General features: G+C 43.0%; 1 protein-coding gene and 1 long non-coding RNA gene across 3 annotated transcripts; one reads left to right on the top strand and one right to left on the bottom strand.

The window, feature by feature from the left end:
• Nucleotides 1–6,852: 6,852 nt before the first annotated feature.
• LOC115074786 (aminopeptidase Ey-like) lies at nt 6,853–81,890 on the bottom strand. 2 transcript variants are annotated; one of them, XM_029574611.1, is made up of 21 exons: nt 81,574–81,890; nt 59,903–60,665; nt 54,760–54,902; nt 52,757–52,893; nt 52,548–52,674; nt 49,880–50,034; nt 45,538–45,651; nt 43,126–43,269; nt 41,534–41,599; nt 36,666–36,731; nt 35,370–35,539; nt 33,234–33,313; nt 31,087–31,214; nt 27,774–27,829; nt 23,219–23,366; nt 20,073–20,164; nt 18,074–18,184; nt 15,472–15,639; nt 12,237–12,377; nt 11,418–11,499; nt 6,853–8,168 (listed from the first exon to the last, which is right to left on the bottom strand). In XM_029574611.1, the coding sequence occupies exons 2-21, from the start codon at nt 60,517–60,519 to the stop codon at nt 8,007–8,009; spliced, it is 2,907 nt and encodes a 968-aa protein (XP_029430471.1). In that variant the 5' UTR covers nt 60,520–60,665; nt 81,574–81,890; the 3' UTR covers nt 6,853–8,006. The 2 variants fall into 2 exon arrangements, with proteins under 2 accessions (XP_029430471.1, XP_029430470.1); XM_029574610.1 differs by lacking the exon at nt 81,574–81,890 and adding an exon at nt 67,056–67,136 and having other exon boundaries at nt 8,007–8,168.
• LOC115074787 lies at nt 81,607–103,392 on the top strand. Its single transcript, XR_003852343.1, has 3 exons — nt 81,607–81,741; nt 97,930–98,041; nt 98,896–103,392. It is a non-coding gene; the product is annotated as an uncharacterized LOC115074787 (long non-coding RNA).
• The last annotated feature ends 10,926 nt before the right edge of the window (nt 103,393–114,318 follow it).

Genomic DNA, 114,318 nt, shown 5'->3' with positions numbered 1-114,318 from the left:
CTCCCTGGCTAGCCTGGTTTTCCAGACATCCACAATCAATATGCATGAGATAGATCTGCATCCAGTGGAGGTGCTGCATGAAAATCTCTCTCATGCATATTCATTGTGGATAGCCTGAAAACCTGACTGGCTAGGGTGTACGCCAGGACCAGCTTCAGAAGAATTGCCCGACGTAACCCAAAACGCTCTCTTTTCCTTCTCTCCTCTTCCTCGTCTTTCTCGCGTTATATCTTTTTAGTCTTTGTTTCTGAATTAACGTTTAGAGGACAACTTTCAACAGAATGTATAACTCAGCAGATCCACGCATGCAAAGTTATGTGTCTCCACCCTGAAAGTGTGCACGCTTGTGTCTACATGCACACAAGCTTGTAATGGAGTAGTGTATATATATATTTGCAAACATTTTATAAAATTACATGCATATATTTTATATGTTAAATAACTGTAACATGCATGTAATAATCCTCATTTTATGCACAGAAGTGGGTAGCTTATAAAGCTGGCTGACGTATGTGCTTATCTCGCTTGTGAAAATACTTGTGCACATACTTCCAAGCACCAGTTCACCCACACTCTGCACGACTTGCTCCAGATACCCCCTCACCCAAACCCTGCATACAAAATAGAAGTCAGATTTAATATCCCTGACTTGATTAGCAGGTGTAAAAGTGTGCATGCCTGCTTGATATGGTGTATGCACACATACTCTGTTTATAAAAACGGAAATGTGCACTTCCAAATGACAGCGTGGAACGCCTTCTTTCTCCATGCATACTTTTCTGCACAGCAATGACACTGTTTCCATGTTCCCAACCTTCGGAATATTTACTTACCTCAGACAGAGGCTACTTATGTGATATATGCCAATTTTTACATGCACAAGGCCCCCAAATTACTGTGAGGCACCTGGCTCCACTCATTAATTCTGAATTTGAATACAATTTTGCATGTGCCACATGACTGGCTCCATCCCAGAATGTTCCCGCCCTATCAGCAAGCAAGCCAGATAGCTAGTGGCTGAATATGGACCCCAATAAGCGAGAAAGTTTAGAAAATGTGTTAGGAGTCTTATTTTGCAATTTATAAGACCATACGAGCATAAGAAATGCTGTGCTGAGTCAGACCAAGGTCCACTGAACTCGGCATCCTGTACCTGACAGCGACCAATCTGCGTCGCAAGCACCCAGCAGATCCCAGGACTAGCAAAGGCTTTCTTTAGTCTATTTGGCTAATAAGGGACCTGACCCCATCCCAGGTAAGGAGGGATGGCTACAATAGTGGAGGTGCTCTGCCTCTGGGGAGAGGTATAGAGGCTGAGCTCCATTTAATACAGGAACAGTCCTCCCACCAGCTTCTCCTTGCAGTGGTTTAACCCACCCAGCCCGCCCATCTCTGGACGATCTTTGTGGTCGCAATGAGACGTGGCGAGTTGTCAAACTGTTGCAGCATAGGGCAAGCAGGGTCAACCATGCCTGAAGGGTGCATGGCAAGTGCTATTTTAAAGCTGCTCAGCAGAGAACACACAGCATGCGCAATGTGAAAACTGGTCAGGCAGTGAATACTAAGCGGGTAACTCCCGCCACTGGGTAGCATAGGTGGGTGAGAGTGGAGATGAGTTTGCCTGTCAAGTCTTCAGCTTTGAAGGCCGGGATTGGTCCGATCACTGCCCAGGCACTTCTGCTGCATCCTGAACAACTGAGTCCTGCTCTTGCTACGGACCAGGACGTCGGAGGGGCAAGGCTACAATGGCCCCGCCTACACAGTGCCAGAATACTGCATTAACATGATGCATCGAACCTTTATGAACTGCAGTTCAGACAAGGGTGTGGTCACCCTATGGGGATTGCTTAGAGTTTAATTAGCGGTTGAATTTTGTATTGAAATTTGACCTATGCTGCGGCCATCTTCATAAAACAAAGATCTTCGTTTGAGAGAAATGTTGTTCCAAGAGCTTCATTCATGGCCAAATTAACTGAAAATTGTTAGGGGGAGGGAGGGTGGGGTTAGAGATCTATGGGATTGAAGGAGGCAGCGAATACGCACCTGATAAGGTTGTGTTGTATGGATTTTTCCTTCAACTTGTCCAAATCTCTTTTAAGCCTGCCATGCTAATCGCCTTTATCACGTCCTCTGGCAACAGATTCCTCAGCTTTGTGAACTGAGTGAAAAAGTACTTTCTATGATTATTTTTAAATCTGCTGCTTGTTAGTTTCAAAGAGCATCCATCATTTTAGTATTATTCGAAAGGATCAGTAATCATCTTTTATTCACCTGTTCTACTCCATTCATGAATTTATAAACTTTTATTATGTCCCCTCTAAGCCATCTCTTTTCCCAGCTGTACATAAGAACATAAGATTTGCCATACTGAGTACTGAGTCAGACCAAAGGTCCATCAAGACCAGTATCCTATTTCCAACAGTGGCTCAGCCAGGTCACTGGATCCCCAGGGGTAGACAGACTCCAAGCTGCTTATCCCAAGAATAAGAAGTGGATTTCTGCAACTCTACCTTAATAATGGTTAATGGACTTCTCCTCCAGGAACTTGTCCAAACCTTTTTTAAACGCAGCCACACTAATAGCTTTCACCACATCCTCTGGCAACAAATTCCAGAGCTTAATTATGCGTTGAGTAAAAAAATATTCTCTCTTATTAGTTTTAAATGTATCACCTAGTAACTTCATTGTGTGTCCCCTGGTCTTTTTACTTTTCAAAAGAGTAAACTACGGATTAACGTTTACTTGTCCTATTCCACTCATTATTTTATAGACTTCTATCATAAGAACAGTTGCTATGTGTTTTGTTTTTTTTGTTGATCAAAAAACATAAGGAAAATGTTCCCCTGAAGCAGAATTACAAATTCAGAACATGGACCCGTATCAGGGTATAGTGAGCAGAAACACTTTGGGACAATGATAACAAAACTAGAACATAAGAACATAAAAAGTACTATACCGGATCAGACTAAGGGTCTATCAAGCCTGGTATCCTGTTTCCAACAGTGGCCTAAGCCTTGTAGCCTCTCATCGTGGGGGAAACAGGATGCCGGGCTTGATGGACCCTTGGTCTGACCTAGTATGGCAATTTCTTATTGTTCTTATGTTCCCTTTATCAATTTTGTCGCGCTACTCTGCATCTTTTCTAGTTCCGCTATGTCTTTTTTTAAGATGGGGTGGCCAGAACTGCACACAGTACTCATAGTGTGGACGCATACAAGAGGCACTATGATATCTTCTGTTTTATTCTCCTTTCCATTTCGGATCATTCCTAACATTGTTTGCTTTTTTTGAGTGCCATTGCACACTGAACTGAGGATTTCAATGTATTGTCCACAAGGACTCTAAGGACCTTTTCCTGGGTGGTAGCTTCCAATGCAAAACCCAGCCCTGGGTACCTGGAGCCGGGATTATTTTTGCCTTTTCCCACACATTAAATTTCATCTGCCACTCAGAAGCCAGTCTTCTGCTTTCACAAGGTCTTTCTGCAGTTCCTCACTATCTGCTGCATTTGCAACTTTGATCATCTCATTTCTCATTCCATTTCCAGACCACTTATTAACTTTCCTAAAACAGCTACATCTCCTCCCCTAGGTCTACCTAAACTTTATCTCTTTGAAGGTTTTGAAAATTCCTGAAAACGTGGTCCTCCTATTTCTAGAGTGCATGACCTTCCTTCGATGGAAACAGAGGAGGTTACTCCTATTTCTAGAGTGCATGACCTTCCTTCGATGGAAACAGAGGAGGTTACTCCTATTTCTAGAGTGCATGACCTTCCTTCGATGGATCAGAGGAGGTTACTCCTATTTCTAGAGTGCATGACCTTCCTTCGATGGAAACAGAGGAGGTTACTGGGAGGCATAGTCCCTTTCATTTTCTTGATCTGACAAGAGCTCTGGAGAAGCACATAGAAGAAACGTATACATTGTCTACTCTTAGTGTTAATGTTTTTCTTGAACCTGATAAGCATTGGGTTCTGAAGCTGTTTTTTTGATATAAAATTGTTTTGTTTTTAAATTGTAAAGTTTGTGGGGGGGGGTCGATATTCAGTGGCTATCTGGCTGCACAAGTTCGCCAGATAAACTTGTCCGGTTAACTTGGCCAAGATCAGAGGTGGACTGACAGTGATCTGGGCCCTCTCATTGGCCCCTAACCATCCATCTGTGGGCCACTGGGCACTGCCCTATTGCCTGAATAGTCAGTCCATCCTGGGCCGAGGTATTCAGATTAGATTCGATTTCTACATCTAATGATAAAATAACCTCATCTGATGTAATGATTTTCTTTTATATCTCCACTAAAATTGCTAAAATGATTCAACGCCATTGATCACTGGTTACTTTACATCAAAGTTTTAAGAACACACACAAGTCAGGATGCCTTGCACCAGAGAAGGTAGTTTACATGAAATGCGCTGACCGTTCGTGTTATCAGAAGAAGAGGGGGATTTACAATTGACTCTGAAAAGTCAATTGTAAATTGACTTTGCACTTTGCAGTTAAAGAGGTTTGTGAACCCCACACAGGAGCACGCTCTATGACCTTTTGCCGTCTGCTCTTCTGTGTATGTCGTGCATATCCAGGGCACAATCTGAGGGGGTCGGGCCTGGAACGCAGTTCCACCATTTCTTTCCAGACTTAAGAGGCAGAGCAGCAGGGGATGTTCTGCTCCAGCCCCTCCCCTCGAAGCAGCCTGCAGGGAAGAAGAAGGGGGGAAGGGGTGAGTTTGATGGGCAAAAGACAGCCAGGGCGTTGTGCACTGGTGGGGGGGGGCTGGGAACAGGGGATATCTGGGATAAGGAAGAAAAAGAGAGCGCAGAGTATGTTCATATCTACGTATGTATGTGAGTGAGAGAGCGCGTCCTTACCCGGCCTTGGCCTCGCTCACTTCCTCTTCTCCACTCCCACACCACAGTGCCGCTTCCTTTTAGTCTACAAATTAAGCCCTGCGGATATCATACACTGTCCATGCCCACTGAGTTTTGGAGGTAAGACAAAGAGGACCATAAAGATTCATCTGAGAGAACACTGCAGTTCTTTAAAGTTACAAAATATGGAAATGTGCCCATTGTGGCCCATTGTGTGATTCAACAATACACATTTGAGTCCTTTCGGTGCTTTCTTCTGGATCATGCACCTATAGATTCTAGAGCAGGGGTGGGCAGTTCCGGTCCTCGAGGGCCACAAACCAGTCTGGTTTTCAGGATATCCCTAATGAATATGCATGAGAGAGATTTGCATGCACTCTGCCTCAGTTGTATGCAAATCTAGGTCATGCATATTCATTAGGATATCCTAAAACCTCGACAGGTTTGTGGCCCTCGAGGACTGGAATTGCCCACCCCTGTTTCTAGAGGGTCACACTCTTAGGGTGCTTACAACAGATGTAGATTTACCAGCTACAATCTGATGGACCATGAAGACTGAACAATAGGATTGAAAGGGGATTGTTTTTGTGAACTAAGGTCTCTGATTCATTCAGTGTATGACATGTGACTTCTCTTTTTGTGAATAAAGTGAGATTCGATATCACAATTTAACAGCCTTCCCCTTTTAGTGTGATTTGATATCTTTTCTAGCAATGCTTTGATTGACTGTGTATTTAAAGCCATTTTAATATCACCAGTGCCTGCTTTGTCCGTTTGAAGAATTATTTTGTGCAGGCCGATTTTAATGCACTTTCATTCACAGACCCATTAGGACTTATCAGTGTAGCTGCATATTCTTGCAGCTGCCCTTGTCTTCCAGAAAACTAGCATCTTTCTCCTGTTTGTCTCCTACCGCGACCAGGAGGCCATCTTCCCTTAAAGAAGTCGGCTTCTTTTTCTTTTTACAAAAGCTTGCTCCAGTTTCTGTTCTCCCCCCTTCCTTCTTGCTCACAGGCCTCACCATGTAACCTTGGAGAATCCTAAACTGAAATTATAAAAGGAGAACCGTTGCTTAAGCAAGCTCCCAGCACCTGTCCTCACTCGCCACCCTCCTCCTCCTCCCTCTGAATTAGAAGCAGGCACGTTCACCGCATCCTGACACGGATCCTGAAATTCTGCTTCAGGGGGACATTTTCCTTATGTGCTTTGTGATCAACTACAAATTTAAAAAAAAAAAACCCCACATAGCAACCGTTACTAAAAATTTCCAGTGTGGCATGAAAACAGTCTATCAACACGTACAATTTGTTGAAACAACTCACACCTCATTGTTCATTGTTATTTGCCACCTTTAAATAACATAGGAAGAACCGAATGGGAGATTAAAAAAAACAAAAAACAAACTCGTTTAATTGAACACCAAAGCTGTTTAACCACCAAGAAAATCCTGGCTCGTGGGCGGGCCTTCCCCGTCCCCTCCCAGCACGGATGTGCGGGCGCCGCAAGTAACCGAGCACCCGATGCATCCGTGCTGGCGGCCTTCCCCGCCGTGCCCGCAGCGTACGTTGGGTAAGCCTCCGAGGCAGTCCTGTGTGCGCGCAGGAGACAAGCCCCTCAGGTAACTCCCAGCGTGGACCCAGGCTGGAGCCCCTGGGAAGAACCCAGGAGAGCAGAAGGACAGAACCCAGGTCAGAACCCATGAGAGCAGAAGGACAGAACCTAGGTCAGAACCCAGGAGAGCAGAAGGACAGAACCCAGGTCAGAACCCATGAGAGCAGAAGGACAGAACCTAGGTCAGAACCCAGGAGAGCAGAAGGACAGAACCCAGGCCAGAACCCAGGCGAGCAGAAGGACAAACAGCACCTGGAGAAGGCACCACTGTGGTCTCGAAGGCTCATGCACAATATCATCTCTGAATCATTCTTATGTTGCTCTAATAAAAGATATCGCAGCCTACGAAAAAAAATCCAAAGCATTTTAGCAAACTTTTTTTTATTTAAAAAGTACTTTTTTTCACAATCTGTGGAAGGAAAAGGGACACTTTGTTTTGGAGAATGGATATTAGAAGCTGGATAAGAGTAGGCATGAAAGGATTGTAGGCAGGAGGAGGAGGAGGTGAGGCACACTCCAGGTCTCCTCTTCGCATCAGTGGTTTCTGGTTATTTTAGCCAGTTTGAATGGGAACCCAAATATTGACACAGTAAGTTGGAAGACGATGTTAAAGGAGGTGGCCATGGACAGTGTGTGTATTTTCAAACCTGTTTCATGCCACTTTTGATGCCAACACCCACATTTTGTGTTTAAATGAAGCAAGTGGGATTGTTTTGACGACACACGGAAATGAATTTTCCTACCAGCTTAAGGTTATTTAGCACATTTAGATTATTGCCTCCCTCCCTAGCTCCCCCTTCCACAACTCCTCCCTCAAGTGTGGGCAAAAGAATTCATACTGTGAACAACTTGCTTACCTTTCCCTGCATTACAAAAAAAGGAGAAGGGATAGGTCAGGGAGGCAAAGTGCCCACACACACATCACATTTTCAAATCTCTGTGCTTACTTTCGCAGCTTGCACCTGTTTCTTGCTCTGTGCACGTCAGCCTTCATTTTCAAAGGAGTATCCCTTTCAAAATGAATTTGCAGGGCCCATGGAACTGTAAGCCCTGCAGGCAGTCTCGAGACTGCACTCTTAGTTTCTTAGCTCTGTGTCTGACTGTGGGTAAAGTGCATGGAAGGGGCCGCGTGTTTGTAACCAGACTGTTAAACTGGAAAAAAACCTCCATGAGACAGAGCCAAGTATCTCCCCTGAGCTCATCAGAATATCTGGTTTGCCGCACGAGAAAAAAAAAAAATACCACAGGACAAATATATCCCAGTTTGTGAAATGCCCATTTAAGGGATTTGTCAGAATCTAGTCATTAAAAAGAGCAGGTGAATACGGGAAGAAAGAAATGCTCAGTCCCAAGGGATCTGAAGATGTGTGTGAAAGGAGGAAAGCTTTTCTTCTTTTGCTCTAATCCTGGAGATTAGGGAAACGTCAGATTCACATGGTCAGTACAGGGAGCTTCCCCACACCCCTTGTTCTAGCGGCTGCTTGGATTCCCAAATAAAACCACAGGGTTATCAAAATATTTTAAAATGTTTTCAGAGAGAAGCCTTGATTTCTGCATTGAACCAGGCGTGTACAGCTTCCTTGTTCTCCTGCACCCAGTTGATGTTAGCTTTATTTCTCTCCAGGGCCTGATCCAGAGCCCGGGTAGCAGAACCAAAGCCGATATCTTGATTGTCCAACTTAAACTGCTGCAGCTATACAAAAGGAAAGAGAAAAAAAATTTTTTTAGAAAAATCTAACTTTGCTCTTTTCATCCATGCTTTTTCGGATATTTCATCTTGGGTCCTTTCAGAGCAGAGCCAACTGGAAGGAAGAAGGTGCCCTGGACATGTTCAGCTCTGAGTCCAGTCCTATCAGCTTCCCTTCAGAACATGGGCTCTGTCAGCCTCCACTCCCCAGTGTCCTGTGCCTAGGACAGCATAATCGGGAGGACTCTTACTGCCCTGCAATCCAGCCTTGGACCTCCCTCCTGCTGCCACCGCCACTGCCGTCTGCTCCCCCCTAACCTTTAGGTCCAGCAGCAATCCTCAATCTGCCATTGACTCGTGCATGGGAGGTTCACTCTCTTTTCTGGTGCGCGAGTAAAATAAAAAAATGTGCGCCGAAGTTACGCCTATGTTTTTTTACTCACACCTTGTTACATCAGGGTCTCTGATTGCTACCGTAAAGTTTTCCCTAAAAGCATCTCTTTTTCTTTTTGGCATGGTAGATCCTGCCTTCTTCTTCCTGCTCAGTCGGAACAACCCCCTGTTCCTAGTCTGGGCATTGTAACAACAGTCCTGAGGTCAGGAGCCATGCACTAGGGCTGCTACCAGAACCGGCCTCCTGATGTCATCCCTGTGGATGACTACGATTCCTTCCCCCTACTTCCCCCACTTCCCCCCACCCCACTATTGCCACCCACTGTCATTGTCCAGAGGCTGTGAACTCTACCGTTGCAACATCCCTGACCTCAGCCAACCCAGGGAGTGGAAAACCTGATCTGGAAATCGACCCAGGGACCCTCCACACGGCTGTGTGCACCACTACCACTGGATCACTGGGCTGACTGAAAAGGATCTTATTAATGCCAATCGGGGTCCTAGGGGCAGGAAATTTCTTGTATGTCAACAGGACTCTCATTATACGAGATCCAGAAGAGTGGTACTGTAGCAGTACTAGTAAAGGCTGTGGCTGCTCATTTGCACAAGTTAAGGGTTACCCCTAAAAAGCTCCCTGCCTAGGATAAGAAATATCAGCATGACACACGCTCTGCTCCAAAACGTGAGAACATAGGAAACGCCATGCTGGGTCAGAACAAGATCCCCTGAGCCCAGCATTCAATCTTTGATAGTGGCCAGTTTGGATTACAAGTATCCAGTAGATCCCAGTGGCGTAGCCATAGGTGGGCCTGGGTGGGCCATGGCCAACCCACTTTAGGCTCAAACCCACCCAACCAGGGCTGTCTGACCCAGAAGAGGGCCGGAGCCCAAATCACCAATGCCATCTTGGGATCCCATCCCCGTGATGGCGAAGAGAAGGGCCAGAGCAGCAAGGCCATCGTGGGATACCATCCCCGCGGCAGCGGAAGTAGGAGTTTGGCTATGCCTAATTAAAAGGCCCCATGTGTGTTTGTGGGTGAAAATGGGAGCCTGGGGGTATGTGGGAGAGCGAGAGTGGGAGCCTGGACATGTGTATGTGAGTGAGAATGAAAACTTGGGGGTGCATCTGTGTATGTATAAGAATGGGAACCTGGGTGTGCACCTGTGGTGTGTGAGAATGGGAGCGGGGGGGGGGGGGTGTTGAGCGAGTGAGAGTTTGTGTGTGTGTGTGTGTGTGTGTATGGTAGAGCATGTTAGAGTGAGCACACGCACATGTGTGTGTGTTTAGAGACAATGTAAGAGTGAGAGCTTGTGTTTATGGTAGAGAATGTGAGATTGAGAGCTTGTGTGTGTGTGGGTAGAGAATGAGAGAGTGAGAGCTTGGGGGGACAGCATATGGGAGTGTGAGCTAATGTGTATGAGGGAGTCTGTGAGAGAAAGCATGAGTGTGAGTGTGTGTGTGTGTGTGTGTGTGTGTGTGTGTGTGTGTGTGTGAGTGAGTGAGTAGGAGAAGAATCAGAATGAGAAGAGAGACCCTAAAAAGGAATTAGGAAATGACCAGCAAGGGAAAAATGGTAAAAAAAAGACACTGGGGCCAACTGATTAGAAAAATACAAGGATAAGACAACAAAGTTTAAAAACATTATTTTGAAATGTGCATTTCTTATAATTTTGTATTTTGCTCTTTCTTCAGTATTCCACTGTTCAGAGTCTAGTTTCTCAGGCTTTCTATTTTGGTTTTGTCTGCATGTCTCTTATTTCTATATTAGGTAAGGGTCAGCCTCCTTTTTGCCTGTATGTGACTGAAATGCAGTATTTCTGCTATTGTGTAGTTTCTCTGTAGTACTCCAGCTTCTTCTGTTATTCCAGTAGGTGATGTATTAATGTTCTAGGGCCTGGTGTAGTATTTGCATTGTTGCTTTTTCATAAGGTTGCTGTAATTTGAATCCTGAGAGTCATTGCTGTGACTCTATGGTATGGCAAGGTTCTAGATATCTCTTTCTTTGCAGTTTATGTTACTTCACAAAATGTTTAGCAGTGGAGGGATATTTTTTGCTGAGGTGACACCAGAATTTGAATATTTTTTTCATGTTGGTTGTAATGTGAATTGTCCTAGATCTGTTCTGTACCCGTTCTGATGATTAATGCTATTTTATTGTAGTTATGATGATTTCTGGCTTTCTGCGAGGAGGATTCGTGAAAGAATACATTAATTTTTGTTTTATTACATGATTGATTGGATCTGATTATGTTTTCTTTGCTTTTTTACATGATATACTTGTGCACTTATAAACTGCAATAAATATAAAATAAATTAATACAGATTAATAAGGAATTCAGTTTTTCATGCTGGTAAGTACTTGAAATAATTGAGATACAATACTTTAAAGTTTCATGCATGACGCACAACGGCTGTTGCAAACTACCTAGAGAGCCATTGTGGGGTGCAGTATATGGCATTATTTATCAATAAGAATACAATTAGTAGGTCTCAGACCTGCATGCCTACCGCCCACCCGTGTTAACCTTGTGCCCATCCAAAAAAAAGTTCTGGCTATGCCACTGGTAGATCCCAAAAAGTAGACCTGTTTCCTGTTAGTCAGCCCCAGGGATAGCAATAGCTTTCTTCAGTCTGCCTGAGTAATAATGTATGAGGGCCTTTTCCTCCAGGAACTTGCCCCAAACCTTTTTTTAAACCCCTCTGTGCTAGTCGCCTTGATCGTGGCCTCTGGCAACAGATTCCACAGCTCGATTGCAAACGATGCCTCCTCAACCCCCCCCCCCCCCCCCCCGGCCCTCCCCAGTGCTAAGCAAGCTCGATATTCCAATTTTTGTGCAAGATATTTTCAGGAAAACTCTTACCTGCTTCAAGGCAAACTCTGTGGAAAATCTCTGTGTCACTCCTAGGATGAGGGTGGAGAATGAAAAGAAGCTTTCGCCGTAGCTGAACAGGATGGGACAGAATGAAGACAAGATCAGAGTCGATCTCTAACAGCAGACGGCTAATGCCAAAAACCCCTGGTCACAGGCAATCATGGGCACACTAGTATGGCTGAGCTTTGGCAGTGCCAACTCAGTTCCCTCTGAGATTTGTTTACATCCTAGATGGGTCAAGGCTGAGCAGATATTTGGTGTTTGCTAGCAGATTTCTAAGCCATTCTTTGGTTCGGAATTCATTCTTTTCCACCCTTCCTGTTATTGAGAGGAAGTCTCCTACAGTGTTTATTCTCTATGCAAAATTAATGCCGACACAGAGCTGGCATCCTTAGCTCTGCATTTTATGGGGGTAATGTCTAAGATTCCCCGACTTCAGCTAAGCAGAGGAAGGGGATGTTCTATACTTGTGCTCTAACTAGAGCGTCTTACTTAATACATCTCAGTTCTTGGGAACATGACGGAGGCTCACGGTAGCCATCCTTCCAGAACTAACATCCAGGATTTCACTGATTGCCATGCTCTCTCCATCTCTATCTCTCAAAAAACTGCTGCTCAGAAACACGCACACAGATTTCCAAGGGTCCTTCTAAACATATATTCACTGACAGCACTAGAGATAAGTCAGGCTAGTAGAGCTGCGTATCTCAAGACAAACTGGCAAGAACTGAGAGGACTTGTATGGATATTTGCCAGATTCTTTGTCTGAATACCTACTTCCTAGGGTTGCAAAAAATGGGTACTTACGCTGCATAAAGTTTATTCCAGTTAGCTTGGACAAAGTCCCAGGCAAGGCTCTGTCCTACAACATTGCTTGCAATGGCAGTGATGGTGGAAATTGCATCTTGCTTCCGGATTTTTGTGGAATCTAAAGCATATTGGAGATATCTGACAAAGGAAATTGCAATGAATGTAATGTATTAGAACATTAAATTAGCATTAAATAATTTACCTTTTCAGCTCAATTTCAATAATCACAAGATTCCGGTGAGTCGACAAGCATGCAGTCTGGAGGTAATCCTAGACTCAGGCCTATCTTTCGAACCTCATTTGAAGGTATTAATTAAGGCATCATTTTTCAAGCTTCAGTTAATTAAAAAATTGCACCTGTTATTAGACCCACGTGATTTTCACACAGTTCTCCAATGCCTTGTTCTTTGCAGGCTGGACTAATGTAACACTTTGTGTGTGGGTCTTCCTTACTCAACTATATGCCCATGCCAGTTGATCCAGAATGCTGCAGCTCAGTCTGGTTCCAAAATGCGTGATCACATCATTCCAGTCTTAGTTGATTTGCCTTGGCTCCCCATTAAATGGTGGATACTCTATAAAGCTCGCAGTGATTATTTTTAATTTGCTATATTATGATCATGATTTCTGGGTGAATTTGATATTGAAGGTGTATAGACCTCCTAAGATCCTTGAGATCTGCCCAGAAGAATTTACTAAAAGTCCCATAGATTAAGCTTGCACATCTATACATCAAAAGAGATCAAGCCTTCTTTGCATGAGGACCTATTTTGTAGAATTCCCTATCAGATTTCATATGGATAGAGCTATCTACAAAAGTTTTTAAGAAGGCTTTAAAAGCTTATTTTTTCTGGAAGGCCTTTGGCAATGAGCAAGGACACTTGTACTGATCCTGTTTTCTTTTTACATTAATTATTATTTATGTTTTATTATGTATGTATTATTGTTAGCTGCTATGACATTTTTTATATGTATGTGGGTTATAAATTTTAATAAACTGTAAACTGCAAACAGAAACGAGCTAGCTTGAATTGGGAATAAACAAGCTGGTGTGGTAAGCTATTATGATAGACAAAGAAGTGCGCAGGTGCCAGCCCACCTCACCATCCCAAGGTTCGGCACGGCTGGCGCAGACCCGTTGGGGTCCCGAGCCCTTCCAGCGGCTCCTGAGCCCACCCAGCGACATCGGACAGCCCGGCACAGATGGTCCCCAGAGTGGCGACCTGCGCGGCCTTCCCCCGACCTACAGGACCGCCCCAAAGTCTACAAAGGCGCAGGCGCCAACCCCAGGTGCTGCGCGCTGGGTGTCGCGCGCCTAAGGAGCGCACTAAGGGCTCCTTAGTGCGCCCCTTTGTGCTGCCTTGACTGCCTAAGTCAATAGCTTCCTGGACTCAGCAACATTCCCATCACCTCCCCCACCCCCCCTTTTCCCAGCCAGCACCACTCCAAAACCCCTAACTACCCAGTAACACATCCAACTCCACCTACTCCACAATCCCCATCCCCCCTCCAAATAATACCCAAGCCAACATCCACCTTGGAACCACCCAGGAAAATACCCATTCTGCCTCGCAACAGATTCAAAAAAACACCAACAATGCCCACCACGAACAGACCACAAAGACTCCTCACAATACCCATCCTCCCTCACTCTCACATCACTACCCTCACAATTTTATCACTAATCCTAGTCAATGCTCAATCCATTGCAAAAAAACTACCAATCCTCTACGACATTCTCATCGACAACCACCCTGACATCTGTTGTGTAACTGAATCCTGGCTGAAAGAATCCAACACAGCCCTTATAAATCAACTGCCCAAGGCACTATATGACATCTACTCTTTGCCCAAAAAAAAAAAAAAGAAAGGTGGTGGTCTCCTATTTATAGCCCAAAAAAAATACAAATTCAGATTCTATAATATCAACTTACCACCTCTCTTTGAAATCGTTCTCTTCAAATCTAAAAACATACAAGTCATACTACTATATGCCCCACTCGGACTCCTAAAGCATGACCTATCATCCCTGATTGAAGCCATAACAAACAACATGAACACGAACACTCCATCCATAATTCTAGAAGACTTCAACCTCAATAGTAAAAACCCCAACCCAAAGATCAGGCCACACTAGGGTTGAGCTCAAACAACCACCCTCTGCCACAGATCTCCCATGGTCGGACCACAAACTCATAGAAACATAGAAATGACGGCAGAAGAAGACCAAACAGCCCATCCAGTCTGCCCAGCAAGCTATGCACTCTTTTTTTTTTTTTTTTCCTCTTACTTGTTACGCTTGGCTCTTAGTACCTTTTAGTTCTATTTCCTTTCCACCCCACCATTAATGTAGAGAGCAGTGTTGGAACTGCATCTAATTGAATATGTAGCTTAGTTAGGGGTAGTAACCGCCTCAATAAGCAAGCTACACCCATGCTTTTGTTTACTCGACTATGTAATTCAGTCCTTGTTGGTTGTTGTCTATATATAGATCCTCTTTTCTACATTGCCCCTGCCGTTGAAGCAGAGAGCTATGCTGGATATGTGTGAAGTATCAGACTTTCTCCCCTGCCGTAGAAGCAGAGAGCTATGCTGGATATGTGTGAAGTATCAGACTTTCTCCCCTGCCGTTGAAGCAGAGAGCTATGCTGGATATGCATTGAAAGTAAAGTACCAGGCTTATTTGGTTTGGGGGTAGTAACCGCCGTAACAAGCAAGCTACACCCCGCTTTTTTGTGAATGCAAATCCTTTTTTTTTTTCCACATTTCCTCTTACCGTTGAAGCTTAGAGCAATGTTGGAGTCGCATTAACCGTATGTATGTATATTGAATAAGGGTATTATCTCCAGGTAGTAGCCTTCATTCCCGCGAGCCACCCCCTCTTCATTCACGTCCTATAGACTTTATGGATCCACAGTGTTTATCCCACGCCCCTTTGAAGTCCTTCACAGTTCTGGTCTTCACCACCTCCTGTGGAAGGGCGTTCCAGGCATCCACCACCCTCTCTGTGAAGAAATATTTCCTGACATTGGTTCTGAATCTTCCTCCCTGGAGCTTCAGCTTGTGACCCCTGGTTCTGCTGATTTTTTTCTGATGGAAAAGGTTTGTCGTTGTCTTTGGATCGTTAAAACCTTTCAAGTATCTGAAAGTTTGAATCATATCACCCCTGCTCCTCCTTTCCTCCAGGGTGTACATATTTAGATTCTTCAATCTCTCCTTGTTCCCCCCTCACCTGTTTAAGATCCAGGGCTCGCTGTTGCAGGCCAAAGCCATTCGGAGCTTATCCGCCTCTGCTGCCACGGTGGCCTTCCGGAACATTTCCCAGGCAAAGTCCCACTCCTCTTCCCCGCCCGTTGCGATGGCGCTGCAGTAAATGGAGGACCTCAGATTGGGGTGAATGCTAAGGGAAGGAAGGAGAATATTTGTTAGTAAGGCGGTTCGATGCCGCGTGACCTCACAGATGAAATTCCCCCCGTACGATCACTAAGGAGCAGAAACAGGGGGGGGGGGGGTGCAATTTTCAAAGAGCCAGTCGCAGATTCTGCAGGTGCTCTTAACGCGCACATTTTATGCAAATTTTCAAAGTACCTGCGCTGTGTCTCTTGGAAACTTAGCAGAAAGCAGGTGCATTTAAAGCAGCCACGTACTTTGCGCTCTCCCTTCTGTACGGGGCGGCTCGGGAAGGAAATAGCGCGCGCACTCGAACAAATGTTACGTAGATGCCCTATTTCACTCCCTCCACCTGCTTGCACCTCTGGGGATGCCCCCTCGCAGCCCGGCTAAATCCACTGAAGATCGCACTTCCTTCTAAGCTGGCCAGAGGAGGACAAGTTTCAGACGAGTCATTTTACTGGGGCTTTGAAATTTGTCCCTCAACGGGGGCAATCGCGTGCTATTTTTGATAATTAGTACGTAGAAAACTGCTTATTTGCATAGGGCCCGATTCACCGAGCTGTCTTCCCATCGATACAAAATGGGGAAAAAAGCTTTAGTGAATCTGGACCTTGGTTTTCTAAACATAGGGCAAACAACACTTCGTTTTCAAACAGAGAGAGCGCAGACTTTTTTTAAAGGAGTCTGTGCAGAAACAGGACTCGGCAAACCGGCTGCAGACGGGACCTTTTCACTGGGCCGGCTCGCTGCATCCGGGCCGCGCATTCCGGAGCTCGGCTCCCCTTCATCAGGTCAGCGAGGGAGCGGCGCGGCCACTCTGGCTGCAATCAGCGCCTCATGCCTAGCCGGCAGTGTGCCGTTCACACCCAGTGCAACCTCGCTGCTTCCTCACCGACCTGAGGAAGGGAGGCGTGAGTGCATTCGTTTAAGCCCAATAACAAGGTCTCACCCACAGCTTGTTTGCAGGCCCTTATTTCTACGTGTTCAATTGGACTAACATGGCAGCCGCAATGCGTTGCTAAAGTGGAGCTAACATTAAGAAGTTCTTTGTTTTTTTTATTATTTTTTTTTTCTCTCATTATCGCATGGTTTCTCTCCCGACAGTTCTGCTGAAATGTGGCTGGTGCAGACTGTCGTCATGACGCGGGCTCCCACAATCTGTGGCCGGTCTGCATCTTTCGTTCTTTCGCGTGACACGGTCGTCGTGCAAAGAGGCCCAGCACTCGCATCATGGGAGTTTCGTGGTAACTGGATGGGCAGAACGCTTCCAGCATAACCTTACGAAAGCCGCTGCCAGACAGCAGAAGGCCCCCTGCCTGCCTGGAGCCCATGCAACGCCGAGTCCTTGTCCTAGGAGACGTAAAATCTCGTGCCAGAAAGAAAACACCTGCTAAATCTTGCACAATGTATCCTGGGCACAAGCTAACAAGAGATTCTTTTTTTTTTATTTTGCTCTTCCCGAATGTGCGTGGGATGCACAGAGGCTCCTGCTGATTCTGCATCACTCGCACGTTTCAGAATAGCAAGGAACATGGGGGGGGGGGGGTTTGTCCCTTTTGCCTGGCGGTTTCCTCTAGCTTTTTTGCGCTGCCAGCCTCCACGAGCCTTCATTTGCTACTGCCTGGCGCTATGTCTCCTATTTGTATATCTCTCTCTCCTAACTCAGCCCCGCTGTTGCAGAGACAACCCTTGGCCAGGGGGCCACAAGCCATGACTCCCTCAAGAACAAGGCTAATGTGGACCCAAAGTTTGGCCACTGGGTGTCACTGTTGAGCAACGGCTGAGACTCCCCCCCCCCCCCCCCCCAGGGGCTGTGAACGTTGCCTCTGCAGCATTCCCCAGCCCTGGCTGACTCAGAAGCCCGGCCTGGAAATCATACCCAGGTCCTCCCCATGGCAGTGCACAGCTCATGAGAGCTTCTGTTTAAGAGAATGATGAGTATTAAGCCTGCAGAATTAAACTAACGATCGGCCAAACACAGGCCCTGATGAAGCACCAAAACACGATTTGTGTTGGGTTGGCGTTTTTGACTGCAACAATTTTACAAAGCAGATAATATATACAGAGAAGTGCTGATTTTTCTAGAAACTCTTTTTTATATGCAAAAAAATTATTTTTGAAAAATGTTTTGCGACCTATGATTAAAAGTGTTTGAGCAGTATAACATCTGAGTGGTTGACACAATGCTTGTGTAACCGCTAATTAGTAAGATCCCATACAGTCTTCAGATTTATGATGGTCTCCAAGAGGTTATCAATAATAACACTGTGTGCTTCATACCAAGTAGAGTTACCCATGGGCTTTTTTTTTTTTTTTTTTTTTAAATAGTGATATACTTTGCCATGGAGGATTAGATTTATTGCCAGAAAGACAGCAAGCCACTCCTGAGGAATACATTTTTCATAGTGAAATGGATATTGACAAATTAAAAATGCACTTACGGGTTATCATTGGAATTATTCATCCACTTCTTGAATAAGTCAGAAGCCAGTGTCTGACACTCTTCTAGATCATTGGAACACGCCAAGCTGATGGCATTCACCTCATTATACCTAATCGGGAAAAGGAAAACTGTTACAGAATTGGATAGCAATTGATGGGACAGAACAGCTTTCTAGGTTTAAGCACTAATTCATAAAAAACAGAGCAGGGTAGGGTAGCTTGTCCATCCACATCTCCTGCTCATTTTATAGCCCCTTCCTCTTCCTCACAGATCTTCTGTGCTTCTTCCAGGCTTCCATGAGCTCTAACACCGTCCCTGCTTCACCCGTCTCCACTGGGAGGCCTTTCCCATGCGTCCACCACCCTCTCCATAAAGAAATACTGCAGAGTCTACCCCCATTCACTCCCATCCCATAACCCAGAGCCTCCTTTCCATTGAAAGAGACCCCCCCCCCGTCCTGTGCATGGGAACCTTGGAGATATTGAAATGTCTCTATCAGGCTCCCCTTCCCTCCTCTCCTTCACAGTACATACATTTAGATCTTTAAGTCTGTCCCCCCATATGCTGACCATTTTAGTAGCCTCCCTCCGGACCAGCTCCATCCCGCTGATATCCGTTTCACAGTGTGGTTTCCAGGACAGTACACAGTACTCCAAATGAGGTCTCACCAGGGACTATCATGGGCACAGTATCACCCCCCTCCTGCTATGCTCCCAAGCATCCTTCTGGGTTTCGCCATTGCTTTTTCTACCTGTTTGGCCTCCTTAAGATCATCAGACGCGATCACTTCCAGATCCAGGGATGTGCTTTTGCTTGATACGAAATATTACATTTTAACTACATTTCTCATTTTATTCAAGTTTGTAAAACAAAACTAAAGACGAATGAAATTTTGTTTTCCTTTTGTTTGCTTTCAAGACGTCGCCATCTCTGGACTTGCCCGCCCCCTCCTCCTCCTCCCGCTGAGAATAAAATATCGCCGGTGCTGCAAAACGTTTTAAATTCAATTGCCCCTGGGCCTTCCCCTCTCCCTCCTCCACTTTCCCAGACCCCAGGGTTGGGGGATTAAGAGACTTGTGGCAGACAGAGCGCTGGGATTGAGAGAGAGAGAGCGATACTGGTGGGGATGAGGGGGAGGTCCCCGTGGATTTTGATTCCTTGGTGCGTGAAGGGTTGGGGTCAGCCCTGTAGTAGGCTACGTTCTGACTGTGTGGGACATGAATCTTTGCAGGTCATTGCCTAATGGCAAAATCAGCCCCATGTATGAGGGCAAATAATAGCAAATCCTAGCCGACATATTACCATGTCTTTTTTAACATGCCTATCAACCACCGCCCATAGACGCTACACTTTTTGTGCACGTGACCTACAAATTCTGAGAGCTGAATCAGCTGAAGAATAACATTAGAAAATGCTTCTTCACAGAAAGGGCCGTGCGTACGTGGAGCCCCCTTCCTGTTGAGGTGGCAGAGGCAAAAAATAAAAAAAGTATAAGAAATCAAGAAGGCGTGGGACAGGCACAAATGGAAGGACATCAGATGGCAAGGGTCTATGGCACTGTATCAAGAAGCAAACGGAGCAGATGAGATGCAGGCCTGGATTTGCCAACAGGCAAGCTAGACCTGTGACTAGGGCGGCCAGAATCTGAAGATTTATTGCCTTCCAACTGCTCTGAATCTTACTCAGCAGAGAACAGCCCCTTCCCGTCCCATTCCCAGCCCTTCTCAGGCAACGTGCAAAAAAGAGGAGGAGGGGGAGGCGATGATGCTCGAGTAGAGAGCAGAGCAAAGAAGAGCTGCTCTGCTCTGCTCCCTGATCCAACCCCTCCCCCTCCTTTCCAGTGGGGGCTCAAAAACCTAAATCCATCCTCTTCTGCTGTCATGCTCTACGTTTGTATGAACTGTGTGTGACAGGTCTGGTCCATCCTGCGCAACCGGCGAGATTTTTACAAGACACCTGAGAACTGAAACAAGAGGCATTTTATCCTGGAAACTTACTGCTCCATCATTCCACTGGGGCGAGTTGTCCAATCATTTGTCAGTTCTTTAAAAGACTGGAACAAGGGGATGACTTGTTTTCTCAAATATTTCTGTTTAAAAGGAAATAAAATAAAATGGCTTTCAGTGTGATTTCGTAGGAAATAAACCCAAATCATTTTATTACAGTGAACTATTAAGATGAATTGAACAATATCAAATTAATGAGCTAAATTTCACAAGGGAGGGGTAAAAAGTTACAGAAAAAAGAATGAAGAAAAGATAGAGATAGGGATCATCCTGGTGTATCCTCTCTCTTTCTGACAGACAACAGACAAATAGGATTTTCCAGTGCATCATAAATCTTAGAATATAACTTATCTACATTTAATTATATCAAAGACTCTTAGAATTAAATGCACTGAACTATTTTCCCATAGACACAAATGAGAAAACCCTTCCTTGGGGTCATGGTGCAGTAACTTGGCTGGTCGTGGCTCGGGAAACAGCTGGTGGGGTAAAGGTGGTAGACTCTGGCTGTTTCCATACATACGGGCCGATACAGTAAACCACGCGGGAGAGCCGGCGAGCGCCCGCTCTCCCTGCGCACGCACAGGCCACTCTCCTGTGCGCGCGATTCAGTAACTTAATTTATTTAAATTAGGGCCCGCGGTAAAAAGAGGTGCTAGGGACACTAGTGCGCCCCTAGCACCTCTTTTTTTGACGGAAGCAGCGGCTGTCAGCGAGTTTGACAGCCGACGCTCAATTTTGCCGGCATCGGTTCTCAAACCCGCTGACAGCCACGGGTTTGGAAACCGGACACTGGCAAAATTGAGCGTCCGGTTTTCAACCCACGAGCCGCGGGCCCATTTTAAATTTTTATTTTTTTTTTATTTTTAACTTTTGGGACCTCCGATTTAATATCGCCATGATATTAAGTCGGAGGGTGCACAGAAAAGCAGTTTTTACTGCTTTTCTGTGCACTTCCCCGGCACCGGCAGAAATTAACGCCTACCTTTGGGCAGGCGTTAATTTCTGAAAGTAAAATGTGCAGCTTGGCTGCACATTTTACTTACTGTATCGCGCGGGAATACCTAATAGGGCCATTAACATGCATTTGCATGTTGCGGGCGCTATTAGTTTCGGGGGGGGGGGGGGGGGTTGGACGTGCATTTTCAACGCGCTATTACCCCTTACTGAATAAGGGGTAAAGCCAACGCGTCGAAAACGCGCCTCCACCTGAGCGCACTGTACTGTATCGGCCTGATAGAATTTTATTTACAAAAACAGAAAAAATAAACAGCTTCCAAAGGCTGCTTACCTCAGCAGACCTTCCTTGCAGTTCCAAAAGCATCAAATATAAGTCATCTAGCAGTACTCTGGCTTCCTGCCTATGCCCTGGGGCCTCCCTAACTCTTCTGGGACCTGACTCCTTATAGTATGGTGAGGGGTGCCTCCTTTCACCCAGAATCCCTTGTGGGGCTGATCCTTAAGGAAGACTGGGCTAGTTAGCTGTGGCCGGTCCCTTAAGGTGGTTTGAGGCAGTTAGTGTAGCTGGATTCAAAAAAGGTTTGGATAAGTTCTTGGAGGAGAATTCCATTAATGGCTATTAATCCATTTTACTTAGGGAATAGCCACTGCTATTAATTGCATCAGTGGCATGGGATCTTCTTAGTGTTTGGGTAATTGCCAGGTTCTTGTGGCCTGGTTTTTGGCCTCTGTTGGAAACAGGATGCTGGGCTTGATGGACCCTTGGTCTGACCCAGCATGGCAATTTCTTATGTTCTTATGTTCCTGCACACTCCCTCACACATGGGTATTTTGTAATCATTTTGATTTTTTTTTTTTTTTTAATCATTTGAAAATGAGGAAATCCAAACTATGAAATTCCATTGAAAAGGGATATCTTTTTATTTATTTATTTATTTAAAAAATATTTCTATACCGGACTTCATAAATGGGATTCATATCAGGCCGGTTTACATGGAACAAGGGGAAAACCAGAGTAACCAAACAAGAAGGCCGAAACAAGCAAAGTTACAATATAACAAGGGGATTGAACTTGGGAGCTATAGTAGCTAGGAAGAGGAGAGATAGGAATTAACTACATATAAATCATATAAGATAGGTTATAAGATTAATAAACATTCAGTTCCTTTTTGCCATCATTTAACTACTTTTCAACCAATTTGGAGCAAATAGATGCATAGCTAGTACAGGGAGAGAGTGAGTTTAAGTCAACAATAAGGCCAATATTCAATAGGCCGTTTAGTGGACAAGATATCTGGTTAAGTTTAGCTGGATAACTTGTCGCGTATATTCAGCGGGATAAACATCCCGCTGAATATATTTGCTTAAAAGTTACTCGGCTACTTGTAGTCGGATAACTTAAAAACATAAACGGCTATGTTTGAATATAGCCATTTAGGTTTTTAACTTATACCGCCTTATGTGGCCGGATAACTTGCTGTTTTCCCGGATCTCTTCAAAAGATATCAGGGTAAGCAGCGCTTTTGCCTGAAACCTGAAAAGGAAACAAAATATCCATAGAACCCCCAAGAATTAAAGGAGCCTATGTCACCCCCTCCCCCTACGTAATATCAAAGATGCCTTATCGGGTTTTGTAATCCTCCTCCACACATCTTTAAATTTAATGAAGCCGTTGTGCCCCCTCCCCCACCCCAGACAAACCCCCCCCCCCCCCTTCTTCAGAAGAACCGGTGAGGCCATGCCCTCCCCCCTTTACCAATCTAATTAACCTCTCCCTGCCACATCCCAACATCCTGGCCCTTACCCCCCACTTCCCGAGCTGAAAAATCCCCTCCCGGCGAGGTCCAGCGCAGCTTCTCTCAAAGCGTACACCACACGGTGCCCTAGTGTGAACCTGGTGTATAACTTAGCCGGATAAGTGCCTGACTATGCCAACTACGTCATCCAGACGGATAACGTGACACAGCCAAATATAAGCTCAAGAACATGCGCATATTCAAATCAGTATCCGCTGAAGGAGAAGCCATGCTTGGAAGAGCACGCTTAAATCCGTAATTACTTCCCAGGAAGTGCAAATACCTTTACTCTGTAATAGCATAGCCTTATTAGTTCCTGGGCATGTTATAATATAAAATATAAAATATAAATATCAAATCATACAAGATATGACACCCTACCTTCATTGGTCCATAAACTTCACAACGGTCAAACATCAGTCGGAAGTAGTTCAGGCTTCCTATAGTGGTCTGCCAGGGCATGTACTCCGTGTCGTTAATGAGAAATTTGGTAGTCTCCAATGCCATTGTTGTATTTATATATTTAGCCCTGAAACAAATTAGATACATTACTACAAATGAAAACATGCAGACTTTTCTTTTTCTCAGTTTTTGCTCCATGTAATGACCCTTCTAGCCAGATGCCTGAGCTGCTGTGACTCGTATTTCCCTGCTAGAGCTGATCGACCACTGGAGAAGAACTCTGTCAAGCTGAACCCCTAATCAGTGCTGAGCTGCATGCCGGGGCTCCTCCTGTACTGGCGGCTTTTTTTTCCTCCAACAGGGGGCGACATTCACTAGATGCACAGCAGTAGCTCATTGGCTGGTTTATTAAGAACATAAGAAGTGCCTTGCTAGGTCAGACCAAGATCCATCAAGCCCAGCATTCTGCCTCTGACATTGGCCAGTCTAGTTCACAAGTACCCGTCAGATCCCCAGGGATAAGCGCTGGCTTTCCCAAGTCTCCCTGCCTAATAACTGTTTATGGACTTTTCCTTCAGGAACTTGTCCCATCCTCTTTTGAACCCCACTAGGTTAGGTGCCTTGACCACGTCCTCTGGCAACTGATCCCATAGCCTGATGTGCGCAGAGTGAGAAAATACTTCCTATGATTTGTTTTAAATCTGCCGGTTGCTGATTTCATGGATTGTTCCTTAGTCCTAGTGTTATTGAAAAGGGTAAATAACCTTCCCCCTGTTCCACCCTACTCATGGTTTTATAAATCTCAGTCATATCCTCTCTCATTTATCTCTTCTCCAAACTAAAGACCCTAATCTACTTAGCCTTTCCCCCAAGGGAGATTTTGCATCTCTTCTATCATTTTTGGCACCCTTCTCTGTAGCTTTTCTATGTCCCGTATATCTTTTTTGAGATGAGGTAACCAGAAATGCACACAATACTCAAGGTGCGATTGTACCATTGATTAAATCAAAGGCATTATGATATTCTCAGTTTTGTCCTCTATTCCTTTCCAAATAATTCCTAACATTCCGTTTGCCTTTTTGACCTTCACCGCACACTGAGCCGAAGATGTCAAGGTATTGTCCACAAGGACTCCAGGGTCCTTTTCCTAGGGGGTGACTCCTAACATGGAACCCAGCATCATGTACTTGTAGTTGAGATTATTTTTCTCTACGTGCTTTACTTTGCACTTTTACACGTTAAATTGCATCTGCCATTTAGACGCCCAGTTTCCTAGTCTCACATGGTCCATATGCAGTTCCTTGCAATCTGCTGCTGTTTTAACAACTCGAAACAATTTTGTATCTTCTGAAAACGTGGTCACCCCAACCCTTGCTATTCCTTTCTCTCCAGATCATTTATGAATATGCCTAATAGCACAGGTCCTGTCAGACCCCTGGCTCACTCTACTAACAAGCTTTCTCCATTCGGAAAACTGACCATTCAGTCCCAGCCTCTGTGTCCTGTCTTTTATCCATGGGATAGGGTCTCCTATCCCATGGTTTCCCAGTTTCCCGAGGAGTCTTCTCATGTCTATCAATCTGATTTATTACGTCCTCCAGTTTTAAGGTGATTTTGTTTAGTCGCTCAGAGTCACCACCATCAAAAAAAACAAAACGTTTCTGCTGAGGGTACGACCCCGACATCCTCCTCAGTGAAGACAGGCAAACAAATAGATTTGTTTTCTTATTTCCTTGTCCTCCCTGAGCACCCCCTTTTACTCCTAGGACATCTGGTAACCCAACTGAGCCCCTCACGGGCTTTTCGTTTAAATGTACTTGAAAAAGGTTTTATTACTTGTTTTTACCTCTCTGGTAAGCTTCTTTTCAAATTTCTTCTTGATCATCTGTAATTACTTTTTTTTTTTACATCTAATTTGCCAGTGCTTATGCTTTTCCCTATTTTCCTCACTTGGTTATGCTTTCCAGATTTAGAACGATGCCCTTTGCACTTCACTTTTAAACCACGCTGGCAGTAGTTTGGCTTTCCTTCTATTTCTTTTAATACAAAGAATACATTTTGTCTGGGCCTCAAGGATGGAAATTTTAAACAACGTCCACACCTCCTGCAAGTTTTTAACCTTGTGAATTGCTTCATTTAGTTCTTTTTTTCCTAACAAACTTCCTCATTTTACCATAGTCTTCCTTTTTATGGTTAAATGCTACTGCAATAGTTTTCCTTAGTATTTGCTCCAGTGATTATATCAAATTTAATTACATTATGATCCACCACCTTTACAACTTGTACCAGATACTGTGTTCCACTGAGAGCTATAGCTAATGCATTTCCCTTTCTGGCTGGTTCCATGACCAGCTGCTCCATGAAGCAGTCATTCATGGCATCTAGATATCAGATTTACCGAATCAATAATTGACGTCTCCCATTATTATCATGTTACCCACTATACTAAGCAGTCTAATCTCCATTAGAGATTAGCATTTTACAGAATTTCCTCATCCTGGTCCGGTGAGTGATAAGATATCCCCACTACTATACTCTTTCCTTTGACCTTTGTAATTTCTATCCATAAGAATTCCAGAGTGCAGTTTTTTTCCTTCAAAACTTTTATCCTGCTTGATTCTATGCTATCCTTAACATATAGTGCCTCTCCTCCACTCACTTTAAGTGCCCTGTCATGTCGATATAATTTGTACTCTGGTATCACAGTGTCCCATTGGTTATCTTTCTTTCACCAGGTCTCTGAGATGACTATTATGTCTATATTTCCCTTTAGTGCCATACCTTCTAATTCCCCAGTCTTATATTTTAGACTTCTGGCATTTGCATACAGAAAAGTGAAAATAGGTTTATTTGTATTTCTATTTTAATATGTACCCAGAACCTGCTTATTATCAAATGATACAGTTAGTTTGGACTCGTTTTTATATGTGTTCTCTGTATTTAAAAAATATCTGTGTTTTTTCAGCTTTTACAACCACCTCTCTATCAGGTCATACTAAATTACTTGGCTTGCCAATATCGTTTGAAGATACCTCCCAGTATTGCAATTCTTATGTTCTTTTGATTGTTAAATTAGCCTTCCAGTGATAACAATTATCTATGTTAGATAAGTTACTAAAGTCCATCAGCTCAGACAGAGCTAAATGGTAGAGCTTATTAGCCTTCTCCTCTATTGATTCAAGCACACACATGGCAGAATATTAAACTTGATAAGAAAATCTGAATAAAAACAGTGAATCAACAGGTACAATTTTTGACAATTAAAACATTAAACTTACCAGGCATGGAACAAATTCATCTTGTCTTTTGTATAATAGAATATATAAAAATGTAATTTTCACCAGCAAAGGGAATACATAATGTGAAATCTTTTATTTTCAGACAGGGGCATCTAACATGGCTAAGAAACTACTTCTCTCAATATATCATTGAACCTGTGGACTTAATATGTATAACCCAAGAGGAGAATAAAGACAGAGGTGATATGATGGAGTCATTCAAATACCTCAGGCAGAAGTACAAGAGGTCATGGTATGGGTGGCATGTTCTAGAATAAAAGGTCTTCCAGGGTGGAAGATCATCAGAAAATATTTCTACACTGAAAGGGTGGTGGATGCATGGAACATCTTAGGTAAGAACAGTATCGGAATTCAAGAAAATGTAGGATAAGCACATAGGACCCCTATTGGTGAGGAGGAGATGGGGAGACTGGAGGCCTGACTGAGGTGGGTGGCATTGCACTAGAGGTGAGGTACGGAGGGCTGGATGGGTCCAATGGGTCTTGTCTGCTGTCATACTCTATGACATTGGGAGGATTGGGAAGTTGCAGCATTGCAAACAATCCACCCTTCATTCTCTTAAGAGCAGAGGCACAATGAAAAGTGATAAAGACAAAAGAAAGGGACTTCAAAGGAAGCAACTGTAGCCAGGTTGGTACTAGAGGACCACAACATCCCAGAAACCAACCGGGTTTGTACTGGTAGGCTGATGGTGGATACATGTTGTATGGAGGGATGTATGAAGCTGGATGTTCGAGAACCCTCTAGTTTTGATGCCTGGTTTATTACAAATCTTGGATGTAAGACATGGGGGGAAGCTGGGTGTTGAATTAAGCAGAGGATCCTGTATACTAATCTACCCAGGAGGGTAGAGAACCAAGGAGGATGAAAAGCAAAACTGGCTTGGATAAGAAGCCATATCCTATAAAGTGGTCAGGCTTCTGGGATATATATTTAGACTGGAATGGCCATATGGTCTTTTTCTGCCATCACATTTCTGTGTTTCAATGTGGACAGGAATAACTGAGCAGGCTGGATGGGGCAACTGGAATTTTCTGCTGTCACCTAATATGTTACAAAGTTACTGAGATTAAAGGAAGTGATCACTCCTTGGGGAAAATGTAGTATCTAATGAAATGGCCAGTGAATTGTTCACATTTCTTTTAACTATGTTTCTCCATTTTAGAGTTTTCCTAATGTAACTGAATACAGTGGTTAAACGTCGGCACTAATCATTTTACAATAGAGGCACCTACCTTGCTAAACTAAAGGCATCGCTAATAAGCTGAGCTCGGTTCATAACTGGAATGGCCTAAAAAGAACAAAAAAAAAAAAGCAAAATATAAAACCTGAAGTAATGAAAGTTTTGGAAGATATGATAGAGAAAAACTGCATTTGCTTCAGCTGTCGGCTATGAGTACATCTCTCTCAGGTGAAAGGGAGATCCACACATCCACACATGTCAAATCATGCGTGTTAGCTGGTGATTAAGTGCATAAGTTACACCATTTTTATAAGCAGACTAATATGCACAAATCCACTTTAAAACATTTTTTTTGTAACTATTTATAACATCATCCCCAAAGTAGGGACCCCAACTGACCAGTTTTGGACAGTCCAGTTTTCCTCCTTTTTGTACAGTGTCCAGTTACAATAGTAACCGGACATTGTAATGTCCAGTCGAGCAGTGGAAATGAAGGGACTCAATTGAAGGCTTTCACCACATTTCTCCTAGTGACTCTCCCTGATGATATTTCGCACACACACACATGCAATACAAAGCAGACTCCTCTTAGCTTCTACGTGACCTACGCAGTGCCTGTCTGCAATTTCCTTCTTGTTAGCACTGCTAGTGACAGCCACTGATGGCCTGAATATGTGACGGTTAATGGCCAGCGCATCCCAACAGGTGAACCAGGTGGTCACCTGGGCGCCAGCCATTAGGGGGCGGCAAAGAGCAGCCATGTCAGGCTGCAAGCAGAGCCCATCCCACTCATGGCCGAGAGGAGTAGAGACTCGGTGGGCCGCGAGCAACTCCCATCCCGCTCGCGGCCGAGAGAAGCAGAGTCTCGGCGGCCGCGAGTGGCGCCTCTGTTTATGCGTGTATGTGCGAGAGCGGGAGGGAGCCTGTGTAAGGGTGCGTGTGTGAATGAGACAAGGAACCTAAGTGAGTGTAAGAGAGGGGGGGCCTGTCTGAGTGAATGAGGTCAGGGATGGGGTGTGGATCGGGGGGGGGGAGGAGAGGGATGGGGACAGGCGCAAGGCGGAAGGTTCGCCTAGGGCACCTAATACCCTTGGGGTTGGTGCACTCAGCTGCTGTCACTATCGGTGCTGACTGGAAGGGAACTGCAGACAGACACCATGCAGGGCTGACTGGGGTCTGTGACGAAGGGATCCTTATGAAAGGCGTCTGCTGTGTGTGGTGCACGTGTGCAGGCGAGGGAGCCGGGAAGGAAGGTGGTAGGTCTGCGGATAATGCTGGTGCAGAAAAGTATCCAGATGAGGCTGCAGAACCTGGAGTTCTAGGGGGGAGTGACGGGGAGAGGTGAGGAGTGGGTAAAATATGGGGATGGCAGTGGCTCGGTTGCTGGAAAGCAGAGCTTTGCTTGCTGCGATGCGGAGTTTCTGGGTGGTTTCAGTTTTCCCTGCTTTTAGAGCTTCTGCCCCATGTGTCACCTCCATTGCTGTCCTCACGTAAACTGGATGCCTGCAGGGGCGACGACCTACAGTCTCCGCCTCCTGTTTCAGCACTGTGTGCATCATGTTCCTCTGGCATGCGTCATTTTTATTTTGCACGAGTCTCGACACATGCACAGCGCTGGGTACAAAGATGGTCAGCTTTTTGACTTGAAATTACTTCCCAGGACTGATGATGTGTTTGCCACAGAGTAATATTAAGGATGCCAGCGGTGTCTAATAACTGGTTCCTTTCAGGGGCATACTGGGGTTTACTGGTGCAGGTTCATTGCATTTAAACATCCCAGTGTATTGGAGGCCTGTGCTGGATGTATGTACTTACGGACAGGTCAGAGGGACACAATCAAGGTCGGGGAGTTTATTGGTGCTGGCATAGGACTCTGTCTGGACCTTGATTGTGGATACTTTCATGGAGGAGATACCTTTGCCTGTTTGATTACTTGGCTTTGTTTTTCTGGCCTTTATTTATAAAATGTATATCGATGATACGGTCTGTGTGTCCTGTAAATAAGGAGCTTAAAAACAAAACATTCAAATGTTAGTCTGCAACCGGGCAATAAGAGGATGGAAATATTGCTGCAGACAGCAGCGACGAGTGCGCTCTCTGCTTTCTGTGCACGTTCCCACCAGCCTCCCTGCTGAGGTTATGACTAGAGGCAGACAGGGGTGCTCAGACACTGAGAAGCAGCTGAGAGCAGAAAGGAATCGCTTATCTAGGCAGCAGGTGTGAAGTGAGCAATGATCCTCTTTTCAAAGTGTGACGTTGGGCATTACACAGGTAAGTGGGCTTTTGAAAATTGCTACAATAGTATGCAACTCCTTCGAAAATGATCTGCCAAAGCTTTTCTCCCACTCTGTTTCTACAGGAAAAGGCCTTGGTAAATCAGGTTCAAAATGTCTTGCAAACTAAAGAAAGACTTGACTTGACAGTTTCTTCCTGCTTCTTTGGAGCAGGGCTGGGATCTGGTGCCCTCAGCCTTCCTACGCCCGATTTTAACCTCCTCCCTTGCTTACTTCCCCCGGGTCACTGTAGGGATGGGTCCTTGGCTCATTGCAGATCTCTATAATCTGCCCAGCAGGTGTCGCCATTGTGCAATGGCTATGACTCCCTCCTCCCAAGAGTCGTGAAAGTGGCCTCTGCAGCAATCCCGCTGTGCCCAGCTGACCGGACAAGGACTATTCCGTGGACCTGATTTCCATGAGTGATACTGACTTTCTTCCTTCAAATAATCAGTCACTGCCCAATGACTTCCCTCCATTTCCGAAGTGGAAAAAACAACGTTTGACTTACATTAGAAAGATTATGAAAATTCATGGAGTAGATGGCATATATATACCTACTGATGATGTTTCCAGGGAAGGTCAACATTTGTCCATCCAAAGTAACCACCAGGAAAGTTCAGGAAAGTGCACTGTGTCTTATAGAACATCCCAATTTTAAGTGCGTAAATTAATTTGAAAGTTACCCCAAACAGGCACATTTTCAAAGGATTTACATGTGGAAATGTAACATACTATTGTAGCTATTTTCAAAAGCAATTTACCCGCGTTAAGTGCACTTATCAATAAGTTTTACTTGCATTAATTCAATGGCTTATATGATAGCAATTTTCAAAAGCCCACTTACAAAGTTAAAGTGCATTTATATGCGTAAAACCCAGTTTTAAGCATGTAAATACTTTTGAAAATCAGGCCCTTAGTGAATAAGGCCCTTCATGTTTATAAAAGTTGCCCTTGAGACATAAACTTAAAAAGGGGAGGCAACTGATCACTTACAATTTTGAGTTCTCGGTGGCAAGGCCAGGGTTGAGGAAACCCTGGTGCAATTAATTCAGGGGCACAGGCAAGTCATTTGAAAATCTAGAAACTTACTGTGTGATTAGTTTGCAATTGTTGAAGAAGCTTTTTCCAGTTCCCTGGGTCATAATTAACCCTATAATATCCTTTCACATCGCGGTTAGCCAGGACCCAGTCGGTTGTTCTGAAGTCATCATTGATGTCTGTTGTACGGGGAGAGAAAGGAAGAATTGCTGGGTTATGAACTAAATCCACTCCTATAAAGCAAAAGGAAGGTGACCTTGAGAGAAAAGCCATCAGGCCTCCAGGAGAAACGTCAGCAGTTAGTGAGAGAATCGGCGATTAAGGGATGTGCAAGAAGTGAAATTTTCATTTTGCAAATGTATTCTGGATATTTCCTTAAATTTACCTATTCCTGAAAATATTTTGCCAGACGACGTCAGTAAGGATGTACCTTTGATTTTACAATTTTTATGATTTCAGAGCGGTCTGGGAGGGAACGGAGGATTTTACAATTTTTATGATTTCAGAGCGGTCTGGGAGGGAACGGAGAAAAGCAGCGCGGTTCGGCGCGTGCAAAATGCACAAGTGTGCGCCCCCTTGCGCGCGCCGATCCCAGATTTTTAAAATCGGGCGTACATGAGCGTGCACCACGTTGCACGCGCACATGTACGCCGCGCGCGCTGCTTTTAAAATCTGCCCCTTTGTGGTGTGCACATCTCGAGACGTCAATCATGGAACTTCTGCACAAAATGGGGACGTTTTCCAGTTCCACAGCTTTTAGGGATGTGTTTTTGGTTTGAAAGACTAATGAAAGAAAAAAAAACTAATGAAACTTTCTTCATTTTTCTTTTGTTTAATTTTTCAATGCAATCATCACACCCAGCCCCCCTCCCCCCGCCTGCTAAAAACCAACAGTGCTGGCACTGGAAAAGCTAAAAAAAATAAAGCCCCCCCTGCCCTCACCAGGCCTGACTGCAACCTTCCCAGACGCATCTCATCCTGTCTGTGGATCTTAAGAAATCCAAACTGGGCAAGAGTAATCTCTAGGTGCTCCTGCCCTTCTGGGTCACCCAGGACAATAAAACATATAAACATAACAATATGCTAAATAAAATGAACAACTAAAATGCCACCCATAGCAAGGGCTATATTCCATAAAACACAATTATGGATTAAAACAACTCCACCTAGCATAATGAAACAAATCTGATAGAATCACGAACCAAAACGTAAGAGTTAAAAAGCCAGGTTCATAAACTCTTTCTAAAATGTATGTAGGTAGTTTCCAAGCCAGGCTCTCCTGGGAGACTGTTCCAGAAACTTGGAACCAAGGGTCTATTTTGCAGTTTTTAATAACTCGCATTTACAAAGTTGTCAAGCTTCGTTTCTGGATCGGAACATCCATATTGCTCATGCCATGAGAGATTACTTTACCCCTCAGGGCTTTAAATGCTATGACCAACAGCTTACATTTTATCCTAACTTTTATTGGAAACCGGTGAAGATCATAGAGAACGGAGGTGGCTGTCTCCCTATGTGACCTTCCCAATTTCAGATGCATAATTGAATTTTGCACAAGTTACTGGAAGTCTCATGTACAGAGTTGCAATAACCGAAATGAACCATACTCCAGGGGTGGCAGTACTTTGTAGAAACTGTAGATAGTAATGCTGCAATAACCCAGAAATGGAGATATTGTGAAAATCCATGAATAATGCTGTCAAAATAGCATCTGGCCAGTAGTACTGAGATATCCAGTAATGGCAGTGCTGATATCATCTATAAATTGCAATCTGACATATGGTCTTCGGAAAATTTTGAAATATATCTATTCCAAGAACGTTTTAGAGTTCTGAGAGATGTTTTATCATTGTATTTCATTGAAACAGTTATTATGTTAATCTGCATGTTATCTGCGTTGTTTATCATTGTTTGGGCTATTTGTTTGTATTGCATATTTTTATTGTGGTATCTGTTATTTGTTGCATATTTTATATTTTCTAATTTTTGTAATCTGTCTAGAATAGATGATCTGGAAATTAGGTGGAATACAAATTGAAATAAATAGTGGCTCCAAAAAACCCAATGGATCATGAGGTAATGATACCTATCTAACAGACAGAGTTATTGTGATACTGGACAAAGGATAGTAAGTGAGAAATCGCTGAGCACTGTAACAATGAGAATATATTGTTTCAATAAAAAAAAATAGTGGCTACCTTCGCTGCTCTGAAGCCAGTAATAACCAGGTTGTTCTACTCCTTTTTTCATCCAAGAAATTGGCACAATCCATGAGTAACTGTGAAAGTGAGAAAATTACATCATTACTATGGTATAAAAACAATACTGCTTGGTGCTCAACCATAAACTCGCTACGAGCTTAGAGCTTTACATCTCCAGGAACAGTGTCAGCTGTTCTGGTCTCATATTACTATCCCTTGCTGGTCCATTATCAGAGACACCATTAAATGGTAGGGATGTGTATTCATTTAAAATGAATTTGAAAAATGCACAAATAAGGCCCAATTTGTTTCTTTTGAGGGGCCTCTAAAGGAATTGAGGGGCCCTTAAATTAAATGAATCTCATGCATTAAATTTGGTTAAAATCTCCCATCGGGCCAACGCCTAGGCCCGAGGCAGAGGCCCAAAGCAGGGGCCATGGCCTACACCAGAGTGTGACACCAGGGTTTTAGTCTAGGCCTGGGCCCAACACCAGGGCCTCAGCCGAGTCCCGAGCAATTCTGACAGGGTTGGGAAAATTACTGACCCCCCCCCCCCATATACCTGACCCATCAGGGATCCGATTCTGCAGCCAGACTAGGTCCCTACGCCTGGGCTCCTTGGCCTAAACCAAGGCCCAGGCCGGACATTGGAACCTGCTCTGGAGGCCATATCATGATGACTGAGCCCCTACCCAAGCATAGGCCCAATGCCAAGGCCTGCTCCGGAAACTGGGTCCCTACACCTGAGCTTGGCCTAGGCTACAGCTCGAGCCCAAGCCTGATGCAGGGGCCCAGTCCAGAGGAAGCATCCCTAACACCTGGACCTCAGCCTAGGCCAAAACCCAGAGGCTTGGTCCCGATGTCTGGGCCTCATCCCAGGCCCAAGCCCAATGCAGGTTCCAATGCTTGGGCCTTTGCATAGAGTCAGTTCCAGGCCTGGAAGCCGGAGCACTGGCCGTGTAGGTCCTATTCTTTTCTTCTTTCTTCTTCAAATGACGGCATCTGATGGGGACACACTAGAGTAAATTAACTTTTGTTGTACGGCAGTTAATTGAGCTGCTACACATCAAAATGGCACCCTCTGCTGAGGAGGATGCTCTAGAGATAATTTACTCTAGTGCATGCCATTATTTGAGGAAGAAAGACGAAAGGTCAGGATCCAGCCTCTAGGTAGGGCCCCAGGATTGGGCTTGGGCCTGATCTCTGGCTTAGGACAAGGCCCAGATGCTAGGATAGGCCCCAGCATCAGGACTGGGACAAGGCACAGTGTCAGGCCTGGGCCTGAGCCAAAGCAGAGGCTTTGGAACGCAGCCTCTGAACTGGGCCCTGGTGTCGGGCCTGGTGTTGGGCCTTTGCCCTGGCTCTGGTCTTGGCCAAGGCCCAGGTGTCGGGACCCAGCCTCTGGGCATCAAGCCTGAGCCCGGGATTTGGCCTAGGCCAAGGCCCAGGAGTTGGTACTCAGCAGAGACTGAGGCCCAGGCGTCCGGCCTAGGCGGAGGCATCAGGTCCAGGCCTCCAAGCATTGGCCTTGCTTAGAGCCTAGATGGAGGTCTCAGTGACCTAACCACATCCTAGGCCTACACAAGGCCAAGGTTTTGGCCTGGGCCTAGACCTCACCAGCAGATCCCCACCAGACCAGGTAGGTGGGGGGCTGGAGGATCCTCTCCTTGGTATTTTTCTAGGTGGGAGGGATGCGTGGTAGGGACGGCAGTTCTTGGGAGGTCCCAATTCCTTTTCTTTTCCTTTTTGGTTTTGTTGGGTTTTTTTAATGTTTGATTCATTTTTTTTAAATGAAAGAAACAAATTAAACATTAAATGAAATGAAATTCATAGGGGAGAAAAAAACCCCCCAAAAATAACAAAAAACAGAACACATTTTTCACCCCTGCACACCCTATTATTCTCTTATGTGTTATTACAGGTGGAGGCTATAAAAAAAAGAAAAGAAAAGAAAATGGGAAGAAAAGAATGAAGGAAATAAATACAGGAAGACGGGGGAATTCCTTGGAAAATCCTGTGTATTATTTATGTACAAATTCTTGCTTGTTGCTGTATTGGGACAGGGAATTTTTACTGCAATTAACAGAGAGAGAAAAAAAAAGAGAAAAAAAAATAGCTCTTTCCAATACACACTTGAAATCCGATGGGCGCTCAGGCTTTGAGTCCGAATCGAGAAGGAAATGTTCCTGGGTGACTCTGCCGCTGGCTGTATCCACTGTTACCACAGGGAAGCCCATTTGCAGGATCCACGTGTCCATGATTTCCTTTATCGATCTGGGCAGATTGCTTGACGCATCCGCTGCCTGTGAGGGAGGAAGGCATTAGCTGGAGAGTTTAGGTACAACATTATCGTTTCCTGTTGGGTGCCTTTAAGTTCCAACAATATTGGGATGCTCATGGGTACGTCAGATGGCTCACATAGACAGAGATTATTGAATCCCGGCTTCCCATTGGATGACATGGTTTCTCTTGAGAGTCTGAATGAGTCCACTGAAATGTATGGAAATTAAAGTCGGCAAACAGATTGCAGGTGATGCATTTTTCTTGGATTAAATGAATTCATGTAGGGATAGCTTCCAAGATTTAGGCTCTGTTCAACAGGAAAGTGTATAACAAGCTATGGAGAACACTGTCTGAATTAACAATTAAATAGCTGATTGGATAACGTCCAATGTGTACATAGATTTAATGATAGCATGGAAAAAGATGGACAGCTGTGAAGGTTTATAGGTTTGCTTTAATCTATGAGTAATTGTGAAAATCATGGGAAGGACCAGTGCAGGGAAGAAATGACAGAAATTTCTTTGAAAAAAACATTATATTTGGTAATGTGTTAGGACATAGATTTTCATAACTACAAACTCCTGTGCTTCTTCCCACAAACTCATTGCTAGTCTGCTAAAAAGATATCACCGGTAAATTTTCTCAGGATTCTGCTAACATACAGGGGACCTAGAGAGAGTCCTTGAAAGGCACAAGCGAGATCAGAAAAAGAAAGCCAAGAAGATCAAAATATGGGATGCATGCCTAAATGTTTTTAGCCCAGTTTGAACATGCAATACCAGTATTTGATCCTTAGCACATTACAGCAGTTTTATTGGCAATTACAATTGCCGATATCCTCTAGCTGGCACTGCCAACAGCTGCTGATGTCCCAGCCTGAATTCACACATGTTGTAAGAAGCCTACGCCACTGAGACATGATGAGCCAACAGGCACATAACTGTAATGATTACAACCTAATACCATGGGCCTCCCAACAAACTGCAGTGTTTTCTTCTTCTCAGGGTATTACTTTTTAGCGCCATAAACTGGGTGGCTGAATTGCTCACATATCCCGTAGTTCTTCTAACAATTAGGTCTTGCGATCAAACAACCAAAACAGACCCGTATCTTCTGGAATGAAAGCAACAACCCAACATATTGTACCTTTTGGAAGTGAGTCCATAGGTTACTGTAATTGGCGTTATCATACTTGAATTCATTGAGATAAGTCTGCAAAAGAGTTAAAAGAAATAAAAACCTGGTTATTATTTTTGCAATATTCAAGTGTGTTTTCAGAAGACAAGAAGAAGAGGCCTACTAAGGTCATGTACTACAACATCTTTACTGTCGATCCTTTACCCTGACCTAGAAAGACTCCTGACTACAGTAAGGACAACAAGGAGGAATCCAGAGAACTTGAATTTCTCTAGACAGTTGCAAAGGCCATAATCTTCAGCATAAAAATGGAGAAATAAAGGAGAGTTTGGAAAAAGAGAGACTTGCCCGCATGGACGGAGAGCATGGATATCTTACTAAATGAATGGAGAAAAATCCACCGCAGTAGTAAAAACGGATTGACCTCAACTGAAGACATCTCACCATCAAGGGGCATAGTAACGTGGTAAATGGGAATAGATAAACACCAATTAGTCCATCCAGTCTGCTTAGTTGTCTTCCTCTCTGGGTTTCTACCACTTAGTTAAATGCTAGGGATGTCATTTGTTTTAAAATTAAATGAAAAACACAACAACAAAACATGTATTCATTTCATTACAAAACGAAAAAAAAAAATCCTGCTGAAATGCATGAATTTTTCCTCCTAGATATTTGCTACCCCATCACTGGCGTTTCAGTAGTCCAAATCAGGCAGGCGTGATCCTCAGTCGCTCCTACCCAGCAGGGTCCCATTTTTAAAATGGTGTTGTTGTTGCAATGTTATGTGCCCGTTGGCAAGTTGTATTTTGTATGTTGCATTGTGCAGTCTGAGAGGATTGCTTATTCAGTGTTAGAATTATTTTAAAATACAATAAAGAAATATTAAAAAAAAAAAAATGGTGTTGGCCTCAGAGACTTGGCAGGGCAGGAGCAACTGGGGATCTCTCCTGGAACCCTGGGGATGGGGTAACAGACAGCCAGGGAGGATGTGGGAATAGGGGAAGGCCTAGGGGGATTACATGTTTAGATTTAGCAGTGCTAGTGAGTTTTCAGCAGGCCTCTGTTTTCTTTTGGGGGGAGGTTGTTTATTTGTTATTTTTTTCTTTTTCTTTGATGCTTATTTTCTTTCAAATAAACTAAACATAATGAAAAAAAATGCAAACAAAATGAAAAATAGATTTAAAAGAAATGAAACATATTTTCTGTGCATATCCCTAGTAGATGAGCACATAAATGTCCTTGTTTTATTTACTGTTTATGATAGTTTTCAAATTCAAGCTAAGCAATTGCTCAACTAAGCAAAAATAAATGCAAAAAAGAAAAATACAAGAATATGATAATAATATTAAATCAAAACCATCATATTATGTTGTTACATAATATGATGGTTTTGTTACATAGAGTCCACCATAGAAGGGAAAGAGGAGAAAAAAAAAAAGGACCAAATAGAAAAATCATAATTACAAAAGAAAAAGAAAGATGGTGAACATCACATTTTAATGATTTGCAATATAAAATATAGGCTGTATGTTGCAATCTGGCTAAGATGATCTTTCTTCTAGAAACTTCTGCAATTGAACTGGATCATAAAAAATATAATACACCCCCAATACTTGATTATACATTTAACCAGAAACGAAAGAAAAATTCAGCACCCAGGGACACAACCCTATTATGCATTGCCAAAAACTTGTCTCTCATTTTAAGAGACTTTACAAAGATCCAGATTCACCCTAACCTTCTGACCAAAATAAGAGCATCTTTATTACAAAAAAATAGCTCTAAGAGTCCAAATCCTGTTGACTTCCAGAGAAAAGGAAACTAATAGTGATGTTCTAACCACATCTTCCTGGCACTGTTCCACTATATCAATCTGAGATGGAAACTGGGGGCACCTATTTTCCATACTTCCGTAGCTCCTTTTATCAGAAAACCAGGAATACATTGAATTCTCAGAGTAGGAGGCAATGACTCGGAAGGAAACTGAAGCACATCAATCAAGATATCTATGAAACACTTCTCTCTGAGAGAGAGACAAAACGTTTGGAAAATTAGTAAAGCGAAGATTACATCTTCTTATATTATTCTCCAACATTTCTATCTTATGACAAAGATTATTTTTAAATAGATCTAGGGATCCTATTAGTTCCCTACTAATACTTGGGCAAGAATGTTTCATTTTGGTCTGAGGGTAGATAGAATGTGTTGTTGGGTTTGCAGCTCCCTCGTGTAGCAGCTAACAATGGTAGGGTCCCCAGTGCTTTTCTAGAGAGATCACCATTTTTCTCTTGTGGATCCTTTTTTCTGTCAAGGAGGCAGCAGGTCCTAATCTTTGCTATTATTGTTCTAAGTCTTAAGTTTAAGCTTCATGGAGATTTTTATTTTCAGTGAGACTTTCTTTCCATCCTCTCATCCCACCTTTAACTTATTTGAGTTTGGAGTTCCAAATCTTTTTGGACTCAACTAAGCTGTTTTGAGTTTTCTCTTCTAATAAATGGAAGAGGTTCTCTTCATGCAAGTGAAACCTGAGAGTATAAGAATCCAAGGAGAGGATGACTTTCAGACATCCTGAAAAAGGAAGAAGGAGAAAAAGGAAAGGAGGAGAGGAGACGGACCACATCAATGACCCATACTGAAGATTGAAAGAAAGAGAAGGAGAAAAGGTATCACCCTTGATACTACAAGAGGAGGTAGGATATAAAAGACTCAATACTTTAAGAAAACAATTTTGATACTAGCCCTATATTCCAATGGGAGGAAAGAAATCAAGTAATTAAAAGAATTAATTGAATTGGAGGACATCTGAACTTGAGAAAGACTATAAGAAGTCACAAACTTATTAAAAGCACTTGTATCATCTTTTAAAATGAAGTACATAGCTGTAAAGACTTTAAAACTCATTATTGCACCTTATCAGTAAAGAGAAATGTTGGAAACCATCAAACAAGTCTCATGTGTCTTCTTGAGTAATGATTTCATTATTCACCATGCTGAGATTATCTGTGTTGTGTGCAAGAGACTTAAATATGGAAAAAATAAAGAGCAATATGAGAGCCGTGAAAGTCTGGTTGGGTATGGAGAAACATATTTCTTTTCTGGCTCAAGACAATTGAAATCATTCTTGGAATTTCGGGACCTAAAAGCTGTGGCATATGCTTCATAGTTATTGCAGGTAGACTACTGTAATGCAATTTATTTGGGGTTTATCAGGAGAAGTTATTAGGAAATTGCAGGTAATTCAAAATACCACAGCTAGGATCATCTTGGGTGGTTCTAGAAGCAGCCTCACTATTGCGCGAACTACATTGGTTGCCAATAAGTATGCATTGTAAGGTTTAAATGCTTAGTCATGGCATGTAAGATGATGAGAGGCAGGCATCCACTGCAACTCAGGATCAGCTAACCTGGCAATGTTCTGGCTGAAAATTTGAGATCCAACTCTCACTAACAATTGCAACTACCATCTGTGCGACTGTATATTAGATTACAAAATCTCAACTCCTCTGCAGCAGTTCCAAAGCTATACCATTAGAAATGAAAAAAGAAGGGAGTTACTGAAATTTCGGAGGACGTTGAAAACCTAGTTGATGACTATTGGGGGTTTGAAGGTGCTGGTTTTAAAGGCTTATGCCCAATTATGGGGTCTGTATTGTCAGTTGATAGTTTTTATGGTGTTTTGTTTTATATATTGTATTTTATGTTTAATTGTGTACATTGCTTTAGGCAATTTGTTAAGATGTGGAAAGCATAAATGTTTTAAGTAAATAAACAAAAATGTGTTGGGTTCCATTTTGGATGAAAATTTATATAAATCCAAATTGTTACACATTGTGGGCATAATTTTTAGAAACCAAATATTTTTCTCACTGAAATGCCAAGGGAATCGCTTGATCAGAGCTCACAGACAAAAAACACGAATATTTTTTGGCCGCAAATAAAACTAATCCAAGTACTTGATTATCAAAAAGGAGTGCAAAGAGAAGAAAAAAACCTCAGAAACTATCACAACAAATACAAGAAAGCACCTGGAATTTTTCTATCCTAGGTAAAAAAAAAAAAAAAATTAAAAAAAAACCCTTCTGTGAAAATGTTTTGGTGGAAATGGTGTCTTGGAAAATTGCCCTGTATGCGGGTACAAGCACATAGGGGGTCATTTTCCAAGTGGCTCGCACACGATAAGGGACGTTTCGCACGCGAAAAGTCCCTTACCGCGTGTGACACCAGGATGGGGGGCGGTGTCAGCCCCGGAAGAGGAGGAGTCGGGGCGTCACCGGGGCCGACTTCGCGAAGATGCCACGGACGACGAAATTGTAAGGCCCTTTTCGCGTCCTAGTTCGCGCCCAGTAGCTACACCTTCTATGGTGGCGCTATTGGGTGCGAAACCGGTAGCGATCACACCGCGGCGGTGAGATCGCTGCTGGCTAGCACAGGACCGCCCCCCCCCCCGCCCCCCATTAGTGCCGTTTTCTAAATTATCGCAGGCCTGCAATACTTTAGAAAATCAGGCCCATAGTTTCACAAGGTGCGCACTTATACTTGCCTTGCAGCAGGAATGTTCCCAAGGTGGGCTTAGGTTGTTTGGTCAGAAAAAAATATTCACAGAAACAGCAAACGTAAATCTCTGTGGGTACTTTTTTTTCCCAGATGCAAGTTTTCCAAGCGAAAGTACTCTTGTATTTTTTTCCCTTTAAGAACTGGTGCTAAATCCACAGGTAAAACAGTGGGGGTGGGTCATTTTCCAAGTGGCTCGCACGCGATATATGCCCCCATATATTTTGACTTTAAAAGCCAACAGGAAAACATTTTATCTTGGACTGAAAATAAATGGAAATGCTTCTTTAGCAGTTAGTAAAAAAAAAACAAAAAAAACCACTTACAAATAATCCTTCTGTAAATACGGGCTCCGACAAGAATTCGAACAACATGCGAAGAACCGAAGCTCCCTGGAGAGAAAGCAAAAAAGGGAAGAGTGAACTGAGGTCATCTGAATCCTGGGAGGAGTTAAGCACAGCAGCTCGACGTTGGCAGGGCTAGTGAACCTGTCAGGCATTCTCCAACAGCAGTTTAGTTGTGCTCAAGTGACATTGCATTATTGTCATGTAACTCCCTGCCGCAGGATCCTCCTTTTGTAGGCCAAATGGCACCTTCCCCAGTGCTGTTGAGTACCGGGAAAACTTGCTGCAGCCTCGGGAAAAGAGTAAATGTGCTCCTAGCAGCTCCATCACTCAGAGTCTCACACAAAATGTTAATGTTCCAAAATAAAGAACAAGTTTACTGACACAAAACAGAGGGAAAATGCAGGCCCAGCGATGTCGGCAAGGAAAATAAAATCCTGGAGCCGCTCGAGAAACCTTTCAGGGGTTTGGACTCCCACAGGTTCCTGTTGGTGTCCTTTCCTCGCTAAACCCTTGTAAGGAGTCCACGAGGCTCCTTTACCCTCGCGTAGATCATCCACACAGTACCTGCTCTCTGGAGAAGGCCTCTCATCCCTTGGACCAGGATTTTTGCCTTTCTAGGACAACTGCTGCAGGGTTTCTGAACACAAACCCAAACTGACACCCTCTATGCCATAAACCCCACCCCTCTCTCTCCAGATCATGGAGAGAGCCATCAATGTGTGACCTCTCTGCTTCTCCACTCACAACTTCCCTCTAGTGACTCTTTGAGAACCTACAAATTTAGAAGAAAGGACCCTCTCTTTGGGGGTAGACCTTGAAATCAAATACACTCCTCCTGTTTCATCCCTGTCCAGAAACCTCCACTTTGGTAATGGGATGGGCCCAATGGTCTTATAATTGGTATATGATATATAAAAGTCTGGTTCACAAGTAAAATAAATCTCCTATTTATTCATTCAGGGGGAACTCAATTCCATAAAGAAGAAGAGAGAGTTTGACTGCAAGTTATGAAAATCAGGGCAGAAGAGTGGCAGCCATGTTTAAGTCAGACTCTTCAAAATTACCATGGAAATAAAAAGATCAATTTGGCTTCTTAGTTGGAAGAAAAGAACATCAGGATAAGGCTCTATGAAATCTGAATACATGTGGCATGGCTGCTGTTAAGGGAAACTTTGCATTCGGACTGGTAACGACATCTCCGACAATCTGAGCTTTAAAAGTCCTGGGCCACTGCTGAACTGGAAACATATCAGAGCCCACAAAAATGTCAGATGGTAAATTAAGCAAACTGTGAGGAAGCCAGAGAGAAGACACAAACTTACAACCTGAGAGGTTCCCAGAGGAACGCTCCATGTATGGAACCAAACCATGAGAGAGCTCGTAGATTGATCGCCTTTTTCATTCCTTGCTAGCATTTGGAGTGCTGGATCTTTCTTCCTCATCTGAACAGTGACTTTAATTAATGTAAAGACCGATTGGCTTTCATCTTTACAGTGAGGCTGCCCACCTGGCTTCACCATGGGAAAGGCAGATTAGCAAAAGAAGAGAAGCAGCAGAGACAAAGAAGTTACCTTGCTATAAGCAATAAGATCAAATAGTTCGTTGATCTCAGCTGGAGTGTTGACTTCCTCCTCCTTTGATGAAAGAGGATGGGATGAAGACAACGCGTCAATCTCCATGACGGGGTACATTTCACGGAGTACAATCAAATCTTTCTGTAAGGATGAAAAATTTGAAAACAGAATAAATTCCCCTGCTTAGTTTTAAAAAAAGAGCCAAAAGGCTTGATTCGTCAAAGACTTTTTTTTCGTCCATAGACAAAGAATGGGAGAAGACCTTGGAGATCAATTTTCAAAGGGATCTAAATAAGCAGGGCCAGTGCAAGGGTATTGGGTGCCCTAGGCGCCTTCTGCCTTGCTCCCTGTCCTCCCCCCCCCCCAGGTCGCGCTGCCCTGCCCCGGCTCGCGCACTTTCTCCCAACTCCTCCGGGCGGAGAAAGCTGGAGCAAGATGGCGGGAGGCGGCGGGAGCCGCTGCAGGGGGATGGGACCAGGTTACCACACCGCTGAGAGAAGCGCTGGGTCGGGTGAGGTCGGGTTGCTGGCTCTTGCTGCCGCAGCTCCTGCCCCTGGGATCCTGGCACCCTAGGCCCCTGCCTAGTGGTTCTGCCGGCCCTGTAAATGAGGGCTTAGCCAGCTAGATCAAAGCCTTTCAACATTGGCTTTTGACCTGTACGTGTAGTGAAAGATACGCACATAAAAATGGGCGCCTTTTACATTTCCAGGGGGCACGCACCATGTATCTCCCCAGCTTTGGTGCATGTAGGGATTTTTTTAATTCGCCTGTAAGTCCTCCAGGAACTTGTCCAAACCTTTTTTTTAAACCTAGCTCCGATAACCACCTCCTGTGAAAATGAATTCCAGAGCTTTATTGTGCGTTGAGTGATTTGTTTTGAATGTGCTACTTCCTAAGTTCAAAGAGGGTCCCCCCCTACCTTTGTATTATTTGAAAGAGTAAATAACCAATTTATCTATCTGTTGAGATTTTTATATTCTGCTTGTCACACTTTTTTCAGCGCTTCAAAGCAGATTACATTCAGGTACTGTAGGTATATCCCAATCCCCAATGGGCTTACAATCTAAGCACTGGATTCATCCTTCTTCACAGAACGATGAATCCAGCGAAAAAGGAGGCGGGGGGGGGGGGGGCAGGCTTGCGAAAGGCCGCAGCTCATTCGCACCCCAGTGGTGCCGCGGCAGACTCCTCCCCCTTCCCTCCAGCTAATTAACATCCTAGAGGGGCTTTACGCGTGTGATAAGTTTGTACCTGAGGCAAGGGAGGGTAAAATGACTTGCCCAAGGTCACAAGAAGCTTGAACCCTGGTCTCCTGGTTGATAGCTCACTGCTCTAACCACTAGGCTACTCCTCCTCATGGTTTTATAGAGCTTTATCATACCCCTCCCCCCCCCCCCCTCAGCCCTTTCCTCATAGGGAAGCCGTTCCATTCCCTGTATCATTTGGTTACCCCTTCTCTGTAATGCGGCAATCACAACTGCACAGTAGTCCAAGTGCAGCTTCACCATGGAGCGATACAGAGGCTATGACATTCTCTGTTTTACTCTCTATTCCTTTCCGAATAATTCTTAAATTCTGTTTGTTTGTTTTTTTGACTGCTGCCTCACACTGAACTGAGGATTTCAAAGTATTGTCCACTATGATGCCCATATCCTTTTCCTGGGTGGTGAATCCTAATATGGAACCTACATCGGGTAACTACAGGGTGGGTTAACTTTCCCCAACCGCATCGCCTTGCAGTTGTCTACATGAAATTTCATCTGCCATTTGAATGCCCAGACTTCCAGTCTTGCAAGATAAGAACATAAGAAGCTGCCATACTGAGTCAGACCGAGGGTCCATCAAGCCCAGGATCCTGTTTTCAATAATGGCCAGTCCAGGTTACGAGTACCTGGTAAGTACACAAGTCCTCCTGGAATTTTTCACAATCTGCTTGTGATTTAACAACTTGGAATAATTTTATGATGTCTGCAAATTTGATCACCTCACTAGTTGATCCCCCTTTCCAAAACATTTATAAATATATTAATAAGCACCCTGAGGCACTCCACTGTTTACCCTTCTCCTCTGAGAAAATAGACCATTTAGTCCTACTCTCTGTTTCCTATCTTTTAATCAGTTTGTAGTCCACAATAGAACATTGTTTTTTATCACATGACTTTTACATTTTCTCAGGAGTCTCTCATAGGGGACTTTATCAAACGCCTTTTGAAAATCCAAATACACAACATCCACCGCCTCACCATTATTCTCACAGCCTCACAGTATTCTCTCTCTCTCTCTCTCTCTCTCTCTCACTGTCTGCCTCTGCCTGTCAGAATGTCTAAATTGGTAAGGTGAAAATAATTCTTAGACTGTCTGCTTCTTGACCAGGGTGGTGTCCTCAAACAACTTTCTTTGAGCACTTACGATGTTCCATGCCTTCTCAACAAAATCAGCTCCCAGGTATTCCACGTACGAGGCAAAGCCTTCGTTCAGCCAGAGGTCATTCCACCACTTCAGAGTCACAAGGTTTCCAAACCACTGGACAGAAACAGGACAAAAAGGAGAGCTTAAAGAGTCATCTAGAATGCGGAGGAATTCATGTCAAAACAACCAGGAAAGCTTCTGGACAAGAATTTCATGTCACGAGTGGTCTTAGTTAGATTTTTTTGCTTTAATTTATATATGTAAAGACTCTTTAGATTTCCTCCTAATTTTGTGTTCCTTTTAAACAGTAAAAACTACCAAAAAAAACCATAAGCAACCACCTCTCATTCAAACCAAAATGATAAAAAAGATGTTAATAGATGTCAATATATTTATAAAGGATCAGTATCAGAAATGAGTGTGTGCTAAACTGGTGTAATCCACTGCCTCCCGCCCGCAATGGGCTCCAAGCACCCAAGACTCACATCAGCTACCGAACCTTCATCAATTTTTTTTTTTTTAAAGGGTGCTTATATATGCAGTTTCTTTTTAAGAAGATTCATAAGCTAATTGTCAGGCACTGGTTTAAGATAAGTACAAATTGACTATCAGAAAGAGCCTTGAATCCCAAAACTAAATACAGTTGAGAATAATATACAAAGTACTAACAATAATATACAACAACAGGAATCCAAACAACGATCTGATGGGAATAACCTTCAAACTGCATATTCCCACACCAGCGCTAAAGATCCCAGAACAAAGGCCTGCTAGAAATCCTGACCTTAAAAAATTCCCATCTAACTCAAACGAGAGGCAGAGCTATATCTGCTGCTGGCCCAAGACTATGGAACTCAATGCTAGAGAATCTTCGAATATTAGCCGACATTAAGAAATTTAAGAAAGAAGTGAAAACCTGGCTATTCGATAATGCTTACTCTCTGAGTGATAAACTCCCCCTCACTCTGATAACAAACTATGTCCTGATCACTACCCCATTCTCTCACCCCCCTCCCTTATAACAATTACAAATGCATCCTATATGTCTGTCTATGAAGGACACTCTTAGATTTGCAATGTTTCCTTGAATGTCTACCTATATGCATGCCCGCCTCTGTAACTCACACTTTGTCTGCGAGTGTTAAACCTGCACACCGTTGTGATCTAGTGATTCTCACATGGAATGACAGTATAATAAAACACACAAATAAATACCAACACACAGGGAAACACTATGCAAAAATATCCAACAGAAAGTCCTGCTTATGAATAACTTTTGACAGGGCTTCCTCCACCAGAATCAGCAAGCCAGTCCGTGTGCCCTGCATGGTCTCTTCAATCATGTGTGGGATTTTCCTGTAGATCTTTTTAGAAAACCTTTTAGAAAATGCACACAAAATTTTTAGATAACAGTCCTAAATGATATTCAAAAACAGCGGCTGGTGTTTCACAGGAAGCTTCATCTGGATCTATTTAGGAAATGTCGTAGTCTGTATATCTTAGACCGACTGTTGTCATCCTCAGGGACTGGAAAGTCTTCATAGGCAGGACTTTATGTTGGATATTTTAGATCAGTACAAACATTTTTTGACAACATTTTTTATATTCATTCAAAAAAATCTTTTTTTCTTTCTTAATTAATGATGAAGGTTTCAGTAGCTAACTTTATTCCTGGGTGCTTGTGTCTAACAACTGCTTGGGGCCCATTGCAGTGGATTACACCAGTTTAGCACACACTTATTACTGATACTGATCCTTTATAAATATATTGATTTTCCATATATTCTCTTGGATATTTTTAGGTTACCTCCTTTTTTAAACAGGACATAGTCTAATAGTAAAGAGAGATGATATGGTCCCTTTGAGAGGTTGCCAGAATGGATTATTCCTGCTGTGGCACGTAAAGACCCCTAGAGAGTTTAATGACTTCTCTCCTGAGAAGGAAGCCGACAGCACAGGGAGGAGCTGCAGGCCCAAAAGGCAGGGGCTTGTAAGTTCTCTCCCTGTTTTTAGAGAACACAGGAAGGGAAAGCCAATGTGAAGCTCTCTTTTTCTATTCTGCTTCTCTGAGGTCCTAAAGTCATGAAAAGAAAAGAAATTGGGAGTTTCGCAATGAGGTGGAAGATAACGTTCACTCATCAGACTTTCCCTCGAGGAACGAGAAAGTCTAGCCTCCGAGCTCAAGTGAGTTCTACTTTTGGTTTTCCAGCGGGGATCTGGAAACCGCACAACTGTGTGCTGTGTTTCTTCAAAGGAGTGGAAGCTCTCATTCTGACTGTGATGGGTTTCCCAACAAGGAGCCCTTTTTTGTCACAAAGAAGCCCTGGGGGAAACTACTTGACTTCCACTCGGGTGCTCATGTAAACTGAGAAAATCACTGAGGTGTGAGGGAGTACTGTAGGACAGCAAAAGCTGTCTGTTGCTACTAACTGCATGTGAAGAATACGATAGCCTGAATTGCCATTAGATGGCTTCCCTTCTGGTAAACTTAAGATGCATTTGTGGTCAAGTGGTCAATGGTCTATGTGGGAATGTTGTTCCCTTCAAGAAAAATAGGGAGCAAGGTCCCTTAGAAGGAGAATCTCAATCAGTATAAAAGGGCTGGTTGAGGAGTTGGACTAGAGAGTTGGAAAAAGCCCAGTTGGGGACCAGGTTCACCCAGGGCTGCCTGTCTTTGGAAAGGGCCCCGCAGGCACTTTCCCCATCAAGAGGAATGGACTGAGGTGGAGTAAGTGTTTCTTCTCAAGGGAAAGCAACCAGGACACCCAACCAGTCCCAGAGATGGAGGAAAGTCTGGAGATCCCACAGTCAATGGAGAGAAAGGAAGCCATAGAATGGTGAGAGCCGGGGTCACTGGGGAATTCCTGTTCTTTTGCTTAGATGGGGCAGAAGAAACTTCTGAAGGGTTACAGAGTTTCTATGGAGAATGAAGAGAATTACTAAGAGGGTAATCCAGCCAGTGGCTGACTATTGTCAGCCACTGGCTGGATTGCAAGGTTAGCCAGATAAATTTATCCAGCTAACTTTGGAAGGGATATTCAATGGTACAGCCACACTATTGAATATAGCCTGCTATCTTAGAGATAGCTGGATAAACTCATCAGACTATCTTTAGGACTACTCTATGGCACAACTAGATTTAGCCAGATATCATATCCGGCTACCAATTCCACCTTAGAACATCCCCGGAAAACCCCTGCATAATCTGGCTAAATTCTGGATAGGACAAGATAGATAAAGAGATAGCTGGATAGGATAGGATAGGATAGATTATAGAGAGAGCTGTCTAAACTTTAGCTGGATAAGTGGGGAAATATTCAGAGTTGGCATTTAGTTGGCTACCTCACCATTTATCAGATTAACTGCTGCTGAATATTGACTCATAAGAGTCCAGTGAGTGAGTACTGGAGTACTTAAGGGGGGAGAAATTGATGCTAAGACTGGGAAAAACATGGTCTATTGAGTAAGAAGAGAAACGGTGGTGAAAGTGTGTGGGAATGGTTTCCAGTAAGTGTGCATTGAATTTGGAGAGAAGAGTGGGGAAAAGTATTTGTAAGAAGTTCTCCTAATCCGGGGGAAGCTGTATATAATTTCTATGGATTCAATAGTTTGACTTTTCTGTCTTATTTGCAAACCTCTGCGGCCTGATTTAATCAGCATTTTCTCACTCTGTTACTACATACTCTGACAAAAGTTTGTGGTTAGAGAGCTCACTCTGAAAACATATTCTTTTTTTCTCAGTCGAGATAGCTGTCAGAGGGGGACGTAGAGGGAACTCTCTTGATTCTGCTGAGATCCCTGTCCAGCAGAGGCCCTGAAACACAGCCTCCTTGACTCTGGGACAAGGTCCACTACACCCATCTAGTTGACCCACAGTCTTATCTGAAACCTCTTACATTTTATGTGCCTTGTCCGAGTGTGTGTGTGTGTGTGTGTGTGTGTGTGTGTGTGTGCGTGCGTGCGTGCGTGCGTGCGTGCGTGGGGGGGGGGTTACATGACTTTTCCAGTTAATGTAAACTGCTTCACCAGTGAGAGAGGAGGAGTTAGTAACCACATGATACTCAAGCCTAAGGAAAAAGGAGAGGAAACTGCCCCCGCGGTGCAACAGAGCAGAGCCATTGGATTTCACTTACCAAGGGCTATCCTAAGAGTTCTCACTGGCTGCCATTAGGAAAGAAGCAAGGGGCTCTTGTATTTGTGGCTTGTGACACATAAATGAAAGAAGCAGGTACATCTCCAAGTAAATATGCGCTGTCATATTGGGACTGTTGAAGACGTTTTGAAGTTACAAGAGGAACCAGAGAAGACACATGAAGAATTTCAGTATTAGCACCCTCAGTACCTGATGTGCAAGCTCGTGGGCTATCACGGTAAGCACTCTCTCTTTATTACTAATGGATGATATCTTGTCATCATACAGGAGGGCTGTCTCCCGGTAGGTGACCAGCCCCCAGTTCTCCATGGCGCCTGCGTTGAAGTCGGGCAAGGCTACTTGGTCTGGAACAAAAAGAATCCTTTATTAATCTGTGGCTCTTTAACAGTTTTGCTTTCCCATAAAGACTTTTTACAATATGAATTGAATTTTCAAAAAAGGTCAATGAGCGTAAAATCAGAGGTTTCTGTGTGTACACAGCAAGTCCACGTGTAAATAGTAGTTTGCAAAAGCCTAGGGTATGCGCACACTAGCAACGCCGCGCGTAAATATGGAAGGAGAAAAAAGGGGGCGGTTTAGTGGCAGCGTTTTTGAAAGCCCACACAAGTTGGAATTTTGCAAGTGGCATGCGCGTGGTCCTTGGCAAACGCCTCTGGCCACGTTTGCACCTGCTGGCTGAATCGCAGCGTTGGAACTGCACTTCTCTCTTGTCTGTGGTCTGTGGGTTGGAGGTCTGGTGGGGATTCAAGGTGAGGTTTTGGAGAGTCGAGGAGGTATCGGCAAACTGTGAGATTCACAGTCCATGAGAAAGTATTTTCATAAGCTGCTGCCATAATCTAAATGACGGTTTTTTACACACTTAGGAGGGAATATTTCAAAAGGGTTTGCAGACACAAAACTGGGTTCTACGCAGCAGGACAGACGCGAGCAGGGATGACCTTTGTACCATGAAAATTTCAATGGATTTTAAATACGTCATGGGGTAAGAGTGTCCAGGGGTTGCTGGGAAGTGCTTTTACTTTTAAGCAGGGCAGGGAATGGACAATTTTTAAATAAATGAAATGAAGGAAAATGAACCAAACTTTGTTTGTTTTTCTTTCGTTTTATTTCAGAAACGAAAGAAAACAGGACTTTTTTTTTTTAATTTCCTGTTTCCTCCAACAAAAGCACATCCCTACAAATTATATTTCCTTATTTTAAATGCCATAAATCGATCCACAAGACAATGGGATATAAAAAGGAGCAGACGATTAAGACATTACCGCTGAGAAATCTGTTTGCACAACCCAAGAACGGAACGCTTCCCTGGCGGGACCACCTTTTACTTTCCTTCCTCACCGTGCCCTTCCCTCTCGCCTTCGGGGCCGGCTGTAGGCATAGGCAGCAGGGGCACGCGCCCAGGGCGGCGAATTCTGAAGGGGGCCCAACAACTAGGACTCCACCCCCCCCCCCCCCATCCCCGCGCTGCTCTCTGACTTCCAGGGGCAAAACTCCCCACCCCTGCTCCTCTGTCCATGGGCACCGTAGTCTTAAATCCCGGCCCCAGTTCCTTCCCCCCTAACTGATTACAGTAACCTCTTGCACAGTTTCATCAGGACTTCCGCCCACAGGAACGTTTCCTTCCAGAAAGATTTCAATGAAACAGAACCAAGAGCAAACCACATTCTCCTGGCACAAGGCGGAAAAGTTTGATTTTATAAATGGAGCCTTTTCTGAGCATATAAGAAGCAAAAAGCCCATCCAGGCTCCATTTATCTCCCCCCTCTTCCCCTTCTACCCCAGCCTTTCCCCCTCTTTCTCCAGCACCTGCCCCCTGCCTCTACTCCCCTTCCCACTGCTTCTAACCTCCCCCCAGCATCTGCCCCCCTGCATTCCCCCCCCCCCCTTCCCCACCAACTGCCCCCTAACTCTACCTCTTTTCCCCATTCCTCCATATTGACCCCCTGCCTCTTCCTCTCCTTCCTCTGCATCTGCTCCCCCGCCATTTTCCCCTCCTCGGTCCATCGCCAGCATCCGTCCCCTCGTTTTGACCCTCTTTTTTGTAAGTCTGCACAGCTGCATTGTTGTAATTGCTCTTACTCACTCTAGACGGTGCATCTTCTGAGGCCATATTTATGGGCCCTTTACCGGCTGAAAGCATTTTAGCTACAGAATGGTCTCAAGAAATGGCATTTCATTTTGCCAAACTCTACTGCCTCCATCTCACAACCCGCGTATATTTGCGTTTACATGCACGTATTATAAAAATCGGCTATGCGCGCGTACATGTGCGCACAAATGCCGCCTCGAATGTGTAAGCGTTCATTCCCAGTTCATCCCGGTAAAAGGACAGGACTTCCAAAAACCCCCCCCAGCTAACTTGCTTCCCTTTAACCCTATTAGCCCCGACCCTTAAAACCCTGCTGACTACTCTATATTTTTTTTTTTTAATTTCACAACTTACGTGCCATCCATAGCAGAAGTAAAGTCACGCAGTACTGGACCCCAGCCTGCTCTTGTGCGCGTGAAGACTTAGGCGCAGATTTCATGCTACAGGCTTGGTCCACCCATGCTCACAACCCGCCCCTTTTTGTGAAAAAAAAAAAAACGTTTGTGTGCGTACCGGGAGATACGCGCACACTGGCGCGGTTTGTTTGTGACCCGCGCGGCACGCGCCGGGCCTAGTCCCACGCGTATCTCTCAGCCTTGGCACACGCAGGGCTTTTAAAATTTACCAGTAAGAATGGCATCGCGTGCTTGTACAGACCCAGGCCTTTAGCGCTGTTGCTCATGCACAGAAATCATATCTGCTCTGTTGCTTGCCTAAACAGCCCCCTAGCATCACTCTTGGGGCTAAACTTTACATGGTTTTGCTTACCTGATTTCGGCAACGGGTAGGAGACGTTGTAGTAGCCGTCATAATAATTCAGAATTTTTCCTGTCACGTTTAAGGCGTATTCCCCCTGCTTATCCTGGATGGCTTTCCTGCGGGCCCAGATTCTGACCTGAAAGCAGAACAGAACCACCCGTATGAAGCCCGTATACGTAGCGGCCCCCTCCACTCAGAAAGAGAAAGTCCCATCTCACCTGGGGATGGCTGCCAGGTTCCTCAGCGTAGCCAAAGTCAGAGACTATGAATGCTAGGAGATACGTGGACATCTTTGGAGTTTTATCAAATCTGTTGACAGTCCATTGCTTCCCATCTATGGTTTGGTTAACTGCACCTTGAAGAATGAAACATTTTGTTTCTGAATAAGGACGTAACGGATAAAGAAGAATGGCTGCCCCGTTAGTCAACTTGAATGCACAGAAATAATGGTCAACAAGCCATGAAATACGAGAGGCCTTTTTATTGGATGGCTTAATACATTTCTTGACCTGGCTTCCTGTCGCTAAACTCCATTCTTCAGGACCAGACAGAACGAGCAGCAGGTCGGAGCAAAAGACGGCGTTGCCAGGAAATGCAAGCGAGTTACAGGTTTCATTACAAATGTTGGAGTGAAAAAGCAGGGAGAAAGGGGATGGGGGGTGAGCTTTGATGTTTTAGCGTGACAAGAAGGTGCCAGAGAGACAGTACAATCATTTCTGGTACTGAGTCGGGAATCCCAGGTCTCAAGGGCTGGATCATTTTAACTTCAAGTGCCTTGCATTCCCGAATTGTTTTGAACCAATGCTTTACAAAACCATGCGCTAGCCAATAGCTCCTGTCCGATGTGTGAACCGCCCCACTGCTGTCTGTCAGAGAAGCTCCTCACTTCTGTCCTTGCTCTCTTCTTCACCCGCTATCTGCTCCAGTTCTTTATACCGTACGGATCACGGTTCTGAAGAACTTGGGAAGATGTCTCTGCATCCGACAGACATAATTAGAGGCTGCATCCGACAGACATAATTAGAGGCGCAAATGATTAGCCCTCAAGATAATTTTCAGTTATGATCCACTGTGATTTAGGGCAGGCAGGCAAGCTAGGGTCTCAATCTTTTACAAAGATTTGGACTAGGGCTTTACAAAGTGATCTGATTTTCATCCAAGTCACTTCCAAACTGTCGGGGGAGCTGGTGTCCAAGACGCGCTCAGCATTCTCCCAGTGTGGCTTGGACCCAATTCTGAGGCAGACTGACCTGGCTCACCAAAATCTCAGTCAACCCCCGATGGACTCCGATTCTCAAAATTTCAGCCCCTTTCTTATCTACCGCTATGGCCGACTCATGAGCTGGATAATCTCCCTTGACCTCTAATTACTCAAGACTTTTGCCAAAAAACCATAGGAAAGATGGAAATGATGCACAGACCATAATAAATTGTCCTGACCCGAGCTGCGTCGCATTAGAGATCTGAGGCAATCTGCACAAGAGAAGGCTTTATTTTAAAATGCCACTTTCAGACAGGTTCAGGTGTTTGAGAGTTATGTAAAAGTTATTGCCATGCAACTTGGCGGTACACAAGAATAACTCATCGAATCAGCTGAAAACTGCTGGAGGAGCTGCACTTCCCTCCCTTTTTTTTCAGAATCAAGCTCTGCTTTGACGCTCCCTGACGCCTGAGCTCTGGAGGGGCACCACCTCCGTGGCACATTTTCAGCACCGCTCGTTCCGTGACAGGGGCTGCCACAGTAGCAACAGTGACATCCTTCCTCCCTCTCTGGACTCGAATGCACTGCCTCTATAGTGCGCGCCCAGGCCTGTCTGGCCCAGGCATGCAGACAGCCTCTGGAAGGCTACTTTTATTTATTTATTTTTGTTAAGTTGGCAAGCAAGATCTAAACGCTGCATGAGACTCCAAAAAAAAAAAAGGCTGTTAACCAACGCCATGGCAGATCTTAAATCATTCCAAGTTTTATTTCTCGCTTCTTTCTTATAGGACAGAGACAGAGAGAAACCGTGCGAGGCTCTAAGCTGAGGTCGCCCATGGCTGTGATTGACAGCAGTCTGAGCCCCACACTGACCCTTCTCTGCTGTCATTATAAAAGCATGCAATTTGCACATTTTTTTTTAAATAAAGCTTTATTTTGGTTTGTTTCACTTCACTTAGGTTTTTCTGAATAAAACCATTTTCAGTAAATAAATACATGGAATGTAAAGTAGCAACTTACTTATGCTTGGCATATTTGCCACTGCCACATACTGTGCTTCATAGATCAGCGTGAGACTGAAGGTGGCTTTCATCGCTGGCTCATCGAAACACGGGAACGCCTTCCTCGCCTCCGTTGGCTGCATCTGCGTCGTGGCAATGACCCTGAAATCAAACGATTAAGTCCTGTTAACGCGGAGTGTGCACAGGAAGTCTCATGGGTAGCTCGTCGGTGTGTTTTTTTTTACTGTACGTGATAGAATGAACCTTTGAACTGTTTGGTTTCCATTTTATCACTTGTTAAAGACATCATCCTTGTTAGCCTTTTTATCTGAAAGGAAAGGTTTATGAGATTGCGCCCCCAGTAATGGCTTGTCTGCACCAAGTCTTCAGGACGTGCCAGAGGGACAGTGATGGGGGTGAGGTTTCAGGTCACGCCACCAGTGACTCACTGGGTGTTAAGTGTCAGGATGGTTTAGTAGGGGAAGCTTCCATTGAAACCCGGCCCTTCCTTCTGCCGGGTCTGCGATGGCTCTTCATTTTGTGTTTGGGACAGGATGCACCCTTTACAAACTGGTGACATTGGGGTGGATCTATCTCTCTCCCTCCCTCCCCCACCTCAATGTTTGAGTACTCAGGGGGTAAAGACAATTTTTGAAAGCTGTGTACTTCACTGCTTTTCCCCCCAACCTCTCTCTATTAGCGTTCCCTAATTTTTTTATTTTTTTTTTTCACTCTCCATAGGAGTCTGTTGGTTGCCCTGGCTAACAGGCCATACCCAGTGTTATTTTTGCAATGACTGATATAAAATAAGAAAACTACAAGTTTATATTATACTTCTCTGCTGTACTTTTCCCACTTAATGTTCTGGTTGGATTTACTGTCTACTTACATAATACTAGTAAAGAGATGTGATTCGGCCGAACCTTTGGGTTTGGCCTTAGTTATCGGCCCGCCGCGGGAAATTTCATTTTCCCCGCGGTTTGGGCCAATGTTATTTCGGCTGCTGCTGAAACGAAACCCAAAACACGCCCCAACCCTTCACATTTAATTAATTACAACAGGGGGGGTTGTAAAAAAAAACCCAACAAAAACCTCAAACCTACCCCAACCCTTCAAATTTAATTAACTGCAACCCCCCCAAAACTTGCCAAAATTCCCTGGTGGTCCAGCGGGGATCCCAGGAGCGATCTCCCGCTCTCGGGCCGTCGGCTGCCAGTAATCAAAATGGCGCCGATGGCCCTTTGCCCTTACCATGTGACAGGGGCTATCAGTGCCATTGGCTGGCCTCTGTCACATGGTAGGAGCAATGGATGGCCGGCGCCATCTTAAAAAATGGCGTGGGCCATCCATTGCTACTACCATGTGACAGGGGCCGAACAATGGCACCGATAGCCCCTGTCACATGGTAAGGGCAAAAGGCCATTGGCGCCATTTTAATTAGTGGCAGCCGATGGCCCAAGAGGGGGAGATCACTCCCAGGACCCCGCTGGACAACCAGGGACTTTCGGTAAGTCTTGGGGGATTGGGAGGATGGGGGTTGCAATTAATTAAATTTGAAGGGTTGAGGTGGGTTTGGGGTTTTTTTTTGTTTTTTTTAATGTGCCCTTTCTCCCCCCCAAAAAAACGATAAGAAAACCACACGAAATTTCATGGGTTTTTCTAATCGTTTTGTCCCCCCCCCCCCCCACCCCGAAATGCAATGAAATAGGAAATATCGTCTCTATTTCCTCGCAAACAAATGCACATCCCTAGTAAGAAGGTTAATTACTGTTTTACTCTGGTGTGATGATTTTATCTGGACTGTGGTACCACAAGTGAGAGGTTGTTTGCGAAGGACACAGAAATGTGGTATCGGGGTGACCAGGACCCTGCCTTAGGCTACGAACCCAAAGATAAATCATATTAGTAAATATAATTTTTCATGTGTACTCCCCACCCCAAGCATAGGGGTAAATTCATGGTCTGGACCAAGGGGGGAGACACACAAGGTAGGGATGTGTGAAGCCCAAACCTATCACAAGGTAGGAGGCTGAGATAGGACACAAGGCAAGACAGAATAGCAAGACAAGGGAGGCCAGGTCATAGAGCCGAGGTGACTCAATGAGGAAGCCCTAAGGGAATGGACATGCTGGATTAAGAAGGGTTGGAGCTGATGCGTCAGGTGATCAGCGAGGAGGGGGCTAGGGTAGCTATGAGCAAGGCTGGCTGAAGACCTCTGATGGCAGGGAGTCTGTGTAGCAGATGGAACCATAGCAAATATAAGAACCTAAGATTTGCATACTGCATCAGACCAAGGGTCCATCAAACTCAATATCCTGCTTTCAACATTGACCATTCCAGGTCACAAGTACCTGGTAGGATCCCAAGGGTTAGAGAGATTCCATGCTGCTTATCCCGGATATAAGCAGTGAATCTCTGCAACTCCACCTTAATAATGGTTTATGGACTTTTCCTCCAGGAACTTGTCCAACCCTTTTTTAAATGCAGCTACACTAATAGCTTTTACCACATCCTCTGGCAACAAATTCCAGAGCTTAATTATGCATTAAGTACAAAAATATTTTCTCTTACTGGTTTTAAATGTATCACCTGGTAACTTCATTGTGTGTCCCCTAGTCTTTGTAGTCTTTGAAAGCGTAAACAACCAATTAACGTTTACTCGTCTCATTCCACTGATTAATTTATAAACCTCTATCATATCTTCCCTCAGCCATCTTTTCTCCAAGGTGAAGAGACCTAATCTCTTCAGCCTTTCCTCATAGGGGAATCATTCCATCCCCTTTATCATTTTGTTTGCACTTCTCTGTACCTTTTCTAATTCTGCTATATCTTTTTTGAGATACTCAAGATGAGGTTGCACCATGGAGCGATACAGAGGCATTAGGATATTCTCTGTTTTATTCTCCATCCCTTTCCTAATAATCCCTGGCATTCTATTTGTTTTCTTGGCTGCTGCTGCACACTGAGCAGAAGATTTCAACATATTATCAGCGATGACACCTAGATCCTTTTCCTGAATGGAGACTCCTAATGTGGACCTTGCATTGTGTAGCTATAAATTTGGGTTACTCTTCCCTAAGTGCATCACTTTGCACTTGTGCACATTAAATTTCATTTGCCATCTGCATGCCCAGGCTCCCAGTTTTGCAAGGTCCTCTTGCAATTTCTCACAATACTCTTGTGATTTAACAACTTTGTACAATTGTGTGTCATCGGCAGATTTGATCACCTCATTCATTGTTCCCATTTCCTGGTCATTTATAAATATATTAAAAAGCAGTGGTCCCAGAACAGATCCCTGGGGCACTCCACTATTCACCTTTTTCCATTTAGCCTATCTTTTAACCAGTTCCCCATCCACAACAGGACACTGTCCCTATTCCATGACTTTTTAATTTCCTAAGTCTCTCATGAGGAACTTTGTCAAATGTTTTTTTGAATTCCAAATATACTATATCACCTGGATCATCTTTATCCACATGCTTATTTATGTCCTAAAAAAAATATAGCAGATTGGTGAGGCAAGACTTTGTCCCATTAAATTAAGCTTATCTTTGTGTTCAGCAAGTTTGTTCTTTATGATAGGTTCCTGTACAGACGTCAGACTCATTGATCTGTAGTTTCCATGATCACTCTTTGATCCCTTTTTAAAAATTGGTGTTACATTGGCAATATTCCAGTCTTCAGGTACAAAAGACAATTTTAATGATAGTTTACAAATTACTAATAGCAGATCTGCAATATCATTTTTTAGTTCTTTTAGTACTCTGGGATATATACCATTTGGTTCAGGTGATTTGCTACTCTTTAGTTTGTCAATTTGCCCTATTACATCTTCTAGGTGCACTAAGAAAATAGCCACTGCTATTACTAACAACAGTGACATGGGATGACTTAGTTTTTGGGTACTTGCCAGGTTCTTATGGCCTGGATTGGCCACTGTTGGAAACAGGATGCTGGGCTTGATGGACCCTTGGTCTGACCCAGTATGGCATGTTCTTATGAGATTTGTTTCAGTATCCCTTAATATGTAAGCTCACAGGAACAGAGACTCATTGTACTTGTAATTAATTTGTTTTAAAGTGTTGTGGTTTAGGGTCCTATATAAAAGCTGAAATAACTTAAATCATACACATAAATTTCATTCAAATTAACAATGCTCTGCACACATTATTAGCCACAGTTGCTTTGCAGAGCAAGACCTCATAAGTAGGCACCTAGAATGCACCATTTAACTTAGTGTCTTATGTTTTAGACCTAAAGTGCCAGTATGATTATAATCATCGGTATGGAAAAGATCCTATTACTCCAAGTCCCAGCTATTTTTCAGAAACAATTTTTTAATATGCAAATAAAAAATCTTTTAATAGAGGTGAGGCAAAGCCAAGTAGAAAGCAATTACTTATCTCCAAACCCCAATGTAATAATCATGGAAGCAGGCTTCCTGAAAACTTTTAAATCCACAGGATCTGATTATCCTAGTAGTGCTGTCTCATTAGCAGAAAGCAAAGGCCTCAAAAACCATAGTTAGTGTATACTGGAGGCAATTCGCAAACAGCATCCATCAGTATCTCCTCCCAATCATATACCGCTCCCTTAGATTTCTGCATCCCAGTTACATGGTTCTGGACTTCCTTGCCTTGAATTTTAACTGCCAAGCATGAAATCACTTGCCAAATATTCTAAGATCATGCCACATATTGTCTACTTTCTAAAGAATGTCCACACTATTGCAGATCTTGTTATCTTCATAAAAGGCAGATTTCCATTTGCCATAGTTCTCTGCTGTCTCTCACTCAACCAGTTTCTAATCCAGTCAATCAACTTGGGGCTCATCCCTAAAGTTCTCAGTTTATTTATGAGTCTCCTAAGTGGGACTGTGTCAAAAGCGTTGCAGAAATTGAAGAATACCAAATCCAGTGCTCACCCCTGATGTAATTCTCCCGTCATTCAATCAAAACAAATTATTAGTGGGATGTTTTTCCTTCTACATTGTTGGTAGGGGAAATATATAATACATGTTTTTCAGGTGCTGTGTATTGTAACACATAGGTTATAGCTTAACCATTGAATTACCCCTAGGTTAATGCTTGATATTCTATTATACTCTATACTGAACCATGGCTTTTGAGGCTCTTGTCCTGTTATCCTCATCATCCTACCTTGTTTCATTGCCCTCCTTGTACTCGCTCCTGTAAAATCCAGCCAGGTCATCCGCCAGCTTCCCGGTGAATTCACTCGAAATTGTGTATTTTTTGCCCGCCTCCAGGTTGCTGCTCAGTTGGGCCACCAAATACTGGGTTGGAACCTCAAGCCAGGATTTCTCTATGGCGGGCGGGTTGGAACCATCCACTCCTCCCAGGGAAATGGGATGACCATTCTTCGGGGTATAGTTCAGTTTGTTGCTGTGAATCAGGATGAGGTTTGTTGGGGTCACACATTTGATGCTGACGGTGCTGTTGCCTTTGAAAATGTAGAGGCCTTCTGAGTTCTTCGTCAGATAGGGCTGCAGCTCTACATCATAATGTTCAGGGATCAGGGAGCCTGGGAGCCTGTATTTGTTCCAGATCTCATTTGACGGTCGTACTGTTACTTCATCTCTAGGTAGGTAAGAGGACGTTGTTCCTATATGTGTACCACTGGATGAACTAGAGTTTTCATTCTTGGCCTTTTCTTGAGACAGTGCAACTGACAGACCTATGACAGTGGCTATTGCAACCACCGAAAAAAGGATTCCTACAATGGCCAGAGTCTTACTAATATAGAAACCCTTTGCCATTTCAGTGTCGAGAATTTAAAAAAAAAGAAAAAAACAGAGCTGCGTGCTACTCTTGTATGTGCCAGAAAAGCAGAGCCAGAGCTGTGCAGGCTGCCCTTTCAATTGGCAGATATTAATTGGAGAGAATTAGCGCAAAGGTCATCTTCCTGTTGAGAAATAAGAAAACATACATTTTATTTCATTTATTTCTATTTACTGCCCCTGTTTTAAATACAAAATCTAATCAAAATGGCTTAAACCAAAATTAAGAAAGCATAATCACATAAAAACATGTCAACATGAGCAATAAAAGCAAACTAGAGAGCCTATCCTTTCAGCACCAGGACTGTCAGCACCCCCCCAAAAAAAACCACAAACACTATCCCCATCTAACAGCGGATAAGGTAGGTTATACATTTTTAAATAATTAAATCCACCCTTTTCATCTTCCCCTATCCCACCCTTCCCAGGCCCCTTGAACCCATGTGAAAAACTGCCAGTGCAGTCCCATATTAAAAGCAGCTTATCAATTTCTACCAAACCCATTTTTCCCCCAGAGTGCCTGCTCCTGCCATCAAGTTTACTGCAGCTTGCTTCTTCACAGCACTTAACCAGTTCCTTCCCCACAGTAATACTTCACTACCCCATCCCCCTCCTCACCTGCCTTCATCCCACGTAATTTGTTAGAAGCAAATAGAATGTTAAGCGTCTTTCTAAATGGTAAATGATTCCGTTCTGTCCTGATAGATTTTTCAACGTGTTCCTAAGCCCACCCCCCATTGCATCATTCTCGTTTCCAATAAATGACCTTTGGAAGATCGAAGTTCGCTGCATGGAATCTGCCACCTCAAAAATGAAGGGCCAGTTCCTCTCAATGCTTGAAATGCCAACCACAGAATTTTCTTCTCTTTTCACCGTCGGGTAACATGTTTTATGTAAAATTCAGAAGACAGCGGAACCGCCATAAAGATCGATGCACAAACTGCCAAACATTACACAGAAGACTAAGGAAAAATCATGAGCGGCACAGCCATGCATTCCCTGAAAAAGCTGCCATGCAGGTTAATTGGATGACTTATCTCATGCCTTATGTTTGAGGGTTTTTTTCTTAAATACGTGCAAAAGTCATTGTACTGTGCAATGAATGTGCAAAATGAATGCATTCATGTAATAGTCCAATAAAAGTAGGGGGGGGTCAATCCACATACTTCCAATTCAGAAATAATAACTAGAATACCACTTAGCAGAGATGAGTACAACCCGCCTGCTACAGCAGAGTCTTACAGCTGCTCAATCAAAGCACGCTCCAGCGACCACAACTGCTTCTTGGTGCTTTGTCAAATTGTGGCTGATCTTGGAGGAAGAACTGGAAGACTGGGAGAAAATGGGGAAGGAGGCATAACGGTGGGCCAAACTGAAAGGAGCTATTACAAAAGCAACAAATCTATATGTTAGAAAAGTAAAAAAAAAAAAGTAAGAGGGAAAAGAAACTGATCTGGTTCTCAAAGGAGGTGGCTGAAAAACCAAAGGAAAAAGAACAGCGTTCAAGCAGTATAAAGGATCCCAAAAAGAGGAACACAGGGAAGACTACCTGCTGAAACTGAGAGAGACGAAGAGCAAAATCAAGAAAGCAAAATGTCAAGCCAAAGAAAGAATTGCCAAAGGGATAAAGAGATGTGACAACGTTTTTAGATGTATCAGAGAAAGGCGGCAGGCCCAACGTGAAACTGAAAGGTGACAGGGAGCAATGTGTAGAGAGAGATTAAGAAATGGCAGAAATATTTTAAAAATATTTCAGTTCGGTATTCATTAAGGAAAACCCTGGAGAAGGACCATCACTAATTAACAAGATATTGGAGGGGGGTGGAATAGATGAAACTCTGTTTACAGAAGAGAATGTATGGGAAAAGCTAGGAAAACTGAAACTGGACAAAGCCATGGCGCCTGATGAAGCACATCCCAGGATACTGAGGGAGCTCAGAGATGTGCTGTCAGGTCCGCTGTGTGACCTGTTCAATAGATCCCTGGAAATGGGAGTGGTGCCGAGTGATTGGAGAAGAGCGATGGTGGTTCTGCTTCACAAGAGTGGGAGCAGAGAGGAGGCTGGAAACTACAGGCTGCTTAGCCTCACCTCGGTGGTGGGAAAAATAATGGAGAATCTGCTGAAGGAAAGGACAGTGAACTATCTACAATTGAGTGTGTTGCTGGATCCGAGGCAGCATGAATTCACCAGGGGAAGGTCCTGTTAGACAAACCTGTCTGAGATTTTGATTCAGTGACTAGAGAATTGGATCAAGGAAGCGCTCTTGATTGGATTTACTTGGATTGCAGCAAAGCTTTTGATACAGTCCCACATATGAAGCTCGTGAATAAAATGAGAAGCTTGGGATTCAGCACCAAGTTGGTGGAATGGACTACAAACTGGTTGACCAATAGGAGACAGCACATGGTGGTAAATGGAACCTGCTCTGAAGAGAGAACGATGTTAAGTGGAGTGCCACAGGGATTGGTGTCTGGACTGGTTCTGTTCAACATCTTTGTGAGCAAGATTGTGGAAGGGATAGAAGGTAAAGTTTGTCTATTTGTGGATGATACTAAGATCTGCAATAGAGAGGGCATGCCTGAAGGATTAGAGAGAATGAAAAGTGATTCAAGAAAACTTGAAGAGTAGTCGAAGACTTGGCAGCTGGGATTCAATGCCAAGAAGTGCAGAGCCATGCATCTGGGGTACGGTAATCCATAAAAGCTGTATGTGATGGAGGGTGAAAGACTAATGTGTACGGACTGGGAGAGGGACCTTGGGGTGATAATGTCTGATGATCTCAAGGCAGTGAAGTAATGTGACATAGCTTAAACCAGAAGAAAAAAGGTGATATTGCCCTTGTTCAAGGCCTTCGTGAGGCCTCACCTGGAGTTCTGTGTTCAGCTCTTTAGACAGAACAGAGGCGGTCCAGAGAAGGGCTACCAAAATGGTGTGGGATTTGTATTGGAAGACTTATGAGAAGAGGCTGAAGGATCTGAATATGTACACCCTGGAAGAGAGGAGGTGCAGGAGAGATATAATGCAGATACCTGAATGGTTTTAATGATGCCTGCTCCTCAAACCTTTTCTGGAGGAAAGCAAACAGTAGAACTAAGAGTCATGATATGAAACTTCAGGAGGGACAACTCAGAACGTCAGGAAATATTTCATCACAGAGAGGATGGTGGATGCCTGGAATGCCCTTCCAGAAGAGGAGGTAAAGACAAAAACAGTAAACAAATGTAAAAAAAAGGCATGGGATGAACACTGTTGACTCCTAATGGCTAGAGTTGAAAATTAAGAAAAGGTTGCATGGGGATAACCAGCATGGAGCAGCAGCTACTACCCTTAACAGAAGACATAGGCATTACTACCCTTAACAAATTAGCTTACGTGACTGACACAATTGCAGCATCGCTCTCCGCTTTGAGGGAGAAAAGGAGAATTGGATTCAGATGACAAGCAACGTTGAGCCCTAACTTTTATGATCCAGGGTACTGATATGCAGACCTTAGGGATAAGAACAGGACTGCTTCTACAGCTAAGTCCAAAACCTAAGCACGTTCAAGCATGATTGTCTGAATTACCAGGAAGGCTACTCAACCTGTAAAAATGTTACTAGCAGTAATTTTGTTATGGGTTTGAGAGTTGTTTGGTTTTGATTTTTAATATTACTACCCTTAACAAAAGGCTTGGGGGCAACCTGCATGGAGCGGCAGTTACTACCCTTAACAGAAGCATGGGGGTAACCTGCATGGAAAGGCAATTACTACCATAAGAAACTTGCTGGGCAGACTGGACGGACCATTTGGTCTTTTTCTGCTGTCATTACTACGTTCCCCATCTCAGCTCCATGAAGATTGGAGGCTCTTTCTTTTTTCCTTGCCACAATAAGGTTGGGCTGTGAGAGTCTGCCGTTGGTTTCTCTTTTGAAGACTGCAGGAAGGTTCGGTGATTGGCCCTACTTGCCCTGGCTCATGAGGGTTTTGGTCTTAGTACGAGGGACTGATTTACTGCCTTCAGGGTTCTGCGACTCCTGTGCTACATTGAGGTTGTTTTTGTTCTTTGGATGGTGATGTTAAAGGCGATCTTGGAAATAGTGCAATATGGAGAAACACCTGCTGCCATGCTAGCAGCTGAGAAGGTTGCAGATCCCCTTGTGCGTATTTTTACTTTTTTGTAAAACTCTGAACTTGTCTTTTTAATGCTGCTGGTACTCATTTTGTCAAAACATTACCAGTGTACAAAGGAACATATGAGATGCCATTGCTCAAACCGCCACATGGTCCATTGCACTCAGCATCCTGACAATGCTCAGCCTGGGTCACTTGGAAAAAAAACCCAGCAGATCCTAACAAGAAACTCTGTAACCTATCGCTCACTTCTAGAAGTATGAAGTGGAGACACCCAAAACTATCTGGCTAATAACTGTTTATCCAGTAACTTGTCCAAACTATTTTTCAATGTCAGCTATACTTCTAGCCTTGCAGACATTCCCTTGGTTAATTTATTTATTTATTTTGAAAATTTCTAAGTTGCTAAAAATGACTTGCTCCTAGTGGCTAGCAACTAAAACCAATAAACTATATTACACATAAACACAGACATCAAATATAAACCCAAAATAGACAAGGCAGTTTAGAGCAACATAACACAGATCACAAATGAAATATAAAATCAAGTAGATAACTAAATATTTATGGACATAAACACAAATCAGAACATATAGGAATATAAAAAACTGTTGATTGAAAAAATACTTTTAAAAATGTTATTTAAAGCTGCTACTAGTTAGTTTCACAGAATGTCCTCTAGTTCCAGTATTCTTTGATAGCGTATCTAATTATTCCCTTTTAACTGTGTAAGTAAGCAGTGTCACACCTTCCTTCTTCTGCACTCTACTTTTTCTCTCTTCTTCACCCACTACAGATCAGAGAGAAGGAAATCCAGAAAATATTCTGTCTGATTCAGGGATGCTTTTCATGCAGGCACATTACTAGAATAGTAAGTATAATGCATTAATTACTATAGGCAACTTCTTGTTTTCATGATGCACACAAAGCAGTAGCCTTTCAAAGAGGGCTACTAATAGCCAGATAGACTAGAGAAAGCCATTGCTATCCCGCAATCTGAGTAACAAGAAATAGATCTTTTTGGGGATCTGCTGGAGACTTGTGACCAAGACTGAGCACTGTCGGAGACAGGATGCTGGGCTCAATTGACCTTGGTCTGACCTAGCATGACTTCTCTTATGTGCTTACTTTTCCACTATAATTCAAGTTAAATAAAAGTTTACTACCAGACCTTTCTAGAATACCCTATGGGCACATGGTTGGCACCGTTTGTCTAGGTAACTGCTAAGTACAAATGAAGTGCTATATCCAGCAGATTGAAATTGAAATAATGCTGTTTTTATTGTCTGGTCCTTTTAATATTTTATTTTAAATGAGTTACTTGTAATTGATGTTTTACTTTTGTATTGTATGTTTGTAATCCACTTAGCATGACATGGTTATTATAGGCAGAATATAAATCTTTTTAAATAAATACAGTTCTCCTAAGTCCTAGTAAGAGGGCTCAGATTGTTTTTGAATATCACACCCATCTCTATATATTGCGTGGATCTGCATAAAGCTTTCCTGGGTTAAAAAGAAATATTAGCTAAAAAATCTATATAAATGAAAAGTAATCGGATGGTAGCATTTTAGCAGACCAGCAGGATTCTCCCAACTATCCTTCTACCAAGTTTGAAAAAATGAATATTCATTGGAGATGTTGAACTCATTTGAAAATCTCTATTCATATTTAATCAAATCTGAGCTTGGAAGAGTTCTCACATAAGTCATGTTGGTAACATACAATTTTTCTTCTGTTTTGTATTTGGCAAACACAATGCTGCCAAAAGCAATCTATGCTCATAACCCATCCAGTGCACCATAGTCTAACACAAGCTGGAGCTCCCAAGGATTGAATCCTTGCCCCACTATCGAATGAGATCATGCTGATTTTACAACCATTGAATCTGTGTATCCAACAAGGAAATTCTACAAAAGTGCCAAATAAAAGGCCTTTTTATGAAATGTTAAACTGTCTAAATATACCTTGAAGTTCATTGCCATTGTTCATTGTCTACTCACTCAAGCTGTAGATATTTGTGAACATTGATTATGCTTGATTTACTCTACACAAGAAACTAAAGATTGAGTCAGATGAGAACCCTGAATCAGAATAATTTCCAGATTATTTGATCCATGCTGAACTGGATAAAGTCCAGGTTGCTGGTTCAGCAAGTTAGTACTTGGTGCATCTTGCCATCTACAAACTCACATTCCATTTGTTGATCTCTTAGTAGCACTTGAATAAAAAATGTACTCTCAACTGATCCTGAAACATTCATCCAAAACATGGATTTCTTTCGATCTTGGATTAACTACTCCTCATAGATATCACGTGACATCCTGTGACTACGCCTTCATGAGTAAATTTTTGGAACTGGGTTTTCTCAGAATGGATATGGTTTAAATTATCGACTTACCTGGGGGATCCAACTTTCTGCTCTGGGTTTTTCTTGCTGTTTCAGTAGGCTGGAAAACAACCTATGTAATATTACAGAGACTCACTAACTCTTTATCCTATTACTAACCACTCCCAGTTGACCGAGAAGCTTATTAACCAATCTTGTACTGCCTGTTTTAGTAATCCATGTACCAACTTGTAATTTATTGAGGAAATGCACTTCTTTATGAGGAAAGAATTGAAACATTCATTCAAGCTCTGCCAAATTTCATAATGGAATCTGGGCATGGCTATGCACCAGAAACAACTTTCCTTTTTAAACTTACCAGATTTTTTATCCCCTGTTACAGGATACGACATAACCTTACTGGGAATGTAAAAATAAGAATAATTGATGCTTTTATCTTGGAGGAGATGTACAAAAGACCAATCATATTAGACTATAAGATTTTTACACCAAATAAAGTCCTCATACGTGATTGACATACAACACAATTTTTTTATTAGGCCCTAAGAGCCTGGATTCTATGTCCAGTGTTTTAGAAGCATAGAAACATGACGGCAGTAAAAGACCATATGGCCCATCCAGTCTGCCATTCTGTCCAATTAATTTAGCATTTTAATTCTCATCACTTCCTTAGAGATCCCTTGTAATTATCCCATGCTTTCTTGAATTTAAATACAGTTTTTGTTTCCACCACCTCCAATGGGAGGCTGTTCCATGCATCCACCACTCTCTCTGTAAAGAAATATTTCCTAAGATTACTCCTAAATCTACTCCCTTTCAACATCATCTCATGACCCCTCATTCTAAAACCTCCTTTCCATTGAAAGAAGCTCGCCTCCTGTGCATGGAAACCTTTGAGATATTTGAATGTCTCTATCATATCTCCCTTATCTCACCTTTCTCTAGGGTATACACATTTAGATCTTTAAGTCTATCACCATCTGCTTTAGAACGAAGATCACTGACCATTTTAGTAGCCACCCTCGGGCCTGACTCCATCCTGTTTATATCCTTTTGAAGGTACGGTCTCCAGAACTGTACACAAAGTGAGGTCTCACCAGGGACCTACACAGGGGCAGTATCACCTCCCTTTTTCTGTTGACCATTCCTCTCCCTGTGCAGTCAAGCATCTTTCTGGCTTTTACCGTCGCTTTATTCACCAATTCAGCCACCTTAAGATCAAATACAATCACCCCCAGGTCCCATTCTGCCTTTGTGCTTAGAAGAATTTCACCTCCAATTCTGTATCTTTCCCTTGGGTTTTTGCATCCTAATTGCATTTCTCTGCACTTTTTAGTATTAAATCTTAGCCGCCAGACCTTAAGACCACTCCTCGAGCTTCACTAGATCCCTCCTCATGTTTCCACTCTTTCCTGGCTGTCCACCCTGTTACAGATTTTGGTATCACTGGCAAAAAGACAAACCTTCCAGTATTTTGCTCACAAAAATTTGAAAATAACTGGTCCAAGGATCCATCCCTGAGGCACAGCGCTAGTAACAGCCCCCTCTTCAGAGAAAACGCCATTTACCACTCCCCTTTGTCAGCTCCCACTCAGCCAGTTTCTAACCCAGTCAGTCACTCTAGGACCCATACCAGGGGCACACAATTTATTTATAAATCGTCTGTTCAGAACCGTGTCAAAGGCCTTGCTGAAATCCAAGTACAGTACATCCTCGTAGCTCTCTCCCTTGATCCAACTCTCTGGTCACCCAATCAAAGAAATTGATCTGATTTGTCTGACAAGATTTACCTCTGGTAAAACCCTGCTGCCTCAGATCTTGCAATCCATTGGATCATACTAACTGGCCTGTAGTTCCCAGCCTCCTCTTCACTTCCACTTTTATGAACAGGAATCTTTTCCAGTCCTCTGGAACTACTCCAGTTTCTAAAGAAGCATTGAAAAATGTCAGCTAGTGGAGCTGCCAGGACATCTCTAAATTCTCTTAATACCCTTGGATGTATCCCATCCAGCCCAATCGTTTTATCTTGTTTAGTTAGCTCCTCACAAATACACTGTTCTGAAAATCAATTTAAGGTTTACCTCACTTCCAATCTTATTTGTGTTTGGTTTTTGTGATCCTGCTCCAGGCCCTTCCACAGTGAACACTGAACAGAAATATTTGTTAAGCAATTGTGCTTTTTCCTCATCAGCCTCTACATATTCCTCCCCTTCACTTTTGGTCTCTCGCAACACCACTTTTGCACTTCCTTCTATCACTAACATATATAATAAAAAAAAAAATCTTGTCCTCCCATTTTCTGTATTTGCTATTTTTTTCTTCTAATTGAATTTTTGCATTCCTGACTTCTTTCCCAGCTTCTATTAATTTTTCCAGATAGTGTTGCCTGTCTTCCTCTTTCTGTGATCTCTTGTAGTTGATAAATGCTAACTTTTCTCCCTTACCTTCTTTAGAAAGCCATAACTGTCTGTTTGTCCTCTTCCCTTATTTACATTCCTAACAAAAACATTAGTTGCCCTTATATCTCCTTTTAGTTTTGCCCACTGCCCTTCTACGTCCCCTAGATTTAATGTAGCAATAAAAATAGGGTACTTTTTACCCTTCCGTATCCCGTGATAATATTTTTGAAGCAAAAATTCAACATCCTGGTGATAAAGGGCACTTACTTTGATTTGGTGGTGGTACAAGAAAGTTGCATCCAGAATCTGAGTAGTATCACTCTGGGATCTGTTCTGGGACCTGTCTTTGCCATTATAACCTTTCTCCATTTGGAACTGACCATTTAATCCTATCTGCTTTAGTTTAATTAGGGATCTTTGTTTTCAGTTTTTATTTTATCTGGGAATTTAATCAGTGTTTATTATAACAAAATAAACAGGAGAAAAATCAGGGGGGGGGGGGGGAAAGAAAAAAAAAAGACATTGAGTGATCTGGTGAGGTTCTCTTCCTCCTCCCGAGAAACTAACCAGGAGGTGGAGAAGGGAAGAGGTCATCCTTCCCTCTGAGGAAGCGTGCCAGGGGTTCGGGAGTGGCGTGAACCAAGATGAGTGCCCCAGAGTATCTCTTGAGGTGCAGTTGGTTCGGGGAACCTGCACTGGGAGTAAGGTGGTGTGGAAATCGTAAGGGAGGTCAAAGAGCACAGGAGTGTGAGTAACTGGCGTAACTGGGAGTTGCATCTGGTCCCCATTGCTAAAGGCGAGCAACAGTCCTTAACAGGTTTAGGAGTGTGATACTATTTAAGAAGACTATGAGAAGGTAGACCTGGATCAGATTGATCCATGGGAAAAAAAATTGTATGAGAAAGGTTATAAAGAGAAGGAATGTAAGTAAATTGGGATTTTATGTGATTCTGACTGTTTGGAAGAACATGAATTTCTGATGCATTAAGTTAGAACATAAGAACATGCCATACTGGGTCAGACCAAGGGTCCATTAAGCCCAGCATCCTGTTTGCAACAGTGGCCAATCCAGGCCATAATAACCTGGCAAGTACCCAAAAACTAAGTCTATCCCATGTAACCATTGCTAATGACAGTGGCTATTCTCTAAGTGAACTTAATAGCAGGTAATTGACTTCTCCTCCAAGAACTTATCCAATCCTTTTTTAAACACAGCTATACTAACTGCACTAACCACATCCTCTGGCAACAAATTCCAGAGTTTAATTGTGCGTTGAGTAAAGAAGAACTTTCTCTGATTAGTTTTAAATGTGCCCCATGCTAACTTCATGGAGTGCCCCCTAGTCTTTCTATTATCCGAAAGAGTAAATAACTGATTCACATCTACCCATTCTAGACCTCTCATGATTTTAAACACCTCTATCATATCCCCCCTCAGCCGCTTCTTCTCCAAGTTGAAAAGTCCTAACCTCTTTAGTCTTTCCTCATAGGGGAGCTGTTCCATTCCCCTTATCATTTTGGTAGCCTCTCTCTGTACCTTCTCCATCGCAATTATATCTTTTTTGTGATGCAGCGACCAGAATTTTACACAATATTCAAGGTGTGGTCTCACCATGGAGCGATACAGAGGCATTATGACATTTTCCGTTTTATTCACCATTCCCTTTCTAATAATTCCCAACATTCTGTTTGCTTTTTTGACTGCCGCAGCACACTGAACCGACAATTTCAATGTGTTATCCACTATGACGCCTAGATCTCTTTCTTGGGTTGTAGCACCTAATATGGAACCTAACATTGTGTAACTATAGCATGGGTTATTTTTCCCTATATGCATCACCTTGCACTTATCCACATTAAATTTCATCTGCCATTTGGATGCCCAATTTTCCAGTCTCACAAGGTCTTCCTGCAATTTATCACAATCGGCTTGTGATTTAACTACTCTGAACAATTTTGTATCATTTGCAAATTTGATTATCTCACTCATCGTATTTCTTTCCAGATCATTTATAAATATATTGAAAAAGTAAGGGTCCCAATATAGATCCCTGAGGCACTCCACTGTCCACTCCCTTCCACTGAGAAAATTGTCCATTTAATCCTAATCTCTGTTTCCTGTCTTTTAGCCAGTTTACAATCCACGAAAAGACATCACCACCTATCCCATGACTTTTTACTTTTCCTAGAATGTAAGCTGCTTTATATATCCTTGTATATAGTTGCTGGCTGGTTCATCCAGAAAAATAAAGTTAACTGTTTGGAATTTTGAAATTCGGTGACTGCCACACTTATTTAGCCAGCAGTGGGTTAAAGCATGGGCTCAGAGTTCATAGAGGGGAGCTGATGGTTACCCTCCCTGTCCAGTCAGTACAAGAGGAAAATGGAGTCATCCACTAATCCCACTGTTGCTTTCAAGGTCCACTTCACCAGCTGCAGGACCAAACCTGAGAACCCCCATTCTATCATTCTATGCATCCTGTCAGTGGGCTACACGTTTATTACTTGGATTTATTTCTCCCCTTTTGGAATATGAGATTCACGAAATGCCATTCATACCATATTAGACAACTTGCTCACAAACAAAACATTTGTACCTTCACATTACAAGTGTAAACAGTCGCAGCAATAATATATAGTTAGAAAAATTTAAGGTGTGCTTCACTAAATAACTAGATCTCAAATCATGCCTATTGGTGCTAGGCTGCCCCTCCCCCCCCCCCCCAATGACCTCTGACTCCCTTCTACCTCCCCCCCCCCCCTCACAATGGACCTCCAATTTCCCACCCAAACATCAGCAGAAAAAGACCAAATGGTCCATCCAGTCTGCCCTGCAAGCTTCCCATGGCAGCAACTGCCGCTCCGTGCAGGTTAACCCCCATTTGTCTGTTAAAGGTAGCGGCTGCCGCTCCATGAAGGTTAGACTCATGTTTTATGTTAAGGATAATAATACTTAAAAGCAAAACCAAGCAACTGTCAAACCCATAATGAAATGACTGCAACATTTGTAGGGGGTGAGCGGCCTTCCTGATAATTCAGACAATGCTGCTTGAGTGTTCTTTGCTTTTGGCCGTAGAAGCTTTAAATGTTGGCGTATCAGTACCCCTGACTGTAAAAGTCGGGGCCCAGCCTTGGCTGTCTTCAGAATCCAATACCCTTTTTACCCCACCCTGCCGTCAAAGCAGAGAGCGATGGTGCAGTGTATCCGAATCATCAAGGCTAATTGGTTAAGGGTAGTAACGCCCCAAGCCGTTTGGTTAAGGGTGATCTCCTACTGCCCCTGAACGTCCAGTTATCCTTTTTCTCACCCCACCCCCTGACGCAATCTACGAGCCTTGAGTTTGCAGAGGGATGACAGGAGGAAAAGGATTACAGGTCCAGGCAGGAATCAGGTTGGATTGGATTCATGGTAGAAAGAAGGATGGCAAGAGTAGGGATCCAGAGGGTAACAGCTTTGACCCCCCCCCCCCTCGTGTGCCTATTGGGAAATCCAGGCCTGCATGCACACTCCCAGCACCCTTGCACCACCCCTCCCCCTCTGCCTGCTGTTCTGTTTCTCTGGCCCCCTTGAGTCCCTGCTGATAAATAGGGATGTGTCGTCATTATAAAATAACAATTAAGACACCGACAACTACTGTTCCTTTTCATTTTGTTTCCAATCCAAAATGACACAAAAAGACTGCAAATGTTAGTTTATTTTCAGCAATTTAGCATGCACTGAAATGCAGAATCAATAAAAGAAAACCAGTGAAAGCAAAATGAAACGCATTGAAAGATTTGCCCATGGACACGCCTACTGCTAAACTACAGAGCTTGCTCAGCTCCTGCTACGCCGATTGCCCTCCAGCCTGAGATAATCGAGCCTCTCTCACCTCTCCATCCTGCATTTTCCAACTTCCTATTTAAAATTACTTAAATTTATCAGGTCTCACCCTCTGTCCCCCCGCCCCTCTCCCTACCCTCCATGGATGATGGAATCTTTCACGATGCTCCAGTCCAATCAAAACTGCAAAGGTTGGCACCAGAGACGTCCTTCTGCTTCTCTGGGATGATCCCATGCATGCCAGGACAATCTCCCACAGAGCTGTTTCTTTCTCCCATTCTAAAAGCTTTCGGGATAAACAAGTTATTTTGTTTCAGCATGAAGAGCTGTACCAGAATAGTTTAAGATGAGCGATAAAAATATCACCATCACAACAGAAGGGAAATGTCCCTGACTGTATTCCTAATCATCATTACCCTGGTGCTCTGCACAGAATTATGTACTCGGTTGCAACACAATGGTGCCTAATATATTCATTTACGAGAACACAGGCCCATGAAATATCGGGTGCTCAGACCAGAGCGCCACTAAATACACGGTTGGACGTGTGTTTTGGACACACTAGACTTGTGTCCGATGCAATACTGGGATTAGCGCACCCAAACCAGCACGTAGCTAACACGTAGAGGTCATCACATGTAAATTCCCTGTGGATGAGGCTATTAGCTATTACTCCGCGATTCAAAAAAGGCCCACGTGGCCATTGTGCCCATTGTAATGCGGCCAATTTAATGACAGCACTGGAGCTGGTTTTAAGGCATGCCGCGCTCAAGGACTCAATAAAAAAAAACCACGCACAATATACACGGTCCAGGTCGTGTATATTGTGCTGGTAGTGGGAGAAAACAGAAGCACGTATTGAACATCCGTTTTCCTAACTCGTGCACAGCTACTTCTCCTGGGCGCCTGATGCTGAGGAGATTTATTTATTTATTTATTTTTAATTTTTATAGACCGAAGTTCTTGTAAGAACTACAAATCACTCCGGTTTACATAAAACGATGAACTGCCCAAAAGAGAAAGGGGCTTTACATGGAACCATAGAACAGTTGGAATAATATAACCAATGTCAATTTAACATAGTAATAAATAAATAATATATATATAGTTAAACTATTTAACGTAGAAAAATAATGACATATTAAAGCTACAATAACAAATACATGCTAGGGATGCTAGGGATGCATGCTAGAGATACATGCTAGAGATGCTACATACATGCTAGAGATGCTAGAGAGGCATGCTACATACATGCTACATACATACATGTATGTAGCATGTATGTAGCTACATGCTACATACATGCTAGAGAGGCATAATTTCCCCTAGCACCTCCTTTTTAATGCCTATTGCATCATGCACCCTGGAGAGGTGGATGGGCGCACATTCGGGAAACGAGAGCTCAATCATGAGCACCCATTTTACGCGCCCTAATATCGCATCGGCCTCACAGTGTTAAAATAAAAATGCAGTCAGCCAGCGTTCTGTTGAAATCCAAGTGCCTGATCTCATTTTGGTAATCGCTGCTAATACCTGGAGTAACACCTGCAATAGGGTCCGCCCTGCCACTATCCCCAGGTCAGAAGGCATTTACTTAAAATATTTATATACTGCTTTTCACAGAAGCCCAGAGCAGTGAACAATAAAAACATTCATAAAAACAGCAAAACAGATTAAGACGAAGACAACAGCCAAAAGCCAAGTGTCAAAGCCACAGTTTATTCAGAGCCCGGTGACAAAGGGCCCAGTGTGCTGAGTTCAGAAAGCACAGACACCTGTCAGATGAGAGCCAGCAGAAATAAAAAGCCTTCCAGCTCGTTCTTGAAGAACAATTTGCAGGTTCTTAGCCGCCATAGTTCAGGGGCAGCGACAGAGAACGAGCGCTCCCGAGTCTCAGTCAGACATGCACTGCACAGAGAGGGGACGAGGAAAGTTGGTGAAATCCTGATTATTCACTCAGGTCACCGACTGTGGATGCTAAAGTATTTGTGTTGCATCATAGGAAATTTTGTTTTGAATTATGTTGTGTTTTTAATGTATGTCAATATACATTTTGCATATTTGTTTTGGTATTTATGCATGTTTTATAATTTTACTGCACACCATTTTGAACGATTTGAAAATCATTATAGATAAATAAAATTACCATTACTATTACCATTCTTAATTCTAATCCCAATGCATTCTGTACTTGCAAGGTCCTAATGCAGGCTGAACTTAGACGACGAAGGAAAAGTGAAGAAGAGATCAAACATGGCAACCAATGTCTGAGTTGTCAAAATAGGAACATTGCTTAAAGCACGTCCTGTTCAAGAAACATTATGTGACCAAAGACATACACATTTTTCTTCAGACAAGAAGAAATAGTTCTGTTATTGTAAAAACAGCACAAACGTCACATGCAACCTTTCCTGTCCATCTCTGAAAATTACTGCTGATCCTTCTGAAAGCATTACTTGCGAAGACAATAGTTTGTCTAGGGGGGGGGACGTCTCCAGATGGGTTCGGTTTTGTGTATACCATGCCAGAAATGAACCTCACTCACGAGACAGAGGTTATTTGTGCTCTTCTTAATACTCGCTTTGTGCCAAAGAGAGCCTCTGTCTGGAATTCACAGGATATAATGCATACAGGCAACATATCAATGCGTGCCTGGAAGTTCCTTTAAATCAGGCTGGTGGCACTCAGTGCAAGTGGGACTATTTCTGTATCTTTCTGCCACGTTGCCTTGGTTCTTGATGATCGTCTCTTTCTCCATGCATTATGAGCCAATGTTTGGCTGTAAATCTCTCACATATATGTTAGGCTGAGGTTGCTACTGATTCCTGTACTGTGAATCTAAACTAGGGGTGCACATTGAAAAAATGCCATTTTGTTTCCCATTAGTGCCTTGTGTTTTTGTATTGTTATTTTGTTTCTCCATCATTAGTGTGATTTGTGGTGCTTTCATTAAAGCCAATGGGGGAAGCCATGCATGCTGTTTTTGTCTATAACATTGTGGGTTTTCCATTCAACTTTTATGAAACTTGCAGGCAGGCAGGCAGGCAACAGCAAAGACCATAGTGGCCCTAGGCACCAAGAGGGGACAACGAGAAAGCAGCAACAGTGACATCACTACACCAACTTGGTGGTCAGATTTAGGCGCAGGCACGGGGATGGGAGGGAGAGCTGACATTTTCAGCCCCGGGTTACTCCTTGCACATTACCTAGGTAAACCCTTTTCAAAACTGAGCTCCCCCTCTCTAACACTGAATACAAAAATTTTTTTTTTTATTTAAAAATGTAAAACAAACATACAGAAGAATATGCAACTTCTTGTAAGTAAATATATCCTTACAAAACATGAAACAAGAAACAAGACAAAACAATGTCTGGAAAGAAATCCAAGTCCACAGAGATGGAGGGAGAGGAGGAGAAGAGACCTTCAGAAACATTAAGACAAAACCCAACATGAATCAGGCCGAGCAAGCGAAACATTGCACGGCCCTCCAGCAGTGCAGCTTCAATCCCAGCAGCCACGCTGCAAACCACAAATCTCCGGAGTTACGCACAAGTGGGCCCCTGATACTTTACTAAACATTTAACAGGAAATTAAAAAAAAAAATCAGCAGCCAGCTCAATAAGAGATTGAGTCCCAAAAAGAAGCTTTATCCTGAGTCCGCCTACTGAAATCAAGGAAAATCCTAATCTGAGCATCATAGAACTCAACCTCTCACTTTCAAACAAATCTGGATCCAAAGCAAAGGCTATCAGCAAAGTTGCTCCTGTAATAGGGGAACTCTTGAGGTGATTTCAGCAGTGCGAATAACCCAAGATTATCAAAATTTAAGTAGATCAGATTGCCTTCTGTAATTGCTGTATTATGGGTATTACCTGTATTAAGAATTGCTGTCTTGAGTTGCATGCCGAGGGGGCACATGATAGAGGTCTTTAAGATCATGAGAGCTCCAGACTTCTGATCACCACCAGGAAATAGGCGACAAAAGACTCAAGGGGTCCACCCACCGGAGCTGATGCACGTGGACAACCACAACACCTTCCTTTCCACTTGAAAACCTTGCAGCTGAAAACAAACACCCCCCAGGAGCTTACAAGGAGTTTTTTTCTTTTACTTTTAAAACCAAAAGGTTTAAATATGATCCAGGGGCTGTGCTGTGCACAGGGCTCGGCACCAGTTCTCAGACAAGTTTTCTGCTCCCCAGGCTGGCCAGCACAGCCACTGGGAAGGAGGGAGCCTCAGCCACATGGAGTAACCAGACCAAGAGATCACTATTGCAGGAGTCCAGAGGGAGAGACTTGGCGCAGGGCCTCCTTAATGAGGCCCCTTGCTGTAGTGACTGGGCTAGGGGATATAAAATCAGGGACAAATCCCCAGCTAGTTGCAGATAGAGGTGCATGCCAGCATAGCCCAATACGGCCAGAAGCCTAAAGAGGCAGGAGGAAACTGCTTATAAAAAAAATTAGCTGCATCATTCATGGACGAGAAAATGCTGCTCCCTGAATGTATTTCAAGCTAGAATGTTTTAGAAGAAATGGGAATTTTTTTTTTTTTTTTTTTTTTTTTTTTTTTTTGAGGTGAGGAAATTTTGTACTGATTTGAACATTTTTTTACATCACCAATTTTCTTGCCAGATTTTCTGCGTTCAAATTTGGTTCCCTCCCTTAGTTAACTTGAGCCTCAAGGTAAGCATTAATTACACTCGATAGACTTTACTGCAGAATAAACAGACTCCCAGAATTCAAACAGAGGGATCAGGGAACGAAGCCAAGATTCCCTCCCCTGCTTGTAAAGCTGATGCAGACAATGGATTTGCCCTGGGTCTTGTAGTGCAAGAAAACATTTTTTATGAATCCCGCGGAACAGAATTTAGTTGTTCATGCCTACAGAAGCAGAAGAAGAAATGTTTCAGGATTCCTTTGTTAAAGCACTAGGTTTCACTTGCCAGCTCACTCCTGGATCACTGATGTAGTGCTGCCGGCCCTTTCAGACCGTGGACTCTGAAGATTTGCCAGGTGCTGTCCCGGCAGCTTGCTGTGGCTCCATTGCCTTCAATGAAGCTGACTGTGGATTTGCCATTCCAGGCAAGAACTATGACAAATAAGAGAGACTGGCCAAAACCAAAAAGTGCCAACATTGCATGTTACTTGATAACCTTCCATGCTAGTGAGTTATAGCCAAATTCTGATTTTATTTCCCCAGTTTTGCTACCTCTCCAGGCAAACAACTCGCTGGTTGAGGGCTGCCGACAGATCTCTTCTGGGCTAATCCTCGGCACCATTCTTGTGCCAATAGCCCTCGGCACCATTCTTGTGCCAATAGCCCTCGGCACCATTCTTGTGCTGTAGTACCAGTAGCATCCGCTCCTGCCTCCCTGGAGCTTAGACATCACCTCCACAACATGCCTGAGCTCCGCTAGCCCTACCGGAGAAGGACATGTGTTTTAAAACCATTCCTCTGTTATATCTGGGGCCCCCCAACTGCTCCTAGGTTAAAGGTTAGCATTCTGGTGGAAAGCAAAGCAAGAGTGAGTGGCTCTCCATGAAGATGCAGGGTGGGACCACACATGGCATCTCACTCAGGATGAGGAGAGAGGAGGATGGTAGGGGGGGGGACCCAAGGTTCACATTTCTTCACTGGGTGAAGACTGAAGGAGAAAGAGAGAATATGAGGTATTTGGAGAATATTAAGTGAGAGAGAGAGAGAGAGACCAGAAAAGAGATTGAAAACGACAGCCAGAAGAAGGGGGAAATGACACAGGTGAATAATAATGATGTGAGTGATTGAGAGTGGGGTGTATTTCTTTCTGCGAGACAGAGAGCTCGTGTCTAAACAGGACTTTGATTACCATAGTGATTAAATGCAGACCGAAGGGGAGAAGCGGGCTAGTATTACTACTATAGGATGGCTTGTGTGCAGTAAGACTAATTTCTAATGGTAACGGAGGGCAAACTTTCTTTAGGAGAAAGGGACTTCTGCAAGTGCCCTGTCACTAATATGGGACAACAGCAAAGAGGAGTTTTGAATGCCATCTTTCAGAACACCTACGAGTTCATATGATCACAAAGGAGAAGAGTAAGCAACCTAAGGGAGAGGAATCGATGTGCTCTTGAAAAACTAAAGCTGTCCGCTGAAGACGACAACAGTGGAAACCCTTGAAATTGCATTATTAGCCTTGCGTGGTGAAAGTGCGATGTAGAGAGGGATAAGGTATTGCCTAAAGGATTGTGGAACAGGAGTGTACCAGATTATTTATCATATGCTTTACAATAAGGAATCCCAAAGCAAGGTACAATTTCCTAAAACAACAAATTAACAGAATTATGACTAGAATTAAACAAAGCTAAATAACAATCATTATCATAATATCAACATTTATTTATTTATTTATTTATTTAAATTCTTTTAATATACCGATGCTCAAGACCAGGTCTTATCGTACCGGTTTACAATAAACTAAAAATTGCAGCTTAATGATCAAATTTAACAATTAAACAGGCTAACATGAAGCAAATCATGGAATTAAGTGCAGGTTCTACCAGCAATTTAAATAAATTAACCAATACATAAAATATACTTAACCTAAAAATAAAGATGGTAAAATACAATTTTAACAAATTATATGGCCCATATATATTTTCAGAAAAAGTTGCATGACTATGAGGCCTAGAGCTGTTGACTACCATTTCTATAAAAAGCAGACAAATAACATTCAAATTCCTAGAAAATACAACAATGATCCAAACTAAAAAAAAATACACAGCAGAAACGATCATCCGTCTAGGTGGGATGCTAAACGGCAAATAGCCCAAGTCTTGCTCGGCCTTTTGAATCAGCCTCTGTCTTTGGCAATTCGAGGTTCAGCTGGCAACCTGTCCCACACCAGCCGGTAACTGAGAAGAAGCAGCTCTCTGCTGTTCTGAGGGGCATAGCTGACAGAGACCTGGGGCACAGCCCAAACCAGTGGAGGACCAGAATGCTGGGCACTTTTCCTGTTCATAGTCCTAATAACAATCAGCCTATGGGGATTACTGTGTCAACTGGGTAATCCGGCACTGCCCAAAACAAGTTTTACTGTCACAACAGTCAGCCCAAAAGATTTGTGAGGTAAGAGCACAGTGGGTCTTGAATATGTTTGTTTAGGAGAAGGATTCTTTATTTGCTTCCAAGGTTGCTGAGAATTTCATATTTTTAGGATTCATTTGTAAAAATGGTCAGGGATGAATCATGTTGAGACTCATTTGCTTAATGAAGGCATTTAAAACATTCCAGCACTAACCCTTGCTGCACCGGCTGACGGCTATAAACCCCTGGACACACCCCACTGCCTTGCCTGCCATATATTAATTCTCTTTTAAAATTTATATTCCGCCTTCCACTTCAAAGCGGACTGCAAATCAGGAACGGTACGTACAGAATTTACGCAATACTGAAAAACTGGCACATAAGCTTCAATTAATAATGTCACATTTAGATCCATAACTTGATTTGTTTGCATTTCCTTTAAGCATCTCCCCTGCAATTTCCCCAGAACCCCTTGGAGCCTCCATGTCTGCAGTTTGCAGGGCTACGTCCAGCACAGCGCATCCAGTTGGCTGTGATATAACACATGGCATCCACTACATCGCGTAAACTAGCCAAACACCATTGCATGTGGCATCATTTGTGACGGTCAAGCATCAAACATGGCTGCTTCCTAGAATAAAGGAGAATTGCTTGCAGGGTTTAAAAATACTGGAATTCGTAAGTAAGTGACACTAAGTGAGTAGAACTAGCTTCTATGTGCAAGCATGAAATATGGCACAGTAAACAAAGTACATTTTGTTTTTGGGGGGAGGATAAGATGATCCCTTCTTTACTCACTCAACCACCACTGTAGTCATTTTGCTCTCTGCCAAAAGCACTCCCACTCTTTCCTGCTAATGTACGTTTGGAAATTTTCAGAGCCCTGGATCAAGCCTACCCAAAACAGACCTTCTAAGTATGGCTCTAGTATAATAACAACTTGTTTTGTCTGGCAGGGCAAAAGCCCAAATGCTTTTCATGACCAAAGCATGTGAGGGAGATTTATCTTCTCCGGTGACCATTACTCTCCTAACCTTTCATTACTCACAATGCTCCAGCACACACACCCCCTCCACTATGCCCAGGGAAAGCCACACACGGGCAGCACAAAGCCAAACTCCAGCTAGCCCCGACTGCCAGCGCTGCGAGAAGAGAAACCTGCCCTACCCCACCGGCCGAAGGAGCATCAGCCCCAGGCGCCGAGGTCTTCTCCGCAGGCAGACTAAGAGAGAACAGGAGCAGGGGAAGTCTAATCCAAGCATGTCCTCTCTTGCTCTCACTCACCTTTTGGTTTTTCACCTCACAGACTGCAGCATTGCTGAAACTTCAAGCCCAGGCCACCACAAGTTGCAGGGCTGAGAATTTTGGATCCCTTGGTGAACACAAAGAAGTTTTGTACTTCCTGCTTTAAGTTGCTTTATCTACAAGGATGGCCCCTGGCAAGTAATGAATGTGAGTAGCTTGCTTCTTATATTTGCAGTTACTCATAATTTCCCCCCACACACACACATACAAATGCACACACACACACATACGTACATAGAGACGCATGCATTACTGTAACATCACCCCCAAATTAGCTGTACACTGGCTCGCTCCCTTCTCTCTCTCTCCAAATTAGAAACAGGGAAGGATTCTAAGAATTTACAGAGAAGTAACTTGAACTACTACTCTCTCAGCCTTAACATCTTCAGTGCTGGCCACAGTATAGCTAGAAGCGTTTCCGACTGAGCACACCTAGTGCTATTTGCAGGGGGCTGGCTGGATGCCCTTGGGTTGCCAGTGCCTTAGTTTAAATCCTTGGAGAGTTTGGCTTATTAAAAAGGAATCCCTGAATATGTATTAATAGCCTAGAAATCTGAAAGGAGAGAGGACAAATTTCAAAATGATCTAGGTGACTAACTAGGATGTTAGCTGGTTAGTTGAGAAAGTGAGAATTTGTCGCCACTGACTGGACTGTACAGAAACTAGGTAGCTATATTTATAAAGTATCATTATTATTATTTATCCACTCAAAAAAAATTTTGCATTTTGAAAGGCATGATGAGGTCAGAAGTGAAGGGTACACATTGCATTTTCAAACATATGTGTGCATTAAACCAGCGCATAGACCATCCACAGAGATAGCAGGGGTGGGACAAGGGCCTATGTAACTTGCAGCAAATTTAGGGAGCTTAGCTAAAACTGCCTCTCAAATCTTGTATGTGGATTTAATATTTGAAAATTCCATTGGCAGCCAGCAGACGTGTAATTGAAATTCATTTTACCTAATGATTTTTCTGCTAATTTGCTGGCTGCGTGTGTTGTTCAAGCAGGTTTCACATTGTATCACTTAATGCAGATAGGAAAAAGAGAGTGATTATTTAACAGATTCTTTCTTTCATCTGTATCCATTCAGAAAGTTTTTCCCTTTCACATCAGCCTGGGTCTCATCAGATGTGATCAATTGCATTCTGTGAATAGGTTCATTCAGAGATCAGATTAACGATGCACTGGGCAGCAAATGCTCCCAGTGCGTTGCCTCAGAAGGTAATGGATGTGGTACCACTGGAATAGGAAATCGGCAGCAAATTTAGCCAAGTAGTCCTTCCCACCTCGTAAGGTAGCAGCTGGCAGACTGGATGGGCCAACTGGTCTGTATCTGCCATCCCTTATTATTTGTGTGCATCAAAACCATTCCTTTGGGAAAAAAATATATTTTCATTCACAAGGCTGCATGAGCATCTCTGTTCATTTTTGTATTATATACATTCTGTTTCCCTGAAACAAAATGAGGGTTCAAACCCCAAAATGTTTTACCAAGAGAGATGAAGCACTGGGACAGGGGAAAAGGCTCTAATTATAAATACAAGCTGTGCAAACTTCTGCCTGTGAGGAGATACAGAGAGCCGAATTCACAAGATCGCTCCAGTGCAAGCTGTGCAGCCTCAGTGATTCAGTGATCTTAAACGGCACGATCTGTTCATTCCTTGGGGTTACTCAGCAGTTTGCATGCTCTGTATCTCCTCACCCACATATGTACATCATCATGCATGGTATTATATGGATCCCTGGAGTCTTTACAACTCCCAGTAATGTTTGTAATCTATTACTAGGATTGTATAAGAGGACGGTGCAGCCCCAAAACTTTTGATTTGCTTTGTTTATTCATGTTAGGTTTTTTTCAGTTTTGTTTATTCATGTTAGGTTTTATTCAGTTTGTTTAATGGGGGTTTTTTTTTCTGGTTGGTTCATTTGCCAAACTGAAAAACAAGCATTAAATAAGAACACAAATCCTTAAACAAAAATAAAAAAAACTAAACTATTAAAAACAAAAACCAGTTTTCCAGCAGCTCTGACTGGGTCTTCCTGAGCCAAAAAACTTATTGAATCTGGTACGGATGCCTAGGCATGGCAGTGAGACCTAGGCCTAGGCCAGGCCGGGTGCTAAACACAGACAGGGCCTGGTGCCAAGGATTAGACACGGACCAGGCATCAGAGCCATGGCCTGGGCCCAAACCAGGCACAGCCTGGTACCAGCACCAAGTCCTAAGTTCAAGCTGAGCCCAGTGTCGAGGCCTAGGCTTAGGCCAAGCCCAGTGCTGAATCCTAGGTCTGGCCTAGCTCCAAGCCAGGCTCAGTGCCAAGGTTTAGCTTTGGGCCATGTCTGGTTCCAAGGCTTAGCACTGACACCAAAGCATAGTCCTGGGCCAGGCCTGACACTGATGCCTAGCCTCAGCTCTGGTCCAATGCTGAGACCTAACTCCAAGTGTGCAAGAGAGCAGGTGCAAGGTTGAAGCCTAGGCACAACCCAGGGCCTCCAGTTGCAGCTCTTGGTCCATGCGCTTGAAAAACTGACACCGTCTCCCTGGAGGATGGATGCAGAAGTGATGACACTTTGGCACCTTCCACTAGTGTGGTTAATACCATTTTGATGCACATTTCTAATCGCTAAACATCAAAACAGTGCTGTTTGCACCAGAGGAAGGCAACGAAGCGATGTCACTTCAGCACTGTCCTCCAAACTCACAGCATCATTTTTCAAGCACAGGACTGGAGGCTCCAGCCGGGACCAAGGCCTCAGCACTGGAACTAGGCACAGGGCAAAGCCTCAGCTGGGGTTAGGCTGCAGTGCCAGATCACCAGAAGCCTTTTTTTTTTTTTTTTTTTTAACGCCATGAATATGAAACTTTTTGGCTACTTTCATAGGTGACTATTTTTGGTTCATGCCATTCAAAACAAACCATAAATAACCAGATTTGTTGCATTTTTTGCATTTATTAAAAATGAATGCACATCCCCATTGTATAAGAACACCAAGGATAGCAGTATTCCTGTGTCTACAGCAGCGCTTCTCAACCGGTGTGTCGCAACACACTAGTGTGTCGCCAAACACCGGCAGGTGTGTCGCGTCCCCCGGTGTCCCACTGCCCCGTTGTACTTTCCTTCTCCCTTTTTCCAGTCCCCGCGGGCCAATTGGAAGCCTCCTTTCTTCCTACCCCCATTGCCCAAAGGGAAGCCTCCTTCATTCTGCCTGCCGCCATGCAGGCCAATCGGAAACCTCCTCCCTTCTACCTGCCAGGGGAAGTAGGAAGAAGGGAGGAAGCCTTTGACTGGCTGGTGAGGCAGGCATCAGATTGCCCGGGTGTGGGGTGGGAGGAATAGAAGTGTTGAACTCTGATGAAGCAAGGCCGCCACGGGACCATGGCTGCGAAGAGGAAACCCGACCCCGACAAAGAAAGGCTGCCACAGGACCGTGGTGGCGAAGAGGAAACCCGACCCCGATGAAGCAAGGCTGCCACAGGACCGTGGCAGCGAAGAGGAAGCCCAACCCCAGATGAAGCAAGGCCACCATGGCAGCCCATTCCCATGGCAGTGAAGAGGAAAACCCGACCCCGAAGAAGCAAGGCCGCCACGAGACCGTGGCAGCGAAGAGGAAACCCCGACCCTGACGAAGCAAGGCTGCCACATTCTGTGGCGGCAAAGAGGAAACCCGAGCCCGACCAAGGCTACCACTGGAGCCCATTCCCATGGTGGCGCAAAAAGAAGGCCCACCGAAGTAAAGCCGCTGCGGAACTGGAGCCCATCCCTGCAGTGAAGGAAGAATATGTTTTTGGTGAGAGCTGGTGTGTCTGTGTGTGAATGGATGCATGGGTGAGAGCTGGTGTGAATGGGTGCTTGGGTGAGAGCTTGTGTGTGGGTGTGAATGGAAGCCTGGGTGAGAGCTTGTGTGTGTGGGTGTGAATGGAAGCCTGGGTGAGAGCTTGTGTCTGTGGGTTTGAATGGATGCATGGGTGAGAGCTTGTGTCTGTGGGTTTGAATGGATGCATGGGTGAGAGCTTGTGTCTGTGGGTTTGAATGGATGCATGGGTGAGAGCTGGTGTGAATGGGTGTGAGAGCATTTATGTGTGATTGAGAGCTTGTATATAAGAGACAATGAGTGTGATTGAGAGAGAGACTGGTCAGGGAGGTGATGTGTTTCTGTGTGAGAGAGAGAGACTGGTCAGGAAGATGACTAGTGTGCGTATGTGAGAGAGAGTCTGGTCAGGAAGATGACTGGTGTGAGAGAGACCAAGACTGGTCGTGTGGTCTAATTGGGTGTGTGTGTGTGAGTGACTGGTTGTGGGTGCTAAGGAAGAGGACTGTGAGGACAGAGCTTCAGCAGCCCTTGCTGCTTCTAGTGAGTGCCATTGGCCTGGAAGGGAAAGGAGTAGGAGAGTTGCTGGAGAGGGTAAGTAAAGGTGGCTTTTTAAATTTATTTTTCTTGATTGACTGCCATTTTAATTATTGGGTATTATGCGATGTCTGCAGTTTTGAAATATTTTTTTGATATTTGGACATGTTTTAATAATTTTTATGAGTTTTTAATTATTGGATATTATTCTATTCAGCAGCTAATTTGTAACATTTTTAGTATAGCTTTACAATTATTTCTGTGTGGGGCTCTATAGCAGCTTGGCTTATTCTGTTTTCCCAATAGGAAATGTATTAGTGTTTAGGGCCTGGTTTAATAGTTGTATTTCTTAGATAGGATTGTTACTGTTTGAGTGTGTTCCATAATATAGGTGTAACTTTGTGCGGGTTAGTTTGTGTGCATTATTGCAAATCCTGAGAGGCTGTTAGGTGCTATATTTCTCTTTCCATCTCTCCAGGTTCACACTGCATGCAGAGTGGCTTTTTTGGTTTTCCATTCCAGTTTCTGTCTCCATATTTATAATTTGTGGTTTTTCTGTACTTGGTGAAGGGTGTGTGACCGAGGTGAGGTATTTAACTAGCATGTAGGCATTTGTATCAATCTTATTTGTTGTGTTTTCTCAATAGGACATGCATTAGTGGTAAATTACTCTCTTTTCATAAGGAAAGCTATTTTGCTTGGTAGTAAAAGGAGTTTGTTTTGCTTTTACTGGGATGTCATCAGAACCAGAATATCTTTTTTGTATGGTGAGTTGTACAGGGTAATGCCCTAGATCTGCTCTGCACTCATTGCTGGGGGTTGAGGGGATTCCTGTGGATGCAGAGTGCATGTTTACATTTAGCCCTGTGACGGTCACATGTTCAGTGTGTCACACATGTGAGAACCATCTGTCAGGTGTGTCCCGGCCAAAAAAAGGTTGAGAACCACTGGTCTACAGGGTAACAGAAGTCTCCTGCTTCAGGCACTACCTACCAATAAGCTCATCTAGACACACCATCGAAGGCTGTACTGTTTCTACAGACTTTTCCTTAATCCATTAGTGACCACTGCAGTTTGAGCGATAGGCAGAAGAAAGATTAATAAATTTGTGACTTCACTCTTCTAGTAAAGTCTCTGATTCTCGATGGAAGCAAATTTCCTTAATATGTTTCTCCTTCTCTTTTCAGTTATCCAGGTTGTAGATAGTTCAGTCCTCCTTCCACTCCCAAATCTCTCACATAAGAACATGCCATGCTGGGTCAGACCAAGGGTCCATCAAGCCCAGCATCCTGTTTCCAACAGTGACCAATCCAGGCCATAGGAACCTGGCAATTACCCAACTGTAGAATGGGTAGAATAAATTCCCAATAATTTATCAGAGCTTAAGTCCCAACTATCATACCTTTCCGGAAGTCTTCTTAAATATTTTAGATCTCCTTATGGCAGTACCAGTGGGCACACTCCTCTCAAGTGCATTGAGTCAGCAGTCAACACAGTTCTCAAAAACCTTCGGCTCCTTCACTGTAGCAGACAAGGTCTCCATTTCTCAGATGTTACCTTCTCTCCTCAGGCTCTTCCTTTACAAAAAACAAAAGGGGGGGGGGGGAACAAACCAGAGACAGGAAGGGTGGAAAGACATCCTTGCCTCACACATGAGATAACACCAAAAACAGATCCTTTAAAAGTTGAATCTTCTCTGCATTGGATCACTGACAGCTCTATCCCCTGGAGGAGTGATGGACACCTGCCCAGAATAAGGTAAGACAACACCAGCTCAGTCTCCCACGTGGGGGGGGAGTAAAATCTAACCCACTCTTTCTGAACCTCCCTAACTAGTTAGTACATTCCTTCTGGTAAGGAAACGAAGGCTGCCTTACATGGTATCCAGGAAATGAGATAGAGATCATCTTATTTTAAAAACTTATATTCCACCCATAGCCGAAAACTGTGCTGGGAGGATCACAATGGTACAACTCATAAAACAGTTAACAATACACTTTACAAATTAAACGCTGCATCTCGGACTACTTTGGCTCATGAAATGTTGACAAGGTAGGTGGATTTTATCACTTTCTGCTCTTCCACCTAGGGCTGGCCACCGCTGTATAGAGATATTCTCAAATAATACAAGTTTGTGCCGTCCAAGCCGAGCTTACCAGTGTCAGAGCTTTGGGGGGGTTATTTTTTTTTGTTTGTTTGCTACTGGAACGGTGCCAGTAGCAGTTAAGCTTCCAAGTAGACAGCACCTTTTATTTTTACTTCTCAGTTACTGCTTATTAGAGCGCTGCCACCTTAAAGCAAAGTAAGCCGGAAGGAACAGACTGAAAAGTAGAAATAAAGAACAGCTGTTTTTTCAACATTTATGTTCTCTGTCAAAAATTCATTTTAAGACGCAGAGAAATGCAGAAATAAAGAGAAATGTTTACAAAAAGAACCTAAAAAAAAAAGACATCAACGGGCCAGGTGCTCGGTGCACATCCGAAGGTCTCGTGTCTCGTGCCTCGGCCACCCCTCCCCCCAGTTTGGGCTCTCTCTAACCCAAGCTCCAGGGAGAAGCTTTCCCTCACTTGGGGGAACTTCCTCCGTCCCCTGTTTGGTACCGTGCACCTGGACCAGTGCTCTCTTTTTATGTCCTTTAGAAACATTTCTCTTTATTTCTGCGTTTCTTTGCGTCCCATTAATCTTAAAATGAATTTTGACTGAACATAAATATTGAGAAAAAAAACAAAACTGTTCATTTATATTTTTTAGTCTGTTCCTTCTGACTTACTTTGCTTTAAGGTGGCAGCGCTCTAATAAGCAGTAACTGAGAAGTAAAAATAAAATTTATGTTGTCTACTTGGAAGTTCAGCTGCCACTGGCATCGTTCCAACAGCAAAAAAAGAAAAAAGGCTCTGACACTGGTAAGTTCTGCTTGCTTGGCACAAACTTGCATTATTTGAGCAATCTCATCTATAGGGCTCTGAATGGAAGCGTTGCATTACTTCTAAACAACTTCCTATTTTGTGTGTTCTGACCTGATTATTGCATTTAGCAAATGAACCTGATACAGCTGAGGGCCCAGGTAGGCTGGTGAACTCCCATGGGAGCAGTCCACTTCAGGGCAAGGCACAGCAGATCTTCTGCCTGTACCAGCCACCTCCCCCGCAGGTTGAGCCCTTGGGTTCTGGTGGACGGCATGGCTTGGGCTGGGGCTGGAGTTGAGGTGCAGGCTGTGCAGGACTGGGGTCTGATGCAAGGGCTAGATACAACGATAGGACTAGACCGTGCAAAGATGAACAAGTACAGGACTAGACAAAGCAGACAAGGAACATAGATGCCTGAAGGCAGCAGGCTAGATAGAGGGCCTGAAAAGGCCACAAAGCAAAACTAAGCAGAAGACCTAAGAGGCCACAAAAGGCAAGGCTTGAGCAGAAGGCCTGCAAAGGCCACAAAGTAATACATGGAAGACTGGAGCCAAGCAGACTCCATGCAAGCCATTGGACTTTGCAAGAGGCAGGGTTAAATAGGCTGGGCCCTGCTGAGCCATGGAACCACAGAGACTCTGACTAGAGCAAGAGCAGGTTTTGCTCCAGGGAGACCTCTGGTGGCAGGCAGGGTGCATATCAAGCAGAATCCTAACAGTTAATGTTCTGACCTATTCTACCATCAGTTTCAGTTTATCATAGCTGACTTTGGACTTTGTTTTATGTTTGTTTATTTATTATTTGAATTGATGTTATAACTCTGGTTCTCCTCCTTGATTGAATATATATATATATATATATATATATATATTCACACATACATACATATATACATACACACACCCCCTTTGAGCTGCTGGAGGGCAGAAGGGGAAAAAAAGTGTGATAGAAAAAATGGAAGAAAAGAAATGAAGTAGCCATGAAAGACCAAAAGATTACCAAATGCATAGGTAATTAGAGGAGAACTTTCCTCCATGGAATAAATGTGAGCAGGCTCAAGATCTTGTCCTAATTCAGTCCCATGGATCCATAGGCAGATGTAATCCTGGCAGAGTACAAAGACTATTAAATTGGGCCATGGCACTTGCTTGCAACAGAAGTTATGCCTTTAAGATGTAACTTCTGCTGCTAGCAAGCTTATAAAGAGCTGGATGAGCATGTAGGCTGGACCATGGTACCACCGCTAATGGTGCCACTGCCAAGATCTGTACCACTGCGACCCGACCTGCTTTCCTGGCTTCCACAAAGCAGCTTACATGCTGTGGCTGCCCAATCTGCCCTACTGTGCCACTGCCCACAGCCACGCTCCTTCGTGATTTTCCCCCTCCCCGCTTCTGTGAGCCTCTGCTGGACTCCGGATTTGCCTTTCATGTTGCCACTGGAGTGGCTCCACTTCCTCTTCTCAGGGTCTGCAGCTGCTGCCTTCCAAGAGGAGCCTGGGAAAGCTGGGGAGCAGGGGATGGTGGCTACAGGACTAAACCGCCCAAGGGGGAGGAGCAGGAAGATAGAGAAAAGATCAAGTTAGTCTGAGAGCAGGGTTTCATAGGAGGGAGAGGTGGGAGAGGGAGTCTGAAGGGAGATGAGAGGCATGGAAACAGGGAAAAGAGACTAGGTACAGGAAGAAAGAGGAAGGGGAAAGAGTAAAGGTTTGGTCACTGCTTTTGTAGTGTTAGATGTAAAGGGAATTTCTAGTTACATTCCCTAGAGTAGTGATGCATTATGGCTGGCATTACTGAGGCTATGCAGAAGAGCTTAATATCCCTTCATACATTGCAGTCGTAAGAACATGCCATACTGGTCCATCAAGCCCAGCATCCTATTTTCAACAGTAGCCAATCCAGGCCATAAGAACCTGGCAAGTACCCAAACACTAAGTCTATTCCATGTTACCATTGCTAATGGCAGTGGCTATTCTCTAAGTGAACTTAATAGCAGGTAATGGACTTCTCCTCCAAGAACTTATCCAATCCTTTTTTAAACACAGCTATACTAACTGCACTAACCACATCTTCTGGCAACAAATTCCAGAGTTTAATTGTGCGTTGAGTAAAAAAGAACTTTCTCCGATTAGTTTTAAATGTGCCACTTGCTAACTTCATGGAGTGCCCCCTAGACTTTCTATTATCCGACAGAGTAAATAACTTTCACATTTACCCATTCTAGATCTCTCATGATTTTAACCACCTCTATCATATCCCCCCTCAGCCATCTCTTCTCCAAGCTGAAAAGTCCTAACCTCTTTAGTCTTTCCTCATAGGGGAGCTGTTCCATTCCCTTTATCATTTTGGTCGCCCTTCTCTGTACCTTCTCCATCACAACTATATCTTTTTTGAGATGCAGCAACCAGAATTGTACACAGTATTCAAGGTGCGGGTCTCACCATGGAGCGATACAGAGGCATTATGACATTTTCCGTTTTATTCACCATTCCCTTTCTAATAATTCCCAACATTCTGTTTGCTTTTTTGACTGCCGCAGCACACTGAACCGACAATTTCAATGTGTTATCCACTATGACGCCTAGATCTCTTTCTTGGATGGTGGCACCTAATATGGAACCCAACATTGTGTAATTGTAACATGGGTTATTTTTTCCTATATGCATCACCTTGCACTTATCCACATTACATTTCATCTGCCATTTCGATACCCAATTTTCCAGTCTCACAAGGTCTTCCTGCAATTTATCACAATCTGCTTGTGATTTAACTACTCTGAACAATTTTGTGTCATCTGCAAATTTGATTATCTCACTTGTCTTATTTCTTTCCAGATCATTTATAAATATATTGAAAAGTAAGGGTCCCAATACAGATCCCTGAGGCACTCCACTGCCTACTCCCTTCTACTGAGAAAATTGTCCATTTAATCCTACTCTCTGTTTCCTGTCTTTTAGCCAGTTTGCAATCCACGAAAGGACATCGCCACCTATCCCATGACTTTTTACTTTTCCTAGAAGCCTCTCACGAGGAACTTTGTCAAACGCCTTCTGAAAATCCAAGTATACTACATCTACCGGTTCACCTTTATCCACATGTTTATTAACTCCTTCAAAAAAGTGAAGCAGATTTGTGAGGCAAGACTTGCCTTGGGTAAAGCCATGCTGACTTTGTTCTATTAAACCATGTCTTTCTATATGTTCTGTGATTTTGATGTTTAGAACACTTTCCACTATTTTTCCTGGCACTGAAGTCAGGCTAACCGGTCTGTAGTTTCCCAGATCGCCCCTGGAGCCCTTTTTAAATATTGGGGTTATATTTGCTATACTCCAGTCTTCAGGTACAATGGAGGCTTAAGGCAGCATGGTACATAAAGTGGGCCAAAGGGGAAAAAACTGAATAACTGTAAACATGAAATAGATAAAACCAGATATAACTAAATGTTCTTTACTCCTAAAAGACTTTCATATCGCACCAAATAAGGCTTAGCTCATGACTAATTAATAGTTATTAATCTAATGAATAGGCTTGCCATAGTTCTCTTTTATCTACCAATTATACTTTTGACACAGTTCTCCTTTCCTAGGAAAAGTGTGCATAAAATGAAATTCATAAGCAGAAGGATAATACTGATATCTGATTTGTTTACTGAAGTCAACTTTGTAAGGAATAAAAGCAGCAGAACTTCTATCTATATAAGAATGAATTTTAGCTCTGTAGGGCAGAATTGCTTCTTCTTTTTGGAGAGTCAGTTCTCTTGACTAAAAGAAGAACTTATAAATGCAGCAGTTTTGGGGTGAGACTGTTATGTTTCAATCTAATTAAGGAGTGACTGGGACCTTAGGATTTCTAATAATTATATGAAATCCCACAGTGAAGGTGGTGGTGAAGTGTTACACTGAGAAACTGGCCCCCTCTTTCTTTCCTTCCCTTGTCCTCTGCTCCAGCCCCTGACCCTTTTCCCATCCCTCTTCTCCTCCTTTCTGCCTCATCCCTCTGTTCTTAGCCCTGGCCCCAGCCCTTTCTCCACCCCCTCCTCCTCCTCCTGCATGCAGTGTGTATATTAAATGTGATTCACCTTGACTGCCCCAGGATTGTGCCATAAAAATGTTATTCTTCCTGCACAGTGCTTTTTTTTTACACTTAATTATGAAATTAGCATTGTTATAATAATGTTTTAACTTTATATGGTTTATGAGAAGAATGTATGAAAAAGAATGACATTAATTATAGAAGTTGGGGCGATTTGCATGGCCCCCACTTACAAAGGCGTTCTACTGCCCCTGAGTCAGCTAGATCAAAATTCACGCCAAAGCATACTCTGTGTAGCAAGAAGAAGAGGTTCCTTACAGCCTCAGATCACCCATTTGTATCTCTCTCTATGTTCTGCTACCGCTGCTAGATGAAGCACACATCCCTTTCCAATTCACCATTTTAAGTAGGGAGGAAAACTACAATCTGATTGGTTCAAGTCATAGCTAAAGGTACCACTCATGTAGCTTTCATGGGCCCTGGAGGAAGAAACACTGAGTAATGGTTTTATAGAGGAACACCCGGTGGTGATAAAGTAGCTCTGTAGGCACTCTTCTTACCCTGCAAGACACAGGGAACACGCTGAAGGTCCCGCACCATGCTTTTGTGAAGGAATCTGGGTGGAATAGGGGAGAAAGGTTTGCAGGAAACGCTGAACAGAAAAACACATGCATTATGTAACTAACCAAAACTAAGCCACTTCACCGTATGATCAAGGAAAGCCTGAAACATGACTCACGTAGCCACACACCTTTCTGCAATTTTGGAAACAACAATTCAGTAATTTCCTTCCAGTTATTGGCTGTCATGGGCAAATAATAGGCTTACATAATGGCTGCACTCTGTTCCTACCTATGAAGCTCATGCAATAATCTGAGCGTTAAAAAAAAACAAACTGTGCACTGGTTTCCAGAGCACATTTTTAATGCTCAGGTTCATTTTTTATTTATTTATTTGTTTGTTGAGTTTTATATACCGTCATTCGGTAAAGCCATCATAACGGTTTACAAAATTTAAATTGTAACTCTCTTAACAATTGTGCAAAAGTATAACAATGTGCATATTAAACAGAGGTTAAACATTTCAAGTCCAGAAAGTATCATTAATTGGGAGGAGGTTTGTTTGTTTCGGGTTGGAGAGAAGTTATTTTGAGGTTTTTGGATGAAAGCTCGATCGGGAGTTAGGATGTTCAGAAGTATGAAGGTCAGTGTAGAATTTGCGGAACAGCAATGTTTTTAGGTCTTTTTTGAATATTTTGAGGTTGGGTTCTCAGATCTTTAGGGAGGGAGTTCCAAAATTTAAGGGAGGCAATGGAAAAGGCTCTCTCTCTTGTAGTTGTCAGATGTGCATCTCTGATGGGGGGGGGGGGGGATGTTTAAGCATCCTGAGTTGTTTGAACTTTGAGGTTGCTAAGTATTACTCTTCCTGAGGTAAGCTTTGGCCACAGAAAAGGCGCGTTCCACTGAACGCACTTTTCTGCATTGGCCCCTATCTGCTGAGGCAACCTGAGCCTAGTTTCTTTTCCCATCCTCTTTTCTTGGAAACAAACTTCTGGTTTATACTATTCATCTTCTCTGGAGCATGCAGACGTTTGCATATTTAGTTGTTTCTGCTTTTCCCATCTTTCCATGTGAAGCCAAACTACAAATGCTCAATGAAAAACCCATGTACTAAAAGAATATTTTATAAGCGAGAGAAGTAAAGTTAACTTTGCCATGGGGTGTCTAATCTTTTTTTCCTTAATCTCAGCATACATATTGTGTTTTAAAATAGGATTTATAGTTCTAACACAGTAACAGGCTTTTGTCTACATACATTAACTATCCTGCTGGAGAAGCTTTGCAAAAGTAAAACAAGTTAAACATAGCAATGGTTTTAACAACTTAAAAGTCTTCTGAAGTTTAACTCTTTCACATTAAAGAAAAAATTAAAATAAGCATTCCTGAACTCTTCCGCAGAGGGATTAGTAAAATACCAGGGATTATCACAAATCAGATAGTGAAATGTTTAACTTAAAATTAGAAAGGCAAATAAAATTGACAACATAAATAATAGAACAGTATTGACTGGGTAAATAACTCAACAGGACATGCTGCGGAAGTAAAGTTTCTAGTTGCTATAAATGACTGTTTCATGGAACTGCTGGCCCTGGATATAAGAAAAGGATGAGCTATTTTAGATCTAATCCTCAATGGAATGCACAATAAGAGTTATTTATTTAGCATTTTTCTATACCGACCTTCATGGTTAAATACCATATCAAATCAGTTTACATCGAACAGGGATAGAGAACTGTAATAGACGGAACAACTTTTTTATAATCAGAAGAAACAAGTTACATTTAACAAGGACCGTAAACTTGGAAGCTTAAACAGCTGGAAGGAAAGGCCCGAGGAAGGCAATAAACTAAGAACAAGAGAGTCATAATGGAATCCAGGCTAGTGCTAGTTAAATTATTAGAAGAGGTATTAATGCATATGAAGTACTTAGAGGAGGAGCAAGGTTCCATTGCTCGTGAGCAGGTTAAGCATCTAATGTGTATCTGAGGGATCCGGGAAGGCTTGGCGGAACAGCCAAGTCTTAAGTTTTTTCTTAAGATGCAAGTGTTAATGGTGGTGGGGATGCTTAGCAATAGTGATCATAATGCAATCAAATTTGACAATCACTGGAGGGAGGACACTAAGTAAAACTACTGCATAATCACGTAACTTTAAAAAGGGAGACTACAATAAATGCGATTAGTTAGAAAAAATGTAAAGTATGGATACAAAAGGTTTAAAGTTTGCATGAGGCATGGACATTGTTTAAAAATACCATCTTGGGAACCCAGACAAAATATATTCAATGCATTAAAAAAAAGGTCAAAGGAAGAACAAATAATAGCCAGCATGATTGAATAATGAGGTAAAAGAAGCAATTAAAGCCAAACAGGACAGTTGTCAGAAAATGGAAATCAAATCAAAAGGAGGAATAGGAAAGAGCTTAAGCACTGCAAGTTAGATGGAAAATATTAATAAGGTAAGGCCAAGAGAGAATTTAAAAAGAAGCGCTTCATAGAAGCAAAAGCTAATAAAACCTCTTCAAGTATATTTGCAGCACAAGAAGACTGAGAGGGAGTGAGTTGGACCACTAGATGAGCAAACAGTAAAAGGGGCGCTCACACAGGATATGGCAGAAAAGTCAGATGAATTATTTGCTTTACTCATAAATGAGGAGGATGTTAGAAGCATTCTTTGATGGTGATGATTCAAAGGAACTGAAGCAACTCACTGAGAGAATGGAAGAGGTAAGAGAGAAAATTAACAAACTAAAGAGTAACAAAATCATGAGAACCAGATGGTATTCTCCTCAGAGCTCTGAGAAAACTTGAACATGAAATTGCAGGCTATTAGTAATCTGTCTCCTGTCATTAAACAGAGTAACTGAAGACTGAAAGGCTGCCAATTTAACACAATTTTTAAAAATGACTCTGGGGTAGTCTGGGAAACCATAGACCAGTGAGCTTGACGCTGAGCCAGGCAAAATGGTAGAAACTTTTCATAAAAGCGAAATTACTGGCCATATGTATAAATATGGCTTAATGGTGAAAATCCAACACGGACCTAGCAAACAGAAGTCTTTCCTTCCCAATCTACTACTTTTTTTTTTTTTTTTGAAGGTGTTAAAATGTGGATAAGGGTGAGCCAGTAAATATCGTACATCTGGATTTTCAGATGGCATTTGACAAAGTCCCTCAGGAGGGTCTCATCAGGAAATTTTAAAAAGTGTGGAATTGGAGGCAATGTCTCATTGCAAATTGGTAGCTAGTTGAAAGACAGGAAAGAATAGAATGTCGGTTTTCCCAAAAAAAATAAAGGTAAATAGTGGAGCACCCCAGGCATTTGTACTGGGACAGGTACATCTAGCATATTCATAAATGATCTGGAAAAATGAGCAGCACAGAAGGGGATCAAATTTGTAGATAACATAAAATTACACAAAGGTTTTGCAGCATAAGTGGATTGTGAGGAACTGCAGAAGCACCTTTTGAGACTGGAAGACTGGAAATCTAAATAGCAGATGAAATTTAATGTGGACAAGTTCAAAGGGCTGTAAATAGGATAAAATAATCTTATGTAAAAGTACACAGTGTTGGGTTCCATATTATGATTCACCATCCAAGAAAAACAGCATGGAGTCATTGTGGATAATACACTGAATTCAGTAGTTTCCTAGCTTCCATCTTTGTTGGTTCAGTAGCTAGCATGAGTTACCACAGAGGTTCATATTCAGCCAATAGATTTAGATCTGAAACCTAAGCACTAGAAGCAGTAGATAATACCACAAATCTGTCTGTATGTTACACATTTCCTCTGTAGTCACCAAGTAAAGGGGTTGACATCAGTGAGGTGTCACAATAGATAAATGTAAATAATAAATGAAATGTAAATAGCAAATAATAAATGGTGAAATCTAATGAAGATATAAATTAACAATCTGAATAAATAGAAAAGGGAAATAATCTAAAATAACCTAAATATAAATGCTAAAAAATACATGAACATCTAAATTAATATAAATAATAATCTAAATTTATGTAAAAATATTTTAATCTAAATAGCAATAATTAAACTAATGATTTAAAATTAAGTAAAAGAATAAAGTAATCTCAAAACCAGTGAAAGGTAATAGTAACAGGAAATAAAGAAATCAGTATAAGCAATAAAGTAATTAAGGATAGTAATCAATAGTATGATTTGTGTTGATGAGGTGTGTAAAATTGATGTCACCTGTGAGAAGATTCTGTTATTAAAGAAAGATAGGCAATTTTTCTGCAAATCCAATACACATGATCAATAAAACAAAGAAATAATGAATAATAATCATAACAATAGAATGAATTATAAAAAATGTGATTTTCTATTAGAGAAAATCCAAACAATGCTTTCCACCACAAAACACGAGCATCTTCATGTAAATCATCCATGGCATGAGAAATATGTCCATTTTGGATGGAGATTTCGAGTAGCAGTCTGTTGAAATTTATTGATATTATTCTGTAAAATTCCAGAGTTGCTGATAAATGTTCTCACCAATGCCTAGTTGAATGGGATGTATTGAAATGGAAAAGAAATTATATTACAAGTCCACAATGGAGTTCATAATAATCGGTGCAAAGTAAGGTGAGTTGTAGATGGTAACTAATTGCCTTTTCACCATGTATTATTCATTAATTAGGTAGACTAAATACAACCATGGCAAATATCACTATTATCAGCCTTAGTTGTAACAGTTGATTAACAGGCTGTGGACTTAGCTGAGCTGGAAGCACTGAGAGCTATGGGCAAGCCATAAGCCCAGTGAGCTATAAACCCTAGCAACAGAAACTCTTTCTATTGAGGAATAAAGCCTAAGGACATTGGCCATGTAGTGGTGGAATTTGTTCCAAGGAGTAGACCTAGCAGCTAATCAGGAGGTGGCATTAGGTCCCCCAGGAGGATGTAGACTCCAGCAATAAATTGGTAGGCAGAGTTGGTTACCCCAGGAGGGTGAGGATTCCAGCAGTGGGCCAGGAAGTAAAATTGGAACCCCCAGGAGAGTGGGATTCCCAGTGGGAGGCTGATTAGGGACTTCCAGGAAGATATGGACATCAGCAATGGATCGGAAAGTGGAGTTTGGTGCCCCAAAGAGCATGGATCCAGCAGTAGAATGGAGATGGAGCAGAAGAGAAGACAGCAGCAGTCTGGTCACAGCAGATCCCCCCCCCCCCCCCCCCACACCCCTTATGACTGGCAGTAGTCATCAGCCCAGTTGCATTTTTTCACATGGGTGAGACTTGGGGTACAGTGGGAAGGAAAAAAAAGTGGAGATTAACTGTATTGGATGAAAAATAGTGCAAGATATTAATTTTTTTCTATATGATATTGAATATGATGTTTGATGTATTTTAGAGATGTATATAGTCAAGTAGTCTAATAAAACTTGTGCATACTTGTAAATATTGCCAGGTCTGTTTACAGTCCCATTTGTTTTTCAGAAAAGGAGGGAAATTCCACCCACTAACACCTTCTGCCCTAGGTAGAGGCAACAGGTACCATCCTTCCAAGGACCAATGGAGAGCACCTGACAAGGGGCTTCAGCCAGTTCAGTCCCAGACCTAGGAATGCCCTCTCAAGATAATTAAGCATAGGGACATTACGTTCAGAACGCGGCAGGAAAGCAGTACCTCTCCCATGCATTAATGCCCCTGTTGCATGGGAGAGGTAAGCAAGAACGGAATGTGAACTGCAATCACTGCACAACTCATAATCCATAAATCTGTGTTGTGGAGACAGCAAAAACTGAAGTCACTGCACAGCTCAGAGACCACAAATCTGTGTAGAGGAGGCAACAAGAATTGCTGTCATTGTATGGCTGAGTCCTGTAGAGCTTAGCTTAAGTCACCTTAAAGCAACTGTATGTGTCAGTGAACCATAAAATGGCTGCAAATCAAAGCAGATGGACCCCGGCTGGAAAGTATGAGGCTAAGAACTACTATTGCTCCATAAACAGGATATTGTTTAAACTAGCTGATGTAGCTTGCTGGCCATGAACGTGTTGAGGCTACCATGGCCTTCACAGTCAGTCTGTCCACTTAAGCAGCACATGCTGATCAACAATTTGTCTCCCAGCATTTCCACTATTACATGAACCTGCTGCTAGGGAAAAATCAGCTTTTAATCACCCACCAATGATATACCCATGGACTGTGGCATATCCAATCAATGCTCACCTTTGAGAGATAGTGGGCATTCACATCTGACCCGGGAGCCATGACAGTATGGGGCAAAAGAAACTAACAGAAAGAAAAGAGAACAGAGTTTTTCTTACTGGACTTTTCTTTGAATCCTAGACCCTGCTGCTACCAGGTTGCTGAATACCACATTGGTACACTCCCCTGTAGATGTTGAAAGCCAGACTAGCCTCTAAAATCTTAGTGTTAGCTTGCCATCATTCCTTGTAGAAAACCCCGTCCTCCTGGGATTGATGATAAAAAAAAAAAAGTTTCCCATTTATAAGGACATTGTGAAACTGTTCCCAGCTAAGCTGTGGAGGTAGTTAACTTCCTGCATATGTTGCCAGCCTGGGAGAGCAGACCTTGGACTGGATGGCTGAATATTTGATGAGAGATTGCAAGATGTTGAATGCTTCTTCCTGAGCACATATGTAACACCTTGACTAGTATTACTTCCTTGCTGGGTAGTTAGTTTTGCAACAAAAGTGTTTAAAATGGGGGTTGCACCTGATTCTGATACTGGTCACATAGGCAATAGCTATTGGGAAATGCCTAACAAGTTTATCTCATGTAATTGCCATTCCTTATGAATTATAGCATGCCACAATAAAAATTATTATTAGAAATGTAAAAAGGTTCAATATACTTCTTTTTCTAGTGAATTTGGATTGTTACATTGGCTGGGATATAAGCAGTCTCAGTAGTAGGGTGTGGGGGTATTACCTGTCCACTAATCTGTGCAGTGGAGACAGTGAGTATTGCAGATCCTGCAGGGCTCTGAACTCCAGGAGGATCTCTCTTGTTCAGAATGTAAATATTCAGAAGCAGTACATTTGCAAGACTGAGATCATATCCAACATACCATGGCTTATGGTGAAGTTCATTCCTGTAATGGCATACACAAAAACTAACCCAGCTGGAGCCATGACCTTTCAGAGTCCACGAATCTGTGCAGCAGATACAGGGAGAACTGCAGTCACCCTGCTTCGAGTCCGTAACTCTGCACAGCAGAGACACGCTCTGCTACAGCCGTGGGGAGGAAGGAGCAAAAAAAAAAAAGAGAAGGAAGGGTATGGGGAGGATGGGAAAGGAGAAAGGTGGCTTAGAGGAAGTGTACCTCTCACTGTCTTTTCTGCTTCTGCCTCTGTTTAGATCATGGACCTCTTTCAAATTTCAGCTTCTAAGAACATTTCAATATTGGGTCAGAGCGAGGGTCCGTCAAGCCCAATATCCTGTTTCCAACAGTGGCCAATGCAGGTCACAAGTACCTGGCAAGATCCCAAACAGTAAATAGATCTCCTGCTGCTTACATTCAGGGATAAGTAGGGGCTATTCCCTAGGTCTGTTAACAACACGTGTATGGACTTCTCCTCCAGAAACTTGTCTAAACCTTTCTAAATTCAGCTGCCATAACCATATCCTCTGGTAATTGCTCATTGAATGAAAAATAATTTTCTCCAGTTTGCTTTGATGTTCTACTTTACTACCTTCATGGAATGCCCCCTAGTCTCTGTATCTTTTTTTTTGAAAGAGTAGAGTAAATAACCAATTTACATTTACCTGTTCAATTCCACTCATGATTTTATAGACCTCTGTCCTGTTCCCCTTCAGCCATCCATTCTCTAAGCTGGACAGCCTCACCCTCTTTAGCCTTTTCTCGTCGAGGAGCTGTTCCATCCCCTTTATCATTTTGATCACCCTTCTCTGTACCTTTTGCAATGCAACTATATATCTTTTGTGAGATGCTGCGACACAACTGCACGCAGTACTCTAGGTGCGGCCTCACCATTGAGGGACACAGAGACATTATGACATTTGCCATTTTATTCTCCATTCCTTTCCTAATGATTCCTAACATTGCTTGTTTTTTTTTTTCGACCACTGCTGCACTTAAACCAAGGATTTCAAAAGTACTCTCCTCCCTGAAGCCCAGATCCTTTTCCTGGATAGTAACTACCAAACTGGAACCTAACCGTGTAATAACAGTGTGGGTTTACTTTTCTCCTTGTACATGACTTTGCACTTGTTGGCACTGGATTTCATCTGTAATCCATTTGGGCATACCATTAGCTATAAAAGCACTTCAACTATTACAGCATGGCCACACGGTTAATTTCCGGCAGCAACCTCAGAGAACACATATCCCCTGTTCTGTTCAGCCTTCATTGGCTTCCAAGGCTATTGAGGATAAAATACAAAATGACCATTTTTTAAATTTTTACTTCTGTTTATTTATATTAATCTGTGATATATTATATATGGCTTTTATGTGAACCGCTTAGACCTAGCCTCATTGATTAAGTGGTATATAAGAATTTTGAAATAAATAAATTCACAGTACTGGGGCATCAGCTACTTACTTTGGATGCTCTTCCACGGACTAATGCTTTGCTCCAGCTTTATAACCCTGGCAGGCTGCTGCGTTCCTTCAATGTGCCCCGTCAGGCTTGTAAAACACGAGAGAACGGGGTTTTTCCAGTGGCTGCTCCCACCTTCTGGAACACATTGCCCCAGAAGCTATGGACTGTCCACAAACTTTTAAAAGCATAGCATTCTTATAAGCTGGTGGTGCCTGCTTCAAATCATGCAGACATACTCCTGGACTTTAGGTTTTCCAGTTGTTGCTGGATTTGGTTTTGTCTGCTTGATTTTTAATTTTGGGAACGCAAACTTGTGTGCCATCTAGAGCTGTGGTATAGGTAGCATAATCAATACATACATTTAAATGCCCAGGCTTCCACAGTCTTGCAAGATCCTCCTGCAAATTTTCATAATCTGCTTGTGATTTAAAAACTCTGAATAGTTGTGTATCATCTGCAAATCTGATCACTTGACTCACTGTTAGCCTTTCCAGATCATTTATAAATATATTAAAAAGCACTGGTCCGAGCACAGATCCACGAGGCACTCCACCGTTTACCCTCCTCCACTGCTCTGCTTCCTATCCTTTAATCAGTTAGCCCGCTAACCCCTGACTTTTCAATTTTCTCAGGAACCTCTCATGGAGCACTTTGTCAAACACCTTTTAGAACAATAAGAAAAATATGACATTTAAATGATGAATACATAAACAGGAGAAATTGTGTGAGGTTATTTAAAAATATCCTAATATTTTTAATCTAAGAATATTGAATCCCAAAGATTAGATTTCATATGGAGGCCCTTTTGGCCTCCATATGAAATTGACTGGTTAACACCTGTCAGAAAAATATAAGGTTGGTGTTTAATCAAGTGGAATGAAATTGTGCCATTATTTTAGCCTCCAAATGGTTTCCATAAAGCTCTGATTTGTACCACTGCAGTCCCTTTCCTACGTACACTTTCAGAACAGGGGACCTACCATAGCAGCCTTATTGATAATGATTCTTGGGGTATTCTACCTCTTTCTTTTACTAATGAGCCTTCGCGTGAGGTATAATCTCACAGTCACTCTAAAGCATCTACCAGATGGTACAAGAATGAGAGGGAGTCCACCTGCTGGAAACAGGCTGAGATCCAGGTGGGCAAAGTTCAAAGCCAGCGTCCCCTACTGCGTCGCTTGTCACCTCCGGTAGGGCACTTTATATCCCTTTGCCTTGGATATCCACCTGGACCCTAAATTCCTGGAAGCAGGGACTTGCCTGTACTGAGATGTAATAGCGTGCTCTATCAGGCAGAACATTTTGGTTCCTGGTTGGTGTTTACTTCCATTTTTTTCCTGTTTGTAATAAGATTACTAAAACAAACAAAAACAACAACAACAACAACAACAAAAAAAGCAGTTAGAGTGGAAGGATGAGAAGTATGCCTGAACACAAAACCAACATGGAGAAGGAAATCCCCAGAAGCCTCTGCGTGTCTTTGGCCTGCCTGGGCTGAATGGACTCTGAGTGACTTACAGAATGTCCCTGGATATCTGTGGAGGCAAGCTGGCACCAGACAGGTGATGTCTATTCATAGAGTCACCACAGGGGAGCTTCAGGCACCATTCTCAGGAGTTTGTAATCCACACAGTTACAGACGTGTTGATTGTCTTGTCCAGTAAGAGTTTAACAGAACAAAGAGAGCCATGGGAAATGGGCTACACATCCTGGGAAGCCAATCAGGGATAGTTAGCGATGATTTAATCATGCATTTGACATCACAACTTATGTAAATGATTCTTTGGGCAGTCATGCAAGTCTCTAGAACCTTCTATCCTTTTCCTGTATTTGAATGTTACCTATAAAAGAAGTATCACTTCCTGTATACAGGGAAATGCTGGTCAGATTGTAAGACTGAGGGCACCCAGTACCCAGCATCTCCCGAGAACACTTATATTGACTAATAAAAATACATTATACTTTTACTGAGTCTAAGTGTTCTTGTGTCCCTGGCCATAAGCATAGAGTAAGCTTTACAAGGAGAATAATTATCGAACTAAAACATGGCTTCATGCATAATACAGGGTCATGTAGGGCGCAGAGGAATTGGAAAGAATGACTAGCAGAAACATTGCAATGTTAATAAATATTCAGCAGATGAAAACAGTCTCTCTCTCAGCCTTGACTGCAGTCCCCCCCCCCCCACTCTCGCTTTCCTCCCCCATGCCATTCGAGTGGGAGAGTGCTGCCCCCTGCAGGCCAGTGAGGCAGCAGGAGCAGTAGCATATTAGGCTGGCCCGGGAAGAAGTGGGGCTCCAGCTTTAATGCATGAGGCGTGGCTGCAGGGGGCTCCCCCAGCATGGGTTAGTTACAGTGGCGCATGTAATGCATGTGTATCCGCCACACCGTTTCAAGGCTTCCCCCACTCTTTGTAATATAGCAACTAGATGCTTACTGTGCCCTAGCAGAGAGCTCAATAAAATGTTCTTTGCTCTGCAAAATATATAATCTTAGGATTTAAAAGGCTTTCCATAAAAGGCTTAGTGTGGCTCTTGCTTTTCATCGGAGATGATATTTAAAAAAAAAAAAAAAAAAAAAAAAAAAGCAGAGCAGAACTACCTCCAAAATCCTTTAAGTTGACTCATTTTCCTACTCCAATGCAAACTGTAAGCTCAAGATAAAAACTTTGTAATCTCATTGAGAGCTACGCCCCATAAAAATAAGAGCATTAACTTGCAATAAATATATCTTAGCAGCTGATTTTTTTTTTTTTTTTTTTTATCTATCTTCCATCTTTTGGCCCTTCAGAATGGATTACAGTCAGGTACCATAGGAGGGTCATTTACTAAGCATTTTTCCCATAGCAGCAGAATAGGTGAAAAGCCTTAGTAAATTTGGCCCTAAGTTTGGTCCTGAGTAGGTAAAGTGACTTTCCCGAGGTCACAAGGAGTGGCAGTGGGATGGGAACCTTGGCTTCCTGGTTTATAGCCCTCTGCTCTGTTACTCCCCTACTGGAGTTAGGTAGCAAAAAACCTATCTGAAGAGATACAATTCCTGAAAGCATTCATGCCAGAAAGAACTTAGTGATATGCATACATTTTAGCTTATAATCAGAACTGCAAAAATTGAAAGTTATATATAACCTGTCGCTATGGAACCATATTATTAAATGTGTTAACAATCCAAACCTATAGCTTAGCATGAAGAAAAAAAATCCCTTACCTTAAATAATGTTCTATGATCTTAAAGTGTTACTGAGCTGTCCACACTGATGTTTACTTCTTGGTATGGCACAGCCACTTCTTTTAAAGACTTGTCACAAAACATACATATTGCTTAACAGTATTCTGTTTCTGGTTTTAGCATTAGAATTTTTATGTAAACCAAACCTAATCCTTCATTTTGGATTACTACTACTGCGACTCCATGAAATTCAGAATTATTCTTTTTAACCAGAGTAATCTATGTCAGCAGCAATTTAGACTGCCCTAATATAATTAGAAAGATCGTCTTGGTTGTTGATTTGTTGCATTGTCGAGCAGAAACAAAAAACTTTTGAACTTTTTAAAATCTCCTAAATTAAATTAGTCATGGCTGCCGTGCTGCTCAGTAAACTGGGGCCATACTGAGCTGATTGCTGCTCGACAGCACCGAGTGCCAGGCTGCCAACCGAAAACCATCAACACAGCTTCAACATGAATCTCAGGAGACAAGAGCCAGCACTTTCATCAGACCTGGATCTGATGTTTTATTGCAAACAAATGTAAAACTCTGTACTTAGAAAGATGTGGAACTGGTGAGCTCTGGTTTAAAACAAACAAGTGAGATGTTCTACATTTGCTACCAGCAATATCTGCAGTAATCGCATGGATCAGAGGTTACAGAGCAACAAGGAAGCAGCACTGATCGAGTGCAAAGTATTTTCTTCACATTATTGCTCTTTAGGATTGGGTCGCATTATCTTTTATTATTTGATTTAACCCCTTTGTCTCCCTACACATACAGAGCACCGTGTATCCAGCTGGCGATTTATTCATGATAAAGATTTCTTAGTAGAGCTAACAGGGACTTAGTTCGTCGGAGAAGGATATCCAAAACACAGACTGACTAAAATGTTCGCCTGCTAGCCATACTGAGAAACCTTAGGTGGGGACACTAAAGAGTGTGGAAGATGTTTGGCATAAAGGGGGTGAAAGAAAAGTCCCTATCCAAATCCCAAGCAAGCAGCCCCAATCCCGACTGAAATGGCTTATGTGATTTCTGACACATGCAATGACCTTCACCGACTTCAGCTTACTCCCTTTCCATCTATTTTACTGGTTCTTACTATTTATATTAATAGTAATTTCATTAGTATACTGTAGATGCAGAGACATTTTTCCATCACCCTGTATTTTATATTTTCCCCAAGGTTTTCTTTGAGATTTATCTAGAATTCATCGGAACCCGTCTCTCCCTCAGTTCCTGCTTTTTGATACGGGAGGGTGCATGTATAAGGCATCATAAAATCATGCAGAGTCTTAGTTGCAAAATCTATAAGTCACTGATCCAGAGTTTTTGGCGGCTTATAATAAAACATGCAGTGGAGTCACAAACTGTCAACAAAACACACATCTTCAAAGCGTAAATAATAGCAGAGAACAACCGTAGGATATTTTCAAATAGTGCAATCCCTAAATGCCCAATTGAGCAGACAGGTCTTCAATAATTTTTTTAATGACTTCATACATTCCAGCATACACAGATAAACCTACTCAACACATCTTGTGGCAGGTAACATGATTGCCCTGTTGCCCACAACCAATGCATATGATCTAGAGCTTCCATCAGTAATATCATAGGAAGCTTGTGCTCCAGTTTGATAACTGGATTTAATGATGATTTCTGGGCTATCTGCTTTGGATAATATAATGGAAGAGAAAGGCCCTAGCATCTGTTCATCTATACAGGTGTTTCTCAGGAAAGGAGACAGCAATTACCCAGCAGTATTCAAGGGGTCACTTCCAGCACGGTTCCAAATAAGACCTCTTTGGATAGAGTAGCTCGGAAAAGGAGTCTCTCGCTCTCCAAGGAGACAGAGAAGGTGAACAACCCCTGAGAGTCAACTCTGCTTTGTGAAAACCTCTGATTAAACATGGCAACATATTTCCGAGAAATTGGCACAAGATAGCTAATTAGCCAACACCTGTAGTCTTTCATTTTGTACTTTGCATAAATCCAGTTTCTACATATCAAAGGGGTGCCAGTCTACACTTTCCGGAGAAGGAAATTTGAATTTTTCCTTTCAGGCTACAAAAGAACCAGTTTTGTTAGATGGTGTATTCTTTTATGATTGCTTTAGATGTAATCGGCCTAGAACCTGGCATAGAGCAGAATATAAATGTTTTAAATAAATACATCAATTTGTCCTGTACTTGCATTTTGTCAGCTTTAGGCAAATAAAGTAAGTTTGTGTATGTGAAGACAGGAGTCTCTGTAGACAGCAGGCTGAAATCACTCATAACACAGGGGCTACGATCATCCAATGGCACCGACAGAGACCCAGCTCTCAGAGCTCAGTAAGAGTTTTACGAAGCATGAGTGGGAGTGCCCCTGCATGCAACTGCCTCATGAGCCCCTCGGTCTCTGCCAGAGCTTAAAAGTTAACAAAGTATTTGACACTCCAGGGAGGCTGAGGGAGAGGGAGGGAGTATTAAGGATGGCTGATTTATTCTGCCGTCTACAGAGAACCCTGATTACAGGTAAGCAAACTTGCTTTCTCTGTCAACAAGCAAGCATGAAAATCAGCCATAATGCATGGGAGTCCCAAGCTAAGGGTTACATTGCACCACAACTGTTAAGACAACCCAGCCCCATCCAGTGGAGAGTGGACTACTGGGAAAAAAGGCTGAATAGGATTGCTTGTTCAAAAGTTGTCATCTCCCCATGACATGGTCTCCAGACAGAAATGAGACGTAAAGGTATGAACAGATGTCCAAGTAGCAGCTTTGCATGTGTCTTCAATGGGAGTGGCCCTGAGATGAGCCACTGAAGTCACCATGCCTCTCACTTGATGAGCCTTGACAGAGCCTGGAATCTGTAAGCCAGCCAGTGAGTAACAGCCTGCTAGCCCATTAGACAGTTTGTTTGGCAACTCACTTCCCCATTCTATTGATATCAAAGGACACAAACAGTTGAGAAAATAGACAATGAGATTGAGTCCTCTTTAGGTAGTACCCCCTACGGCTTTTACAGCCTAAGGTGTGAAGAGCCTGTTCTCCTTTGCACACATGCAATCTTGGAAAGCAGGTGTGCAGCACAATAGCTTGGTCAATGTGGTATGCGGACACCCCTTTTGGAAGGAATTTAGGCAAGTATACAAGTTGTGAAAAAACTGTAGGTATGGTGAATACAAAATCAGAACCTATCATTCACCTACTCTTTGTGCCAAAGTGATGGCAACAATAAACAACATTTTCCATGTGAGAGATTCCACCAACTCAAGAGGCTCAAAGGAGGTTTCATGAGTTGAGCTAGGACTATGTTCTAAAGCGCTAGCCATTTACTGGCCAGAGGCTTGGAGTGCCACAGGCCTAAAGGATGGAGAGAGATCAGAGCTCCTTCCAGTTGCCAGTGATAAGGCATAATGGTGCTGAGATGGAACCTTAATCGAGGAGGTGCTGAGGCCAGAAGATGAGAGGAAGAATAGATATTAAAGCAAGTTCCTTGGGTCACACAAACAGGGATCCAGCTGGCTAGTCCCACACCATGTCAAGAACCTCTTCCACTTCAAACTAAGATTTTCTGGTTGAAGGCTTCCTGGCTGAATTCAGCATGTCCTCCACCTCCCGTAGGAAGCCATAAGGAAGAGACTACTGTGCGTGAGGACCAGCAATGGCAGATTTGAATGGCAGTCTGCCATCTTCCTATTTAAAGAGATTGAGACATCTATAAGAGAATCAGAGACTGAATGGACAGAAAAATTAGATATGGATACTGCACTTGCCATGGCTAGGCTTTTCCTTGTCTTGGAGGATCTCCTCATCAGTCCTAGAATTGAGAGAAATTGGTGGGTATGCATAGAGCTAATCTGTAGTCACTCGGATGCAAGGAACAGAACCTTACTGTTGTTCTCCGAGGTGAACAGATTGATCACCATCATTTTCCAATGACTGAACAAGTTGTTTGTGACCTCTTAATCCAAGGACCACTCTCATGTGATTGCAGAATTCTGCTGAGTTGGTCTACTAATATATTCTCCTCTCCCAGAAGGTAGGTCACTTGAGACGTACATTGTGTTGGCCGCCCCATAATCATATTCAGAGGGTATAGGAGCCCATGCCTATATGCTTATTTATATAAAACATGGCCAGTTGATAGTCAGTCTGAATCAAGATTCTTTTGTTTGTGAACACATGGAGAAAGCCCTTAGTGCATAATATATGACTTGCAACTCCAGAAGATTGAGCTGCATGTGATTCTTTTCTTGGGTCCAAGCAGCACCAGTAAGCATACCCCACCCTTTGCTAGAGGGGGCAGTGGAGACTGTCACTTAATGTGCCAATATGTTTCATGAGACCCACTGCAAGCATCTCCAGGTTCATCATCCACTGGAGGGATGTTCATATCACAGGAGATACAGAGATGTGTTATGATAACAGCTAGAACGATTCATCCCTCTGGCCTTTGAGGGCCCACTGAAAACCCTGCATGTGCAGAACTTGTTCTTCTAGGCCATGTGACCTAGAAGAACAACAAGTGACCTTGCTGACAGCCGGTCCCTGGGTAGGAGATACATCAGGCCTATCAAAACCTCCAGCTCTTTTGAGAAGAAACACCTTTTTCTGAAGCAATGCTATCCAGGTTCCTATGAACACAACCAATTAGGACTTCAAGAAATTGATCAGGAACTGGAGAAGCCAGACAGTTGAGAGCATGCCTGCCAGAGATGGGCCCATCACCAACCAATTGTCCAGATAGGGGAATATGCAGGCTCCCTGCTGCTTTAGCTCTGAGCGGCAATAGCCACGAGACATTTTATGAACCCTTAGGCCAAAAGGCAGCATCTTCTGCTGGTAGTACACGCCCTTCACCATGGACCTGAGGAATTTCTGGTGGGCAGATTGAATGGGAATAAGCGTCTTTCAGATCCATAATAAACATCCAACCCCTCAGTTGAATGCAAGGCAGAATTGTCTGGAGGGAGTTCATCTTGAACCTCTCTTGGACCAACAATCTGTTCAGCTTTCAAAAATACAGGATAGGTCTACTTGGTAATTAGGAAGTACCAGGAATAGAATCCTTGGACACATTCCTGAGATGAGATAAGCTCACTTGTGTCTGCTGTAGAAAAGAGGCTATTTCCAGCTGTAGCTGAGCAGATTGAAAAGAGTCAGAACTGAAGAATGATCTCCATTGAGCTGTAGGAGAGCAAGAACATAAGAAATTGTCATACTAGGTCAGAGCAAGGGTCCATCATCCTGTTTCCAACAGTGGCCAATCCAGGTTACAAGAACCTGGCAAGTAACAAAACACTAAGCAGATCTCATGCTACTAATGCCAGTAAAAGCAGCGGCTATTCTCTAAGACATCTTGATTAATCAGCAATTAATGGACTTCTCCACCAAGAACTTATGCAAACCTTTTTTAAACCCAGCTACACTAACTGCACTAACCACATCCTCTGGCAACAAATTCGAGCTTGATTGTGCACTGAGTGAAAACGAATTTTCTCCGATTAGTCTTAAATGTGCTTCTTGCTAACTTCATGGAGTGCCCCAATCCTTCTATTATCTGAAAGAGTAAATAACCGAGTCACATTTACCCGTTCTAGACTTCTCACGATTTTCTCTCTATCATATGCCCCCTCAATCATCTCTTCTCCAAGCTGAACAGCCCTTATCTCTTTAGCCTTTCCTCATAGGGGAGCTGTTCCATCCCCTATATCATTTTGGTTGCCCTTCTCTGTACCTTCTCCATCGCAACTATATATTTGGAGATGCGGCAACCAGAATTGTACACAGTACTCAAGGTGCGATCTCACAATAGAACGATACAGAGGCATGATGACATTTTCCGTTTTATTCACTATTCCCTTCCTAATAATTCCTAACATTTTTTTTTTGACTGCCACAGCACACTGAGCCAACGATTTCAATGTTTTATTAACTATGAGCCTAGATCTTTTTCCTGTGTGGTAGCTCCTAATATGGAACCTAAAATATCCCTGTAACCTTATTCTGTAAACCGTTATGATGGCGTTATTTTGACGTTTCCGAATGACGGTATATAAAACTCATTAAATAAATAAATAAACCAACATGGATTATTTTTCCCTATATGCATCACCTCATATTTGTCCACATTAAATTTAATCTGCCATTTGGATGCCCAATCTTCCAGTCTCACAAGGTCCTCCTGCAATTTATCACAATCTGCATGTGATTTAACTACTCTGAATAATTTTGTATCATCTGCAAATTTGATTAACTCACTCCTTGTATTCCTTTCCAGATCATTTATAAATATATTGACAAAGCACTGGTCCAAGTGCAGATCCCAGAGGCACTCCACTGTTTACCCTTTTCCACTGAGAAAATTGACCATTTAATCCTGCTCTCTGTTTCCTATCTTTTAACCAGTTTGTAATCCACAAAAGGACACTGCTTCCTATCCCATGACTTTTTAGTTTCCTTAGAAGCCTTTCATGAGGGCCTTTGCCAAACGCCTTCTGAAAATCCAAATACACTACAACTACTGGCTCACAATTGGTAGTCATACTCCACAATTCTCAGGACCCATCGATCCTTGGTGATGCAGTTCCATTACAGAAGGAAGGATGGGACCCTTTCCTCCACTGAAGGAGGTGGGCCTCAGACATCAAAAACTGGTCCCAAGCTTAGGCTGTGACTTATATTGTGCTTTTGGCAGATGAGGAAGAGATTGATGACATTGAAAAGGGGTGTTTCTGGTAAAATGGGCCTTTGTAGGTGAAGCACTGGCATCTAATAGAGACTGGCTGGTTTTCCACTGCTGCAAGCAGGGACTACAAAGTAGATTGATGTTTCTTAATGAGTGCCATCTTCTCTTGTACCCAAATAATTTTCCCTTGTACTGGGCACATCTGCAAGATTTGTCATGTACATCTTTACGGAGGTCACTCACAAGCACAGAAGCCTCCTGATTTCTACAGAGACTGCTGAGATTCTGGCCATGGTGTTGAAGGCCTCATATGCACAATGGATGAGATGCTTTTCACATTCTTCTGCATCCTCCACAGCACAGTGAAATTCCACTTAGAACATAAGAACTTGCCATGCTGGGTCAGACTGAGGGTCCATCAAGCCCAGTATTCTCTTTCCAATGGTGGCCAATCCACGTCACACATACCTTATAAGTTCCCAAATAGTAAACAGATACCATGCTGCTATTGCACAATAATAAATAGTGGCTATTTCTAAATCTAAAAATGTATTGCCTTCTCCTCCAAGTGCCTTTTTAAACCCAGCTACGCTTACTGCCTTAATCATATTCTCAGGTAATGGATTCCAGAGCTTAATTGTGCATTGAGTGAAAGAATTTTCTCTGATTTGTTTTAAATGTACTAATTACTAACTTCATGGAGTGCCCCCTAGTCTTTGTATTTTTCAACAATTCTGTTAAATATTTCAGATGCAAATACTTGTACCACTTGTGCAAATACTTGTGCAAATACTGTACCACTAAAAACTGGTGAGCTGCAATCAGAATGCTAAGCATGGATCCATGGAAGATGCTTTTCCCCAAATGTGTCCAACATTTTTTGATCCCTTTTGGGAGGAGTGTTGGAATGATGCTGAAGCGCTTTGTCCGCTTCAATGCCAAGTCCATCACAACAGAGTGGTAAGGTAGCTGGATTATGCCAAACCCTGGGGAGACATGGACTAATTCAAATCAATTTTCCAGGAAACCAGAAGATGTATCAGAGCCTTCCATATCCTCATTTGCAGATACCTGAGGAGGCCATGCATCGGATTGAATGTGGAGTCCACCAGAGCCTGGAGAAAATGTAACAAGCCAAAAAATATCTGTTCTCTAATCCTGATCCACGTTCATAGACATCTTCACAAGCATATCCAGAAAGGGAGAGTACTTGAGATCTTTCATAGGAGACATATGCTGAGACAAGTCCAGCAGAGAATCAGAAGAAATCCCTACAGAGTCCTCTTATCTAACCATGCAGGGATGCTCAGTCAGGACTCCAACAAAGAGAGAGATCAAGGAGAAGACTTCTACTGATATGGAGGGAGAGATGACCAGTAAGAAGTGTAGGAGTAGCCTAGCGGTTAGAGGAGCAGGCTATAAACCAGGGTTCAAATCCCACAGCTGCTCTTTGTGACCTTGGCCAATTCACTTTATTCTCTGTTGCCTGAGACTGCAAGCCCTCTGGGGATAGGGAAGTATCTACAGTACCTGAATGTAATCCACTTTGAAGTGCCAAAAACAGAATATAAAAATCAGATAAAGTTTGGAAAGAGCTGATCCATGAAAGCACTCCCTCAAAGAAGGTGAATCTACCATCTTAAGACCAAGACTCACTTCTACTGCCAGCAGTCCCTAAGGTAATGTCTGAGCTTCCGACAGATTCTTGCCTTCAGCAGCTCTGATAGCAAATGGGAACCCAGTTACGGAGCCCTTTGTGCTGGAATCAGAGGAGAGACATCCTCTCCTGACACTCACATAGGTTTCATTGTCACAGATTGCTGCCACTGCAGGCAGCACCAAATAAGAAGCTCGGGGGCACAGAGGCTGCAACCACAGTAACAGTGGGTTCTGATGCATGTCACACTGACTGCAATGTACCCTGCTGACCTGAACCAGATCTGATCAGCACAGCAACATTCTGCGCCAAGACTCCACCCTCCAAGATCAAAGGATGACTGAGACCTACTATCTGAGATACTACACTCTTTGAGACCAAATATGCCATGCTACTCTGAACTGAGGGGTTCAATCTAGAATATGCTTGTATCCTCTGTGCCGATGAAACAGAGGGAGTCCTGGACAGCAACAGGAATGGAACATCTGGGAAGAATAAGTTGCTTGGTGCCATGGGGATTTTCCATGCCAAGGAGGACACCTGAACCAAGGGATTTCATCTCAGCAACAAGAAGATGTCCCCTTCCAGAGCCCTACATTGATGGTACTAGCTTTTTCGACCCCAGAGGGGATTCCTCATGCCACTTAGATGCTCTTCTTGGTAACTCATCCAGCTCCTTCTGCACTTCACTCATTCCAATTTGTGATGGATCCAGGATCAGACACCATTGCCAGGGGTGCCTTCTCTGACACTGGCATGAGAAGAGGCAAAGTCGCAGTGCAACTG

This window comes from Rhinatrema bivittatum, chromosome 13 (assembly GCF_901001135.1).
Source record: "Rhinatrema bivittatum chromosome 13, aRhiBiv1.1, whole genome shotgun sequence".
NCBI lineage: Eukaryota > Metazoa > Chordata > Amphibia > Gymnophiona > Rhinatrematidae > Rhinatrema > Rhinatrema bivittatum.
The sequence above is the reverse complement of the archived record's forward strand: the minus strand, read 5'-3'. Positions and strand labels throughout refer to the sequence as shown.

Excerpts from the sequence above, each read along its gene's own strand:
- LOC115074786 (XM_029574611.1), bottom strand. The coding sequence starts at position 60,519 with ATGGCAAAGGGTTTCTATATTAGTAAGACTCTGGCCATTGTAGGAATC. Across the intron at positions 23,367-27,773 it reads GATGCCTTTAGTTTAGCAAG|GGCTAAATATATAAATACAA; the intron begins GTAGGTGCCTCT and ends AATTTGTTTCAG. Across the intron at positions 15,640-18,073 it reads AATAATTCCAATGATAACCC|CATTCACCCCAATCTGAGGT; the intron begins GTAAGTGCATTT and ends TCCTTCCCTTAG.